This window comes from Primulina eburnea, chromosome 12, assembly GCF_022965805.1.
Source record: "Primulina eburnea isolate SZY01 chromosome 12, ASM2296580v1, whole genome shotgun sequence".
NCBI lineage: Eukaryota > Viridiplantae > Streptophyta > Magnoliopsida > Lamiales > Gesneriaceae > Primulina > Primulina eburnea.
In genome coordinates, this window is record NC_133112.1 from 5,317,056 (window position 1) to 5,438,951 (window position 121,896).

Below are 121,896 nucleotides of genomic sequence, written 5' to 3' on the forward strand. Positions count from 1 at the left end.
TCTTCTGGTACTACAACTCGATTAGACAAACACAGAAGACCATTAGACTGATAATGGAAACCGCTATCTCCACCCGCTAACCGAGCTAATCTCTGAGTCTTGAGATCAGACATCTGAGCATCTCGAATCCGAGCGAACAAGGCTGGCTCAGATAAAATGGTAGCAACACGAATGCTCTCCATACCTTTCCGATGTTTGAAATTAAATCCCAACGAACAACAATCCTGAATAGTACTAATCATAGCACTGATCTGAAGTGCAGAAACTCTCACTTTGCGACTAAGAGCATCAGCTGTGAGATTTGCAGATCCTGGATGGTATTTGATCTCGCAGTCATAATCTTTCAGCAAATCCATCCAACGACGTTGCCTCATGTTCAACTCAGCCTGAGTGAACAGATATTTCAGACTCTTATGATCAGTAAAGATTTCAAACTTAACCCCGTACAAGTAATGACGCCAAATCTTCAGCGCGAACACAATAGCTGCCAACTCTAGATCATGAGTAGGATACTTCTCCTCGTGAGATTTCAGCTGTCTGGAAGCATAAGCAATCACATGACCGTTTTGCGTCAACACACACCCTAAGCCTTGAGAAGAGGCATCGGTGTAAACACTGAAACCATCAGATCCTGACGGTAACGCCAAAACAGGTGCAGAAGTCAGAAGTCGACGAAGCTCTCTGAAACTATCTTCGCACTCAGATGACCACTCAAATGGAACATCCTTCCGAGTAAGTTGCGTCAAAGGTCTAGCTACCTGGGAGAAATTCACGATGAAGCGACGATAATACCCTGCTAGACCTAGAAAACTACGGATCTCAGCCACCGTCGTAGGTCGTGACCAATTTAGCACTGCCTCAATCTTGCTGGGATCCACAGAAATTCCTTCCTTGGAAATCACATGACCAAGGAATACTACACGATCAATCCAGAACTCGCACTTACTCAGCTTAGCATACAATTGCTTCTCGCGAAGAATCTGCAACACAATCCTCAAGTGCTGGACATGCTCTTCCACACTATGAGAATAGATCAAGATATCGTCAATGAAAACCACCACAAACTGATCCAGAAAATCTCGGAAGACTCGGTTCATCAGATTCATGAACACCGCTGGCGCATTCGTCAATCCGAATGGCATAACTAGAAACTCGTAATGCCCATAACGAGTACGAAATGCAGTCTTGGAAATATCATCATCTCTGACTCTCATCTGATGATAACCTGATCGCAAGTCGATCTTGGAGTAAACAGAAGTACCCTGAAGCTGATCGAACAAGTCATCAATACGGGGTAATGGGTACTTGTTTTTGATCGTCACCCGATTCAGCTGGCGATAATCAATGCACAACCGCATCGATCCATCCTTCTTCTTGACAAACAAGACTGGAGCTCCCCAAGGCGAAACACTCGGGCGAATATAACCCTTATCAAGAAGATCCTGCAATTGCTGCTTCAGCTCTCTCATCTCTGACGGAGCCAGACGATAGGGGGCACGAGAAATCGGTGCAGTCCCTGGCATTAACTCAATGCCAAACTCCACCTCTCTAACCGGAGGAAAACCAGGAATCTCTTCTGGAAATACATCAGGAAATTCACAAACCACTGGAATATCCTCTATACCAACACTACCTGTGGACGTATCAATTGCATAGATGAGGTAGCCTTCCCCGCCCGCCTCTAAAGCACGACAGGCTTTCAGAGCAGATACTACTGGCATCGGAGGTCGCGCTCCCTCACCATAGAAAAACCAACTAGAGCTCTCAGTCGTACGAAACTGAACAAGCTTCTGGTAACAATCCACAGTAGCTCGGTAGGTAGTCAAAATGTCTATACCCAAAATACAATCAAAATCTTCCATCTCCAGAATCATAAGATTCGCAGTCAACTCGTTACCCTCAAAATCTAAAGGACAACCCATCACTAGACGCTTGGCTAAAACCGAATGACCCATCGGGGTAGAAACAGAAAGAATGACGTCTAGAGAAACATACGGTAACTTATGACGTTTAACGAATCGTGCAGAAATGAATGAATGAGATGCTCCGGTATCTATAAGAACAAAAGCAGGAATACCGCATAAACAAAAAGTACCTGCTATGACTCTCTCGGTCTCGTCTGCAGCCTGATCCTGGTTCAACGCAAAAACTTGACCTTGGGCACGAGGTCGAAGATTCGAACTACCCACTGCCTGACCCTGCCTCCTCTGCTGAACAGTCGCCTGAGATCCAGAACCAGATCCTGCTCCACCTCGCAACTGAGGACAATTCTTCTTAATATGCCCCATCTCTCCGCACTGATAACAAGCTCCTGCGGCTACTCGGCATTGCTCCGATGGATGGTTCTTCCCACAATGCGCACAAGACTCCTTCTTCTTACCAAAGCGGAAAACACCGCTAGATCGAGATCTAGATCCAGAAGAAGACGAACCAGATTTCTTGAACGACTGAGATCGAGGCCTCAAAGTACTCGGAGGTCTAGAAGAAAGAATAGCCCTACCACGCTGGAGACTGATCTCTGCTTGACGACACCGGTTCACCAACCCATCGTACGAAGTAGGATTATCACAGACAGTGACTCGATCAAAGATCTCCTGATTAAGGCCCTGGAGGAAATGATCATACTTGGCCTCAGAACTGCCACTGATATGAGGAGCGAAGGGTAATAACTCAAAGAATTTCTGCTGATACTCATCAACAGACATACTCCCCTGTTTCAGGTTCAAGAGCTCAATCGTCTTGGCCTGGCGAAGGGCTGGAGGAAAGTACAGCTGCCTGAACGCTGCACGGAAATCGGCCCAAGTCGCTCTACCCTGAGACTGAACTATCGGCGCAGAAGTCGATCGCCACCACCTGCGAGCACGGCCCTCAAGAAGAAAACTAAGGGTCTCCATCTTCTGCTCATCGGTGCACTGGAATGCGCGGAAACAACTCTCCATGCGCTCTAACCAATCCTCCGCATCATCGGGAGTCTCACCGCCAACTAAAGGCTTAGGCCCCATCTGCATGAAACGATGCATATCGAAACGCCTAGGACCATCCCGACGATGACGATGCTCATGGTGACGCCTAAGATCATCTTGGTCACCCCATCGACCTACACTCCCCTGACTACTCCCGTCATCAAAATGGTCAGCCATCGCTACAAGATAGAATAGGGAAAAATGGTCAACGGAAATCCCAAAACAAAATCTATATCCCAAAATCCTACGCATGCTCTGATACCATAAATGTAGTGACCCGTTCCAGAATCACCTACTAATTGAAAACTAAGCATGCAATTAACTTAATAATTACTAATCAGAGATAAAAGCGGAAACAACTAACAAATGATAGTTATACAACCCAAACGAACTCTAGAACAACTCAAAATAAGGTAAAGAATATCTGGTACAACCATATCGAATCAAATGATACCGAAACTAAACCAACCGGCTACTCAACGTCCTCCTCCTGCTCCTCCGGAACCATCCAACCTGAGACCTGCCCCGAGAGAATGGGGTGTCCAAGATAAACAAAACCGAGGACGTGAGCGATAAGAACGCCCAGTACAAAAGTATGAGTATACAGACCTATATGAAATGCACATGCTATGATCATGATACCGGGGTAGTCAAGAAACAGGAATCACAAAAGGATCTCAACAATGCTCAGTCTAGAGGCGCCAAGTGGATAGTGCCGCGCGGTCCAACCTCTGGGTCACTGCATCCACTACAAGACAGACGTGGACCTAAAATGTCCCGGACCACCGAAGCCCTCCCGACCCGTCGGCCACTGTGTACTCTCGGTGTCCATGCGTCCACAAGACAGGGCTGAGCGGCCCCAAGATATAGCTTATCTCGAAAGAGACAGCTCAACAGTAAAGGCTATCTCAAAGGAGAATACGGCTCAACATGAAATGCAACGTGCAGTAATAAACGTGACATAATAGCATGCATCATATGACATATATCAATGCACCACATACTCATGCAACACATATATGAATGTATACTCAACCAGGATATCTCGGATAGTACTTTCGTACCTCTATCACAGCAATCCTAATCCACTGGAACAACCAGACAACAGGTCTAATCCAAGCCTATACATCAAGTGAAAACCATCACTAAACTTATCTACCAGACTTAACTAGATAATCCTGAGATAAATACTGATAAAATTCCAAACCTTCGTCCGTCGCTAGCCCGCTGATGCTGCTAGCTCCCAACTAGAGCACAGCTCTGCTACAAGACCAGCAGCTCCCCGCTAGTGCCCAAATCTCGGAACAAGACTAGAACCTGTCAGAAACGACTGAAATGCTATGGGATTCTCTGAATTGGCGAGTCAAAATGAGGAAATCCGACCACTATTTATAGGCCATGTTCGGATCCTCCGAACACCACTTCGGAACGTCCGAACGCTACGTGTCCACTGGCTCTTGACAGCTCATGATCGGATCCTCCGATCATACACTTCGGACCGTCCGAACATGCACGTGTCCAGCTGCTCTTGACACCTCATGATCGGATCCACCGAACTCACTTCGGACCTTCCGAACTCTTCGGTGCTTCCGAACCATCTTCGGACCTTCCGATCATGATTAATCACCATTAATCCGTTAATTACCCAATTCGGCATTCGGGCTACTACAAATACTGATAAGAATATTGCTAAAATGATAACAGCAGGATTTACTGGTCAACTTAAAGGTTGGTGGGATAATTATTTACATTATTCTCAAAAAGATGAAATCTTTAATTCCATAAAAATGGAAAATAATATTCAATCAGAAAATGTAGTATATACATTAATACTAACTATGATTGAACATTTCACAGGAAAATTCACTGATAATAGTGAACAAATTAGAACTTTATTAAGTAATCTAAAATGTAAAACACTTACTGATTTTAGATGGTATAAAGATACTTTCTTATCTCGAATTTATGAGATTCCAGACTGTAATAATAGTCTGTGGAAAGCTAAATTCATAGATGGCTTACCTTTCTTATTTGCTGAAAGAGTTAGAAAAGTATTAAGAAAGGATGATATAAATATCTCCTATGATAATTATACTTATGGTAATTTGATAAATACTTGTATTCAAGAGGGTTTAGCTCTCTGTAATGAATTAAAATTAAATAATCAAATTAAAAGACAGAATTTACTAGAGAAAAAACAGCTAGGTAAATTTTGTGATCAATTTGGTATGGACTTACCTAATAAAGGTAAGAAGAAAATTAAAGATAAGGATGATAAGATTTATAAGAAAAGACATTTGTCTGAAAGACAAAAAGAAAGAAAGAAGAAAAGAAAAGAAATTCGTGAATCAGCTAAAGCTGATAGAAAAAAAGATAAATACAAAAATAAATTAATAATTTGTAGAAAATGTAAAAAGTCAGGACATTATGCTAATCAATGTTGGGCTAAAAACAAAATTAATAATTTAGATATAGATGATAATCTAAAAGAAACATTATTTAAAATAATAATGGATTCTAATAATAATTCTGATAGTGAAACTGAGAATTCTTCAGAATCCTATAATTCAGAAGAAATTCTGGATAATGAATCAGATATTTCTGATTTAGAAGAATGCAATAATTGTATACAAGGAAAATCTTGTATAAGTCCTATAGAGGATAATAATAAAAATGATGAGTTTTATAAACTTATGTCTCAATTTCAAGATTTAAATATTAATGTTTTAACTAATAATAATATTTTAGAATTCCTTAAAATGATTAAGGACCCAATATTAAAATTTACAATTATTGATCAAATGGAGAATACTGCTTCAACAAGCAATAATGATAATAATATTCTTGTTAAACAAGAACAAGCTTATTCTATGAAAGAAATTAAAAATATTTTACAGAAAAAATATAATCAACAAAATCCAGTTACTATACAGGATTTAGTTAAAGAGATTGATAATCTTAAACAACAAGTAAAATTTTTACATGATAATAATAATAGTTTAAATTATCGTATTTCAGTCATTGAAAATCATAATAATTCAATTTCTGAAAGTTTTGAAAATATTCAAGATATTTTATTTCCTGATAATAATCAGAAACATTTATCTGTTTTGAGTATGATAATATCTCAAAAATGGTATACTAATATTACTTTATTAATTGATAATTCTTATAAAAAGAATTTTATTGCTATGATAGATAGTGGTGCAGATTTAAATGTTATACAAGAAGGATTAATTCCTACAAAATATTTTCATAAAACTACTCATTCTCTCTCTCATGCAGGAGGAGAACCTTTAGAAATAAATTATAAATTACCTAAAGCTTATATTTGCAAAGATAAAAACTGTATTCAAACCAGTTTTTTATTAGCGAAAGAAATTTCTAGCCAACTTATACTTGGTCTCCCTTTTATTTATCAAATTTATCCTTTAACTTATGTTGATGAAACAGGTATAATAGGAACTTATCAAGGTAATCCTATTTCTTTTAAGTTTATAACTAAACCTGTTCATAGAATTTTAAATGAATTACAAGAACAAATTGAAAGAAAAACCTTTCAAATAAACTCTTTAAAAGAAGAAATAAAATTTCTTACAATTGATGAAAAATTACAGAATCCTAAATTACAGGAAAAAATAAAAATTATTTATAATAAATTTTCATTAGAAATATGTAATGATCTTCCAAATGCTTTTTGGAATCGTAAGAAGCATATTATCTCTCTTCCATATGAAGAGAATTTTGATGAAAAAAATATTCCAACCAAGGCTCGTCCTTGTCAAATGAATTCTGAATATTTAGAATTATGTAAGAATGAAATTCATTCTTTGTTAGACAAAGGTTTAATAAAACCTTCTCAATCTCCTTGGTCTTGTACTGCTTTTTATGTTAATAAACATTCAGAGCAGGAAAGAGGAGTTCCTATATTAGTAATAAATTATAAACCTCTTAATAAGGTTTTAAAATGGATTAGGCATCCTATTCCTAATAAAAAAGATTAATTAGATAGATTAGTTCATGCAATTATATTTTCCAAATTTGATTTAAAATCAGGATTTTGGCAGATTCAAATACAAGAATCTGATAGATATAAAACTGCTTTTAATGTTCCTATAGGACATTATGAATGGACAGTAATGCCATTTGGCCTTAAAAATGCCCCTTCAGAATTTCAACAAATTATGAATGATATTTTTTATAACTATAGCAATTTTATAATTGTTTATATAGATGATATCTTAGTGTTTTCCAATGATATTGAAACACATTTTAAACATTTAGAAATGTTCAAAAATATTGTTATTCAAAATGGTCTTGTTATTTCAAAATCTAAAATGATTTTATTTCAAACTAATATTAGATTTCTTGGTCATATGATTGAAAAAGGAAAAATAATTCCTATTCAAAGAAGTATTGAATTTGGTTCAAAATTTCCTGATATAATTACTGATAAGACTCAGTTGCAAAGATTTTTAGGAAGTTTAAATTATATTTCTCCTTATATTCAAAATCTTACTAAAGATTCTGCTATCTTATATGATAGACTTAAGAAAAATCCTTTACCTTGGACAGATAAGCATACTAAAGCTGTTCAAATTATTAAAGATAAAGTTAAAAATCTTCCTTGTCTTATGCTGGCAAATCCTTTATGGGATAAAATTGTAGAAACTGATGCCTCAGATATAGGTTTTGGAGGAATTTTAAAACAAAAAGATCCTCAAACAAAACAAGAATATCTTATAAGATTTTATTCTGGGAAATGGAATAATGCTCAGAAAAATTACTCCACAATAGCAAAAGAAATCTTAGCTATTGTTAGATGTATTTTAAAATTTCAAGATGATTTATATAATCAAAAGTTTATTATAAAAACTGATTGCAAATCTGCAAAGTTTATGTTTAATAAAGATTTTAAACATGATGTTTCTAAACAAATGTTTGCAAGATGGCAGGCTCATTTAGCTCCTTTTGATTTTGAGATTATTTATAAAAAAGGTGAAGATAATCATCTACCCGATTTCTTAACTCGAGAATATTTATCTTAATGTTTTCATCTACAGATATGTACTCTCGAGACAGAGAAGAGTCCTCTTATAGAGGGCGAGGTGGTAGGGAAAAACCCCCTAATATTATAGCACAACATGGAAAACAGAGGCTAATAGCCCAAAACTTATCAAGTTCATCAGCCAGTAATACTGAGCAGAATGAGTTATATAATGAGTTTCAAGAATTCTTGAAACAAAAGTAGAAAAATAATTCTGATTCTCAGTCTTCAGCATCATATGCTAATATTATCAAAGAAGATGATAATGATACAGCTCTTTATACAGAGTCAAAACATAAAGAATTAATGCTTCTTATAGAAGAAAAAGATATCCAATGGGAAAAAACTCCTTGGATTATTATGGAAAGATATTTTACCAATACATCATATGTATATGGTGCTTATAAGCAAAGAGGATATTATGAGAATCTTCTCATATCTACAAAAAGTGTTGATATTACTCACTTTTTCAGTAATACTCAACAAAAAGGAAGTTATAACTTCTCTAAGTTTATTATCAAAAAGATTATATCTATTGAAGAATGGGGTATATCTCCATTTGTTGAAAAAGAGTTTTACTCAGAAAATCATAAAACCAGTTTTAAATTCAATTTCTGGGATTATATTGAAAGTTTTAATAAAACCTTATTATATGAAAATGAAAAAAGGAAACATACATGGTTTCTTAAGATTTGTGAAAATGTTTTCCATTATCCTATTCCAAATTGGTTTTTTATTTGGTGGAAAATATTTGGTCCATCCGCAAAGATTTTGCCAGAGGTTTTTATAAAACCATTCGATACTTGGTTGAATGTTGCACCAATTATTACAAAAAGTTTTTCTGAACATTGGATTGATGGAAAGACTTTATGTCTATTCTTCATGGAATTCAGTATTCCATGGATCTGGAAATGGCAGCCAGAATTTGGTTATACAGATGAAGGTATCCCTTGTCTATGGAGAACTAGCTCTACAAAATTTTGGGATAAAATGTTACGAGAAGATCCAGTATCTGGAAAACTTCATGGTCATGACACCTTACTTCAAATGGAAGAAAAAATTTCTTCATATCAGAAAGATTTGTTGAATCAACAACAAAAAGAAAAAGATGCAATGAGTCCATTTAAAATTTTAACTCAAAAATATTCAGAGATCTATTCTAAAGAGAAGATGGTAGAAATCTACATTGATGAAATGAAAAAAGATCTTTATAAGAATATGGGATGCTCCGATTCAAAATCAGACCAATCAATGGTTTCAGATTCCAGTGATAATCAATTCATACATCTAATGAAGATGCATGATGCACAAGATCCAGATGAGGATATTCCTCAATTATCTCAAATTGAGGATATATTTGAAAGTTTGAAGAAATCTCTCAAAGATAATACCAAAGATGAATAAAATCGTTGAAAGTGGAATCTCACTATTCAAGAGTTGGTGGAATAACACATCATCATGGCATATCATGACAAAAAGTGGGTGGCATATCACTATTTACTTTTTGAATTTTGTAACCATGTTACTTTTGCTTTAATAAAGCATTTACTATTTTCATTTTGAGATGGAATCCGGGGTTTGATGTCCGGCTCTTCTATCTATATATTGTCTATTTCTGTGTTCTTAGAGGAACACGGTCGAGTTTGCTCCCCTCTCTCTACTCTCTCTTGTATACAACCCTTCTGAAGTAAATCAATAAAAGTTTGAAGTTCTGCTTACAACTTTGTAAGTTTATTGTTTTTATTTTTTGTTTTTATTTTTATTTTTAATTTTATATTTAAGAGATTAGCCTGAATGACAGGCTAAAGTATTTGTGTTAAATTATTTTCCTTACTATGACATGATCTATATTTATTTGTAACTTGGAATCAGATTGATATAATAAAAGATTTATTTAAATTTCTGGAATCTAATGTAATATAAGAGTCTTTGGTTAGAACATAATGTAAGAAGATGAACAAGAAAATAGTGAACACAAAGTTCGAGTTTATCCGGGAAAAGTAAATTCATGTTGTAGCCCTTCAGCCTGCTTAGCCGAGAAATGGCGTTTAAGGCGTTTATGGGTGATTTTTTATGAATTTATGATTCTTTGGGCCCTCGATAAATCCTCTGTTGTTTAATTTCTCTGGTATATCTTTCGTAAATCCTTTTATGTTTCGTAAAATTCCAAGCAAGAATCTTATATTTATTATTATTCTGGAATTTAAATTTCTCATTTTCTTAGCTCAATTTGAGTTGAAGATGGTATATAGGCTGGAAACCAATAACCTCCATGTGTGCGAAAGCCACTAAGGAAAAGTTTGGTAAAACAATGCCACGTATCAGATTCCTCTTTGATTCCAAGCCTCAGGTGGTATCAGAGCCATGGAAATAGTCCTGGTTAATAATTTAACACTTTTTATTCAAATGAATATTTTTCAGCATGAAAGAAACTGTTCATAACAGTTTAAATGAAGAATATGATTTACCTGAAAATTTAGATTTATTGAATAAATGGACTATTCATAAGATAGAATCTAAAATGATCTATAAGTTAGGAACTTTTGAAAAAATTGGTTTTAAACAAATAGTTAAAACTACAGAATCATCTGTACCTCTTCATAATAATGAAATGGTAATAAGATTGTTAAACAATAAAGATATTATGCCTTATATGAAAAATTATAAATTTATTCATATAGGATTAATTCAAATTGCTTTTAGACCTTTAACATTAGAAGGTTTACCAGAAAGCTTCATAGCAGCTTTAAGAGATGGAAGAAATTTAAATTGGAAACAATCCCTTATGGGAATAATTCAATCTAGTCTGGCACATGGTCCAGTATATTTTGATGTTTATCCAAATTTATCTTTATCTTTGTTTGATCCAAATATATTAGATGCTTTAACATTAAATGTTAAAACTCATGGTTATAATTATATTCCTGGAACAGAAGTAATATGTATCTGTTATCGTATTTATTATAAACCATTATTTACACTAAATCCTATGTGTAAAAGAATAGATAAAAAATTAAATGAAACTATTCTTATAGAAACTAATTTTAATAGATCTAATATTACAACTTGTAGATCTATAAAATGAGAAGAAATAGAATTTCCAGAAAACTGGATAATTGAACAGGCTGTTCCTAGAAATCCTATAATAAATAGAGATTTAGAACAAGTCATACAAACTAATGAAGGATCTGTTCAAATACAGTTTAATAATGAACAAAGAAGATTATTACCCTCTTCTGTTTATGCTAGATCAAGATCTAGTCACTCTTTTATTTCTCCTCTAGATTATATGGTTGATATACCACAAACTTCTAGAGCTTCTACTTCTCAAGTTAGAGAAGAATTAGAATCTACTAATACAGTAGATGATTTAATTATAAATCAAAACAATATAGTTCATAAAAGTAACTTTCAAAAAGTTAGAGAAACTGATACAGTTTCAGAAATGAATTTTAGTATTTAATGGATAATAAACCTAAAATTGATTTTACTAAAGGATCTTCTGCTAGAGCAAAGATCAATGCAGAATTTTATTTACCCAAATGGGAATCTTTCAGAGATTGGTACTTTAAAAGTTTTTCTGAAGAAGAGTTTGAATATATTGTTTCAACATTTTATAAATATTGTGAAAACCAAAATAAATTAATACATTTTGTTCCTTGGTTTTTTAAAACATTTATTATAGATTATATTTCTATTCTTGAAAGAAATTATAAACTTTCTTCGGGACAGATTCAAAAATCTGTTTATCCTCCTCAACAATCTTTTATTATAGAAAAGAATAATAAAATTTTAAATTTTACTGCTTTTTCAAAATTATTTGAGAATGATATGTTACAAATTACTGTTAAACATATTAATCAGATAATTGAAAAACAAAATTATACAAATTTATATCTTACGATTATAGGAGAAGAGATTAATTCTCTTAAAGATCGTATTGATAAAATTATTTTAGCTATTAATAAAATTAAACTAGATGTTCATATAGAAGAACCAGAAAATAATATTGTTTCTGTTGCTACCTCATCAATTCAATCCCCTCCTGATATTAAAGATTTTAAATTTAAATCTTCTGTTTCTGATATAGAAAAATTATTAGAAGAAAAATTTAGAAATCTTAATTTAAATACTCTTAATGAAGAATTTGAAGAATTAGATAAGATTAATAATCATTCTGATAATGAAATTCATAAAATCAAATGGGCTGATAGACCTACTACATCTAAATATTACTATAATAAACCTACTCCCATGGATGTTCTCATTGAAGAAAATGAATATATTTATTCTAATAGTTATAATGGGAAAAATATTTATGAATGAAATATTGATGGTTATAGTGATAGACAAATTTATAATACTGCTCACAGAATGCTAATGTATAGTACTGTGTGTAAATCATCAGGTAATACTGATAAAAATATTGCTAAAATGATAACAGCAGGATTTACTGGCCAACTTAAAGGTTGGTGGGATAATTATTTACATTATTCTCAAAAAGATGAAATCTTTAATTCCATAAAAATGGAAAATAATATTCAATCAGAAAATGTAGTATATACATTAATACTAACTATGATTGAACATTTCACAGGAAAATTCACTGATAATAGTGAACAAATTAGAACTTTATTAAGTAATCTAAAATGTAAAACACTTACTGATTTTAGATGGTATAAAGATACTTTCTTATCTCGAATTTATGAGATTCCAGACTGTAATAATAGTCTGTGGAAAGCTAAATTCATAGATGACTTACCTTTCTTATTTGCTGAAAGAGTTAGAAAAGTATTAAGAAAAGATGATATAAATATCTCCTATGATAATTATACTTATGGTAATTTGATAAATACTTGTATTCAAGAGGGTTTAGCTCTCTGTAATGAATTAAAATTAAATAATCAAATTAAAAGACATAATTTACTAGGGAAAAAACAGCTAGGTAAATTTTGTGATCAATTTGGTATGGACTTACCTAATAAAGGTAAGAAGAAAATTAAAGATAAGGATGATAAGATTTATAAGAAAAGACATTTGTCTGAAAGACAAAAAGAAAGAAAGAAGAAAAGAAAAGAAATTCGTGAATCAGCTAAAGCTGATAGAAAAAAAGATAAATACAAAAATAAATTAATAATTTGTAGAAAATGTAAAAAGTCAGGACATTATGCTAATCAATGTTGGGCTAAAAACAAAATTAATAATTTAGATATAGATGATAATCTAAAAGAAACATTATTTAAAATAATAATGGATTCTAATAATAATTCTGATAGTGAAACTGAGAATTCTTCAGAATCCTATAATTCAGAAGAAATTCTGGATAATGAATCAGATATTTCTGATTTAGAAGAATGCAATAATTGTATACAAGGAAAATCTTGTATAAGTCCTATAGAGGATAATAATAAAAATGATGAGTTTTATAAACTTATGTCTCAATTTCAAGATTTAAATATTAATGTTTTAACTAATAATAATATTTTAGAATTCCTTAAAATGATTAAGGACCCAATATTAAAATCTACAATTATTGATCAAATGGAGAATACTGCTTCAACAAGCAATAATGATAGTAATATTCTTGTTAAACAAGAACAAGCTTATTCTATGAAAGAAGTTAAAAATCTTTTACAGAAAAAATATAATCAACAAAATCCGGTTACTATACAGGATTTAGTTAAAGAGATTGATAATCTTAAACAACAAGTAAAATTTTTACATGATAATAATAATAGTTTAAATTATCGTATTTCAGTCATTGAAAATCATAATAATTCAATTTCTGAAAGTTTTGAAAATATTCAAGATATTTCATTTCCTGATAATAATCAGAAACATTTATCTGTTTTGAGTATGATAATATCTCAAAAATGGTATACTAATATTACTTTATTAATTGATAATTCTTATAAAAAGAATTTTATTGCTATGATAGATAGTGGTGCAGATTTAAATGTTATACAAGAAGGATTAATTCCTACAAAATATTTTCATAAAACTACTCATTCTCTCTCTCATGCAGGAGGAGAACCTTTAGAAATAAATTATAAATTAACTAAAGCTTATATTTGCAAAGATAAAAACTGTATTCAAACCAATTTTTTATTAGCGAAAGACATTTCTAGCCAACTTATACTTGGTCTCCCTTTTATTTATCAAATTTATCCTTTAACTTATGTTGATGAAACAGGTATAATAGGAACTTATCAAGGTAATCCTATTTCTTTTAAGTTTATAACTAAACCTGTTCATAGAATTTTAAATGAATTACAAGAACAAATTGAAAGAAAAACCTTTCAAATAAACTCTTTAAAAGAAGAAATAAAATTTCTTACAATTGATGAAAAATTACAGAATCCTAAATTACAGGAAAAAATAAAAATTATTTATAATAAATTTTCATTAGAAATATGTAATGATCTTCCAAATGCTTTTTGGAATCGTAAGAAGCATATTATCTCTCTTCCATATGAAGAGAATTTTGATGAAAAAAATATTCCAACCAAGGCTCGTCCTTGTCAAATGAATTCTGAATATTTAGAATTATGTAAGAATGAAATTCATTCTTTGTTAGACAAAGGTTTAATAAAACCTTCTCAATCTCCTTGGTCTTGTACTGCTTTTTATGTTAATAAACATTCAGAGCAGGAAAGAGGAGTTCCTAGATTAGTAATAAATTATAAACCTCTTAATAAGGTTTTAAAATGGATTAGGCATCCTATTCCTAATAAAAAAGATTTATTAGATAGATTAGTTCATGCAATTATATTTTCCAAATTTGATTTAAAGTCAGGATTTTGGCAGATTCAAATACAAGAATCTGATAGATATAAAACTGCTTTTAATGTTCCTATAGGACATTATGAATGAACAGTAATGCCATTTGGCCTTAAAAATGCCCCTTCAGAATTTCAACAAATTATGAATGATATTTTTTATAATTATAGCAATTTTATAATTGTTTATATAGATGATATCTTAGTTTTTTCTAATGACATTGAAACACATTTTAAACATTTAGAAATGTTTAAAAATATTGTTATTCAAAATGGATTGGTTATTTCAAAATCTAAAATGATTTTATTCCAAACTAATATTAGATTTCTTGGTCATATGATTGAAAAAGGAAAGATAATTCCTATTCAAAGAAGTATTGAATTTGGTTCAAAATTTCCTGATATAATTACTGATAAGACTCAGTTGCAAAGATTTTTAGGGAGTTTAAATTATATTTCTCCTTATATTCAAAATCTTACTAAAGATTCTGCTATCTTATATGATAGATTAAAGAAAAATCCTTTACCTTGGACAGATAAGCATACTAAAGCTGTTCAAATTATTAAAGATAAAGTTAAAAATCTTCCTTGTCTTATGCTGGCAAATCCCTTATGGGATAAAATTGTAGAAACAGATGCCTCAGATATAGGTTTTGGTGGAATTTTGAAACAAAAAGATCCCCAAACTAAACAAAAGTATCTTATAAGATTTTATTCTGGGAAATGGAATAATGCCCAGAAAAATTACTCCACAGTAGCAAAAGAAATATTAGCTATTGTTAGATGTATTTTAAAATTTCAAGATGATTTATATAATCAAAAGTTTATTATAAAAACTGATTGCCAGAGAAATTAAACAACAGAGGATTTATCGAGGGCCCAAAGAATCATAAATTCATAAAAAATCACCCATAAACGCCTTAAACGCCATTTCTCGGCCCAAGCATTTAAGAAGGCTGGATCTACTTCTTCTTCCTCTGGATCTGGAGGAGTTCACCATTTTGGGAAGAAGAGGGGCCCGTGTCAGCACTGCGGGAAGGATCATCCGACGGAGCGTTGTCGCAAGGTTGCGGGTGCTTGTTACAAGTGCGGTGAGATGGGCCACATGAAGAGAGATTGTCCACAGACGGGCGGAGGATCAGGATCTGGTTCTCAGGCTTCAGTTCATCAGAGGCCACAGCAGGGACAGTCTACTCAGGGTTCTAACCTCCGACCGCGTACTCAAGGGCAGGTCTTTGCTCTTAACCAGGATCAGGCGGCTGAGGAGAACGAGAGAGTTATCGCAGGTGTGTTTTTATTATGTGGATTACCTGCTTACGTTCTCATTGATACTGGTGCATCGCATTCATTCATATCTGCGAGGTTTGCTAAGCGTCATAAGTTACCTTTCACTTCTTTGGACGTTGTGGTATCTGTTTCCACACCGATGGGTCATTCGGTGCTAGCTAGACGTCTAGTTTTAGGTTGTCCTCTAGAATTTGAGGGTAATATTTTAACTGCTAATTTGATGATTCTTGCGATGGAGGATTTTGATTGCATTCTGGGAATAGATGTGCTGACTGTGTTTAGAGCTACTGTGGACTGTTATCAGAAGTTTGTGCAGTTTCGTCCAGTTGAGGGCGACAGTTGGTTTTTCTATGGAGAGGGAGCGCGACCCCCGATGCCTGTGGTTTCTGCTCTGAAAGCCTGTCGTGCTTTAGAGTCGGGCGGGGAAGGCTATCTTATCTATGCTATTGATTCGTCCACAGTTAGTGTCGGTATCAGTGACATTCCAGTGGTTTGCGATTTTCCGGATGTTTTTCCCGAGGAGATTCCTGGTTTTCCTCCCGTTCGGGAAGTGGATTTCGGCATTGATTTAGTGCCAGGCACGGCACCAATCTCTAGAGCTCCTTATCGTTTAGCTCCATCGGAGATGCAAGAATTGAAACAGCAGTTGCAGGATCTTCTTGACAAGGGGTATATTCGACCCAGTGTGTCCCCGTGGGGAGCACCAGTTCTTTTTGTCAAAAAGAAGGATGGTTCTATGCGGCTCTGCATAGATTATCGGCAGTTGAATCGTGCTACGATAAAGAATAAGTATCCGTTGCCACGGATTGATGATTTATTTGATCAACTGCAAGGTACCTCTGTATATTCCAAGATTGATTTAAGGTCTGGTTATCATCAGCTTCGAGTTCATCAGGGAGACATATCGAAGACTGCATTCAGGACCCGGTATGGGCATTATGAGTTTCTGGTTATGCCTTTTGGGGTGACGAATGCACCAGCAGTTTTTATGGATCTGATGAATCGGGTATTTCGGGATTTCTTGGATAAGTTTGTTGTGGTGTTTATAGATGATATCTTAATCTATTCGCATGATCATCAAGAACACGCACAACACTTAAGGATTATTTTACAGACACTTCGCGAGAATCAGCTTTATGCAAAGTTGAGTAAATGTGAATTTTGGATTGACAGGGTTGTATTCCTTGGTCATGTCATTTCTAGCAAGGGAGTTTCAGTTGACCCAAGTAAGGTGGAAGCGGTGTTGAACTGGTCGCGTCCGACGACAGTAGCCGAGATCCGCAGTTTTCTGGGATTGGCTGGGTATTATCGCCGTTTCATTGTCAACTTCTCTCAGATTGCTAAGTCACTCACTCAGCTCACTCGGAAAGATGTTTCATTTGAGTGGACATCAGAGTGCGAAGAGAGTTTCTTGGAACTTCGCAGACGTTTGACATCTGCGCCTGTTTTGGCTTTACCGTCTGGATCTGGTGGTTTCAGTGTTTACACCGATGCCTCTTTACAGGGACTAGGGTGTGTTCTGATGCAGAATGAGCATGTGATTGCTTATGCGTCGAGACAGTTAAAGCCTCATGAGGAAAACTATCCTGTTCATGATCTGGAATTAGCAGCGATCGTTTTTGCTTTGAAAATCTGGCGCCATTATCTGCATGGTGAGCGATTTGAGATCTTCACTGATCATAAGAGTTTGAAGTATCTGTTCACTCAGGCTGAGTTGAACATGCGTCAGCGTCGTTGGATGGATCTACTCAAGGATTACGATTGTGAGATCAAGTATCATCCAGGATCTGCGAATCTCACGGCCGATGCTCTTAGTCGCAAGGTGAGGTTATCTGCTCTTCAGACTTGTGCTGTATCTGGGATTATTCAGGATTTCTGTTCGATGGGATTCAATTGTAAGCATCGGAAGGGAACAGAGAGTATCCGTATAGCTACTATTTTGTCCAAGCCAGTTTTGTATTCTCGGATTAGAGATGCTCAGATGTCTGATTCTAAGGTTCAGAAATTAGCTCGGTTGGCTGATGGAGATAATACTTCTGGATTCCACTATCAGTCCGAGGGTCTTTTGTGCTTATCTGGTCGTGTTGTTGTACCGGAAGATGACACTTTGAGGGAGGAGATTTTGTCCCAGGCTCATCGTAGCAAGTTGAGTGTTCATCCAGGGAGCAACAAGATGTATAAGGATTTGAGGACTCGATTTTGGTGGAAAGGTATGAAACCGTAATGTTTATCAGTATGTCTCCAAGTGCCTAGTCTGTCAGCAGGTGAAGGCTGAGTATCGACGACCTGGAGGTTTGTTGCAGAATCTTCCTATTCCGGAGTGGAAGTGAGAGCATATCACGATGGACTTCGTGACTCACTTGCCTATGTCTGTGGGGAATAGAGATGTTATCTGGGTGGTAGTGGATCGGCTTACTAAGTCTGCCCATTTTCTTCCATATAACAGAGATTTCACTTTCGATCGGATGGCACGGTTGTACATTCAGGAGATTGTACGGTTTCATGGTGTGCCCGTGAGTATCGTTAGTGACAGAGATCCTCGATTTACATCTAGATTTTGGGGCAGCTTTCAGCAAGCTTTGGGCACTACCTTGAGTTTGAGTACTGCATATCACCCAGAGACTGACGGTCAGTCAGAGAGGACTATTCGTACTCTTGAGGATATGTTGAGATCTTGTGTGATGGATTTCGGGCCAGCTTGGCAGGATCATCTGCCACTGATAGAGTTTGCATACAACAACAGTTTTCATAGGAGTATTGGTATGTCTCCGTTTGAAGCATTGTATGGTCGACGTTGTCGTACTCCCCTGTTCTGGGAAGAATTCGGAGAATGACAGGTCGAGGGTCCGGAATTGATTCAGCAGGCCATGGACAAAGTTCTTGTGATCAAACAGCGGATTAAGACTGCTCAGGATCGACAAGCAAGTTATGCGAACTCCAAGCGCAGACCTCTTCATTTTGATGCAGGCGAGAAAGTGTTTCTCAAGGTATCACCTTTTCGGAGGATTCTGAGATTTGGACTCAATGGTAAGCTATCTCCGAGATTCATTGGTCCTTTTGAGATCTTAGAATGTGTGGGAGACTTGGCCTACAGATTAGCTTTGCCACCGTATCTGTCTAGTGTTCACAATGTGTTTCATGTGTCCTTGTTGAGACGATACGTAGCGGATGAGTCTCATGTTTTGCATCCAACAGAAGTTCAGCTGAATCCGGATTTGTCTTTTGTAGAAAGATCGGTTTCGATCTTAGACCGGAAGGATAAGGTACTGCGGAATAAGACTATTCCTCTTGTCTTAGTGCAGTGGCAGCGCCGAGGTACTGAAGAAGCTACTTGGGAACTAGAGAGTCGCATGCGGTCAGAGCATCCAGAGTTGTTCTAGTTGTAGTATTTTCAGTTATGATTGTAATTTCAGTTGTACTTTCAGTTGTAATTTATTCTTAAGTTGAATGTATTGTTGTTCAGAATTGTCATTCTTCAGACTCGATTTCGCGGACGAAATCCTTTTTAGAGGGGGAGAATGTAGTATCCCGATGCCTAATTTGAGTTAATTATTGGATTAATTGTATTTCGGTGGGATCGGAAGGACCGAACCGGGTTCGGATCGTCCGAAGTTGGTTCGGATCATCCGAAGTGGGTTCGGATGGACCGTTCTGTTCGGAGTCAGACGAGTCATGTCATGTCAGAGTTCGGATCGTCCTATCAGGGTTCGGATCGTCCGAAGACAGGTGGCTGGACACGTGGAAGACATGCAGAGTTCGGATCTTCCGAAGTGGATCGGATCTTCCCAAGTGCACCGGATCGGATCTTCCGAAGTGGATCGGATCTTCCGATCGTTGTCTATAAATAGAAGCGCGAGGCTTCACTTTTCACTCGCCAATTCCGAGAGTTCCAGAGCGTTTTAGTCGTTTCTGATGGGTTTCTAGTCTTTTCCCGAGGTTCGGGCACTAGCGGGGAGCTACTGGTTATGTAGCGGAGCTGTGCTCTAGTTGGGGGCTAGCGGCATCAGTGGGCTGACTACGGACGCAGGTATAGTTCTGGGTTCTCTTTGAGATTTGGGAGTATCTATTAGTCTAGTTAAGGCTTTTAGATGTGGTTTAGTGATATGGTATCACTTGGATTGTAGGCTTGATTCTAGGGCTGATTGCTAGGATCTACTGGTTTGAGGTACGAAAGTACTATCCGAGATAGCAGGATTGAGTATGCTTTACTATGTGTTGCATGTTTATATGTTGCATTATTATCTGTCATATGATGCATGGTTTATTATGCGGCATTTGCATAATCATGTTGAGCCTGATTATCTTTGAGATAGCCTGTTGAGAGGGTGCTCAGCCCTCGTTTGTTGTGGATGGTTGGACCCCGTTGGCCGACGGTGGTCAGGTCACCGGTATATCCACAGGTTTATTTTGGTATGGGAGCCACCTCCTGGTGCGACGGCGCAGAATGCTACATACCTTGACGTCATTTACCTGAGCAGTATTTCGATATACCCAGATCCTGGTATCCAGTACATTTTGCATACATGCATGTCATAGTCTTGTATACTCATGCTTTCGGTGCTGAGCGTTTTATGCTCACGTCCTCGGTTTATCTCTGTTTTGGACACCCTATTCGATGGGGCAGGTCTCAGGTTGGACGGTCCAGGAGGGAGTGGACAGGGAGCTGGCAGAGGTTGACCTGTAGTTGTTGGTATTTGTTCTTGGTATTTAGTTCGATCTGGTTGTTTAAGTATTTTGTACTTACAGATTCGATTGGGTTGTATTACTGTTTTTCCGCTGTTTACCTGATTCAGTTTTAAATGTTAATTTTGCATGCTTAAGTTCTGATTAGTAGGTGATTCTGGAACGGGTCACTACAGTAGGTTTATTATAGTAATATTTAGATGTAGTAGGTCTATCAGCCCATTTGATTTTATGAATTTCATTATCAGAATGATTATTAATTTTATCTAATTCTTCAAATTCTTCATTAAGAGTATTTAAATTAAGATTTCTAAATTTTTCTTCTAATAATTTTTCTATAACAGAAACAGAAGATTTAAATTTAAAATCTTTAATATCAGGAGGGGATTGAATTGATGAGGTAGCAACAGAAACAATATTATTTTCTGGTTCTTCTATATGAACATCTGGTTTAATTTTATTAATAGCTAAAATAATTTTATCAATACGATCTTTAAGAGAATTAATCTCTTCTCCTATAATCGTAAGATATAAATTTGTATAATTTTGTTTTTCAATTATCTGATTAATATGTTTAACAGTAATTTGTAACATATCATTCTCAAATAATTTTGAAAAAGCAGTAAAATTTAAAATTTTATTATTCTTTTCTATAATAAAAGATTGTTGAGGAGGATAAACAGATTTTTGAATCTGTCCCGAAGAAAGTTTATAATTTCTTTCAAGAATAGAAATATAATCTATAATAAATGTTTTAAAAAACCAAGGAACAAAATGTATTAATTTATTTTGGTTTTCACAATATTTATAAAATTTTGAAACAATATATTCAAACTCTTCTTCAGAAAAACTTTTAAAGTACCAATCTCTGAAAGATTCCCATTTGGGTAAATAAAATTCTGCATTGATCTTTGCTCTAGCAGAAGATCCTTTAGTAAAATCAATCTTTGATTTACTATCCATTAAATACTAAAATTCATTTCTGAAACTGTATCAGTTTCTCTAACTTTTTGAAAGTTACTTTTATGAACTATATTAGTTTGATTTATAATTAAATCATCTACTGTATTAGTAGATTCTAATTCTTCTCTAACTTGAGAAGTAGAAGCTCTAGAAGTTTGTGGTATATCAACCATATAATCTAGAGGAGAAATAAAAGAGTGACTAGATCTTGATCTAGCATAAACAGAAGAGGGTAATAATCTTCTTTGTTCATTATTAAACTGTATTTGAACAGATCTAATTATTAAATTAATAAAATAATAATAATATCATATTATTATATAAATAATATTATAATTTTTAATATAAATATTTATAATTAAAAATAACAAAAAATAAAAGTTAACTTTCCCTGTGCCATTTTGGCGCAGGGAATAAATTGATATATCATTCGTAATTTTATTTCATTAAAAAAAATAAAAATTCATACAATATAGAAATTATAGGATCTTCTAATTTCATTAGATTAAGTTTGATAATGATTTTTATTAAATGACACAAGGGATATTTTTATCCGATTTACTTAACATGATTATTAACGGAATGCTGCTTAATATATGTATATAGAGATTAAGTAATAATAGAATTTCATTTTCTACATAAGATATATGATCATATACGTTTTAAAATTTATATACCTCATTCGAATTTAATGTAATAAACACTTTAGTCCTGAAAAATTGTCTTATAATGTACAACTATTCAAATTAAACATACAAATTATTATCATTATGTTTGAATCATCAAAAGATCATTTTAGTTTTTACTACATGTTTCATACTTTTTTACCCTTGTAATTAATAAAAAAAATTATATAAATACCTATTTTTGTTGGTTATATTCTCTTTTCACTCATCACCAATGTATTTGGATGACATTTATTTTTAATTTAAATATTTTTTATGTAAAATAAATAAATTCACAACTAATGATTGAACTTTTTGAAATACTTAGTTTTACTTACGAAATACTTAATTTTAATTTTAAAATACTTGATTTAGTAAATGAAATATGCATAACGTGTATTAAAATACTGGATGTTCGAATATGCAACGCAAATTAACTAAATGTTCTCATTTCCATCCAAGATGCATTTGGATGACACGTTCATTTCATTTAACTATTTTTTTTATTGGTAAAAAACAAATTGCAACTAAGTATTGAAGTTTTTCAAGTACTTATTTTTACTTGCGAAATACCTAATTTCAATTTTAAAATATTTGATTTGGTAATGAAAAACTCATAATGAATATTAAAATATTGAATATTCGAATATGCAACGTAAGTTCACCAAATGCTCGCATTTCTATTCAAGATGCATTTGGATGACATGTTCATTTCATTTAATTATTTTTTTATTGTAAAAAAAAAAAAATTTGTAACTAAGCATTGAATTTTTTCAAATACTTACTTTTACTTGCGAAATACCTAATTTCAATTTTAAAATACTTGATTTGATAATTGAGATATCTATAAAAGTTAATAAAATACTGGATATTTTAGTAGGCAATGTAAGTTCACAAAGTGCGCGCATTTTCATTCAAGATGCATTTGGATGAAATGTGCATTTCATTTAAATAGTTTTTTATTTAAAAAAAATAAATTCGCAACTAAGCATTGAACTTTTTTCATGTACTTAGTTTTACTTGCGAAATACTTAATTTCAATTTTAAAATACTTGATTTGGTAAATGAAATACTCAGAATGAGTATTAAAATACTGGATATTAAAATATGCAATGTAAGTTCACCAAATGCTCGCATTTTCATCCAAGATGCATTTGGATGATATGTTCACTTCATTTAATTATTTTTTTATTGTTAAAAAAACAAATTTGTAACTAAGCATTAAACTTTTTCAAGTACTTAGTTTTACTTGCGAAATACCTAATTTTAATTTTAAAATACTTGATTTGGCAAATGAGATACTCATAATAGGTATTAAAATAATGGATATTCGAATATGCAACGTAAGTTCACCAAGTGCTCGTATTTCCATCCAAGATGCATTTGGATGACATGTTCATTTCATTTAATTATTTTCTTTATTTAAAAAAAAATTGCAACTAAGTATATAACATTTTGAAGTACTTACTTTTATTTGCGAAATACCTAATTTCAATTTTAAAATACTTGATTTGGTAAATCAGATACTCAGAATGCGTATACTGGATATTCGAATATGCAATGTAAGTTCACCAAGTACTCGCATTTCTATCCAAGCTGCATTTGGATGACATGTTCATTTAATTTAATTGTTTTTTATTCTAAAAAAACAAATTTGCAACTAAGCATTGAACTTTTTTAAGTACTTAATTTTACTTGCGAAATACCTAATTTCAGTTTTAAAATAATTGATTTGGTAAATGAGATACTCATAATGAGTATTAAAATACTGAATATTTGAATATGCAACGTAAGTTCACAAAGTGCTCGGATTTCCTTCTAAGATGCATTTGGATGACATGTTCAAGAACTTTTCAGCAGCTACAAAGCTTTGAAAGAGAAAAATAAGCTTGAAGCGAATATTTGAAGATTTCCAGACAATGTTCTTCGAGAGAATAGCCTCTGATAGGAACGAGTAGCATAATCCGTGGATTTACAATTTACATAGGAATATAAAGTCGGATACCTGTCGATAGTCATAGTCCAGTAGGTCGAAATAAAACGACATGCAATTCACCCTTGATAAATAATTAAAGAGATTTAATTACTTCATTGAGTTGAATTAGTTTGACATAGCTTGAGAGGGCATGTTCAATTGGATAGGAAATCTCTTTGAAAGAATAGATCATTGTCGAACGAATTAAGTAGATTAGCGAGAGGTAGGTGAACCGAGATTCTCAACAAATTCATTTCTCATTGAACTTTAATCAATCTTTCTAGCTTATTTATTTCATCATTTAATCCTTGAACCATTTCATTGAGTTTTTATTTAATAATTGTAGTAGTAAACAATCATCTGAAGTATCGCTGCTAAAAATTGAATAACTGATAATAATAATTGAGAAATACAGTCCTTAAAGGAACTATATTCATACTCTTGTACACTATATTATTACTTGATATCGTGCACTTGCGATTATTTCTACCTTGAATATTATTAATTTTTACTAAGAATTTTACAATAAAAGTTTTGTCCGATCACTAAGTATTGAATATTTTGAAGTACTTACATTTACTTGCGAAATACCTAATTTTAATTTTAAAATACTTGATTTGGTAAATGAGATACTCATAATATGTGATATAATACTGGATATTTGAATATACAACTTAAATTCAGTCATGGTTGGTTTTTTCAACTAAGATTTATTAGAATACTTATTCATGTCATTTAAAGAAATGAACATAGTTCATTACTGATCCGTGGAGTAAGAGTAAGTTGTTTGTAGATCAAAATAAGCACTTACCTTTAACAAAAATATAGTAGCATACTTGTCCCGTAATAAAAGTAAGTTCTTTCTTTGTATACCGAAATAAATTGTTATTTTTATTTCATGAGGACTGATGAACAATGTATTTGTTAAAATTTCAAATGCATTGAAATTGCATCATGATGCATATTAGAAATATCAAGTATTTTATTACCTATTCTGAGTATCTCATTTACGAAATCAAGTATTTTGAAACTGAAATTAGGTACTTATCAAGTAAGCTAATTACTTTAAAAGTTTCATGCTTAGTTGAGAATTTGATATATTTTTTTACAAAATAGATATCACATGAGAAGGATATGTCGTCCAAATACATCTTTCAAGGAAAGACCAACACCTGGTGAACTTACGTTGCATATTCGAATATCCAGTATTTTAATACCCATTATGAGTATCTCATTTATCAAATCAAGTATTTTAAAATTGAAATTAGGTATTTCGAAAGTAAAAGTAAGTATTTAAAAAAATTCAATGCTTAGTTACGAATTTGTTTTTTTTTTTTACAATAAAAAAATAATTAAATGAATTGAACATGTCATCCAAATGCATCTTGAATGGAAATGCGAGCATTTGGTGAACTTACGTTGCATATTCGAATATTCAGTATTTTAATATTCATTATGAGTATTTCATTTACCAAATCAAGTATTTTAAAATTGAAATTAGGTATTTCGCAAGTAAAAATAAGTACTTGAAAAATTTCAATGGTTAATTGCGAATTTGTGTTTTTAAAAATAAAAAAATAATTAAATGAAATGAACATGTCATCCAAATAGATCTTGGATGGAAATACGATCACTAGGTGAACTTGCGTTACATTTTCAAATATCCAGTATTTTAATACCAATTTTGAGTATGTCATTTACTAAATCAAGTATTTTAAAATTGAAATTTAGTATTTCTAAGTAAAATAAAATATTTCAAAAGGTTCAATACTTAGTTGTGAATTTTTTTTAAAATAAAAAAATATTTTAATTCAATGTAGATGTCATCCAAATGTATTCGAGAATGATAAGTGGAAAGATAAGGACCAACAAAAATAGGAATTTAAATAATTTTTTATTAGTTAAAAAGGGTAAAAAAGTAAAAATGCTTAAAACATGTAGTAAAAACTAAGTTGATCTTGTGTCAGGTATTAAAATACAAAATAAAACATATGGGTACTGAATCTTAAAAAAATCATTGACAGATGCATTTTTCACTAAAGTACCGAATTATTATCATTATGTTTGAATTATCAAGATTTAATATAAATAAATATTATAAATTATGAATATAACAATTTATAAATTAGTAGTGTAACTAATCTTATATTAATGATGATGATGATGATAATTATTATTAAATGTAAAACAATATACTTTATTGTACGACGTGCATTAATTATGCTTGTGCTTTGTTGGCTGATAATAAATAATAAAATATAAGAAATGAGCTCAAGCTATAAATTTAAAGATCCATTAAATCTTACTGCTGTCTTCATCCGATCCAAGATAAACGATCCTCAAATCTTTATCATGGAGAAACTAATTATTGCCACAAGCCTCCTGCCATCCTCTCTTCAATGAAAGTGGTCTCCAACTTAATTCAAAATTATTATTATTATTATTATTATTATTATTATTATTATATGCTAGTTCCTTGCACCACTCTTCAATGAAAGTGGTCTCCAATTTAATTGAAAACTATTATTGTTATTATTAATTATTATTATAAAGTAATTCTTTGACACCTCTCTTCAATGAAAGTGGTCTCCAATTTCATTAAGAATTATTATTCCTTGACAATTTGGATGTTACCCTCTTTCGCATGGCTCAAAACCTTTCTTATGTTTTTTGAAACAAAACTTTTCTTAAGTTAGTTGCTTAAAACCTGAATTGCCTTCACCAATTTTTAAATGAGATTACCCTCATCTTTCCAATTATATAAGATCAACGAGAGGTTTGAAGCATCGATTTCATCTCATGTATATAATTATATATTCATAAAAACCCATGTGAAATGACTCACGGATCAATTTTATGAGTCGTATATTTTATTTGAGTTATCGATAAAAAAAATATGAACTCAGAATTTTTTCGGCTAGAATCTTACAAGTAGCAAAATTAAATTTGAAAGGACTATAATTTATATTATAATTATATTTTCTTTTTATAATATTTTTCATAAATTATAGACTTTTGTCTTTTTAGACTAGTATTATCTTCGAAAAATTCTAGGTATAGGTATATTTATTTAAAAGAATTTAATACTTGATGAAACTCTTGTCTCCATAAAATTTTTATTTTGAAGTCGCTCTTGTTACGTGGTCCCTTTACATCAATATAGGATTGATTGATGAAAAATGTTGATGTTGATGCCTACATAAGGCAAAATTTGGTTGAGTTTTACAAAACTCGGAGATTTCAGTCAAATGTGAGCGTTGTGGCTCCATACTCACGAAAACCAATCATAGAATTCTACTCAAATCTCTCATCTAATGTGGATGATGAGAGATCAACAAAGTACATAATTGTGGTTGTCCGCGATCGGGTCTACAACTTCATTCCCATTTTATTATCAATGCATTTTACAATACTCATGTCGGTGATGAAGAGGCCATGTCTCCCGACATTAATGAATTTATTATCCCCTCATTGGAGGTTTGATCACAAAATTTTCGGACCATCCAAAGAGACTATATGATGCAAATCTAACTTTATTCTACTTCGGTCTACACAAGACTGCGATCCGAAACTAGACTCCCTTCACAAATAATACGGTGGTTATCAGACCACGGGCCATTGTACTTTTATCAATTGGAACTGGGAGTACCATATTCAATTTTGGTATATTAATGTTTAAGATTGTGCTTCAATTTGCTGACAAAACATTGAAATCAACAAAGTTTTCATTTCCATCTTAATCTATCATATTTTGGAATCTCAAGGTTTTGTAAGATATATTGATGATGATCACTCTGATGTCTTCATCTACCGTGAATCCTGTTAGTTTTATTATGATGTCTCCCTTTATTCTACTGGCTCAAATTTAGTTTGACTTGAAGCAAACCTATAATGCGAAAGAGCTCGTAGCTCATTACGAAGCTCAAGTAGTCGAGAACCGCTTACTTCTAGAAATGACGGTGCCTTCTGGCAAAAAAAAAAAAGAGTAGGAGAAGCTACTGCAGCAAGTGCAAGTTATACAGATGAGCTCACCAATGAAATTACTCCTTACTTTGTTTTGATGTTTACTCATCTATGTGCCTGTTAGTTTTTAGTAATGACGTTTAGTTATTGTTAGTATTTTGATCTTATTGAATAAATTGCTAGGTGTTCTGGTTTCTCGTGTTACAACACATCTAACAATACTGCTCTAAGAAAATCTAATTTAACTTGGTTGAATTCACGGAGAGATAAGTCTTTAATTCAAGGAAAGTTGCGTACTAACTCGAGGGAGTTTTGCTGATTAGTATTTTTGTATTTTTTGTCTAGAAAAGAAAAAAAAAATTGAAAATAATATAATTTATTCGTTAAAAGATCTTTGATAAACTCTAAGTATAGATAGATTTATTTAAAAGATTTTTTTTCCTACTTAAACTCTTATTTTCATATTTTGTAGGATTTTATTCAATGAATAAACTCTAGAACAAATAAAATTTATAAATAATCACAGGAGATCAAACATGTGAGTTGGTGATTTACTTCAAATAGATCAAGTACTCAAGCTAAGGTGTAATGCTGTGTTGACGTGTAGTGTTAAAGATATGCAAACATAACCACTAATTACAATATTGATTATTGTGTTGTTCATCAACCCAATTTCGGTTTCACAAACATTTTACCCATATTTTTAGCTATTTGTTTGATAAGTGTTTTGGATTCACTTTTCTCGCTCACTTTGTTAAGGGAGTCAGCTTTTGGACAAGTTTTTCTCATGAATTTTTGCTATGAGACAACACACAAGTGTGTACAATTTTGCATGTTTAATTATGTCTGATTTTATTCATCAAAATTTAATTGTGTGATAAATTATATTATTCTGTTGCATGTTGTGTTAAGATGTTACTACACAACACACAAGACATACATCTAAATTACACAATCTCTATTTATTTAATTCTTTTATGTCAAACAACTCTTTCAAATTTGAACTTTATGATTCCAAACAATTACCCTTTCTAAATCTTTATTTCTAATAAAATATTACAGGGAGCTTTCATAAGATAAGTCTACTTTATTTTCGACTCACAACTCTATTTTTTTGAGAATTTTATACCAAAATATAACATTTTTAGAGTCAAACACAACTCACCTCTGATCCAATTACTTTGAAACTTCAATCCAGAAGAAATATTTTCGCCACTGATTTGTTTGCAACAATTATTTTGTTCCATAAAATATATCTATATAAATTCTATTGATATATTTAGATATTAAATTTATATTTGTTTAAAATAATCGATTCACCATGTGAGAGGCTCTAATAATAATAGACCACATCGAGTTGGGCCCATGTTAATAAAAGCAGGCTATCGCGAAGGCTTTCAATGAGCTGGTGTTCATTAGTTCCATTGTACGTTAAGACGAAACAACATATATGAGGGGGCAACGATTACTACGTGAGACGAGAGTGAAGGGGAGCGGATTTTCGTGAGACGATCTTATAAATTTTTGTTTGTGGAACGAGTCAATATATGTCTTTATTTATAATAAAAATGACACTTTGGAATAAAATATAATATCTTTCGTCTCACAAAATTGACATGTAAAACCTTCTCAGAAGAATTTTTGTGTACGAGGGATTGTCTTTTAAATTATTTAAATAATTGATTATTTATAATTTTTTTATTTCTTTATAATATGTATATTCTTGTAATAATAACTCGTCTGTATTTGTTTTAGACTGCAAAAAATAAAAATATGAAATTAAAGGATGTGATTTATATTTTTTATCGTAAAAACGTCGATTTCATTTGTTTCCTTCGGAAATAATCCCATTATTTCCGTCTGATATGGTATATGGAATTGAAGAGAAAAGGTATTTGTTTGTTTCAATTTGGGTTAGTCTATGGTAAATCGCAAGTGTTTCTTTTTATATTCCAATAATATTAGATTATACGAGTCTTTCTATTTTTATGAAAAATGATATATGTTGATAATCCAAGAGCTAATATTTGACCAGATACTAGAAAGAAAAACACTTCAAATCTATCATATAATAATCTTTGAAGTTTCTTTGCATTTGATTGGAAGACGCAAATACTATCAAATTAGAAGAACTTAGAAACCATTTGAAGCCACCATGATAAATAAATAAATAATAATAATAAAGTTATTGAGAAATTTTTTATAATGCCTTTGAAATCTTAACTTTTCTTATTTATTTATTTATTATAAATAATGTTTTTTTAATGATACGAGAACTCGTAACTATTTCTTTTCGATACAAAGAATATATTGCGTAAACTTCTGGACTAACACAATAGCATGTAAATCACATAAACTATGTAAACAACATTGAACAAAACTTGTGTGACAAGTTAGTCGAAAAAGATATTATTATGAGAATTGAACTTTTGATAATTGATCATGAGTAGGTCTATTGTGAGACGGTATCACAAATCTTTATTTGTGATACGTGTCTATCTTATCGATATTTACAACAAAAATTAATACTCTTAAAATATTTATGGGGTTCATTTTTTATTTAGTCTTCAAGCCCTTGATTATGATTGAAACCCTCAATAATCATGTTATTTGTGTGATTAAATATCCCTCCTCATAGGTGTGATAATGTATCATTTTTGACTAGTGATCATGATAAGATTATATATTGATCAAATACCCTTGAATTGTCTTCTTCAATATAATATAAAAATTAAAATTAGTGAAAATTAAATAATTAATATAATATTTAAATTTTTAATATATTTTTTTATAAATTGATTTCATATATTTTTATTATTTTCAATTATTTTAAAAAAACAATAATATTCTAATTATCACTAAAAAAATTTTAACAATAAAATTAATATTTAAATATTATTACTATTTTTATTATTAATTAAATGTATATTTATAAATATATTTCTAATAAATATAGTTAAATTAATTTAATAAATGTAAAATATAATTATAAATATTTAATTATCTATCAAATTATTTTAAGAATATTTATAATTATTTTAAAAAACAATAATATGATAATTATTATTAAATTTTATTTAATATTAACATTCAAAATAATATGGAAATAATCCCTTTATTTCCGTCTGATATGGTATATGGAATTGAAGAAAAAAGGTATTTGTTTGTTTCAATTTGGGTTAGTCTATAGTAAATCGCAAGCGTTTCTTTTTATATTTCAATAATATTAGATTATACGAGTATTTTTATTTTTATAAAATATGATATATATATTGATAATCCAAGAGCTAATATTTAACCTCGTACTAGAAAGAAAAACACTTCCAATCTATCATGATAATAATCCTTCAAGTTTCTTTGCATTTGATTGGAAGACGCAAATACTATCAAATTAGAAGAACTTAGAAACCATTTGAAGCCACCATGATAAATAAATAATAATAATAAAAAGTTATTGGGAAAGTTTTTATAATGCCTTTGAAATCTTGTGTCTTTAGCTTTTCTTATTTACTTATTATTATAAAATAATGTTTTTTAATGATACGAGAACTCGTAACTATTTCTTTTCGATGGACATAGTGTATTGCGTAAGTTCCTGAATTAACACAATAACATGTAAACCACATGAACTATATAACCATATAACCACATTGAACAAAACTTGTGTGACAAGTTAGTCGAAAAATATATTATTATGAGAATTTAACTTTTGATAATTGATCATGACTAGATCTATTGTGAGACGATATCACGAATCTTTATTTGTGAGAGGGGTCAATCTTACCGATTTTCACAATAAAAAGTAATACTATTAACATAAAAAGTAATATTTTTCAAAGATTACCCAAATAAAAAATCTGTTTCACAAAATACAACCAATAAAATCGTATCACACAAATTATTGTCATTATCAAATACAGGTTGCTCCATCAACTATATACTCGACCAGCACTAGAAGGCTTATTGCACAATATAGTGATGGAGACGTGTATAGATGGGGTTGTTGGATTGGACGACAGAGATCGCTCCTTATTTCTAAATATTTTTATATTGCACATATATTTAGTCAATTTTGGAAGTTTTTCTAAAAGTAGCGAATAATTCTCCTGTAAAAATTATTTCATTTTGAAATAAATGAAATTTATTATTACGACAGCATTGAAAAATACAAAATGGCAGCGTTAATTTTTGGATATCTCATCAGGAACACGACATCATCGTATTTACACGTGTTTTAAATTTTAAAATATTTATTTCATATGATCAAAAATAATCCTGACGGAGACCCGGCTTGTAGCCTAACAATCTCACTTTTGTCGGATTAGCCGGGTTCCTCGGGTTTGATCCCTCCTCCTCGCATGAGTTGTAATAAAAAAATAAAAAAAAAAATAATCCCGACGTATTTCAAACGTAAAAAAATCTCACATCACCCCTTAAGTTTATTAGTGATTAAATTTTTAATAACTTGCATTAAAATTTGGTAGAAATTTTTAAATATAGACCAATATTTAATACTTCTTTTAAATTAAAATGGAAAAAATCGTTTCTCACCAAATTGAATGTTCACATAATGTCACAGTTACACACGCCATGTATAATTTTGACCTTCGTGTGAGAACACCAAGTACGGAAAAAGGTCGCCTTCCTTAAATTATCAGTTATAATTTAATTATATGCTCGTGTATTACTTTTTTATTTGTTACACAAAACGAACATATAGGAAATTATATGAGATATATATGTATAGCTAACTTTTAATCGAATTTTTCGATTTTAGTCCTTTTCATCGGAGTGTTGATGTAACGCTAGAATATGATAATGTGTCACAAAAATTTGTTGACATGTTATCGGATATTGTTAATGTGTCTGATGTTAAGTTGATATTCTGCTGAAAAAAAGATGTAAAATATAAAATAATACAAATTTGTGGAATAAAAGAGTAAATTTACTAATAACATAACCAACAATGAAAAGCCTACGAATTACATGACAAAGTAATGAAATTTCCCCTGGAAATCGCTAGACTTTAGACAATTTCCTAATTCCTACCGACGTAATAAAATAAAGCTAGATTTTCCATTGACTTAGACATATTCATTTGAATTTTCTTCAAATTTGTTGTCAAAAAATCCATGCTTGTTGGCAAAACCAGCCAGGATACCTAACTAAAAGTTCGGCTATGCACACATATATTTTATCTTAAATTGCATATTTAAACGAGTAACATATATATTGTGAGACGGTATTATGAATCTATATCTCTTATATGGGTCGATCTAAATAATATTTTTAACAAAAAAATAATATTTTTTCATGAGTTGGATTGAATTAGAGATATGTCACACAAAATTGATTAATGAAACGGTCTTATAAAATTTTTTGTGTTAAATGAGTCTTGATCAAAGTAAATGATAAAATAATTCGTTGCAGCTTCAATTTTTGACTAAATATGAACTGGATTAATTTTATTCTTCTATATACTGTAAGATATTTAAACGAGAGGTGGATGACAATGTAAAAGTTCATATTGTTTATTTTTTCGAAAAAAATAAACATATAATATATTGATGTGACGGGGGTTTTCTAACTTTACGTCCTTAGTAAATTTCAAATCTAACATTAATATAGATATGTCAAAACTTATGGTTTGAATCAATGTTTTCATAACTCGTGATTAAAACTAGTCTCTTTTAAATTGATAGTTTGATTGGTCGGATTGGTTCAACCTGAACGATCAGATCAGAACATTATTATATCATATAAAATAAAAATATAATACAATAAACAATATTTTTAAATTCTAAATATCATAAATTTATATAAAATAAAACAAAATAATTTTCAATTTATAAAAAAATTAATTAACATCTAATACTACTCAAATAATATTTTTAACAAAATTCAAAATCTAAATATTCATATATGATTAGATCTTTTGTGAGACGGTCTCAAGAATCTTTATCTGTGAGACGGGTCAACCCTACCGATATTCACAATAAAAAGTAATATTTTTAGCATAAAAAATAATATTTTTTCATGGATGACCCAAATAAGAGACAAGTCTCACAAAATACGACCCGCGAGAACTAGTTCAACCGATTTTGGACCGGTTCAAAACAGTTCGATCGATTTTGACTGATTTGATCGGTAAGCGAAGTCCGAACCTGATCTGTGACGGGTTTCCGATCGGTTCTTAAAACACTGTTTTGAAGTGAATTTTTTTTTTGCAATATTAGATAAATAAGAAAAAATGTTGTATAAGTTTTTTTTTGAATATTGCTCCAAAAGGTGAAATCGCTCACCTTAGGCGTCCATCACCCTCGATCCGACAAGAATGTGAAAATGAGATAAATCATGGTGACTCAGCCAACCAGCAGCAACTAGACCTTATGCTACGCCGCACACAAATTTTTTTGAATATTATTTGTATGTGTACTGGCACACGCGACTTTGATGTTATATTGTTTAGGATTTAAATTAAAAAAATTAAATATATATACCAATAAAATTAATAAATCGATCGATAGGCGAATTTATTAAAATAAAATATGAAGAGCACTCCTTAACTACATTCAGAGAAAACCGATGAGTAAGATATATAAAATAAATTCAGACATGACAATGCCAACCCCACAAATCCCGTAATTTAATACCCTGCAGAATCACGAGACTATCAATTTCTTGACAAAAACAATCTGTGTTTTATTACTCGAAACCTTCCTTATAAACAATTACTCTTTGATTCGTACCTCAAGATTGCATATCCCATTCTCTATATCATAATTATTTCTTGCATTTTATTATATGGTTTGTGAAATTTATGCGATACTTGTCCGAAAATTTATTAAGTCGAGGGATTAATTATTAGTTTCAAAATTAAAAATGAGATTTGGATCTCACTGACACTTGACTTGACAATAAATAAGGACAACTGGCACCATTCCAACATCCAAGCCAGCGTTATACATATATATTTAGATTTAGCCAGAACCACAATTAGTGGTGGAATTATTATTATATATATAATAAAGTTCGGTTCCAGTAGATTATAACAGTTCGAATACTGACTTCGAATTTATTTTATAGGCCTGAAATCACGAAGGGGTGATTTGGGTAGCCGACCCATTCATGTCCAAAGTAGGTGGCTCATGACATACCCATGTATTCTCCTATAAATACCAGATTTGAATGTCTAATTCATTCAATATATTGACTTTCAGCGGCACCCTTAGTTGTTATCGAATTATATTCTCAGTCTCTAACTTGAACATCGGAAGGACTACGTCAGAACACCCTCTCGACCTCCTTCTAACAGTTTCTTTTATTATTTCAGACCTATAGTAAATTCGAGTTCTGCATTCGGACTGCTATCACTTGTTAGAAGCGAACACTGAATTTTAAGTGAATATCACTCACTATATATATTTGTTCATTCATATTTTGTTGGTCAGATAACAAGAAATAGATTCGATTTTAATTTTTTATTTTGTAATTTTCGTGTTTTAATTATTATAATTTTTACGTAATGATATTTAACTGGGATATTAAAAATAATTTAGGAAAAAAATAATGTGCATGAAATAAAATTAATTTTTATAATGTTTACGTGATTAATATTTGGTCAAATCACGGCACGAAGAAGTCATTGTAACTTTCTTCAGAAACTTCAAAGAAAGTTTAGAAAGTGAAGAGGATTAGGGAATAAGACAAGGGATCACTTGTATAATTCTTGTATTTGAATGATTGTAAAAATTTACGTGAGACGATTTCACAGGACATACTTTGTGAGACGGATCTTTTATTTGGGTAATCCACGAAAAAATATTACTTTTTATGCTAAGAATATTAGTTTTTATTGTGAATATCGATAGAGTTGACCCGCCTCACATATAAAAATTCGTGAGACCGTCTCACAAAAAACGTCAGTTAAACTTGTTTTGGAAATCTTTTTTGTTTTCTCTTCTATTAACTGTTCACATATTTACACATTACATGCATATTCCTCCAACTTTATACATCATCCCCTTAACCATTTCCGTGGCAAAACTCAACACTAATTGTTGAATTTTCGACCATCAACTCAGTCACACAAAGTTAAATTAGTTAAAGTAAATATCTTAAAGATTTTTATCCAGAAGACGAGTTGACATGATTATTATGAAAAATAATATTTGTAACATAAAAATTATATTTTTTCACTTTCAGAAACCCATCTTATAAATTTGACCATGTTTGTTTTTTTTATAATTAATTAGAGCTCTTAAACGACCATGGATTGAAATCTTCCCGTTGACTTTAATTATGTACTTGACGACAAATGGTTTAAAATGTATGGCCAAAATTACCACACGAATCATATTTGAATCCCTTACTTCTGGTTAATTGTTCCAATAATTCGATGAGATTAACAATTAACATGTCATATTAGTCCTACTTATAAACTAATTATGTACCAAGAACAAGTGAAATTATACTAATACACACTCTTAAATTAATACATAACAAGATTATCAAATACACATGAAGCCACACGTTTAATTATTATATAATAATATAATTATAATTATAGTTATAATTATAATTATTGTTATAATTATAATTATTTATTTTAACAAACTAAAGAAGCTGCAAATAGTCCTCGTAGACTTGGTCCAACATGAACACATCGCTGGAATCATCCGATTGAGGTAGTGGAAGAACACAATAGCCACCGAGGAAGTCGTCGTCGGCGCCGCAAACTTCATAATCACCAACCTCTGGCCAAGCCATCGGCACGAAAGACGCCTCCGCCTTCCTGCCACCGCCCCCTGCTTCCGGATCGGCGCCATCGCTACTCGAAAACCCACTCAACATGCTGTCGAGGCTGTCGGTCCTCAAGAAAGCCGGAGAAATCCTAATGGGTTTCGGCAAGTATACTTTGATCTTCTGAATTTTATCAGTATCGTCAACTTTGTTGTCGGCTTCGGCTTCGGCTTCGGCTTTCTCAACCCTCTTCAGCTTCTTCGATTTCTTAGGGACCGCGGCAGCGGCGGCGGCTTTCTTGACTTTCGGTGGTTTGGGTAAGTCCTTGTGAGGTTTAGGGTGGATGCCGGCATTGTTGAGTTTCTTGAGAAGATACGTATTCCAGTAGTTCTTGATCTCATTGTCCGTTCGACCTGGCAATCTGCCGGCGATTAGGGACCATCGGTTGCCCAAAAGTCCGTGCAGCCTCACGATCAAATCTTCCTCATCCTGGCTGATGTTGCCTCTCTTAATTCCTGGCCGCAGATAGTTCATCCACCTCAATCTGCAGCTCTTACCACATCTCAGCAACCCTACATAAGCCCAAGTACCTCGTGATCAATCAATATTTCCAAGTATATTATTATGCACACAACGTAAACTTCTTCTAGAAAAAAAAAAAACATATATACCAGCTTTCTTAGGGAGAGATCTCCATTGGCCTTCTCCATTTTCTTGAATGAAATTAGTGAGCAGAGTATCTTCCTTGGTAGACCACGGTCCTCTCCTCAATCCCACTTTGGAACAACAAGGAGATCTTCCCATTTCGCCTGCGTTCAACTTCCCTGCTCGCAAATGTGTGTGTGTGTGTGTGTTTATATATTGATTTTGCCAAAAGGAACACAAATAAGGCGACCAACGAATGGCCTTCTCTCTCACACAGTAGCAGCCACAGAGAGAGATTAGGCAGAGGTCACAAAAAATTATGGTGGCTTTGTGTTCCTTTATAGGCCACCAATAATTGAATAAATAGAATGATGGTCTGTATTAACAAAAATGTATTTTTTTATAATATTTTATCTGTATTTTATATACATTTACAATCTTATTAATAATTTTTATGATACGAATTTTAATACAATTCAAATCATTTAATTTATTATATCAAAAATATTATTTTTTTACTGTGGATATCGACTCTTCTTACATATTTTACTAATGTATATCAGCCAATAAAGCACGATGGGATCCATTGGTTTATTTTTTATTAGTATCATAAATAAATAAATACATATATTCACTTGCTCCAACAAACTTCCGAATACATGGCCGGCGGCTATCGTACCAACTCAGACAGGGATTAAATCGAATTAATTCAAGTAAAAAATAATAAAATAAAAACTCGTTAACATATTGATAATTATTTTTGTTTGGGTTGTTTTTTGAATACCAAATTAGCCGAGTTCCCTACGAAAATTTAAATTGTGTGTTTTTTTTTCAACAAAAATAATAGTCGGTTAGTTTATTTTTAATTTTTTTGTAGACTACTATTTAATCTTTTATGTAATCGACATTTATTTTTTTTATCAAGTGCAAAAATTTTAACATGTCAAGAGTGGTAAGTTGGTATCAATTAATTCTATCTTTGGAAATTTATTTCAGTACTATTAAAAAAAACTAAAAATGAACTTTCTTCCCTATTTTTGAATGATAAAAATAGAAATTATATTCCTCAAAAAATATAAGTTATAATAAAAAAGTTTATTTGAATCTATCTTTAATATACTCAACCACTTTGGTTGCATTTACTTGAAAGGGGTAGAAAGAAATGACTCACGGGCAAACTCATAATTTGATGCCATAGCATTTCGTTTTTGAGTAGGTCTCTTGTAGACGATCTCACGGATCTTTATTTATGAGATCAGTCAACCCTACCGATATTCACAATAAAAAGTAATACTCTTAGTATAAAAAGTAATATTTTTTCATGGATAACCCAAATAAGAGAACCGTCTCACAAAATACGATCTGTGAGACCATCTTACAAAATACAACCCGTGAGACTGTCTCATATAAGTTTTTCATGGATAGTTATTTAAAACAATTATATTTAGAGATTTTGCTATTATTTTCTTAGATTTTGTATTTAATGTATCATGAGATTTCGATAAATATAATTTTTATATTGAATTTTTTATGTGGTAAGAATTGTTGTACAAATCTGACTGTATATGTGACACGACGAGTCTAGAATACATAGAATGAGAAAGTATTTATTACAATGTTGGGTGTAAGAACACAACAAAGCCACATGTTAGTTGCCCAAATTATTCAGGACCTGTAATTTTCCTATGATTTTATTTCATCGAATAGCAAAGTAATTTACAAAGCGGGTTCCCCCATCTGTAGTAACAATTGGAAAAACAGAGCAAACAAGAATCATAGTACAATCAGCACCTTTTGGAAAAAAAGTTGCTCTGAAATAAACAACAGAGGATTTAAAATTTATGTCCTTTTGTGGGGATAGATATGCCTTCTTTTTTCAGGATAAAAAACCCAATTTTTACGCTGTTGTATCGAAATGTCCTTTGGAATTTTCAGTTCAAGTGAAATATTCGTATATTCGACCATTCCACTGTGTGCCCTCAATCATTGATTTATTTCTCCCACTCACTCAATCCCTTTTTTTTTTATTATTGATATTGTTTGAATCACATCTTTACCAATAATTACTCACTATAAACATTGCATGTGTATTAACTGCACAACTTCACTCTAGTGTATATTTTTAAATCAAACTATTTCCAGTAACTAACTCATAGTACAGAATAAATATTTTTTTAATTGAGGGAGTTTATTATTAAGATCGAACCGATACATTCTCCCAAACTTGAGATATACATCGGTGTCAGATGAGTTATAAGTTTTAAGGTTGCATAATAGATTTTGGTTCAATGGTAACAACTTAAAAGGTTAATGGTTTTATCTTTGATCGTATGAGTGAGTGATCATAATTCATCACTCAACACACATGTCATGTGCTTAGTGTAGCAACTTTTTCTTACCACAAATATACAATGTCAAGTTTTAGTAGATGATTAAGTAATCATTGTTCTCATAGGGAGTGTATGATAGGCCAATGCTTCGGTTGACGGGTAAAAGTGTCGCTGATGTCCCGCGTCACCCAGACTATTATTTAGTATTGAATCTTGTTCTTATCTCTATTGTGAGTCATATTCAAGTTACTCATATATGGTATGTCTGAATAATGGTTTGACGTCCGGGGCCGAAGAAGGTCGGTGGATCGCGTGTGTCAAGAGGTTGTACGGACAATGACCAGCTCTGGAAGGCTTCTAAGTGAGAGAGAATATAAAGGAATCGATGAGAAATTCCAAGACTGTCTATGTACGAGACTGTTCGGTCGAGGAGAGATTGAAAGATTTGACAGTCGATATTCGTATCAACAAAAAACATTTACATTTCGGAGCACATCGTTTAAAATTCCAAAATTAAACGTGCTTGAATTGAGACAATTGTGATACAGATACGTGAGAAGTTTCTCATAAGACAATCCGCGAATTGAAGCGTTTGTAACGGAGTTATTGATTCTTTGAGCAATAGACAAATAAATTTTAAACTTGTGAATAACGAAGATACGAAAATAAAATTACCGCGATACTCTCTCATCCACCGACAAAACTAACGATCCACAATCTCTTCTTTCTTTTCCAGCGTTTGTGGAAAATAAAGAACAAGAACAATTTTTTTTACAAGGTCAAAATCAGTTCCCCTCCATGCCAAAGCTCTAAATTAATCTCATCTGCAATGATCAGAAAACAACATTGGACCCAAAACTTGGGGATTCGATTTCAAGAAGGCCCACTCAGATTATGATCAAGATTCAGTTAAACCAATTATGAGAATATTCTAGCATTTATTGCTCCAGGGAGATGTATCGTCGGCAAGTAAGAAAATCCATGTCTCGGTTTATAGTTTGACCGTGCGCAAGAAGAGAAGCCGACGCCGTGAAGCTCGGTTCGGGATTTGTTAAAGTTCTCCGCAAAAAATTATAGATCGTCCATCGTCTCAGGTACTTTTTTTTATTGCGTGGACAAATAAATTCATTACAACACAAAAGGAAAGAGATTGTTTTTTTCTCTGCGACCAATAATGCAGTGTGGCATACGTAACGCTTGATATGTTAGTTTATGGTGAGAAACATAAGAAGCTGTACTAAGGCAGACCCACAATTTGAGACATGTCGGAAGAGATGGAATGTTTAGCAGACTGCATACCCCTTGTGTGTACCTGCCCGACTTCAAGGAACACTAGTATTTCACTTCATTTGGTGTCACATTACACATTCTGAGTGAAATGTAACATTAAGTTTCTGAAATAAACAGAATTTTAACCCAACAAGAATGATCTGCCCAATAATTTTATACATTTGAGTTGGGTCATCAAAAGCCAGAAAATAATAGAAAGTAAAGAACAAGCCACTAAGTCGACTTGATACAAACTCAATTTCCATCGCCTCTCGGCGTCATCTAAATAAATTTACTATACTTTTTACCTGTAAAGAATATACTTTTTACACAAACACCGGTTCCTCGATTCTCAATCTACACTGTGTCGCAAATTTTATGGTCTTTGAGCTTTTATCACCGTGTATAACAATGAATCAAAATCGAATAGGTAACCCATAGTTGAGAAATGTTCGAATGCATCCGTCCCAGCCAGCAGTTACTATCACATGACCCCACAAGTGAGGAGTGTTCAATGCGCTGAGCCAAGCGTTTTTTAGAAACTTGAATTCTGATTTACGTAAAAATGGTTTGCCAGTCTCTGGTCTTGATTCGGGCAGCCTCTCCTCGGGCCATGTGGCAGATCCTCTGTATATAGAGTCTAAGAAAAACCCGAGGCTCATGGTAAGACAATCAGGGAAATATGCGGGTAACTTTTGGAGAAATTTCTCATCACAATGTCCGTTTCTCAAGATACTTTCAGGTAGTGATCCCAACTTATTCTTCAATCCACACCAAGGGACGGCAATGGAAGAATTGCGTGAGAAGAAACTCTCGCGCGATCCTAAGTTCTTTGGCCTCGATGATTTCTGGTCATGTGCATTATAACTCCAGACATGGACATTTGAGTCTTCTGTGGCTGAAACAAAGTGTTCTCCATCTGAAGTGAATGCCGCAGAAACTCGACTTCCTGAACTATGATTGCCTGAAGGAGTCCAAAAAGAAGTTAAGGAAAAAGGTCATTTTGGTGACTCAAAATAATATCATCGAACCATTTGATTTAACAATCTATGAGAATGGTTTTTCCTATTCTACAGCTGTAAATCAATTATTAGTGAATAATTTGCATTTGCGGCAAATCACTATAGTGTTGAATAGAAATGGCCGAAAGAAGTTTACAGAAAAGTTAAACAAGGAAAGAAGGAACTCGTCACCTTTAAACTTGCCCACAATATTGGCCCCACAAAGAATTCGGACCTGTGAATCAGCAGAAGTAACCAATACTTTGCTCGCATCACTTGGGCAAAACTGAAGAATTAAAAATCAGATACAAGATTAAAAAAATACTTCAATGCAACAAATTGTCATAGGAAATAGAAAACAACCATTAAATATGATAAGAGTTTCTCATATGACAACCTGAAATCCAGTTATCCTCTTCCCAGATTGCTTTTTCTTCCCTTTCGTGCATATTTGGTCACCCAATTCCATACGATTATCTACACAAAAAAAGGATAAGACAGGTAAACATTAGTTCTTCCGCACACAAGAGTCAACAGAATGGAAACACATTAAAAAATGCAATCGTAAAGCATTCTGCTCTATATCATTCTGCATGTGACAGCATGCACGACTCGTACAACATAGTTACGTAATTAGAACGTTTCACATATCAGACCATAATATAACATCACATTTTTTCAAGTTAATATTGTCCTCTAGTTTCATTGCCAGCAATTCTTTTTCTCCCGAGTACATCTTGTTTTAGCATTACATATTTATTTAGGTTTGTTGTCCAGTTGTAGTCAGGTATTGCCATTCTGTTCCTTCACTAATATCACCTGAATAAATAAAATGAGAGTCGGTAGGAAATCAAAGTGTTTATGGTCAAAGGCCATATGCCAATGGAAATGAAAATTGGGGTGGATATTCAGTAGCAAACCAACTATTACATAAAGCAAACATATACAAATGAGTGATTTTGTTGTGCTCTAACGCAAAAGTTGGCCAACATACAATTTTCAAATATTCGTTTAGAAGATACCATATTTAAAAGAAATACAAAGTACAGGTATCAAGACTTTTAGAACATAAATGAATGGATAACGAAATAATACATTAACCAATATGGACAAAGCAACAAGTATGGCATTGAGAAATATGTCTATTTAAGCTATTGTCTTGGTACTTCTAGGCGTGCTCACAAAAAATCTGCATGCACTTTGTAAGGAAAGGTAAAATCGTAACAAAATTATTGTCACGTGCTGCAGAAAGGCCAGTGCGAACACGACCGCACAATGAGTCCCTTATAACAACTAATTCATATTTGTCTTCATTTTACGAAAATGATTAATTCAACTTTATAAGAGTTCATCGTGATAAATTATAAGCCATTTCAAAGATTTTTTAACCCATGTGGGACGAGAGATACTACACAATTATTGTTTTTAAATAGTTGAAAATTTGCTTGACCGTTTAAATTTAAACTCACTTCATTGATGTAAATAAAGTTATGATCATAAATAGAAACAAATAAACACAGTTTCAGACTGTCAGTATTGTTCAAGTTCTCAATTATTCTTTAACTGTCATAGTTAAACTGGTCAAATGAACGTGGACGAATGACAGTTGTTAGAGAGAGTAAAAAACAAAGAAATTAATCTAACTTGAAAGTTTTTTGATGCATTTTCTTTTATGTTTGCATCTGTACCCAAATTTCAAACATTCATTGGATACATATCTTCAAACATCAAGAATCTCATGATCTCATCAAATACAATAAAAAAAATCGTTTTTCTAGAAAGATCTGAAAATTAATTAAGACACGTACAATGAAGAAGCAGCCAAATTTTATTTTTAAAAATAAAATAGGAAAACGAATTTAGGCTTTTGTCCTATGATTACATAGACCCAAATAAGGATAAAATGAAAAGATTTGTCTAGAGGTGAGCATGTTATACACGCAGAATCAAATTAATTGTCTGTAGGATAAAGGAGCATTCATGTAACTTTGGAGAAAAATAATAAAGTGCAGCTCCTTAAAAAGCAATGGAATATCAACGCTAACCGATGATATTTCACATTATCAAGTGTATAAAAAAAAGGATGACATTGCATTCAAGATCTATGACCACATAAACTTCAAAATAACAAGGACCGGTCAAAATCACTAGTTATTCAACAGCTTCTGATTATGAGAAGACTCTTTGTTTAGCCAGTGGCTTGGTTCTAAAAACATAAAAAGCAGTTTGGTATTATCTTGAGTAGAAGGGCATACCTATGACATCATAAAAACGGCAATTGCCATCTATAGAGCCAACGACTCCTCCCTGAACCAAGTATAAACAATGATTTTAAGTTTCAACAGAGATTCCAAAAGTTTTCAACAGTGAAATAGCTCGCAGTTATGTTCATCAACCTTGCCATCAGGACTATAACACACTGCAGTAATGATTTCTCGAATATCAGTCCAATCAACAACTCGACGGCCTTGAACCTCCCAAATGCGCATTTTCCCATCTATTGAACCACTAACAAAATAATTATCATCCACAGGATTGAAGTCAACGCAAGTCACTGCATCACAGATAAATTATAATTAAATACCTGTAAAATGTTACATTAAGTAGTGTATTTGCTATGGTAATGGTGGTGTGAAATATTCCTATTTCCAGATCCTTACCATAGTTATTATGAGAGAAAACTCCTAGACAATGATCATAATCCAACCTCCACAAGCGAGCAGTTTTATCAACTGAAGATGACAGTAAATGCTGCAGTCCAAATAGAAGCATTATTATATTTGAAGAACATCACTTCTTTTGTGAAAAAACAAGAACTCAAAAGTAATTGTAAAAAGTTTAGCAATTACAGGACCACGAACCCCATTCTTAGACCATGAGAGAGCCAAAATCTCCCCTTTATGTCCATGAAACTCGTGAAGAGGCTTCTCCAACAACTGAAAGACCTTTTGAGGAAGAATGACACAAGCCGAATCAGTTGATTTCCTCGATATTTTTCTCTGAGTAGCATTCTTTTTCGTACCATCCAGAGGAGCTAACTTAGAAAAATGATTCAGTGAAAAGTACAAATGGGAAGGGTCAGCATCTTGAAAATCAATTCGTTTTACAATGTCATCTTCAAGGACTTTCCAAACACGGATAACGCCATCTTCCCCAGCACTAGCCAAATACTGACCATCAGGGCTGAACTTCATTGTCGATATTGAGCCATTGTGGGCAAGAAATTCTTGCCCAGCATAAAGACAAGACAACTCTTTCAAGTGTTTTCGACATACATTTACATCAACTCTTCGAGAAGCAGACTCTGTCTCAGAATGACTTTCAATACTCTTATCAATGAACCGCCTTGCCTTATCGGTAATATGAGTCAAAGCATTGAATTTCTTGAGCCAACTGCTTTTAACTTTCTTCTCTGCGTCAACCATGTTGCACCCTTTTGAGTCTTTTCTAAACCATCGCGACATCGGAGATCCAATTGTTTTCAGAAATTCATCAATCGATAATGTTCTATCTGAACTCGTTCTACAAAATGTAGAACTCGTACCAGTGTCAACAAGTTCATCGACAACAAATTCAGCTTCATTGCACAAATTCTCGATTTTCCAAGTAAAATTCTCCTCTATTGTACCATCTTCTAATAAATCTGTGTTGTTATATGACCGAAAGGAATGCCATGAACGGCTTGAGAAAAACTGTGGGTCCGAATCCAAATCTGCCAGCACGGTCTCACCAGTATCCCTCAATCTGTCAACATCTCTTTTCATTTCTCCATGCCACAGATCTCCCACTTCATCTCCAAAAGTTCTGTGCCAATTTGGACTCAAACCCATCAGTTTCAAAAACTTACCACGCCTCTCTTCAATACTATCAGGTTTCTTACTCCAAAACTCATACCCTAGAGCACAATCTCCGAATCCAGAACTCAAGATCTCTTCTGAGCAATCAGAAACCAAATCTGATACAGAAGATACTTCATCACGGCTGTCAAAGAACCTATTCTCTTCCGTATCACTGCAACTACCCATGATATTTGAAAGTCTTTGAGCCAAACCTACATCCCAAAATAAATCTGGAATAAAAAACAGCGCATCATAATCAAATTGCATTTACTTATCCAGAATCACTTGTACCCCGGACAAATTATTGTAAACCTCGACCAATAATACAGTCTCAAATAATAACAAGAATAAAAGTCTTAATTAATATTTATCAGCACATAAACCCCTCATAAATTAATCTAACAAAAACGCTAAGCCCATAAAAATGGGGAAAAAACTGATAACAGATCGATCAAACCGCGTATTCATTCCCCGACCCACTGAAATAATCTAGCAAATCAACATGCAAAGTACGCCAACGACGATAGCTGATCAAGGATTGATACCACATAAACAAAACCAAATCTAGGAAATCAAAATAAATGTCACTTTCCAACAAACAAAAATCGAAAACTTTCTCACCTGGGGATGTCAAAAATGCTCATTCAAACCCCAGAAAACCCACCCCCTCTCAGTCACTTCGTAGCGTCAACAGCCGAATTCAGCAACCATAACAAAACCCAAGACAGAACATCGAGACTACACTAAGTCCATAAATAAGTAATCACAAACAAACAAACAAAAATGCAAAATCGTCCAAAGAATAAATATACCGATGGGATTTACAAGAATTTATACACGAAGGGAAATCTTGTACAAGATTTCGAAGACGGGGAAAAGGGAACAAGGCCAGAAACTCTGGTGTATGGAATTGTCCTTCCTTTTTCCCATTCCTTTCTTATTTTTGTTTATTTAAATTTAAATTTAAATTTAATTCCATTCCTCACTTTTTCATTTATTTGTCAGATCAACCACTTCGTGAGAAATTACTTTCATACCCTTGCCGTCTGATACACCCATTCAACCAACTGTTATAGCGACGACTTTCAATTTTTGGGTAGAAATTGTCAAGTGTGAACATTGACATTTTGAAGGAAATCAATTTATAAATATATTAAAAATTATTATATAATTTAGTATATTATATATCTTTAAAGTGCTATTGTCTAGCAATATAGATATTTATATACCTAAAGTAACTAATGAATCAAGAATGAGTCTCATGTGAGACCGTCTCACGGATTCTAATCTGTGAGACGGGTCAACTTTACCTATATTCACAATAAAAAGTAATACTCTTAGCATAAAAGATAATACTTTTTATGGATGATCCAAATAAGAGATCTGTCTCACAAATACGACTCGTGAGAACGTCTCACACAAGTTTTTGCCATGAATCAAATAATTTTCGCACTTGTCAACATCGTAAAATAACAATTTCACGGTCAGATAATGACTCAATATCTTCTTACGTCACACAAATCAAGTGATATTTGGAAATCACAATAAACTCTATGAATCTTAAATATTTAGAGAGTAGATGAAATTTGAAAGTTTTGAGGGGACGATTTCTTCGTTGTAGGTCTAGGTCTAGTCCCAAGTAGATGTTCCTTGACCTTTGAATTTTGGTAGTCGTCGTTCAAACGTGTATACTGGTTAGACTTCTGCTTCTGCAGTCCATCAAAGAATACAATTTGTATTGTATTTTCATTTAGGCAAAAACTTGTGTGAGACGATCTCACGGATCGTATTCGTGAGACGGATCTCTTATTTGGGTCATCCATGAAAAAGTATTACTTTTTATGCTAATAACATTATTTTTTTATTGTGAATACGGGTAAGGTTGACCCGTCTCACAGATTAAGATCCGTGAGACGGTCTCACATGAGACTCACTCTTTCATTTATTGGTAAAATAATGTTGTGCTGGAATATGGTATTTGGCAGATAGACGGCTGAGACTACCAACGACAGAAGGGTTATTTTATTATATTACAGTACTTTTGAAATATTTTTATCCAAATATTTAATTTTTCACGATTTTTTAAATTATTATGAAAATAAAATGAAATTAAACAAAAAAAAAAATATTTACGTCACGTTGGCCTGCACCTGCTGTGAAAGGTGCGGCATCAATAAAATATTTTTTAAATAATTTTCCAATCCCCCATCCATACAAGAGGCGGGTAGTGGAAATTAAGAATATTAATGGAAGTCGAAATTAAGAATATTAACTCCTCCGCCTCTTTAACATGTCGGAGATTTCTGTACTTACGTACGTATTGTGTGTTTATATAATATTTTTTATAATTTATTTTGTTTATATTTAAATTAAGATTAAAATATAATTATAAAAAATAATGAGAAACTATACTTCAAGCCGAAGAAATCTTGGATACCGCCGATTGCGAGCACTTTAAAACTTAACGTAGATACAGCTGTAAATGCCGAACTTAGTCAATACAGCACAGGGGGATTTTCCAGGACAAGCAAGGTCGGTTGATGATGGCTTTTGGCAAGTAAATTAATCAACCGACCTCTGTGGTACATGGCGAACTTTTGGCAATTAGGGAGGGAGTCAGTCTCCTTTACGAAATGAATTTTAGAGATGTGTTGGTGACAACAGACTCTCTTTTGACAGTGCAAACAGTCACTTCCGACCGAGAGAACCATGGCTATACCGGAGCTTGTGCAGCAGAGATTATGCCCATACTAAAGCAGCTAGTGGTTTCAGAGATTGTACATGTTTGTAGATACGCCAATAGAGTAGCTCATAATATTGTTCATTTTGCTTATTCATCTCCTTCATCCTTTGTTTGGGTGAATGAGGAGTTTTTCTTCTTGATTGAATAAGCTTGTAATGGATGACCTAAAATAATAAAATTGCGAGCATTTCGGAAAAAAAAAAGTTGCTCTAACAATAAATTCTTTTGCATTGCACTAAAAAAAATGGCAGGACATATTGTACCTTAACATAAATAAAATTTATGAAATCATTCATTACAATCATTAATTTTGTACATCTCCAACAAATTTAATAAGAAACCGTGTTGAATAATATATGATAATTATTTTTAACCTCGATCATTGAAAAATCTGACCAAACATCGAATAGAATAAGGACGTATAATTTTATCATTCACATGAGAAAATTGTAATTTTAATCTTTTAAGTTGATTGATTTTGGATTTTAGTCATATAACTTGTCGAAGTTTGATTTTCATAGAATAAATTGATTTTTTTGAGGATCGAAACGATTAAATCCATCAGATATTACTTATTTGATATCAATATTCTCCTACGTAAATCATGTAACAAGAATAAAAATTATATTACATACATTAGAATATACATAAACAAAAATAAAGAGAAACGACAAAGTTTTTCCATCTTATTTTGAATTATTGGGGTCTTTTCGCTTTATTTTTCTCTTTTTTATCATATGTATTTTAATATAAGTAATATAGTTTTTATTCTCAACACATGTGCCACATTAAAGTGAATCAGTGTCAAATAAAGCATATTCGATAGATTTAGTGTTTTCATGTTAAAAAAAAAAGAGCAAAACCAAAAATAAATTATAGTTACTTTATGAAAACCCAAAACATGTCGACTAGAAAATTCACAATTTTCCCTCATTCTCGTCAAATGGCAAATTAAAACTATATGTATTTATACTATCAATAAAGAGTGAGTATCATGTGAGACCGTCTCACGGATCATAATCCGTGAGACGGGTCAAATCTGTCCATATCCACAATAAAAAGTAATACTCTTAGCATGAAAAGTAATACTTTTTCATGGGTGACCCAAATAAGAGATCCGTCTCACAAATACGACCCGTGAGACCGTCTCACACAAGTTTTTGCCATCAATAAATGAAGAAACCCAATAGTAACTACCTTTTTGTGATTTTTTTTCCTAATTCCAAAATTGTCCTTTTATACATTTATTCAGTATAATAGAGCGTGCTTGAATTTTCATATTTTATAATTATAAAAATAATCATATTAAATATCATGTTATATTAAATTTAATTTGTAGAATATTATAATTAATTCAATAAATTCGAAAACAAATTATATACAATACATAATATCCATATGGCAAAAACTTGTGTGAGACGGTCTCACGGGTCGTATTTTGTGAGACGGATCTTTATTTGGATAATCCATGAAAAAGTATTACTTTTTATGCTAAGAGTATTACTTTTTATTGTAAATATGGGTAGGGTTGACCCGTCTCACAGATTGGGATCCGTGAGACGGTCTCACATGAGACCTACTCTATTCATATATTATATATGTGTGCCATTTTCATATAATAAAGAATATATGGGTAGATCAACTCAGTAGCCAACGTGTATTCCAATATCCTGAAGAAAGAATCACATATCTAATTAATCAGTCTATAAATCTCACCCACAATCTACACTCCATTAGAGATTGCTATCTACGGTGAGCGGATTCGAAAGTTGAAATATCTAAATACAAATTGTACTTTATAATAAAAATAAACCAAGATTAAGAATATTAAATTAATTTGGATGATACACCCAAATTACAACTCATGTATCTTAGTTAGATGCTACACCATAATTACTTGTCCACATAGATCATTGCACACATTAATGACGTGTCTGCTATTATAATTATTGGTATGTTTCTTGTGAGACGGTCTGTCGAATTTTTATTCGTGAGACATGTCGACCATGTTCTTTCTCACAATAAAAAATAATATGTTTTAATGAGTGATCCAAATAGAATATATGTCTCAAAAAATTAACTTGTGAATGACGTAACACTTCCTAAAAAACAAATATATATATATATATATATATATATATATATATATATATATATTATTACAATAAGTTATTATCAATTTTTTTATATAGATTTCTGGTTAATAATTGTACGATATAACATCCATTTTCTCATGATTGACCAATCAATCGGTACTTAAAAATATAGGGTAGGTCTCTTGTGACACGAGTCAATCCTATCGATATTTACAATAAAAGTAATATTCTTAGATCATGGATGACCCAAATAAGAGATCTGTATCACAAAATACGATCGATGATACCGTCTCACATAAGTTTTTGTCAAAAATATATTAGAAAATTAATTTATTTTGATGACAGATGTAACAAATCTTGTATGCATTAAAATAATATAATAGACACACACACACACATATAGCCAGCAGGAATTTCCAGTCCGCCGGAACCGGTGGTATGTGTATTCTTCCGCCTAAAAAAGCATTTTTTTAATCCACGCATTATTAAATTAAATAATTTTATACTCAAATGTTCATATTTATATATTTCTCAGTTATATTTATAACAGGAAATTACACCATACATGTACTTTAAATTTTTTTAAAAAATTTTTGTTTAAAAATGTTGTTAGGATCAATTAAATGATAATACTTGAACAACAAGAAATTATTTTTTGAAACATTAAACACTAATGAATTATAGCGATCTCACAACTCGTCATCATACACTCATTACTCAATATAGTTTTTTTCTCGACGTATTGGATTCCACGTACAAGCTTATGGTGTTATCACCCAATAGATTGTTCATATTAATTGTTAATTAATTTATAATTATAATTTTAATCAGGTAACTTGACTTGTTTTTTATTTTAGTAATATAACTTGGCAATGTTCAGTTTTCATTCACTATGTTTAAATTATTTTTTTTTATCATTTTCACATGAAACTATTAGATCTATCAAATATTATTTACTTGGAACCCATACTCTCACACATGACTTATATAACAAGAATAAAACATATATTATACAAAGTAAAATCTATTTAACCAAAATTAAAGAAAAACACCAAATTTTTTCTCTCATTTTGAAATATTGAATGTCATTTTACTTTATTTTTCCTTTTATTTTTGTTTACAACTATTTTGATATTATGTAATATAAGTTTATTCTTGTTCCATGAGTTACGTAGAATGATATCGATGTCAGATAAATAATATTCGAATGAGTTGCTAGGTTTTGGCAAAAAGAAAAACCAAAATAAAAAAATTCAAGTTAGTTGATGAAAACCAAACATTGAAAATTTACATGACTAAAAACTAAAACAGACCAAGTTACGTGACTAAAAACGCTATTTTTCCCGAGAAAACCAAAGAGATCTAATGGATTATGGTCCTTTCGAGTTTTGAAAATTCAAACAGCATACTGATAATTTTGAGCTGTATTTATTCTTTCTTCCATTTTATAAATTTAGATTTTAGATGAATTTAAGTATTCTTTTAAGCTTCTGATATTGCAAATACATAGGCTTGTTTGTATCGGAAAACTGTAAGTAAAAGAATTCTAATTTAATTATAATTTCACTCGGATTGTATTACTTTTTTGTCGGACGATAATTAAGACTCAATTTTTTTTATTAAAATTATAATTAATACTCAAAATTTTCAAATATTGCGTTTGTAGAACTTTGACCTCTTCTACAGTACCTCAAGGTATATATTAATGAATATCGAACTTTTGCAGCTTTGTGGAAAAATGGAATTATTAATCCCGCCTCTTCTTTCCAATTATTTTGGGATTTTTTTCATTGCCGTGAGTGTAATAACTATTTTAGAATTTTATTTTATGAATTATTATAAAAATTAATTTTTTCCTACCCTCTTTCAATTTTCAAAATTTTGATTTTTCTCATATATTGTTATATTTATTGCTATTTAAGTCGTCTCTCATTCATACCCCAAAATTAATTGGTAAAATATGAAAAATAAAACAAAGAATCCTCATTCTTGAACCATTTTTTCCATCTGGGCTTAAAATCCAAACCGTCATAATTCTATGACCCTCACCCTTGGGCTACCCATTTTTAATGAATAATAGAATATTACAAAAATAATTATCAAATCTCCACTCATGATTTTTATCAGATGATTACAAAACACAAGAGATTTGTGTAATAAGGTTAGCTGAGTTGGTAGGACATGTGTACACTTACTTAGAGGTCTTGAATTAGAATTCTCTTGCCTCTACCTTCTTAGTTGAGCTACGTGCATAGTTTGCTCAGTGTAATTTACTTGATCAGCATAATTTGCAGACTATTGCATTGATCCGTGAATTTACCAAGAGCACACAGAAGGTAGCAGCTGTGTCTTCTTCGGTTTAAAAATAAATAAAAAATACAAGAGATTTGTGATTATTAGAAGCTTGGATTCATATCATATTTCTAGTTGGGAAGATGTCGTAACTGAGCTATGCATCTTTGTATCCGATGTTAAAATTTTGTTTAGACTTCGTTTGATTCATTAGATGAGATGAGAAATGATTTATAATATGATGACGATAAATTGAAAGAACCTTTATATTTCGATGAAAGAAGTGGGATAAGTGGTTAACGATGAGCTTACACTCGGGATCCATTGGCTAGGCCACAATAATATATCGTTTTTAATCCAGTTTTATTTGGAGTTTGAAGAAAAAATTAAGAAACTAGTGCTTGTGTAATCGTAGTTTCGTTTCTTGTTTCATCAATTTTTTGTAAGTAGATTGTAGAATGAAGATAATTTTATTATTTAAATTTAAATAAAAAATAGAGGTAATATGACAATTATAAAAATTGAAATGGTTAATATGAAAAAGCCACACCATGGACCAATAAATATCCCATCTTTAATATAGTGGTGGATAATAATCATATTAAATTTCAACTTAAAAATAAATCATCTGTAAAAAAAAAAAAGAAATAATGCAAGAATTTTAAATTGTTCAATTAGTGAAATAAATTCTGCAGTTTATATGCTTGAAAAATTATTTAATTTCAAGCAATTTCCTTAACAAAATTTACCCCATATTAGGGTAAGTAGAAATTAATCAGTACAAGCACCATGTTTACAATTACTAAAAAAGTGACTTTTGAATAATCACTTAGAAAAATCAATTTTTGTGTTTTTTAACCCCAAATTTTGCATTAAGTTCTACTTAATTTAATTAAAATCTCATAATGTCGTATGTTGATTCGATTATTCAAAAGTGATTATGGTACTTTGGTAAATAAATGAAACATTTTTAACCCACAGTAATTTAGAAGAGAGAGAAGGTGTGTGTTATCCAATTAACTTAAACATTATTAATTTTTTTTTTATTTTCACAATCTATAAATTTAATCGCTTCTGACTTCTCTAAACATATATCCTTTTGTAACACTATTTTTTTAGGGAGTGTTTGCAACAGCTGAAACAAAAGTGAAAAATTGAAAATCAGAAGTTAGCACTCTTGATAAATAATTGATTTTAATACTTACTTGTTACTAGAACAACATTTATAAAAACAAAATCAAGATCTTATCAATTTTTAAATTTCAATTAAATTAAGTATAAACTAATTCAGAATTTGAATTTAACAAGCATATAAAACTGATTTTTTTAAAGTCAAAAGTAAAAAAAAATTATTATTTTTTAGTGATAGAATTAAAGACTCCCTATGAGTCATTAATTGTGCACTCTATATGGTGTCGAAATACATGCATTACAGCTCCATACATAGTAATATATGTACGTACATGTTGTTCACTTACTAGAATGATGTAACTGAAAGGATGAACAAGACCGTGAACGAACGTGCTTCGAGCACATGTAGTTCACTTAATAATACCAATAAGCTATCATTCAATTCAGGGCTCCAAACAATACATAAGATTCATCAATAGAACGTTTAGCTATCATAATTAATTACCAAGTCCTCAAGCAACCATTTATCATACATATAAAATATTAAACCTCAAAATTTAATTCATTTAACTTTTTTAAATTTTAAAGTACATTCCTTACATGATGTAATAAGACCAAATATTATGAATTATGATGTGTTACATATTGAAGTAATACGATAAGATGACAAATATGGTAATTAGTTAACAATATCACGTCCGATAAAGGTTAATTCAGTTCGGACAATCGGTAAATTTTTAATATAAATTAAATTACCATCGTACCCTCTAGCCATATTGTCTTTTACCTTCCTAATTCTTTTTTTTAATTCGGATGTTATAGGAATATTATTTATTTTTTACTTATGTTTTTTTAATAATATTACGTTTATTAAATCGTAGAGTTTTTATTTATAGATCATATGATATTATTGTTTAAAAGACTTTATTTTAAAATAAAACTCTTGTTTTTTTATCTTGTATGATAATTATGTACGTTCATCTAGTTCATTATTTAATAAAACTCTTGTTTTTTTTTATTGTAAATATGAACAAAATTAACTTGTTTAACGTATAAAAATATGTGAGATCATCTCACAAAAGACTTACTATAATTTTGTAATTATATCCACAATTACATGGAGTAATGCATGAGGAGATCAAAACCATTATCTCACAAGATTAGATAATTACTAATAGAGTAGGTCTCATATGAGATCGTTTCACGGATCTCAATATGTGAGACGGATCAATCCTACCCATATTCACCATAAAAAGTAATATTCTTAGCATAAAAAACAATACTTTTTCAGTGGATTACCCAAATAAAGATTCATCTCACAAAATATGACCCGTGAGACCGTCTCACACAAGTTTTTGCCTTAATAATATCATCATTTGTCAATTCAACTAAATAAAGTCTTTTATTATCGAACAAATTAAATACAATTTATAGTTAAATATCTCAAAATATTCTAATCTCAAAGTTCAATTTTGTAGTCATCTAGTGTATATATATATATATATATATATATATATATATATATATATATATATTACACGTAATAATCGATCGAGTATAAGTACCAGACTTCCATAAGAATCCAATGACCCATAATATGATTATGTTTAGAGTGTCCACGCATTTATGAGAGGCCGCACATACATACATGCATACATAAAGCACATGCATACAGCTGATAATTTCAATCCATTTCCAAACATTCCCTTCCCTACTTTTTACACCATTCTCAACGCTGCAACTGTGTTTATTCTTCTCTCTTAATTTCTTCTTCTTCTTCTTCTTCTTCTTCTGCCTCCTCTTCCATGGATACTGCTCAATGGCCACAGGTGAATTGATTTTCTTTTTTCAGATAAATCTATTCATGTTGGCTGTTTAAGCTCTCTTTTTACCAGTATGCATACTTCACTTCACATACATGTTTCAAAGCAAAGCCTTCACCTTTTCTTTTTTTAATATATGCTTGTTATCTTCTCATGATATGTAGATCATGTCTCCTTTATAACTTTTATGTTTAGTTGCTGATAAAGGAGAGCACTGATAAAAAGATTAAATTTGTTGTTATTGTTATCACACCTTAGTTTGTTCCTTTTCTTTTATGTTTTACAATTCTTTGATATGTAATATGTATCTGACTTCACTTTTCTTGATCTGAAACTTTGTTGGCTTTGATTAATTTTGTTGATCTTGTCTTTATGTAAAATCGATCCCATTAAAACTAATTTCATATGCTCATGACACCTTTTACTTTCTTTCCCCTTTTTCTTAGGATATAGTGGTGAAACCAATGGAAGAAATAGCCACAAATACATGCCTAAAAGAAAGGAAAGTGAGACCTCACAAAGCACAAGCCTTGAATTGTCCAAGATGCAATTCTACCAACACAAAGTTTTGTTATTACAATAACTACAGTCTCTCGCAGCCAAGATATTTCTGCAAGACATGTAGGAGATATTGGACTGAAGGTGGATCTTTAAGAAATATTCCAGTCGGAGGAGGTTCAAGAAAGAACAAAAGATCTTCGTCTAATTCGATTTCGTCGAAGAATCTAGTAGCCGTGCCAACTCCTGATCAAATCCCACAAAACCCTAACAAAATCCAAGACCAAGCTCAAGATCTCAACTTGGAATTTTCCACAATTACCCCTCATGATTTCAAGACCATAACTGAGCTCATCCAAGTCCCAAGATTCAAACATCAAGTTAAAGAACTGCAGAACAACCCTTCTTCTAGCACCAACTCATCAGCTCTGGAACTGTTGAATGGGATCACAAGCACTTCAAAGGTTCTGATGAATCCAAGCTTCATGAGTATGCCTATAATTGATCCAAACACAGTTTACTCATCAGGGTTTTCCTTGCCTGAATTCAAACCTTCTCTCAGTTTCTCCTTGGATGGACTTGGAGGTAATTATGGAGACTTTCAAGGGGTACAAGAGACAAATGGCAAACTTCTTTTCCCATATCAAGATCTGAATAAGAAGGTATCAGCTAACACAGAAGATGCTGACGAGCATAATACAGCAGGTCAAATTGGAGATTCTACTGGATATTGGAATGGAATGATAGGTAGTGGTACTGATGGAACATGGTAAAGATCAACTTATATATCGTATATTTAAATACATTACTGCAAAATAATGAGGGAATTATATTTAAAAGCACGTTTTTTCCTCATCTTTTCCTCTTTTTTAGTGAGTTAAGGTGGGTTGATTGTAACATGCGTGACTGTCTCGGGAGGAAAAAAGGCCTAACATATCGGGAACCGCGGTTTATTTCCACTTTCCTCTCTTTTCTTTATAAGCTTCATGATTAACATGTCATTTCGAACATGATGGAGTTTGAAGCTTGTCCTACTAATGGCTTCAGTACATATAAATGTTACGGGATATATCATATATACATACTGCGTAGTGATTCAAGAAATGAAGGATCCAAAGCCAGATTTTTGAAGGGTGACAGGAAATTTATTGCCGTTGGAGATCATCATTACAAAAATCTTGTATCAAGAAAAGAGAGGGATCGGAAGAGGGAAATTATCTACGGTTAAGTGCTGTCATTTTATTTGTTTGCATGGTTAATTAATTAAGTTTGTATTGAGTTTTGTGATGACAATAAACACTGTAGTCTCATGCATTTTATCCTTTTTCTTCACTGCCTGCGATTTTTAGAAAAATTACACATTAATTTGTGAGATAATTCCCTAGACATTATAATCATGAACAAGCTTCTGGCAAATAACCATGATTTCATTTAGTATTTTTGAAGAGAAAATTCTAAAATTCGTCTGAATTAGTCCTCTATTTGGGAAATTTTTATTTTATATATGCATTGTATATATGATTTTTTTCACTAGATATTTATTTATTTATCACTTAAAAGACCAAATTATAGCCATGCCAACCAACCTACACGATGATTTTGAGGATTTTCCCATTTTTAATTTGATATATTGTAAGAATTTTCAAACTTTATAATTCACAGCATCGAAAACCTATTTAGACATAGACAAGCCTAAGATTCACCATGTCACATTGGGTTTCACATCACATTTCAAAATTTGCAAATTTTATATTATTAATTCAACGCAAATTAACCGTCTAAAAATATAGATCTCGCGTGTATTGAGATGATCCTTTAATTAGGATAGCATCTCAATTTCAAACATTATATTAATAAAAAAATGTTTATATGTGTTTGATATATAAAAGTTAGGTCTTTACGCAAGATTTAACGAACCAATCAAGATATAATGTATAACAAAAAATTTTGTGAGACGATCGTACTAATCAATTTTACGAGATAAATGTCTGATTTAACTAAAATATTCCCCAAGCTAGCTAGCTACCAACTTTGAAACTAACACCTTAGGAAGAAAGAAAGACTGATTCAAAATTTGCCGTAGTGTGATGATTACCACCGCATGCCAATGAATCGATCGAATTCTTTTTTCAAAATTGAAAGGTTGAGAAAGAGCTGAAAAACCCTACTTTCTTTGGTCTTTCGAATGGGTCCTACACAAACATTCTCCTTGGCAACTGTGCTGAGGGAATAATCTGCACGGCACTTGCTCCATTAAAAATATATATTCAATCTTAGATCTGCCACACAACAGACTCTTAATTTTACATCTCAAGATTTTGTTTTATGGAAAAATTATGGCTATTTTGTGAGACAGTCTCATGAATCTTTATCCGTGAGATGAGACAATCCTATCGATATTCACAATAAAAAATAATACTCTTAGCATAAAAAGTAATATTTTTTCATGAATGACTCGAATAAGAGATCCATATCACAAAATACAACTCGTGAGACCGTCTCACACAAGTTTTTGCCATGTTTGTTTTGATTCATTTTCCGACCACTTTCTCTTCTCAATTTTCAAAAAAATAAATTATTATACTTATCAATAAATTTATATGCTGATTTTTTGAAATATACAATAAAGTTTTTTTTTTTTGTAAAAATGATTGTTGTTGGTTTTTTTCCTTTAAAAAAGGAATTTTTTTTTAGGTTTTTTCATTATGACTTTAAAGTGATCGATGGGGGGAAGGATATTTTAAAAAATGTGTTTTAAAGACCAAAATTAGTTAATATTTCACTTAGTAATAATAATGTTATCATATCTCTATCCCTATAATAATATATTAAAATTGAGCATCTGATAGCGATGTTTGGAATTATTCTTACAACATAAGAATTTACTTAACTTGGAAAAATATTATCCAGAAAAAATTAGTGCAATAAAAAAGGACAGATAGTATATATAAATTTATAATATGGTATTATTACCAACTTAATATATGGGGTATTAATATTATAATGAAAAATATTTTCGCTAACCGAATTAAATTAAAAACCACTACCAAACATTTCTTGTATAGGGCTGTAAGTCACTTTGTCAAATGCAGGGAAAATTAATCCTTACATACCCCACTGCGGTCCCACTGAATATCATGTCTTACGCAACCTGTTAAATAAATATAATACATTGTCAAAATATACAAAATATAATTAATATAATAGAATGAATAATATATTTTAAATTTTAAAATCTAAAAAATATATTTAAATAGAGAGCAAAAAATATTTTTATTTTTTATACCATTACCCTCCAGGGATATGTAAGAACTATTAATATGTAAGAACCATGTCTTGACTCTGTCAAGATTTTTATACTATATATGTGTGATGTCCTATATCGGTTAGATTAAATTCTTTGAACTACTTTTTAGAGTTGAGTTATGTTCAATTAATATGTATCAGAGACATGTTTTGATCATGATTCGGACTCACCATTATGTGTTGGACTGTCCTATAAGCCACCAATATGTTGAATTACGTTCTTGAAAGCTGTATATATGAACTTGAACAATCATCTTTTAAGTTAATTTTTGTCATATCGCAATGGACCACTTGGGATTGTTATGAGATCATCATATCCTTTTATTAGTAATTACTCTAAATTCGAATTTGATCTGGAATATGATTAAGTAAGTGGACAAGTGTTAGAATTTTCTTGTAAATAATTCACATATCTCCGATTATATATACAATATGAGAAAGAGTGTTACGATAGAATGTAGAATTTTCAAAATTTATGGATAGTTTAAGTTCTGGATTACAATAGTTTCAACGCCCGGTTAACAATTTGAATGACCAAAACTGAATTTTTGACCACATAGTTAATTAAATTGAATTTAATTGTCCAACAATTAATCATAATATATTTTTTGACCCTTTGATTTTTATACAGAAATCGTCCAACATTTTCCACTAAAGTCCACATTAATCCTCAATTATTTCCATAATTTGTCTATTTCACGTGAGTTTTAATTTCTTAGACAACATTAATGACTGTAAATTGAAACCATGTTCTATGTACCAACTGTCAATATCCGTAGGGTTGACCCGTCTCACAGATAAAGATTCATGAGACCGTCTCACAAGACATACTCTCATAATATTTGTTAGCTAACTATTCTGTGGTGAGTTAATTAATAATTTTTGTACATCTCTTTGTCTCTTTTCGATATTTTTCTCTAACTTATCTCTAATTTATCTAAAAGTTCAAACTATTTTTATAAATCCTATTTAACACTAATCTATAAATGTCATATCTGTTGAAAATATAATATTAAAATATGTATGTTGAATGTTGAATGTTGAAAATTAGGTAAAATTAGGTGTTGAATATTGAAAATTAGTGTGTGATGATGTATGTAATGAGGTAATTTATTTTGGAATATTTGTATATGAAACTCTATAAATAGAGCACTCATTTGTGAATGAAATAACAATTGAGTTGAGAGAAAAATATTATAAAGTGTGTAGTTTGATAATTTTGAGAGTTTGAGATTTTTACTTTTTACCGTAAATTTTTACTTTTTCACAACACGTTATCAGCACGAAGCTCTAAAAGTCCTACATACTTTTCCAAGCTCCAAACAGAAGAAAAAGGTAACAAAAGTAATTATATTTATTTTACTGTTATTTATTTATTGTGTATTTATTTAATATACAATATAATGTTATTATTAGAAATAATAAAATAAATTTTTCATAAACTTGTTATAAATCCTGGGAGGATGTTAAGACGACATCCCACACTCCCGGCAAGGGATACGACAAGTATAAAAGCCTATAAGGTTTTTAAACAAAATAAATTATGACAGTCGTTATAATATTATGATATGATATATATAATTATTTAAACATGTCTAATATTATATATACCATATTATTACCATAAAATTATACAAATACATACATTTATTCTTTTATTCACCAACGGTCATAAACGGTAACAAAACGGCTAGTTTTTGCCCTATAAATATGATCTCTCAAACTCATTCAATCACCCCAACTTTCTCTTCTTCTCTAAAAATTATTCTTCATCAAATTTTCGGAGAAAAAAGAAGATGGCTTTCGCAAGATTATTTTTAATTATTTTAGTTATCATACTCACGAGTCTTGTATTTATCGGAGAATATCCTCCTCGTGTGTTTTCTTTATTTTTACGAATACTTGTACTTGTTGTTTATCCATTACTTTGTATTGCAATATTCATTAACTAATAAAATGCATCGTGATTTTTAGTACCACCATGGCAAACTTGACAAAGCTCGAATTCATCGCTCTTGACATTACTGGGAAAAATTATATGCCATGGACTCTAGATGTAGAAATGCATCTCGAGTCATTGGGTCTAAGCGAGACCATTAAAGAAAATGGCATATGCACGTCACAAGAAAAGGCAAGAGCCATAATATTTTTACGTCGACATCTCGACGATGGATTGAAATGTGAATATCTGACTGAAAAAAATCCCATGGCTTTGTGGAAGGGATTAAAAGAAAGATTTGAACATATAAGAGAAGTTATACTTCCGACCGCCCGGGATGAATGGAATACATTAAGATTCCAAGACTTTAAAAAAGTCAGTGATTACAATTCGGCGATGTATAGAATAATCTCGCAATTGAAATTTTGTGGCCATGAGATTACTGAATCTGAGATGCTTGAAAAAACATTTTCCACATTTCATGCATCAAATATTACTCTACAGCAACAATATAGAGTACGTGGATTTGCCAGATATTCTGAACTCATCGCCTGTCTTCTTGTGGCGGAAAAGAACAACGAGCTTCTAGTGAGAAATCATCAGTCCCGACCCACTGGATCAACAGCATTTCCCGAAGTAAATGCTGTAAATAAAAATGAATTTAAACCTCGGAACCAAAATCAAATTCAAAGACAAGATTTTGGTCGAGGTCGAGGTCGAGGTCGTGGACGTGGACGTGGACGTGGATTTGGCCGTGGTCGTGGTCGAGGCCGTGGTTTTGAAATAATAGAGATAGTTATTTTTATAACTCATCTCAAAAGAGCGTCCCAAACCATCCACAGAAAAGGCATCATGAGAATACAAGTGTTAATGAGAATCACTCAAAAAGATATGAAAGTTCTTGTTACAGATGTGGTACTCCAGGACATTGGTCCAAAGTTTGTCGAGCCCCTGAGCACCTTTGTAAACTTTATAAAGAATCATTAAAGGGGAAAGAAAAGGAGACCAACTTCACTGAATGCAGTGACCGTTTGAGTGATTCAACTCATCTTGATGCTGGTGATTTTATGAATGATTTCTCTGGAAATGATCAACATGTTGGTGGGATAGAAATGAACAATTTTGATGCTGCAGATTTTCTCAATGATTTTTCTGAAAATGAACAATATAGTGGTAGAATATAAATGTACAATAATTTGTTTTTCATGTATTTATAAAATAATGTTTTATTGTATAATTATGATATGTGTTATATTTAAATATATATTGCCAGTAATTTATTTCATTGCATATTTTTTTGAAGTTCAAATATGGAAAATGCTATGAGCAAAGCTGAAGTTTGCATACCCGATAGTGGTACAACGCACACTATCCTCCGAGATAAAAGATATTTCTTGGAACTAAAACCAACAAAAACAACGGTGAATACAATATCAGGTCCTGTAGACTTGATTAAAGGATGTGGTAAAGCACAATTTTTGTTACCTAATGGTACAAAATTTTTGATCAATGATGCTTTATATTCACCACAATCGAAAAGAAATTTGTTGAGTTTTAATGATATATATTCCCATGGGTATGATACTCAAACAATGAATGAAGGGAATGAGAAATATATGTGTCTTATCACATATAAATCAGGAAAGAAATATGTGATTGAAAAATTACCAATGCTCCCTACTGGATTGCATTATACACATATAAGTCCCATTGAATCAAACATGGTAGTTGATAATTCTTCGATATTAACCAATTGGCATGATCGATTGGGACATCCTGGTTCAACAATGATGCGAAGAATTATAGAAAATACACATGGTCATCCGTTGAAAGACCAGAAGATCTTTCAGAATAATAAGTTTCAATGTAAAGCTTGTTCTCTCGGAAAACTTATTATAAGACCATCACCAGGCAAAATCCAAACTGAATCACCAATGTTTCTTGAACGTATTCAGGGTGATATTTGTGGACCAATCCATCCACCATGTGGTCCATTCAGATACTTTATGGTATTGATTGATGCCTCCAGCAGATGGTCACATGTATGTTTATTGTCAACTCGAAATGTTGCATTTGCAAGATTACTTGCTCAAATAATAAAATTGAGGAATCAATTTCCCGATTATACAATCAAGAAAATTAGACTTGATAATGCTGGTGAATTTACTTCCCAGACTTTCAATGATTATTGTATGTCTATGGGAATCATTGTTGAGCATCCTGTTGCTCATGTACATACACAGAATGGATTGGCTGAATCATTGATTAAACGTCTGCAAATGATTGCTAGACCAATGATTATGAAAACAAAACTCCCTATTTCTATATGGGGACATGCAATTTTACATGCCGCTGCATTAATTCGCATCAGACCAAGTGCATATCATAAATACTCCCCATTACAACTTGCATTTGGTCAAGAACCAGACATTTCTCATCTGAGAATTTTTGGATGTATGGTGTATGTGCCTATTGCACCACCGCAACGAAAGAAAATGGGACCTCAAAGAAAGGTTGGAATTTATATCGGTTATGATAGTCCATCAATCATTCGATATCTTGAACCTCAGACAGGAGACGTGTTCACAGCACGTTTTGCTGATTGTCATTTTAATGAGGAAATCTTCCCAATGTTAGGGGGAGAACAGAAACATACCGAAAAGGAAATTTCGTGGTATGTATCATCATTGTTACATATGGATCCAAGAACAAAACAATGTGAAAAAGATGTACAGCAAATTGTGCACTTGCAAAGAATAGCAAATCAAATACCAGATGCATTTGCAGACACAAAAGGGGTAACTAAATCATATATACATGCTGCAAATGCCCCTGCTCGAATTGAAATTCCAAAGAAACAAATGGAAGATACTCATGATGTCATTAAACGCCTGAAGCGTGGAAGGCCAGTCGGTTCCAAGGATAAAAATCCTCGAAAAAGAAAATTCATAGAGAAACACGATGATCACAAAATAAAGAATGATGTTTCTGAAGAAACACATGATGATCACAAAATAGAGAATGGTGTTCCTGAAGAAACACATGATGATGAAAATGTTCTGTCAGAACCACAAACTGACGAGAATCATGAAATCTCTATCAATTACATTAATACTGGAAAAATATGGAACCGAAAAGATATAGATGAAATTGATGATATATTTTCTTATAATGTGGCAATCGACATCATAAATGATAACGAAGATCATGAACCAAAATCTTTTGGTGAATGTAAAAATCGGCAGGATTGGATAAAATGGAAAGATGCCATCCAGGTTGAATTAGATTCGCTAAATAAACGTAATGTTTTTGGACCTATAGTCCTTACACCTGAAGGTGTAAAACCTGTTGGATACAAATGGGTTTTTATTCGAAAGCGAAATGAGAAAAATGAAATAGTAAGATTTAAAGCTCGACTTGTTGCACAAGGTTTTTCTCAAAGGCCTGGAATTGATTATGAAGAAACGTATTCTCCTGTGATGGATGCAATTACGTTTCGGTATTTGATTAGCTTGGCGGTATCTGAAAATTTAGAAATGCGTCTTATGGATGTTGTTACAGCTTACTTATATGGATCACTTGATAGTAATATATATATGAAAATCCCTGAAGGATTTAAGATGCCTGAAGCACAAAGTTCAAAACCCAGAGAATGTTATTCTGTGAAATTACAAAGATCGTTATATGGGTTAAAGCAATCAGGTCGAATGTGGTATAATCGACTAAGTGATCATTTGATGAAAAAGGGATATGTAAACAATTCAATATGCCCTTGTGTTTTCATTAAGAAAACAACATCCGGATGCGTAATTATTGCTGTATATGTTGACGATTTAAACATCATTGGAACGAGTAAGGAAATTCAAGAAGTTGTGTCATACTTGAAGGAAGAATTTGAAATGAAGGATCTTGGAAAAACCAAGTATTGTCTGGGTTTGCAAATCGAACAAAAAGAATGTGGAATGTTTGTTCACCAGACAAATTATACAGAAAAGATTCTTAAACGTTTTAATATGGATAAAGCAAATCCTTTAAGTACTCCAATGGTTGTTAGATCATTAAACATAGAAAAAGATCCATTCCGTCCATGTGAAGATGATGAATATATTCTTGGTCCAGAAGTACCATATCTAAGTGCCATCGGTGCCCTTATGTACCTTACAAATTGTACAAGGCCTGATATATCTTTTGCCGTGAATCTGTTGGCAAGATTTAGCACATATCCAACAAAGAGACACTGGAACGGAATTAAACATATATTCCGTTATCTACGAGGAACGACAGACTTGGGACTTTTGTATTCAAAAGATGCTAATCCAAGTATAATTGGTTATGCTGATGCTGGATACTTATCTGATCCACACAAGGCACGTTCCCAAACTGGATATGTATTTACTCGTGGAGGCACTGCAATTTCTTGGCGTTCACAGAAACAAACACTAGTAACAACTTCATCAAATCATGCCGAGATTATTGCACTACATGAAGCAAGCCGTGAATGTGTGTGGTTAAAATCAATGACCCAACATATCCAAATCTCATGCGGATTATCATTCGACGAGAAACCTGTAATACTATATGAAGATAATGCTGCATGTGTTGCTCAAATGAAAGAAGGATACATAAAAAGCGACAGAACTAAACATATTCCTCCTAAGTTCTTCGCATTCACCAAGGAGCTTGAGAAGAATAAATGTATTGATGTTCGTCACATTCGATCAAGTGAAAACTCATCAGATCTCTTCACAAAGGCACTTCCTACGTCAATATTCAGAAAGCACATATATAATATTGGGATGCGCAATCTACGAAATTTGTGAAGAACTGTTCATGTCAACATCAGGGGGAGTTTACGTGACTGCACTCTTTTTCCCTTACTATGGTTTTTATCCCAATGGGTTTTTCCAAGTAAGGTTTTTAACGAGGCAGTATAAAAACACGTAATGAAGACAATCATTATGATCATCATCACAAGGGGGAGTGTTGAAAATATAATATTAAAATATGTATGTTGAATGTTGAATGTTGAAAATTAGGTAAAATTAGGTGTTGAATATTGAAAATTAGTGTGTGATGATGTATGTAATGAGGTAATTTATTTTGGAATATTTGTATATGAAACTCTATAAATAGAGCACTCATTTGTGAATGAAATAACAATTGAGTTGAGAGAAAAATATTATAAAGTGTGTAGTTTGATAATTTTGAGAGTTTGAGATTTTTACTTTTTACCGTAAATTTTTACTTTTTCACAACAATATCCTGATAAAATAATATATATTTTTTACACAAAAATTTTTAATATGATACACATCGCGTGCTACGAAACACTATTTTTTCTAAGAGTGAGTCTCATGTGAGACCGTCTCACGGATCTTAATCTGTGAGACGAGTCAACCCTACCTATATTCACAATAAAAAGTAATACTCTTAGCATAAAAAGTAATACTTTTTCATGGATGACCCAAATAAGATATCCGTCTCACAAATACGACCTGTGAGACCGTCTCACACAAGTTTTTGTCTTTTTTTAATAATGAATATAATTATGACAATAAGGATCAATTCGGATTTTGTTGCAAATCTTTTACTATGCCCAATCAATCAAGGCGTAACAATCGCTAGTTTGGCATAGCATTTCCTGGTGGAGTGATGGTTGGGGGATGGGAATATTATGAGGTGTTCATATATATATGCAGTGGAATTTCCTCATTTAGAATTCAATAATGGTCATGGGCTGAATCAGAAACTTGAAAAGCTGATACACACACATATTCACGATTGATTAAATCAACGGGAAATTGGTTTTCAGTCTCCAGCCGTCATTTTTTTTTGTGTTTAGTCCCTGGGTACTTTTTTAGTACCATATTTTCACATGAAGTGTACCACATTTCCACATGAAGTGTACCACATTTTGTATGACATAGTACCACAATTTTGTGGGTAGGGAGTGAACCTAAAGAAATATTTTGATTAGGGATTTTTCACCAACTTCCCCTTAAATCAATTCCAATCAATAAAAATTATGCAATTAAATATTTTCCAAGCCGGTGGGATAGGAAATATTTGCCACAAAAATTATATAATTATATATTTCCCACTAATTAATGTTATATAACATATGTTTTTGGTATTAAATTTGTGCTATATATCGATGGAAATAAAAACAAATTAATGTATTGATATGATTTTTAGAACAACCCCTGCTTTTTAGCGCAAAAAATTAAATTAATCTAAAAAATCGGAAAATTTTTAAATTTGATTTTTAGTTTTTAGTTTTATAAACAAAAGTACTTAATTTAAAAAAATCGACTGTACAAACACAAAAGGCAAAAACTTGTGTGAGACGGTCTCACAGGTCGTATTTATGAGACAGATATCTTATTTGGGTTATCCATGAAAAAGTATTATTTTTTATGCTAAAAGTATTAATTTTTATTGTGAATATCAGTAGGATTGACCCGTCTCACATATTATGATCCGTGAGACGGTCTCACACGAGAGCTACTCAACACAAAAACCAGCGAATGAACGATTTATTTATCAAAAGCAATCAACCTGAATGACCTGACGGGTCCATTCGAAGTCGTGCTTCCGTGCAATATTTTATCGTTTTGCCAAATTTCTGGAGAAAGAGTATAGTTGGTGCATGTTATCCAAGTGCAACTTTTAAATGAAAACATAAGACGACAATGCAACTGCAGAGCATGTGGTTGCACATTTTCCTATATAACTAATATTTACCACTTTTGTGAAAAATATGTTATGCTCTCTCTCACATCTCAAAGCAACCGCCATTCCACTCTTGCTTTTTCCAGAGCTTCTATTTCTTTACAAAAACAAACACATGGTATACTACTGCAATCCCCTCATATCACCTAAACTGTGCAACCACTAACAACCACACATTTACGGATGGACCCGGCGCTTTAAGGGTGGGGAAGAAAATGTATCTTGCCAAGAAATGAAATCTGATGGCATCCATTGAGGTGAAGCTTGGATTTTAAAATTATGGGTGATGGAACTTTAATTTTGTCGGTCGAGAGGGCGATTTCCCCTCCTCGGGTCCACCTAAGCATTGTGTATTAAGTTGTGTGCTCGATCAACTTTTTTCACAATCTCACAAATGATCACACCAACCCACATGACATGATAGGAATTAGGACATATATGTAGAAGAATACCACATGTTCTTAAAACAGACACCACGGTCCTGTGTTTGCCCAATTTACAGCAGGGATTTTCTTGTTCATAGCTGATTAACATGATGGTAGCAGCATGGTGATTTATTCAAAGAAAAAACACGTCTTTATGTTTAAGCGCGATTATCAACTCCCGTACTTGTCAAACTTCCTTACTAATGGCAGTAGTTTAGACAAATAAATGTGAGATGTTCAACTCACATTACAAGCTGGATGTGTTTTTCAAGGCTCGTAAGGCCTTTGAGAGTAAGGAATGCAAACGCGCAATGATTCGAATTCAAAGTCTATGGAACTTGAATCGATATATGTAGAAGATCGTCCTCTAATTAAAACTACTCACCAAGCATAATGTGAAGAAACAGTTTTGTGTGGAGAAAATGGATGCTTTACTTCTGCATATATCAAGTGGAAAAATATGGGAGGGAGTGAGGGACATATATATCGGATTATAGAAAATTCAGAAACCGACTTACGAATATACTTCTTACAGAGATTAGTATTCATTTTAAAAGGTGGCCTCTTTACATGTTATGAAGTGATATGTTGCTTACAATTCACACTGCAGTATTCCAGTACGCTGCCATTGTCTGGGAATGGATCTAAACCAGGTTATTTAGTGGAGTGATCTTGGTTTATTGATCAGCATTGATACCAAAGATACGAACTTTGTGCATATGTGGGAACTTGGCAACCACGAGAATAAAAACTGCCAGTGTATCGAAGAAGATCATAGGGTATTGATAGTTGGTTGTATGCAAGGCTATCAAGTACCTGCCGCAGAAAAACGAGGATGCGCGTGAATAGATATGAGTAAATTTCTCTGATTATATTAGACAAGCCATGGAGCGCAAAGAAAATAGAAATAGAAGTACACTCTGTAATTAGTCAGAAAAGGGACACGCTCAAATGAGAAAATGATGTTCATGATTGTATTACTTTAAAAAGTGACACACGATGCAAGTATAGCCAACACAATAAGACAAGGAAAAATACAGCCCAGAAACATATTAGCACTCAAGTAATATTCAAATAAATGGATAAACCTTGACGTAGCATGAGACAGGAAAAATCATGAAAGGATGCCTTGCACAACAGCATGAATTAATTTATAGAGAGGAGATTCATCATGCAGTATTACATGGTGATTTGCAAAACTCAAAAATAGCAATATCAACGAATCTCAATATTTTAAAGTTACTGATCTCATTTTTCATTCTCTGAATCCACACGTCAAATTTTATCCTTCTGGTTCAAGACAGTCATTTATAGAAAACGTAAGGAAGGCCATTAAAATTTGGAAATATTTCAAGGATCATAACATTATTTTGGTATTAAATTTGTGTAACAGGTGCCACCCATTCTTCCAATGATGTGATCTATTTTCTTAGAAACCCCTCCCACCACAATAGTAGTAAACAGAAGTAAAAAAATAGGCCTGAACTATTAATACATAAATTTCCATACTAAAGGTAGAAGTAACAAAATTATAAAGACATTAAGCTTTCAAAATTACATTTTTTCATCCATTCACACCAAGTTAAGCTTTTAAGTATAATAAATCACATATTCCATCTATATACCATATTTAAGTTAAGAACCTTCACACAAAGCTGAATATCAATCCTTCCAGATCCCATACTCCAATCCAAGCTATATAGCAAATTTCAAATCATTCTACTAAGTCGATACAACTAAGGAAAAATATGTTCACAAGTTTACGTGCAGTTATTTTAATTTAATGTTATGAAGATATGTAGCTCTCTCATTCCCTAACCCTTTATGCATCAGTAAAGAGTAATGATAAGACTAATAAATTTATGAGGAATATTAGGATACATAAGGGAAAACACGTTTTTATACGTCGCATTTTTCTTTTGTTCTCTTCATCTTTACTGTACACACAAACATTTTAGGCAGTGAGTTTTTAACTTGAACATTCATATTTTTCACATCAACAATGTATCGATTAATCTCCAAGCTCAGGATCTTCGCTTCTATTAAAGCATTGATAAAATGTATGGTGACAGCATCATTAAAATATTATTGAACATAAAAAAGGCAAATGCAAAAAATCAACCAGAAACGAGTGCCTTCCTGAGGTATGAAACATAACTAATCAGAACAAAATAAAATTGATAATATCTAGAATCTAGATAGCACTTACAGAACAATGGGCACGACCGTTAAAAACTTCCTATTACGGGTGAGCTGTTTCCCATTATCAATTTGCTCCCACCAAGTCAATCTATTGTAGATGCCCTGATCATCTGAAAATGGTGTTCCCTTCTTCCAATGAAAGAAGTGATAGGTGACCTGAATGTATATCATAGTTACAAGAAGAAAGCAATTCAAAAGCATAGTAATTGTAAAAGAACATTTCCAGGAAAAACACACCATTTCTATTTAATTCACGTACACTAGTATAAGCGAGATCTAAAATTTCATAATGAATGTTCTATAGGCCTGCGTAAAAATGACAAGTACAATGAAAAAAATATAATCTAGGTTGAGTTTTATCAGAATAACTATCATTTAATTTTAGTATGATGATAGCTTGAGTATGTCAGCAATTTTCATGCTTAATTTTTTTTTTAATGATATTGAATCTAACACGAAGACATCTTGCACGATACTCAGAAAGATCGGAAATCTTGCAAGGAAAACCAACAGTTTATTGGGTAGTAGCTAAACAGCTTAAAGACAATCCAGCAGAGAATACAATTGGTTGAAGCCGCACAAGTTTGATTATTAAACTAGAGGATTCCAAAGTGGAAATGTCTGAATGGAACCCTAACATCAAAGAGATCAAAGCAGAATAACTATCATTAATTTTAGGAATGATGATAGCTTGAGTATGTAAGCTATTTTCATGCTAATTTTTTCTTTATGATATTTAATCCAGCACGAAGCCATCCAGCATGTCCAACAGAAAATAAAATCGGTTGAAGCTGCACAAGTTTGATTATTAAACTAAAGTATTCCAAAGAGGAGATGTCAGGGTGGAACCCTAATATCAAAGAGATTAAGGCAGAATAACTATCATACAATTTTAGGAAGGATGATAGCTTGAGTGTGTATGCTGATTTCATGCTTAATTTTTTCTTTATGATATTTAATCCAGCACGGCACGAAGACATCCAGCATGATACACAGAAAGCTCCAACAACTTGCAAGGAAAACTACGAGTTTATTGGGAAATAGTAGCCAAACAACTTAACAATCCACAAGAGAATAAAATTGGTTGAAGCCGCAGTGCCGCACATGTTTGATTATTAAACCAGAGGATTCCAAAGAGGAGATGTCTGGATGGAACCCTAACATGAAAGAGATAGAGGCAGAATAATTATCATATAATTTTAGGAAGGATTATAGGTTGAGTATGTATGCTAATTTCATGCTTAATTTTTTCTTTATGATATTTAATCCATCACGATTTTATTGGGCAATGGTAGCCAAACAACTTAAAGACAATCCAGCAGAGAATAAAATTGGTTGAAGCTGCACAAGTTTGAATATTAAACGGATTCCAAAAAGGAGATGTCGGGATGAAACCCTAACATCAAAGAGATCAAGGCAGGATAACTATCATATAATTTAGGAAGAAATACAGGTTGAGTATATATGCTACTTTCATGCTTAATTTTTTTCTTTATGATATTTAATCCAGCACGAAGACATCCAGCATGATACTCTAAAAGCTCGGACATCTTGCAAGGAAAACTATGAGTTTATTGGGAAATAGTAGTTAAACAGCTTTAAGACAATCCAGCAGATAATAAAATTGGTTGAAGCCGCACAAGTTTGATTATTAAACTAGAGGATTCCAAAGAGGAGAGGAGATGAGATGTCTGGAAGATAATAAAATTGGTTGAAGCTGCACATGTTTGATTATTAAACTACAGAACTCCAAAGAGGAGATGTCTGGATGGAACCCTAACATCAAAATGATCAATATTCAATACAGAATTGCTATCATTAATTTTAAGCATGATGATAGCTTGAGTATGTAAACTATTTTCATGCTTATTTTTTCTTTATGATATTTAATCCAGCATGATATTCTCAAAGTTCGGACATCTTGAAAGGAAAACTACGATTTTATTGGGCAATGAAGTTAAACAGCTTAAAGACAATCTAGCAGAGAATAAAATCCGTTGAAGCTGCACAAGTTCGATTATTAGACTAGAGGATTCCAAAGAGGAGATGTCGAGATGGAACCTTAACATCAAAGAGATCAAGGCAGAATAACTATCATATAATTTTAGGAAGGATGATAGCGTGAGCATGTATGCAAATTTCATGCTTAATTTTTTCTTTATCATATTTAATCCAGCACGAAGACATCCAGCACGATAATCTGAAAGGTCGGACATCTTGCAATGAAAACTATGAGTTTATTGGGAAATAGTAGTCATACATCGTAAGGACAATCCACCAGAGAATAAAATTGGTTGAAGCCGCACAAGTTTGATTATTAAACTTGAGGATCCCAAAGAAGAAACATCGGGATGAAAACCTAACATCAAAGAGAACAAGGCAGAATAACTATCATATAATTTTAGGAAGGATGATAACTTGAGCGTGTATGCTATTTCATGCTTAATTTTTTCTATATGATATTTAATCTAGCACGAAGACATTCGGAATGATACTCTGAAAGTTCGGACATCTTGCAAGGAAAACTACGAATTTATTGGGAGATAGTAGCTAAACAACTTAAAGAAATCCAGCAGAGAATAAAATTGGTTGAAGCAGCACAAGTTTGATTATTAAACTAGAGGATTCCAAAGAGGAGATGTCGGGATGGAACCTGAACATCAAAGAGATCAAGGCCAAATGTAGTTAAATTAAGTGGAAAGCTAGTTAGTAGAACACTCTTAATTGCTGTGCCAAATGGATGGGCTAGAGTAGACAAAGCATTCCACAAGTTCATGGAGAATCTTAGAGACACACAGCAGAGAAGATATCTACCATAAAAACCAGAGAAGATGAGGCAGGTGATAGAAATTTAAAACCTTGTCTATTTCATCTCTTGGAATATGAGGAGGATTGGGGCAGAAACGAAGGGAGCCCCAAATGCAAAATACGGACTATAGGAGAACTTAAGGACGCATGATACAAGAATTTTTACTTTTTGGCTACATTTTAAATGCCAAGGATCAAGATTTGGCACCTGAATTTGGTCGTTGGATGATTCAAGGTCATCCAATTTAGAAATAAGATGAAATTTTGAAGTTTGAAATTCTTGTTTTTGAAAATACGAACTCTCAAATCTGTTTATCTGTGTATCCAAACCTTCAAAGCAGCAACTCCAACTTAGAACTCTTCGACAATTTCTTAATCTCTGAGGAATTTATCAATTCACTCACATATATCATGTTACTATTGATAGAATAGAAGAGTAAATGCAATCACTTACAACGTGAATAGAAGCTCAAAAAAATGTAATTTTGTGTAGGACCGATCTGAGAAAGATGGTTCAACAAATACATAATTCGGGAGGCACCTGAGTTGTATGCTAGTATACAACACATGATGTAAGTGGGGTGGTCTGCAAAGTTTGTTGTAGATCAATAAATACTAGTTGTTTCGTTCTGGAGTAGAATTTAGAAAAGAAGAGTTAAAAGCTAACGTGATGTATAATTTATATAATTTCCTGTGTTCCGTATTTTTTAGCTTCTCGGTTTTCTTTGTTAATTGAATATTATCGTGCAAGCTTTAAAAAGTTCGTTACAGGTGCTGTGTTATAAATTGGAAAATTTCACAACTTGGTAAAGATTACTTCCTCTACTTTCTGTGCATGGTGAGAAAAGAAAATGTGTGCAAATAATGTAATTAAAAAGAAAGATTTGTGAAAAGTTCCCCAATTAAGACCACATCCCAAAGATAACATATATGATCATGGATAACCTTGTTCCACTATTAAGTGATGTGACACTGCATTTGAACAGGTTAAGAATAAATTAACAAATTTTGTATAAACATGGATACAATACTAGTTGTGTACAAGAAGTTGCGGACAAGAATAGAAAAATCAATTTGTTTTTAACAAAAAGAAAAATAATTTTGCCAAACTCTTAGCAGAACATTCACGTTCACCTAGTCCAACACTACACCCACTCAAATCAATCCTCGAGATGCAAAACCTTCAAAATGAAATATCGAAAAATCAAACCTAAACAGCACGAAACAGACAACTCATAAATTCATCAACTGATCAATCATTCCAAAAGATAACACAAACACTGAGCAGAACTTCAACAACCAAAATCCACATCCATCTACTCCCTAAAAGCACAACCAATCAATTGAGCAAGATTTAAAAAAACATGCATCCACAAACAGATACGAATCAATCCACCCAATTTTTTTTTAAAAAAAATAAAAATGGAATCTAGAAACATACAACGAAATGGAAGAGATGAACAGTTGTCCACGCCACGCCCGTAGAACACCCGAACACCGAGAGCACGACCAGCCATGAGAAGAATAATATGAGGATGTAGGTGCTCCATACACCAGGATACATGAACCAATCCGTATTCCGATTCAGATCCGTCGGCGGCGCTGCCTGCACATACAAATTCGCCATATCGGATGATTTTAGACACAATCTTCCACCGAGCAAACACGGGCACCTTTGATTTTCTACGAAACTGCTTACAATGGTGATAGCTTGATTCTTAAACGAAAAATCAATTGGAAACTAGCAATCTGTATACAGACAGGTAAAAGAGATGGGTTCGGCGGAAGGCAATTTTGTCGGAGTCGGGCGAGCTACTGTTCTAAGCTTATCATACTCGGGGAAATGAGGTTAGGGGAAATGATGCAAGTGGAGTCAATTAATTAGGGAATCAATTAAATTCTAAATTGAAAAAAGGGAATAATCTTAATTTTACTATTTTTCTTGTAAAAATAAAAAACTTAAATTAATCAAAATAAAAATTAAATCTCAAACTCAATCCAGAAATATAACTTCACCCAAAACTCCACCCCAAATGAGTAAAACTCAACTCAAATATCAAAACATTGACCCAAATAACAACTCGATCCAAATGTGAAAAACTTGACTAAAATGTGAAAAACTCAATCCATACTCGATTCAAATGTGAAAAAAATTCGACTAGATATAATATTAATATAATTATTTATATAAATATTCAATCAAACATGACATAATATAGTGATAAATAGGGGTGTGCAATCAGTCTATTCGGTTCGGTCGGTAACGAATAGACATATAACTGATTTAACCGATTTTATTTTCAAATAACCGAACCGATCGAAATATTCATAGAAACCGAATTAAGCGAACAGATTTTCAATTCGATTATTTCGGTTGGTTTTTTTTTTAAATGCAAATTTTAACACACCAAAAAAATAAACAATAGAGAGCTTATATATAACAAGAAACATTGAACAAAAATATCAATAACAAATAGAAATACTGAAAAAAAAAATCATTGGATGAATGAGTTTTCTTCTAATATACGAAAAGTGGGTTCCTTCTAATGTATTTAATTTTAAAGCATATATAAAATTTAAATTAATATATATACTAAATCGGTTAATTCGGTTTAACTGAATTTTTCAAATTAAAGCCGAAATCGAACAGAATTAACTGAAGTAAAAAAGAGAGACTCTCTCCAATTAAAATAAATTGGTGGAGAGTCGTGTATATTTTAATGACCCTATCATACTAGCTTCGTTGAATGGAATTTGTGGGGACCCGGACGCTAATCATCTTCTTAATCATCTTTGGATTTAATTATCAATTCAGATAAAACATGGTCTAAATATTTTTCTTTTTAAACATGCAAATGCGGAAGGTAATGGAATAAAATAACATACATCTCAGTATCAAAATACATTTAAGTATAAAAGTACGATAATGTACATTATTCCCTCAAACTAATCTAGGGTTCAATTACTAATTTTCAAGTATTAAACCAAGTCTACAATAAGTCCGGAATCACCACGCTAAACTCGTCTTCTCTCATCATCTTCTGACCTCGATCATGTTCCACATGTTGTCATGCACACATACAAAACAAGACAACAGCCGGATACTCCGGTGAGAATAAATCCCAGTATAAATCATGGTAACATGCATATACATAAAGTAAATCATGAAATATTCTATCATGAATACCTTAAAAAAAAATAGATTTCATGATCTGTGAAATCAACTCAAAATAAGCATGCAACTCAAATCAGACAAACATGCTGCTCAAATAAAATCATAAAAACATGCTATCATGACTGAAAGCAATATAAAAATGGGTTTCATAATCTACGAAACCACATCCATAAACGCATGCAGTTCTAGTCAAATCACGTCTAGACTCGACTCAACTATAACTCTAGGGATCCCGGTGTGAATAAGACGATCTATCACCTACCCTCCCAATCGGGGTGACTGTACGTCTTATTCCTAGACTTCGGCCTGATCTGTATCAACATCTACAATAGGAGACTGATCTTCTCCTAAGCTGTGATATCACCGAACGTCTAGAAGTTTGACTGTTCTGTCAAGACTCCCTATCTTAAATGCAATGAATAACAATCTGTAAACAAAGCATAATCATCTCAAAGGATATGAATATATCATCTATAAACACATCATAATCATATCATAAAATAAACAATAATTCTAGTATGTGATTTTGTTGGGAAACTCAAATAGGATCTTATTTGAGTTGTATCTTCCCGAATATCACATGAATTATACCTTTGTCGTCCCTGTCTGACGAAGACGATGATCTGTATTCAAATCTGTCCATATCAATCTGAAATGACAATATCGAATACGCTGTATCAGTGAATAACTCAATACACAATCTGTTCTGATCAATACTCAACTCAGTACATAATCTGATCAATATCTGAACAAGATACAATTCAACTCATATCATTGACATCACAATATAATCAAAATCATATATGAATCTAATCAATCTAACTCAACTGATGTCTTGACAACATATCAATATCAATGATATAACAATGCAATCTCAATCAATATCAAATCTGATCAGATGTCAGTCTGCTGATGTTTCGACGGCATAACAATACAATATGAATAACCCCGTCAGTCTCAACATCACAGATATAATACTAGAACTCATAATCAAAACTGATATAACTCATAATCTCAACGATAACACAAATCTGATATCGAATCTCCGTCAATATCTTTTAAAAATCATAACAATTACAGAAACAGTTTTTTCTTTAATCTGACTTCAATTCTACAATGTCTACGATAGTAGAAACACCATATCCGAATCATATTCGATTCTAGCAACATCATATTTTCAAAACATCTCAAAACGTAACAAAACTTACGTCCTTGTGTAGCCCGTGTCAAGGGGAACTCAGAACTGAAGTCGGATTCGAATTCTGATGAATGGATCTTTCACAATCGCAAATTTAAAAGGCGTAAGGATTTTCTCTCAAAACTTCGACTTCCTTTTCTGAAATTCCGAAGGAAATAACGTGTCATGCTCTTATATATATTGCATGCAACACCAGGAAACGTGGCTCATTTTTCAAGCTCCACGCACGACCGCAGGTGCTGTGTGTTCAGCAGCGCGGGTGCGCTCATGCTTCGGCAGCTTTATCATTTTTCTAAAATCTTCGACCGCGGGTGCGCTACATACAAGACCGCGGGTGCGGTGTCACTACCGCAGGTGCGGTCCCTCTTGCACCGCGGGTGTGGTATCGAAATGTCAAAATTAGGTACCCTACTGGACAGTCACCGCGGGTGCGGTACTTTCCAGAGCGCGGGTGCGGTCTTATCTCAAATAAAAACTCTTATTTTCTCATGTCTTTTCTTCCTTCATTGCATGTCATGCATTTTCATATCTGTCAAATCTCACGTTAATAAAGATTAATAATCTTGGTTTATCAATTCTATAATTCTCAGGCATTACAGAAATCTTGTGATAAAATTAAATTTGTATATTACATAAATGTTTACATTCTTAGTTTAATTAAATAAATAAAAACAATAAATTAGGTATTAAAAATGTTTCCCATCAAAAAAGGACATGATATTAGTAAATTTCAAATATAATTTATAAAATTACTAAATTCAAATTTTATTTAATCATTTAAAACTACCGTTTGAATCATCCAAAATGCGGATACATGAAAAAAGAAAATAGTAGGTATTTTGTGAATTGTGAGACAGTCTCACAGACAAATTAACTTTACTTATATTTATAATAATAAATAATATTTTTTACATACAAAATAATATTATTTCATGAGTGACTAAATCAGAAGATCTGTCTCAAATATCAGGATAAGATCTCAAAAAACAAACTCTTCGAAAATCTAGAAAAAATCTGAAACTCTATCTTTTATTTTTTATTTTTTAAAAATATCATCTTGTTTGAAGGCTCTATCGACTAAGAACTCAAATTTCAAAAAGATTTCGAAGGGTGTTATCGCACAATCAAATCTCCATTTTCGAACGATGAAAATAATTTAACGGTGGATGATGATCAAGGCAACATATTTTGACGGTAGATGATTAATCAAGGGTCCCACTGGTTATTATTAAATTAAAAAAGAAAAGATGCTCGCGTCGCTATCCCAATCCTAAAAGGTTACCGGATCGATAATTACTTGTTCTTCTTCTTTAATTTTTCGTATAAATTTGAATTGATTGAGGATATTAATTGGTTCAAATCAATCAGCCGTCGGCAAAAAGTTCTCGTTTTTCCTCAGTTGATTTCTAAGTTTTTGACTTTCTCCGATTCAACAGCCTCTTCCCATGATATAAAGGGGGTAGATTTCTAGGGTTTAGGTTTCATGACCTAATTCGATTTAGTCATAGGACCCTTGAATCCTTCTCTACCTTTTTGCCAATCGTTTTTGTATAACCTTGAATTATTACTAAATGAGATGGCAAGGGTAATTGGACGTGAAGTAAATCTGAACTCTTCATCGCGTTCGCTGCAAGTGAATATCTTTGGATGCCTGTTCCAATTTGGGTCTACCATTGATTCGTTTTCCGTTGCTTGCGAAGCTTTTTCCGAACCTCTGCTTTTCTAGCCTGAGTTTATTTGTACAGTTTAATCGTACTTTTTCTGCTTTTTAAAAAAATATAAGTTTCTTATAAATTTTTTGGAGATGGATTGTGTGAATAACGATTACCTGAAGCAGAAATTGACTAAGAAAATAAAGATTGAGGCTCTAGATTCTGATGTTGTTGAAATATCCCCGGACAGACGGTATTTTCGGGTATTTTCATCGTACTGATTTTTATTTCTTTAATTTCTTTGTCAATTTTTGATAAATTTGTTTAATTTCTGAATCTCGTGTGCTGGTTTATAATTTTTATTGCTTGGTTTAGGTAGGTGCTTCTCTTTTTTAAAATGGATCGAGGTTCTAGCTTTGTAACTCCTGTAATTTTATTTCACCTTCTGATTCATATCAAGTTAAAGAAGATCGACCTCCTGTTTACTGCATTTGTCATCTTCCCTTTATATTGGCTTGTTTATTTCTTCAATATCTTAGATATATTTACTTCTGTTGTTTTATTACCTCTCTTTTTCTTCCTCCAGTATAATGAAATCCTGGGAAGGGGAGCATTCAAGAATGTGTATGCGTCCTTGACTATCTTTTAAATTTTGTTCTACTTATAATGTTTGCATGTTGTCGGTTTTGTAAATTTAAATGCCAGAATAAAAGTTATCTGCCTGCCAAATTTTCACTTTTCTTATTTTTTTCAGTTACAAGGGGTTTGATGAAATTGAGGGCGTGGAAGTTGCATGGAGCCAAGTGACTATTGAGGATGCGCTGCAGTCCCCCGAACATCTGGAGAGGCTGTATTCTGAGGTTCATCTGTTAAGAACACTGAAGCATGAAAATGTTATTAGGTCCTATGCTTCTTGGGTGGATGATGAGAAGAAAACCATCAATCTGATCACTGAGTTATTCACTTCGGGAAGTTTGAGGCAGTGAGTTTTCTCATACTGTTTCACTTGGCTTTCAGTTTTTATGTCTCACCGTTTTATTATTTTTATTTATTTCTGTTGAAATATGTTTAGTGATGTGCTTCGATCTTGTTTAGGTACCGTAAGAAGCATAAGAGTGTCAATATAAAGGCCATCAAGAACTGGGCCAGGCAGATCCTCCGTGGGCTACACTATCTCCATACTCACAATCCTCCTGTTATTCACAGGGATTTAAAATGTGATAACATTTTTGTTAACGGAAATCATGGACAAGTTAAAATTGGAGATCTTGGATTGGCTACAATAATGCAACAACCCACTGCCAGAAGTGTTATTGGTAGTTGTTTGGCTTACTTGCAAGAGTATATATTCAATTCAGCGACCATCATTCTCAATAGTGTTATTGTCACTTCGGATTTTCCTACAGGTACACCGGAATTTATGGCACCAGAGCTATATGAAGAGGAATACAACGAGCTGGTGGACATTTATTCTTTTGGGATGTGCATGTTAGAGTTGATTACCTGTGAATATCCATACAGCGAATGCAAAAATCAAGCTCAGATATACAAGAAGGTTACTTCTGTAAGTTCACCTTTACCTTATTGTACTATACCAAAATGATCCTTTAAGCAATTAAATGGGTTAAGTGCATCTGATGACGCCATTATTCCTACTGTTTAAAATTTTAGGGCATAAAGCCTGCTGCCCTGGGAACAGTGAAGGATCCTGAAGTGAAAGATTTTATTGAAAAATGTTTGGCTCCAGCTCCTCAGAGGTTAAGTGCTGCTGAGCTCTTGAAAGGATCATTCCTTTTGTCTGAAGATCACAAGGATTTCACTTGTGCACCTCCACAGATTTCTGATGTGTCCAAATCAATGAACTCAGTAAGATCTGATTCTCTTCTGATGGACGTTGACACGTCTTACAAAACGCAATCAGGTAGCACTTTTGCTGAAAGCATTGTTGGAACATGTGTTTCAACTCTTGAACTTCAGAGATGGAATGAGAGAAACGAATTTACCTTAAAAGGGGAGAACTGTGACGGTAATTCAGTGTCTTTAAACTTGAGGATTGCTGACTGTTCTGGTATGTAATTATTAATGTCTCTTGTTAAAACCATTCCTGGTTTGATTTGTCCCACTTGAAATTTGTTTAACATTCAACACATATGTAACAGGTCGGGTGAGGAATGTTCACTTCGTATTTTATCTTCATGCTGATACAGCACTTTCACTTGCTGCGGAGATGGTTGAACAGCTTGATTTGTGGAAAGATGATGTTGCTTTGATAGCTGAGTTGATCGATACTTTAGTTTCAAAACTTCTAACCAATTGGAGTACACCATCTGAAAGTTTGAATGGGGGGAAAATTTCTGTCGATGACTCTGCTACACTTTACAGTAACCAAATTGCTGCCTGTGATGCTAGACAACATTGTTCAAACAGGAATCTTGCTAAAGAAACTAGTGAGCACAACGCATTATCACAGTTCATGGAATTGAATAGCAAGGGTATAGAATCAACTGGAGCATCATCCCAACACACCTTACCGACTTCTGTTATCGAGCATGTGGAAGATTTCGGATCAGCTGAATACATTGTAGTTGAGAAACATAGAAATAGCATCAGGGAGTCCTTGATGAGTGAAAGTATAAAAAATTCAGGGACATCTTTTGCAGGTTCTTGGAACACAGCATCTAGTGAGATGGATTTCGGTGTTTCTTCTCTTTCTCTGGTGGACAAAGAAAACAATATGTGCCATGATCTGAAGGTGGAGCTTGATGCCATCAATTTGCATTATCAGCAGCGTTGCTGTGAACTTCTGAAGATGAAAGAGGAAGCAATTGAAAATGCCAAAAAGAAGTGGATGCTGAAGAAAATATCAGCTGTTTAGAGGTGATAAGATGTTAGTTTTTGGTTTGAAAAACTTCTCATTTTTTTTTCTCACCTTAGTTTTGTGTTGCTTCTCATCAACTTTATTAGGTCAAAAAGTTGATAAAATATGTGCACAACTTAGTTCTTTGATTTGGATTAGATGAAACCTTGGTTTGCTGGTGGTGTTACTCAGTTTATTGAAATTGTGTACGCATACTGATATTTTTTAATGTCATTGATTGCTAAAGCTCGATGATGGTTGTCGATTTGGAATAAGTTTCCCCTAACCAGTATTTGTAGTTGCATAGTACGGTCTTAAAAGTTAGTGTTTACACTGGGATACATTTTAGTATGAAAACCGATTAAGTTTACAAGTCATTTTATTACTATCTATATAATATACAACATAAAAGTTGAGTTGAACTTCTGTTAGTACGGAGATTCCCAGAAAAAAGAATTTAAATAGAAACTAATTCAAGAGCGTCTGCTGCTTAATTAGCTGTTATCATACGCTGCTCAGTAGCAACAAAGTTCACATCTCCTCATCGATCTTAACTTTCAAGAAATAATTTGACGGTGACAAAAATTCTAATTCATGTTCTGTTGTGTAAATCTCGTTATAAAGCAGAATGGAATTCACATTCGGCTCAAGTCCAAGAATGGCGAAATTCTTAGAGATTCAAATAAACACGAGGATGGTCCTATTTTGAGATGCACGAATTCTTATTATTCCAGTAACACATTAATGAGCTTGCAGTTGTGTCTTTAACCAGAATCAAAGATCGATACCATTGAAAGAATCATCTTATGACGTTAACACATATACATACATACATCAATTGGCAATACATATTCACAAATCCCAAACTTTAAACATGCTTTTATGCGACAAATATGGAACATATGCAGAAGAACCGACAATGAATGGGACATTCTCAATATGAGATAAATCTTTTTGGTGGGCAAGAAGACAATCAGGCTGTACACTTTATGTGGAGACATCAAGAACTTTATCATAAACTACCAGTTCTCTTTAACGATTTTCGATTTTTCTAGAATGATTTTTCCTTCCTTGTACTTCTGAGTTTCCTCATAAGCTTTCTCGTATTTCCACCCCAATTCCTCATGACAGTCGGAGCAAAAGACATCCGCTACTGTATGAAGGCCGGTCATCAGCCGCCTATCTTCTTTGGGCCCCAAAGAAATGTTCATAGCGTGGGAGAACAGAAATGCTCGACCATTTCTTCCCTGTCATGAGTACCATCAATAGGTGTAAGAACCGACATCTTACTAAATTTTCTTGCTATTAAAATATAAAATATAAGTGATTTCTAAAAATGCACCTTCCCAAAATCTATCTTACCTCCGCTCCTTGTCATTCTTGGCTCAGTCGCCGCAACTAAAATAGAATTACCGCAAGACAAGAGACAAAATGAATTGAGAAGTTTATCATCTAACAAAGAATCCTATTGAATTTTCCGAAAAGATTTATATGAAATGAGTTCACTCCTAGTCCAATAACCAAGAAAACATTTATCAAGAAAGTTCAGAGAAATTTAGTAGGGGAAAAGGCAAAGAAAAACTAGCTAAATTTTCACCTGAAATGCTTTAGAGATTACATCATCATGAAGGGCAACATGATTTCTACAATTGCAGCAACTGTACAACCTCGGACCAGTCATTTCAGCCATTTGATTCTCAAAATTCACACCAAAATTCAACAACAGCTGCTTCAAATAAAGATCCTGTAATTTTAGAAAGAACTCAACGACCCTTTCTTGGTAATGCCAAAATCATTTGAAAACACGAAGAAGATAGAGACTTTACCTTTATTTCTAATTCGTCTTCAGAGAAAAGACAATTTATGCTATCTTCTTTTATCCGACCAATTATTATCTGGTTTCAACAAGTAAAAAAAGAAAAAAAAAACAAGAGAGGAGAACGCAGACATTGAAAAATGAATAAAATCCACAAACCAAAAAATAAATAAAACCCTTCAGAATTACTGACCCATTGCCAGAAAGTATTCGAAAATTCAAGAATCTAGGCGTCTTTTTTGCGGTAATCGAAGGAAAATTTAAAGCGCAGACTCACCTGATCATCGTTGCACCTGCAAAAAAGGCCGGCGTTAATTTACTGAGGGTTTAGCAATATGACAAAACGACGGAGTTTTGTGCGTCGGAATATTGGGTATACTGGTGATGAGTGATTAGGGGGAGGAAGAAGTATCAAAGTAACAGAGATTCCATGTTTTTGTAATTGCGTGCAAACCACACTTGATTAAATTAAGAAGGAAAAATCGTATTTTTATTTTTATATTTAACTCTTTCCCGTATTATTATTTTTTAAAATTTTAGTTCTTTATTCGATTTGATAATGGGTAAAAACTTGTGTGAGACGGTCTCACGGGTCATATTTGTGAGACGGATCTCTTATTTGGATCACCCATTAAAAAGTATTACTTTTTATGCTAAGTGTATTACTTTCTATTGTGAATATGGGTAGGGTTGACCCGTCTCACAGATTATGATCCGTGAGACGGTCTCACATGAGACTCACTCATGATAATGACGTGTATAACATAACATCAATATCGTCAATTAAAAATGATTAAAATCGTCAAAATCTGAAATATTGATAATTAAAACCGAAATTGACAACATAAAAGAACAAAATCGTAAAATTATAAATATATAAAACTAAAAATACATTTTTCTCGATAAAAAATTCATTGAATTTTGGTAAATTAAGAAAAATGAGAAAAGGGTATAGAATAGATCGAATTAGATCTCATAAAAAATATAATGGCACTCACTTTGGATTTTAACATGGCTGGGAACTTGGAAATTCTCAGTAAATAGGTGGGAAAATGATGATATATAAACTTTGTTGCAACTTGCAATATTTTAAAAATTGAAAAGTTATGTTGGTGTGGTACCACGGTGTTTTCATCTTAATAATTTGTTGGGTAGAAGGTAAGTAATCATAAAATATTGGATACAATTACAATTTGGATAGAATATCTGTTTAAAGTCAAGATAAGATTTGAACTATATTTTTATGAAGATTTGACTTTGTTCATGGTGTTTACATGTACTTGTTCTTACATGACATCTCGCAATTATCACCTCTGATTGAGTTGTTCGCATCATCTCTGGGTATCTTCTAGTTTATCCGACCATACTGATCTTACTTTTCACATGAAAATGGTCGGCAAAACCTTGTATTAGACGGTCTCACGAGTCGTATTTGTGAGACGAATATCTTATTTGGGTAATCCATGAAAAAATATTATTTTTTATGCTAAGAGAATTACTTTTTTTTGAATATCGGTAGGGTTGGCCCGTCTCATAGATTAAGATCCGTGAGACGGTACGAGACCCACTCAAAATGGTTTACTTTATTTATAAATTTATAATTCATTTAAAATGGATTTCTATACTAAATCCATGACACATTTTGATTAATCATTTTGTTTTTGTCGGCACTAAATGGGATCTATTCGAATTATCGGTCAATAAGTACAAATCTGGGGCTTTTGAAGGTTTAGACAAACGATCAAATTACTGAAATTTGTGGAAAGAAAGAAATGATTATATGTATCTACAACGTTACATATAAATCGAAAATCATTTACTATACAATTTTTATCAATATGCTTTAGTATTCTTTACTATCGACAAAGAATGGTCAAAGAAAGTGTGCATTAAATGTATGTCGGGAAAATTAATTGAATTGGCTGAATAAAAAACGTGGGATGCAAAGTTGGAAAAGTTTGAAACGAAAGTTTTTTGTTCAGACGAAATAAATGCATTCCTTCATTAGTTGGAGTATCTCATTCTCAAGCTTGTTCTTGAGTTTTTCTTATTCCTCCCGTTAATTCTACAATATTTGTTCTTCTGTATTAAGAGAGTGTGTTCTCCTTAGAAACACAGTGAGTAAATTGTATACCACAAAATATTATAGTGGAATTCTTTTCATCCTACCCGTGGTTTTTACAATAATAATTTGTAGAAATTTTCCACGTAAATCTCGGTATCCAATTTATTTTTTATTTTCGAATTTTATTATCACAAATTTTCGTACGTGGGACCAACATTTACAAATTAAAGTAGTCCATTGGAACCTAATGGACCCGAAACCAAAGGTGGTAGCAACAGATACCGAACCAATGCTGTAGGTATGTCAACGATGACGGCACTTGGAGTATTACCACATAAATAACTTCTTTGACTCACATTTAGACTCGTGGTTTTTTGAGCTAGCAGATGGGAATTAAACTACAAAATAAAGGATCGTACACACAAAACATTAAATGATTCCCATAAAGGTTTTTGGTTATCCTTGCAATTATCCATCCTCAATGAAATTTAGTAACTATTCTTGGTTGAAAAATTAAATTCAAGGGATGTTACAGGAAAAACATGAAATAGAGTAGCTTGTAATCCAATTCTTATAGGAAGTAACTTAATTGCTGATTCCATAGTTTAAAGCTTCAAAGCAGATTTCGCCATAGCAAGTGCACCTTCATAAGTTTGATTTCCACCTATAAACCCGCTCATATGGACAAATACGCATCCGGGAATTCCAGATTCTTTAGAGAGTTCATCGTCTCTCAAACCACGCCATTGAACAGGAAGTGCCTTCCGACTCTCAAATCTGTCAGGAGCTATTGCCACAGCCTGAACTCGCCAATGTTTGCTACGATCATCCTAAAACATTTTACAGTGCATTAAACTTGGTAAACCTTAGAATAAGTTGATCTATCCATGCAAATTATCGATATACAAAAAAATTCTAAACAAATTATTTCTCAAATCGCTGCAGGGTTCTCTAATCTATGGACAAGAAATTCACAACGCCAAAAGAGAATGAATTAAAAGATATGAATTTGTACGAAATTTGTGCCAGACTCGACCCTTCACAGCTAATTTTGAATAGGAACAAGATAACAGCACAATTTCCGAACGAAAATGTTAAAAAAAATGCCATAAGTTTTAAGAATTGGATGAGAGTATATTATTCAAGGCAGGCGACATTTAAACTTAAAAGCCAGATTTAAGAACTACCTGATAAAGTACATATTTAAGAGATGGCTCAATCTTCTCCTCTTCCTCGAGCTCAAAAAGGTGAAGTTTCCACTGTTTGAGATAATTAAAAAGAGCTGAAGTTCGAGTTGAATTCCATAATACCAAAGGAGATTACGCAAGCGCAATCAAAAGTGAATCTGATATCGTAAATAATTTTTAAAAACACGACCATCGTCATTTCTTAACAGTGTCGCACAAATCCTTAGAGAAGACGCTTTTTCTAGAGCTGATGCATGAAAGATAAAATTCCAAGGTTACAGTAGTTAGACTACAAATATTTTTTGAATATAAGATGGCCAAAAACCACGAACAAGAGTTCTATGATGGATAGATTTGTTAGAGTAAAGAATAAAACTGCATGTGCAGCACAATGTATTATGCGACAAAAAAAAGGCTTTGAGACACTAAGAAACTGTATTACCCTAGAGCAATTCTTTCAAGATACGGTAACGACAGAAGAAATTTCAGAACCAGGTTTCTCAGATAAAGTTTCTTCATTTCAAATAATTGTAAAAAACTAGGAAGTGTCCATCACTTATATTTCGAGACCCATTTTGCTAGTCTCTCCAGACATTCTGAGTATGAGCTTCACAGACATGTCTATCTAAAAAATTGAATATATTTAATATATATAAATCCCAAGATTCCATACTTTTAGTAAATGATGAGACGCTTCAACATTATTCATGAGGATAGGTGATAGGCTAAAACTGAGTATACAGCTAATATCTTGCTGTTCATGACAAAGCTACAAATGAAAAATTATTTACATCGTCCCAGATTCAACCGAAGCACTTACCGGACAAAATCTATTCAGGACCATAATTTCTCCGCTAGGATCAATATCATGCCTCGCTGCAAGACATTCCATCACAATTGAACGAGCAGGTAACCATGATCGTGCATGACTGCGGATGCTCTGATTAGAAAAAAAAACTTCTTACAATAAGTTTAGACCTGAAACCATAAGTTCACATGCCACTTTAATTTGATCATTTCAGGTTAGCCAGGGCCCAGGACATAAGTGAAACATTCTCAGGAATAAAAACCACCAATATAAAAACCAATAATTTCTCTTTAGTATCGAATTCATCAGAAATTAATTGGAAAGAGACAAATAACAGCACTATCTAAATTAACCCGAAGAAACCTTACATCCAAAAACTCACTCCCAGCTAGAGCCATTGCGCGATTAAAGGCTGCATTTTCCTTCTCAGCTGATTGATCAGGATCAATCCAATCCAAGTTTAATTTTCCAACCCGTGAAGACAAGTGTGTACCATTCACGTATCTTGGAGTCTGGTCTGTATCATACTGATTGATTCCATTGTCAATGGCATCAATTGCCTGTCAACATTAAAAAAAAACATACATGAATAGCTTTAACACTACTATGCTAAATTACTCAAAACTTATATGAGGAAACCATAAGAAATATCATGGCAAAGCCAGAAAAATGACATATTTGAGATCGTGAATGTATTGAACTTAATGAAATGACACAGGCTAATACTATTTGGATAGTTTCTCATACTAAAAAATTATTCAAACCATAAAAACTAGAGGAGAAATTTAATTTCCAGCAATATATCCCAAGCTTGAGCAGTAGGTCCTTTTCCGATCATAGCAGCCTAAATCCTAATCACATCCAAAAAAGAAATTTATGTTCAAGTATCTTTGACATAGCTATTTTTTATGTTGGAGAGTTACTTAATGATGTTTGGAATATATCGTCATTTCTTGACATTAGTACCTATTATCTTAGGAAAAATATTCTATTTCTTGAGTTAGGGGGTCCTTTCTTTAGTTAAGCCCGGTAGGTTAGCCACTCATTAGGAAAACAGTTGAAGAAAAAATTGCAAGTCTCTTAGGAAATGACAGGGAAAAAGTTATATTCCATCGGTACTCCTTAATGATATCAAAGATTTGATATCCTTGCCAAAGTACCATAACTGTTACTTAGAATTATCCTTATAGAGCATTGGGACGAGATGGCCCAATTCTATGAAATAAACTGGTGTTGCGATACTGAGGCAGAGAAATAAAAAAGGGTTTTTGGAATGGTGATGGCTTCTGATTTCCAAAGAGATTGACCATGGATGAGGATGAAGTCTGGGACGGCTTACTGCTAGCTAGGAGGCCATTGCAGAAGCGAGAATGGAGAAAGCATGAAGAATGTTATGCTTTACTCTTCGAACCTGGAACCCTCGTCGCAAACAGGAGAACGATTCGGATAGTCAACCACTTGGAAAGGGTACAATATGGATGAGGCTAAAACTAAATGAACCCATAGAACAATTTTTGCAATAAACTATAGCATAATTATAATACATGCTGGGAAATCTTTAAAAAGTAAGAGATAAAAAGGGGTGACATCATTAATAAAACATCGAGTCTTATATGACCAACAAATTTATATCAATCCCAATCGAACAATTAAATGATAATAATATAAATACAAAAGGTTAATTACCTCCATAAAGCTTTTATAAACTACGAGAAACAATCGTTGCACGTCCGGATGATCTTCATCAACTTGAAGCTCCTTGGCAATTATCTCCTTCCCAAAATGCTACATATGAATTCACAACCAAGATTACCCTTTAAAACCAAAAACATTGAAGAACCTGTGTCACGTGTAGACTTCCAAAATTTTAAGTATTCTTCTCAAACATTAGCATAATCCACCATCCACCCTCATACTAAAATCATTCAGGAAGTTGTAGCTCATATTTTACTATGAAGCAAAATGAAACGACTTCAAACTATACCTTACCAACTTTATAACTAATCTGCTCAACTAGATGACAAAAATTGAGCTCGAGGTTCTATAATGCATATTTACCTTGTAAATAAGACCAGCACTACTAAGCTTGGTATTAAATCCATGCCCAAAAACTTCACCAAAACCCTTTTGATGATGATCATAACGGTCTTTCACGGGATCATATACCCCACCAACATCAAGCACGGCATCGAGGGTATCAAGTACCTGCAGTAGTTCAGGCGTTTTAACAAACATATTACCTGCGTATCTAAATACTTGAAAGTTACAACGCACACACTCAGGGATGGTGATAAATTTACTGGGATTTAAAACACTTTACCTATCAAAACATCTAAATATCCAATCAATTCAAAAATTCCACAGTAAACGCGGAGAGAGTGTGATAACATGACCTAGTATCAAACCAGTCGTTCAAACACATCATGGCCTATAAATCTGAATGCTCTAAAACATTACTTATATCACGGTTCGCGGTGGGAGAAGATGAGGTAACCTGAGAATCACGCGTACGAACGATGTGAGCATCTGAAAACTTGTTAGTGAGGCGAATCATGAAGCAGCCAAGGGCTTCGTCGCAATGGAAGCTTCCATTGTGTGTACCCACTCGTTTCACGGCGGCGGCGGTGGACATTGGAGACAGAGGAATGCGGAATGGAGTTGGAGTACTGAAGAGGCGGTGTGGATTGAAGATCAATGTCCTTGTAAATACTTTGAGCATTTGGGTTTATGAAAATGAAACGACCCCGGTCGTACTGAATGCTGTACATATTAATACCGTCTTTTCTTTCGTTCGGAGATTTTTTTAATGTGAGTTCGGCGATTACTATAATCAATTTTAGTTTTCACTTAAATTAATTTATGAAAATAATTTTTTTATCATATCAAATTACGTAAATATCTCTTATCATTTAAATTCTATTTACCACCAATTTTTTTATCTCAAACTTTTTATTTGATTTTCGCAATTTCTCGAATAATCTTATGAATTACATGCATTTAGACATAAAGTGATGATAATATGAGATAATTCTTTTGTCGAGTATCATTTTTATGTATTTTATTTTTTTGAATGTTTGTTGTGCATACTCACAAACTGTTAGCATGAAATATAGTAGAGACTAAATTGAGACCATCAGATTTTTGTTTATATTTATGCAAACTCGCATTGATGTAATTATTACGTTTCATAACCATGATGATTGGTGATTTTATTTATATTATTTTAGATGAGCAATAATCGTAATTAAAATATTATAACTTTGATGATTTTGTATGTACTAATTCAAATTAATAATTCATAATTTTATTAAAATATGTTTATTGATATAATTAAGTAATATTAAAAAAGTAATATATTATAAAAATTAAATAAAACAGAACAAATGTTAAATCAACTCTTAAAGAGAAATAATAGATAATTAAACAAATGAATCGCGAAAATGGAACATGTGTGTTCACAGGAAAATTGTATTTTAGGATTTTTTAATTAAATAAGACATAATGCAAAATGTGTAATAAGGAAGCCATTTTTAAAATTATGACTTTGAAATAGACTAAAATAATCAATTTTCCTTTTAAAATTTCAAAAACAAACAAACAAAATTGTAATATTGATATTACATAAGGGCAAAATGGGAAAAAGAAGTTGGTGTCCATTTTGTCTCTGTTAGGCCCAACCTTTTTTTTTTTTGAAAGGAAACCACTTAATCATTCACATAAATCAAAGTTAGCTACATCCATCAATCATGATGGGTACAAACTCTCAGACCAGTAATTAATAGATGGATGCTTAATGGCATACTGTGCTAGGCTATGAGCCACCTGATAAACATAAAAATTGTACATTAATTAAATGTTTTATAATATAAATATATAGTTTTTGTTTTATTAAATTTTTAAATATTATATGTTTTATAATAAATTGTATAAAATATAAGTTGTTGTGTAATTATAAGTTTTTACTATTTTTACAGGTTCGATAAAACAAGAATAACCTTGGCGTTGCAAATGGGATTAAGATGATTCTTGGACCTGTAGAAAGTTGATGTTAATATCTACAATATTGGTGGCAAGCATGAGATAAAAATCCTCTCACAATTGGGATCAAATTAAGCAACAATTAAAGTTACCGAAGGAGTGGCAGTTTTACCATGCTCTAGTATTTTGACCATATCTCTCAAACTACTTGGTCAAATATTCTGAAAAAAATACCACAACTAGACAACTCAATTATCCACATGTTTCATTTTATGTGAAGAAGAAAATTCGGAGAAGATGCTTGTCAAAAGTGATGTGCAATATAATATTAATTTCTTGGAACACCAATGAAGACTTATGTGTAAAAAATAATATTTTATTTGTGGTTGTCTCCACAAATTTGGCTATAAATAGGGGTGCATTGTAATGTATTGAGATATCCCTCATTCTATGAACAAATCTTTGAGTTCATAATATTTCTCTCTATATTTTTCTTTTATTTCTTCATTTAAATATAATTAGCATGTTAATTTCATATTCAAAGTTTTACACTTTGAATAATGAATAGCTAACTTCCTAAAGTTGAGATGATAAGGTGAAGCTCTTGGCATGATAATAAGGTTATTATAAGGTAAGAATCTATGTTTTATATTATTTAATCATTATTTATTGTTTATGTTATATTTATTTCTTTAAGCATTTTTATACCCTACTTATAAGTGGGAGTTTTGATTTATTGTTGCTATATGTTACACTAAATTCTTGGAACCATTTAAATGTTAGTTTGGTATTACCAACCATTTAAAATGGATGCCTTGAGTTATTATATATAAATATATTATAATATTAAATTCTTGGAACCATTTAAATGTTAGTTTGGTTTTACCAACCATTTAACTTGGATTCCTTGATTTATTATATATGAATATATTATAGTATTAATTTATTGGTACCATTTAAATGTTTGTTTGGTTTTACCAACCATTTAAAGTGGGAACCTTGATTTAGTGTTTACAAATATATATAGCACAATAAATATTTGACCACATTTATAAGTTTTGGTATATATTATGTACTTATAAGATTATAATTTATAACATAATATAAATATGATTATTTAATATATTGGAACCATTTTATTAAGTGGATTTCAATATTGTTCGTTAATGTTAACTTTATTAAAATACCAAGAGTGGATCCTTTAATCTCAACTACTTAAATTTAAATTTGAACAATTAAAATTTACCCATTAAAGATTCAATTAAAATTAAAAAGAAACAAAAACAAAAACAAAAAGACATTGTAGTGGACTTGTAATTACCTTAGCTTCCCTGTGGATACGATATTCGGACTCACCGAATTATACTACTTGTGGACAACCTGCTCTTGGGAGTGCAACAATCAAAGTCGCAACACCACCTTGTTTGCAGATCTATAAACATGATTAATTTGAAGGACTCGATCTGATTTAATGAATGTCAATATGTCACACAGCAAAGAACCATCTGAATTCAAAAACTCTGAGGGGTCTGAAATCATCCGAACAGCGGTGATGGAATCCGAAAAAATCCTCACATTTGAGATCTTCATCCTTAATGCCAACAAAATACCACTATGAATTGCTTTAATCTCCTCAGCTAGAACCGTACCTGGATTGCGAATACTACAAGCAGTGGCCGCAACAATATGTCCATAGTGGTCTTTTATCACTGCACATGTGCTATACCTTCCCAAATCATCTCGAAATCCAGCATCCACATCTAGTCGGTAATGAGCCATCGGTGCTTTAGTCCACCTCTTCGCATCCTCCTCAATATTTGTAAGAGATTGCTCCCCGAACACCATGCGAGCTCGCTTGAATTCATTGAGAAAAGAAGCCACCCACTCAATAGATATAATAGAATCAGTTGGTTTAGTGTTGTGCTTCATATTACATATATCTTTCCAAATAGCCCATGCACTCATAGCAAACAATTCAAATTCGACTAAAGGAAGATTCTCCTTCAGAAAAGAACTACATGATAAGAAGTCCATACCAGCACAATTTTTAAGGAGGCGCCAAAATTGAGAACCTTTCCACGCCACTCGGCCTTTTGTGCAGAATAGGAGGCAATGAGCAGTTGAGGCTTTAGAGCCGCCACATAAGGAGCACGACCCATTGGACTTAATGTGCCGCCTAGCAAGATTCAGATCGATGGAAAAAATTCATTGCACGCTCGCCAAAAGAAAATCCGTACCTTATGTGGAACATTAATATAGAGTAAAGATATAAATATTTATTATTATTAATAATAATTATAATAATAATAATTATTATAATCTCGTTATTTTAGTATTAAATAATTTTTTTCTATTTTTCAATTCCGTTTTTCCTTTAAGAGTTTAGTGTTTCTTTTAGAAACTTTGATGGGTATTATTAAAAAGTAAGATTAGTGGAATAATATTTATTTTTTCTTCCAAAAGTGATGAAATTATGCAACGATATGGATCTTTTCTAAAATCTCTTATATTATATGACAAAAACTTGTGTGAGACGGTCTCACGGATCGTATTTCGTGATACGGATATCTATTTGGGTCATTAATGAAAAATTATTACATTTTATGCTACAAGTATTACTTCTTATTGTGAATATGGATTAGGTTGATCCGTCTCACAGATCCGTGAGACCATCTCACAAGAGACCTACTCATATCATACTCTTTTTTCAAATCGTTTGAAATGAAAATGATCTTTGATTAATATATATAACAAAGTGTTTTTCTGTTGCAACAGGAGAAATTGATGAAGACAATGCCTTAAGTTCTCTAAAACAAGATGAGATGTTCATTGGTTACCTGATCGATGCTAGACATAATCTCCGTCGTTTCAATTCCTTTTATTTTTCCCGAACACAAATGGTACTATGTTTATGCTTCATCTTTAGCTTTCTGCAACTCCTATGGAGCCGGATTAACCGACATTAACATGTCATACAATTACGGGAAAGTGGGATTGTTCGTTATTGCTGCATTAGCCGGAAAAGAGCATGATGTCATAACTCAACTGGCGCACGGGTTGTGGATTGTGCAAATCCATTATCAATGTTTCCTGTATTCTAATGCAAGATTTCAAAACTGGTCATCTCACGCTGACGTCTCCTAGAGCCATGCTTTTAAGTCAAGCCATTAGAACGGCTTTAGGCTGTGTTGTTTCGCCTCTGAGTTTCCTTCTATTTTACAAGGCATTTGATATATGCAATCCAGATGGAGATTTCAAGGCTTCCTATGCTCTTATATACCGAAACTTCGCTATCATCGGTGTCAAGGCTTTTCGGCATTGCCTCAACATTGCTTGCATCTCGGTTATGGGATCTTTGCTTTTGCTATCCCGGTTAATTCAATTAAAGTTTTTACCACATAGAATAGGGAGATGGTGTTAGAGTAGATGTTCAATGAATCAACTGTAGTTTGAGCTTTTATTAACTCTAATGTAAAACGATCCTTATTTTAATAATATTTTATGGTTTTATGCAATTATCACATTATAATTTATATGTATATCATACAAGCTGCATAATTAAAGTTCTTGAATACACAGTAGGTGTCATGATGTATGCCTCTCAACGTAAGATTATGAACCTCATTAGGAAGTGTAGCGTATATTCTAAATATGTTCCTAATCAAATCAGTCACCTAAAATAAGGATAAAGATCGTTTGAGCTTGAGACTAACATATGTGATGTAAATGTCATGTTTAATTGGCAAGGGCATGAAGATGTTCATTCGTATAGATAGGTGATCATACGACGATGCAACGAACAACCTTCCCTCAGACAGTCCAAGTGGTTTTCATTTATCGAGTGAAATAATCTGCGGTTATGGTTGTACATCATTAGTTCTTTGACCCGAGATAAGGGTTATACGTACTAGCATACACTTTGATCCGTTTACCGACACCATTGAGGGTCATCAGGTGGAGAAATTGGGTGTAGTTTTGAAATACGTAAGAACAAATGCATTGTAGTCGGAGATTCACTGTTTGCCTACGGTGAAGATTTCTTATGTGATATGATGAGTTAATAATGCAAGGAATCTCTGGTTAGAGCAATAAATGTGCTTTAGTGAAATGTGTTTTCCTAATTGCACATTATATGTCACTAGTAGTACTCAAAGATAAATTACATTGTTATTGAATCCATATGCAACTCTTGATATACGAATAGATGCAGATTCGATCAGAATATATTTGTTGAAGGGATCGTACTGTATGCTAATCATAATTTAAGGTTCTTGCAGGCACTATCAGCGGTACCTAGGGGATCATGGGGCGATGCTACAAGACGTTTTTACCTTGATTTGATAAGTGCAATAAGAAATGAGTTAGCTTAATCTTTGTCCACATCATGGTTTTGAAATTTGGAGAGTTGTTTCTCAATTTTATGAAGGCTTAACACCTAAAGATAGGCAAATGGTTGAATTTATGTGTAATGGAACATTTGAAGATAAAGATCCGAACGAGGCAATTGAGTATCTCGATTCATTAGCTGAAAATGCTCAAAATTGGGACACTATAGGTACAATCGAACCATCAAACAAGATTCAATCTCCTACATCTGGTGGAGGTATGTACACTCTCAAAGATGAACATGATCTTCAAGCTAGATTTACCTCTTTGGCAAGAAAAGTTGAGGCACTTGAATTGAAAAAGAATGGTCAATTAAAATCTGTTCAAGAAATTGTGTGTCACATCTGTGATACAAGTGATCATTTTACAAAAGATTGTCCCACTTTGCCCTCTTTTAAAGAATGTCTCCATGAGCAAGCCAATGTTTTGAACAATTTCAAAAGGCCAAATTTTGAACCATTTTCTCAAAATTACAATCCAGGTTGGCGAAATCATCCAAATTTTAGTTGGAGGAATGATAATGCTGCACAATTTCCGCAACCACATTTTCAAAATCAACAAAATTTTCAAAATTATGCACCTTATGTTCCTCCGCCGAAAAGAAATTTGGAAGATACATTGAATTCTTTTATTGCAAAGCAAGAGTCTATCAATACTCAAACTGCTCAAACCATGACAGACTTGAAAGATACTCTTGCTAAATTTGCATCTGCACTTAATGTTCATGAAAAAAGGTAAATTTCCTTCACAACCTCTGCCTAATCCCAAGGATCATCATACACAAATTGGAACTTCTGGAACTCAACCGATGGATCAGGTAAAATCTGTTATTACCCTTCGAAGTGGTAAGGTTGTGGAAAAATCCATTCTTGAACCTTGTGAAGATGATGATAAATCAACTCCAAAGGGTAAGGAAGTGGAACCCATAACTTGCGAAGAGGAGGTTCAACAGACAGTGTCACCACCATTCCCTCATGCATTGAAAAATACAAAAAAATCAAATTTGAATTCTGATATATATGATATTTTTAAACAAGTAAAAGTTAATATTCCTTTATTAGATGCAATAAAACAGGTACCATCATATGCCAAATTTTTGAAAGACTTGTGCACTGTGAAAAGAAAATTGAATGTGAAAAAGAAAGCATTTTTAGCCGAACAAGTAAGTGCAATCATTCAAAATAATAATGCTTTGAAATACAAAGACCCTGGTTGTCCTACTATTTCGTGTATTATTGGAGAACGAAAGATTAAAAAAGCCTTGCTTGACCTTGGAGCTAGTGTGAATTTACTTCCATATTCAGTTTATCAAGAACTCAATCTAGGCGAGTTAAAACCTACTTCGGTAACACTTTTACTTGCTGATAGATCTGTTAAAGTGCCAAGAGGTATGGTAGAAGACGTGTTGGTCCAAGTTGATAACTTTGTATATCCTGTCGATTTCATAGTTTTAGATACACAACCTATTGAAGCTTGTAATGCAATTCCTGTAATTTTAGGTCGTCCATTTTTAGCAACTTCTAATGCTCTTATAAATTGCAGGAATGGAATAATGAAGTTGTCATTTGGTAACATGACCTTGGAGCTCAATGTTTTTAATCTTTGTAAGCAACCACATGACAAAGGAGATGAAAGTGAAGATGAAAATCTTATTGAAACTCTTGTGGAAGAAAACATTCAAGAAGGGAGTACTCGTGATCAATTAGATATTTGTTCAATTGAAACTGTTAAAGAAAATATTGAAATTGATCTTGACGATTTTTTCAGGTATCACTCGTTACCAGGATCAGAGAAAGAATTTGATGAAAAATATGAGAACAAAGACGAACCACCAGTATTGGAGTTAAAACCCTTGCCAGAAGAATTGAAGTATGCATTTCTTGGAGAAGATGAAACATATCCGGTGGTAATTTCTTCCAAACTCTCAAGTAATCAAGAAGGTAAATTAGTTGATATGCTTAAAAGACATAAAAATGCAATTGGTTGGACACTAAAAGATCTTAAGGGCATTAATCCACTAATTTGCACACACAAAATTCACTTAGAAGAAAATGCAAAAACATCTCAACAACCACAAAGGAGATTAAATCCACACATGAAAGATGTTGTGAAAACTGAAGTTCTCAAACTACTTGATGTTGGAATTATCTACCCTATTTCTGATAGTAAGTGGGTAAGCCCAACACAAGTAGTTCCAAAAAAATCTGGCATCACAGTGATAAAAAATGAAAAAGGTGAATTGTTAACAAGTCGAGTCCCATCTAGTTGGCGGATGTGTATTGATTATAGAAAATTAAATGACGCCACTAGAAAAGATCATTTTCCATTACCATTTTTGGATCAAATTTTAGAAAGAGTAGCAGGTCATCCCTACTACTGTTTTCTTGACGGATATTCAGGCTATTATCAAATTCCCATTGCACTCGAAGATCAAGAAAAAACTACATTCACATGTCCTTTTGGAACATTTGCATTCAGAAGGATGCCATTTGGTTTATGCAATGCCCCAGCAACATTTCAAAGATGTATGCTAAGCATTTTCTGCGACATGGTTGAAAATTGTTTGGAAATTTTTATGGATGATTTAACTGTTTTTGGGAATACATTTGATAATTGTCTTGAAAATTTGGAAAAAGTTTTAAAAAGATGCGAGGAAAAAGGTCTTATTTTAAATTGGGAAAAATGTCATTACATGATTACTTCTGGAATTGTTTTGGGACATGTCGTGTCATCTCATGGAATTGAAGTCGATAAAGCAAAAGTTGATGTCATTGCCAATTTACCCCCTCCAAAAACCATTAAAGAAATTCGCTCATTTTTGGGACATGCTGGATTTTATAGGAGGTTTATAAAGGACTTTAGTTTAATCTCTAAACCCATTTGTAACCTCTTAACAAAAGACAGTGCATTTGAGTGGACTCAAGAATGTCAAAATGCTTTTGATAAAATCATTCGACATTTAACATCAGCTCCTATCATGCAACCTCCTGATTGGTCTTTACCATTTGAAATCATGTGCGATGCGAGTGATTATGCAGTCGGTGCAGTATTGGGTCAAAGAAGAAACGGTAAGCCTTATGTGATATATTATGCAAGTAGAACTTTAAACAATGCTCAAATGAATTACTCCACAACTGAAAAAGAGCTACTTGCTGTAATATTTGCATTAGATAAATTTCGTTCTTATTTGATTGGATCAACAACTATCGTGTTTACTGATCATTCTGCTATTAGATATTTGTTGACCAAACAGGATGCAAAGCCACGACTGATACGATGGATTTTGTTGCTCCAAGAATTTGACATTGTAATCAAAGATAAAAAAGGAACCGAGAATGTCGTAGCCGATCATTTATCGAGACTAGTAACAGGATCATCTTTTGAAATGACACCAATTAACGATAATTTTCCTGATGAACATCTATTTTCAGTTACTACTACACCTTGGTTTGCTAACATAGTAAATTTTCTTGTGACAGGAAAAATGCCACCGCAATGGAGTTCCCAAGATAAAAGAAAATTTTTGAATGAGGTAAAAAACTTTTATTGGGATGATCCGTATCTGTTCAAGTATTGTCCGGATCAAATTTTTCGACGTTGCATACCCGACAATGAGGTAAGTAGTGTCATTAAATTTTGTCATTCAGAAGCATGCGGGGGACATTTTTCTTCAAAGAAAACAGCTGCAAAAATCTTGCAGTGTGGATTTTATTGGCCCACTTTGTTTAAAGACACCCACGAAATCTGCAAGATCTGTGAAAATTGTCAAAAATTGGGTGCGATTTCAAAAAGAAACATGATGCCTTTGAATCCTATCATTGAAATTGAAATATTTGATTGTTGGGGAATAGATTTTATGGGACCTTTTCCACCGTCGTTTGGATACTTGTATATTTTAGTTGCAGTTGATTATGTTTCCAAATGGATAGAGGCAATTCCATGTCGAACAAATGATCATAAAATCGTCATCAAATTTTTGAAAGAAAATATTTTTAGTAGATTCGGAATTCCTCGAGCTATGATAAGTGATGGGGGAACTCACTTTGTTAATAAACCATTTGCTTCATTAATGAAAAAATATGGTATTACTCACAAAGTAACAACTCCTTATCATCCTCAAACAAATGGACAAGTTGAATTAGCTAATAGGGAGATAAAGCAAATTTTGGAAAAAACTGTTAACTCAAATAGAAAAGACTGGTCTCTGCGACTTAATGATGCACTGTGGGCATATCGAACAGCTTTTAAAACATCATTGAATATGTCTCCCTATAGGTTGGTTTATGGAAAACATTGTCATTTGCCTGTGGAATTGGAACATAAAGCTTATTGGGCGATAAAAACTTTAAATTCAAGCATGGATGATGCCAACAAATTGCGTAAATTGCAACTTAATGAACTTGATGAACTCAGAAATGATGCGTATGAGAATTCAAGGATTTATAAAGCAAAAATCAAATCATTTCATGATAAAACAATTCTTAGAAAATCTTTTGAGATTGGTAAAAAAGTTTTGCTTTATAATTCTCGACTTCACATATTTCCAGGAAAATTACGATCAAGATGGACAGGCCCATATGTTATAAAGCATGTGTATCCTTATGGAGCTATGGATATTGAAAATCCTAAAAATGGTGATGTTTTTAAAGTGAATGGACAAAGGCTTAAACCATTTTTGGAAAATGAAATCTTTCAAGAAGAGTTTATTTCCCTTTCTGATCCTTGATTTTTTTTTTTTTTGTGTTGCATTTGATTATTGTTTGTTTTTATTTCAGGTTTTCTTAATCTTTTTATTTTCCCGGTTAAATGGCGGATAACGGTACTCCGTGACTCTCATAGTCGGTTAAATCAGTTTCCCACAATTGCTGATACAAAAATTTAAAAAAAAAAAAATCATTTCTTTTCTTTTCAAAATGGATGAAATTCTCTCAAAAATTTGTAAATATTTTCCCTCTGTTTCTGAAAATGTTCTAAGAAAAATTTATGCAGGAAGGTGTGAAAGATTGAGATTACTAATGCAAAAAGGAATTCCAGAAGATATTCGTCTTGTAATAGAAGCTAAGGTCCGATTAGGAGGAGAAGTTCCACAATCATTGCTTATTCGGTATTTGCCTGGATTAGGAAAAAGCACTTATGCGAAAAAACGAAGGGCCAAAAGTTTAGGGGTTTGTCATAAGTGTGCAAGATGGACTTGTGACAAACGATGCAGATCTTTGGGATGTGTTTCCAATAACAGAGAAGATAAAATTGATTTCATTAAGAATGGGCTGAGTAAGGAGTCTTTAGATAACATCTTATTGACTCTTGAGACGCATTCTAGTGGACATGTGCATATTGAACTTCTCCGTTTATGGAAACAATTTCAAGATGAGCGTCATAGTCTTGGGAATCTGACTAAAAAAGACCCTGTTTGCCAATTTATAAGAAAATTGGATGGGAAGCATATCCTCGACTCATAGAAGGCGTTGAAGCCGTTTCTGGACGTAAAACCAGAGGAAAATTGTGAGCCACAATCACACTACTGTTTATAAGCATGTGTGTCATTATTTTTTTTACTATTTATTCTGTTTACAGCTGTGACCCATAGTTTTGTCATGATAACATATTACCCCTATAAAATCTCTCATCTTTCTTTCTACTTTCGCAGAAAAAAAAAAAGGAAAGTAAAAACATGACTGGATCCTCTGCACAAACATTGAAAAATATTTGTGTATTTTGTGGGTCGAGTCCTGGAAAAAATGAAGTGTTTGTAGAAGCAGCGAATAATCTTGGAAAGATATTGGCTGAGAGAAAAATTCACTTGGTATATGGGGGAGGTAATATTGGGTTAATGGGATCTGTTTCAACATCTGCTCATCTTGGAGGTAGTCAGGTATTGGGTATTATTCCTATAGCTTTAGCTGAAGGAAATATTACAGGTGTTACGATTGGGGAGGAATTAAAAGTTTCTTCTATGTATGAAAGAATCACTCAAATGATTGAAAATTCTGATGCTTTTATCGCACTACCAGGTGGTTTTGGTACATTAGAAGAAATTTTTCACACTGTTTCTTGGGCACAACTTAATATCCATAATAAACCCGTGGGCTTGTTGAATATCAATAATTATTATGACAGTTTGTTGACATTTCTTGATAAAGCTGTGGAACAGAATTTCATTTCAGAAAATTCACGACGGATGCTCATCTGTGCTTCGACTGCGATCAATTAATTGATGATTTGGAAGCTTTTGTTCATAAGCCTGATCCGATGATAACAAAGATCAATTGGTCGCAATCAAGCAGTAAGAAAAGGAAGTTGGATCATTGATTCAAAAGTCGTGGATTGGTTTGCGTTTGTTTCAGTTTGTTATCTTCAATAAAGTTCCAGGTGATATCTCTTTCATTATGTACTCTTTATTAATAGCTATTTTGACATTAGGGACAATGTCATATTCTGATTGGGGGGAGAACACATATAAAAAAAAAAAAACAAATTTAAAAAAAAATTAAATATTATTTTAAAATAAAACCATGTTTATTGTTTGTACCTTAGTAATTTTTTGCAAAAATGTCATATATTACATATTTGAAAGATTTAAATTAGAACATGCATTAATCTATTTAAGAATGTTTAAATTTTATTTGAAAAAAGGTCATTTTTAATATTCTGATCAATATAAAAATATGATTTATGAAATCTTTTTGAGTGATTAACCATTGTGATAAAATTAGGTAGTAAAGTATATGGCCCAAGATATACCTTATAAGAGTGCCTAAAATTTTTGAACTCACACATATTTTGTGAGTGAGTGGAGAGGACTGAGAAAACAGCTTTCGAGCCTTTATTGATCATGAGAGAGACTATCTATTGTTTAGATCTTGAGTTCTTATTTTGAAAAAAAATATATATATTTCCTGAAAAAAAAAAAAGAAAAAAAAAAGAAAAATACAAAAAGAAAGATGTTGAAGATCTATGTAATTTTTAAGTTATATGCTGCGACCCATTTTTCTCTCATAAGAATAAAAAAATAAAAAAAAAAATAAAAAAAGAAAGAGAGAAATACATTGTACAAATTAAATAAATATGTGGTCAAAAAGCATAAACTTAGTCTGATTCCATGATGTAAAAAAAAAAATCAGGAAAAAAAAATATAATAAGAACAACTGGATTTTAAATCAATTGATTTTCTATCTTTTGATTAGTTTGGCTCGTTTGTCTGTCTGCATTCTGTAAACCATTTTTCTGAGCATTTATCTGTATTCCAACTCCATGAGAGAAATCGTTGCCATAAATTGAAACATTTATTAACCTGTGAGGATATGGAGTTGAGACTCTTACTAGGAATTTCTGAAGGCCGTGTACATTTAACTACCTAAAATAAGCTTTGAATTAATCATCTCAAATTATTTCATAAATTATAATTATGATGATCTTGATATAACTTTGACAGTTTTCAAATTTTATTTAAACACTTAGATAGTTCTGATTACATTTCTATTTAAATTAATCAATATGTTTTGTATTGCTATTAACGCTTAAATTGCTAGGGACTAGCAATAAGCTGGTTGGGAGGTGTGATAAACATAAAAATTGTACATTAATTAAATGTTTTATAATATAAATATATAGTTTTTGTTTTATTAAATTTTTAAATATTATATGTTTTATAATAAATTGTATAAAATATAAGTTGTTGTGTAATTATAAGTTTTTACTATTTTTACAGGTTCGATAAAACAAGAATAACCTTGGCGTTGCAAATGGGATTAAGATGATTCTTGGACCTGTAGAAAGTTGATGTTAATATCTACAATATTGGTGGCAAGCATGAGATAAAAATCCTCTCACAATTGGGATCAAATTAAGCAACAATTAAAGTTACCGAAGGAGTGGCAGTTTTACCATGCTCTAGTATTTTGACCATATCTCTCAAACTACTTGGTCAAATATTCTGAAAAAAATACCACAACTAGACAACTCAATTATCCACATGTTTCATTTTATGTGAAGAAGAAAATTCGGAGAAGATGCTTGTCAAAAGTGATGTGCAATATAATATTAATTTCTTGGAACACCAATGAAGACTTATGTGTAAAAAATAATATTTTATTTGTGGTTGTCTCCCCAAATTTGGCTATAAATAGGGGTGCATTGTAATGTATTGAGATATCCCTCATTCTATGAACAAATCTTTGAGTTCATAATATTTCTCTCTATATTTTTCTTTTATTTCTTCATTTAAATATAATTAGCATGTTAATTTCATATTCAAAGTTTTACACTTTGAATAATGAATAGCTAACTTCCTAAAGTTGAGATGATAAGTGAAGCTCTTGGCATGATAATAAGGTTATTATAAGGTAAGAATCTATGTTTTATATTATTTAATCATTATTTATTGTTTATGTTATATTTATTTCTTTAAGCATTTTTATACCCTACTTATAAGTGGGAGTTTTGATTTATTGTTGCTATATGTTACACTAAATTCTTGGAACCATTTAAATGTTAGTTTGGTATTACCAACCATTTAAAATGGATGCCTTGAGTTATTATATATAAATATATTATAATATTAAATTCTTGGAACCATTTAAATGTTAGTTTGGTTTTACCAACCATTTAACTTGGATTCCTTGATTTATTATATATGAATATATTATAGTATTAATTTATTGGTACCATTTAAATGTTTGTTTGGTTTTACCAACCATTTAAAGTGGGAACCTTGATTTAGTGTTTACAAATATATATAGCACAATAAATACTTGACCACATTTATAAGTTTTGGTATATATTATGTACTTATAAGATTATAATTTATAACATAATATAAATATGATTATTTAATATATTGGAACCATTTTATTAAGTGGATTTCAATATTGTTCGTTAATGTTAACTTTATTAAAATACCAAGAGTGGATCCTTTAATCTCAACTACTTAAATTTAAATTTGAACAATTAAAATTTACCCATTAAAGATTCAATTAAAATTAAAAAGAAACAAAAACAAAAACAAAAAGACATTGTAGTGGACTTGTAATTACCTTAGCTTCCCTGTGGATACGATATTCGGACTCACCGAATTATACTACTTGTGGACAACCTGCTCTTGGGAGTGCAACAATCAAAGTCGCAACACCACCTTGTTTGCAGATCTATAAACATGATTAATTTGAAGGACTCGATCTGATTTAATGAATGTCAATATGTCACACAGCAAAGAACCATCTGAATTCAAAAACTCTGAGGGGTCTGAAATCATCCGAACAGCGGTGATGGAATCCGAAAAAATCCTCACATTTGAGATCTTCATCCTTAATGCCAACAAAATACCACTATGAATTGCTTTAATCTCCTCAGCTAGAACCGTACCTGGATTGCGAATACTACAAGCAGTGGCCGCAACAATATGTCCATAGTGGTCTTTTATCACTGCACATGTGCTATACCTTCCCAAATCATCTCGAAATCCAGCATCCACATCTAGTCGGTAATGAGCCATCGGTGCTTTAGTCCACCTCTTCGCATCCTCCTCAATATTTGTAAGAGATTGCTCCCCGAACACCATGCGAGCTCGCTTGAATTCATTGAGAAAAGAAGCCACCCACTCAATAGATATAATAGAATCAGTTGGTTTAGTGTTGTGCTTCATATTACATATATCTTTCCAAATAGCCCATGCACTCATAGCAAACAATTCAAATTCGACTAAAGGAAGATTCTCCTTCAGAAAAGAACTACATGATAAGAAGTCCATACCAGCACAATTTTTAAGGAGGCGCCAAAATTGAGAACCTTTCCACGCCACTCGGCCTTTTGTGCAGAATAGGAGGCAATGAGCAGTTGAGGCTTTAGAGCCGCCACATAAGGAGCACGACCCATTGGACTTAATGTGCCGCCTAGCAAGATTCAGATCGATGGAAAAAATTCATTGCACGCTCGCCAAAAGAAAATCCGTACCTTATGTGGAACATTAATATAGAGTAAAGATATAAATATTTATTATTATTAATAATAATTATAATAATAATAATTATTATAATCTCGTTATTTTAGTATTAAATAATTTTTTTCTATTTTTCAATTCCGTTTTTCCTTTAAGAGTTTAGTGTTTCTTTTAGAAACTTTGATGGGTATTATTAAAAAGTAAGATTAGTGGAATAATATTTATTTTTTCTTCCAAAAGTGATGAAATTATGCAACGATATGGATCTTTTCTAAAATCTCTTATATTATATGACAAAAACTTGTGTGAGACGGTCTCACGGATCGTATTTCGTGATACGGATATCTATTTGGGTCATTAATGAAAAATTATTACATTTTATGCTACAAGTATTACTTCTTATTGTGAATATGGATTAGGTTGATCCGTCTCACAGATCCGTGAGACCATCTCACAAGAGACCTACTCATATCATACTCTTTTTTCAAATCGTTTGAAATGAAAATGATCTTTGATTAATATATATAACAAAGTGTTTTTCTGTTGCAACAGGAGAAATTGATGAAGACAATGCCTTAAGTTCTCTAAAACAAGATGAGATGTTCATTGGTTACCTGATCGATGCTAGACATAATCTCCGTCGTTTCAATTCCTTTTATTTTTCCCGAACACAAATGGTACTATGTTTATGCTTCATCTTTAGCTTTCTGCAACTCCTATGGAGCCGGATTAACCGACATTAACATGTCATACAATTACGGGAAAGTGGGATTGTTCGTTATTGCTGCATTAGCCGGAAAAGAGCATGATGTCATAACTCAACTGGCGCACGGGTTGTGGATTGTGCAAATCCATTATCAATGTTTCCTGTATTCTAATGCAAGATTTCAAAACTGGTCATCTCACGCTGACGTCTCCTAGAGCCATGCTTTTAAGTCAAGCCATTAGAACGGCTTTAGGCTGTGTTGTTTCGCCTCTGAGTTTCCTTCTATTTTACAAGGCATTTGATATATGCAATCCAGATGGAGATTTCAAGGCTTCCTATGCTCTTATATACCGAAACTTCGCTATCATCGGTGTCAAGGCTTTTCGGCATTGCCTCAACATTGCTTGCATCTCGGTTATGGGATCTTTGCTTTTGCTATCCCGGTTAATTCAATTAAAGTTTTTACCACATAGAATAGGGAGATGGTGTTAGAGTAGATGTTCAATGAATCAACTGTAGTTTGAGCTTTTATTAACTCTAATGTAAAACGATCCTTATTTTAATAATATTTTATGGTTTTATGCAATTATCACATTATAATTTATATGTATATCATACAAGCTGCATAATTAAAGTTCTTGAATACACAGTAGGTGTCATGATGTATGCCTCTCAACGTAAGATTATGAACCTCATTAGGAAGTGTAGCGTATATTCTAAATATGTTCCTAATCAAATCAGTCACCTAAAATAAGGATAAAGATCGTTTGAGCTTGAGACTAACATATGTGATGTAAATGTCATGTTTAATTGGCAAGGGCATGAAGATGTTCATTCGTATAGATAGGTGATCATACGACCATGCAACGAACAACCTTCCCTCAGACAGTCCAAGTGGTTTTCATTTATCGAGTGAAATAATCTGCGGTTATGGTTGTACATCATTAGTTCTTTGACCCGAGATAAGGGTTATACGTACTAGCATACACTTTGATCCGTTTACCGACACCATTGAGGGTCATCAGGTGGAGAAATTGGGTGTAGTTTTGAAATACGTAAGAACAAATGCATTGTAGTCGGAGATTCACTGTTTGCCTACGGTGAAGATTTCTTATGTGATATGATGAGTTAATAATGCAAGGAATCTCTGGTTAGAGCAATAAATGTGCTTTAGTGAAATGTGTTTTCCTAATTGCACATTATATGTCACTAGTAGTACTCAAAGATAAATTACATTGTTATTGAATCCATATGCAACTCTTGATATACGAATAGATGCAGATTCGATCAGAATATATTTGTTGAAGGGATCGTACTGTATGCTAATCATAATTTAAGGTTCTTGCAGGCACTATCAGCGGTACCTAGGGGATCATGGGGCGATGCTACAAGACGTTTTTACCTTGATTTGATAAGTGCAATAAGAAATGAGTTATGATATTCTTGATCAAGGAGCTGATGAAAAGAATGAGGCTAATTAGTATAAGACCGAATAAGAATAAATCTTATTCTGAGTCACATGAAGATGTGAACTCACGGCTAGCTGTGTCCCTAAACCATTGAGGGTCACACAAATATCGGATTTTTTGTTCTCGTTGAGAAAGTCAAAATTCAAGGAGTTGAATTTGACGACTACAGTTCGATAGAGATCAAACAAAATACTTATAAATGAGTTTATAAGTTGATAGAAGAATTGAAAGTTAGCTTAACAGCTGATTGATAACGGAGAGTGGAACTGCCTATTTTGCTGAAAGATTTCACTAAACCAATAGCTGCCCAACATGGTAAGTGAAAATTTTGATTTTCGAATTTTTTTTATTTTCGTTATATAAACAAGACTTGTATCGTTGATATATCGGCACTGTCAAATCGTCAATCGGGTTTATAACGAGTTCAGAATTATTTATTTAGTTTATTTGGAGTTTATTTATGAATTATCATTACAACAAATTTGTCATTCAACAACACACATACAACAACGGTTTTTCGCTAAAATCATTATCTTTTATTTTTTACAACGGTTTTTTTAAAACCGTTGTCGTATGGTATTTTTTAAAGTAAAAGACAACGATTTTTAGAAAACCGTTGTCTTTGAGCGTTTTTTATGGTCGACGACAAATATTATATAAATTGTTGTCTATTAGCGTGTTTTTTTTGGACAATCAACAACGATTTTCTAAAAATCGTTGTCTTTGATTGTTTTTTTAGGGTCAACGACAACGGTTTTATAAACTGTTGTCTATTAGCGTTTTTTTATACAATCAACAACAGTTTTCTAAGACCGTTGTCGACTAGCGTATTTTTTGGAAAAACAACAACGATTTTACTAAACTGTGGCTATATTTCGCGACGATTTTGTTAAAAACCGTCGCGATATTTAGCCATGGTTTATTCAACACCGTCGCTAATTTTAGCGACGATTTAGCTTAAAACAGTTGCATATTTTAAAAACTGTCGCTAAAAATTTTAATTGCGACGGTTAATCAAAAAGCGTCGCAACTTGTCTATAATTACCAGTGTTTTCACTCCATTTTCCTCCACACATCTTTCACAACACTTAAAATTTTTCTCTTACACTGATTTTAGTGTCGATTTCAGGTAAATTTTTTCGTTTCAATATATTGTAAATTTCTAAGTGTTAGTTAAGATCATGAATGTTGTTAGATTTATTAAATTATTAAAAGTAATTTTTTTATTTTACTGAAAAAATTAGCGACAGACATCTTGACAAACCATCGCTAAAATTACCGAAGGACTGTATGGAAAATACGTAGCTAAATTTAGCGATGGTTGGCATGAATTCCGTCCCTAATATTAGCGACGGTTTGTCATAACCCGTCGCAAATGTTAGCAGCGACAACAGTTTTAATATTAGCGATGGATAATGTAAAAAATCTGTCGCAAATGTTAGCAACGACAACAGTTTAAAACCGTTGTTGTTGAACACACTTTCAACAACATCCTCAGTTACAACAGTTTTTAAATGACCTACGACAATAGATAAATTTCGTTGTCGTTTTGCTTTTTTGTAGTAGTGAATAATATTAGTAGAGGTGACTACTCATACGTACAAATTATCATAAAATATTCTAGAAGAGTCTAGAATTAATTAATTAATAAGTTAATTAAATAAATTATTAAACTAATATGTCTATTGTCTATGTATGTATTAAATGTACATGTGTAAATATATTAATGTTAACATATACACTTTATAAGGAGACAAAAGGCTAACTTAATTCATTTTCATTATGAGTTGTTTTAGATAAACAACTTATCGAGCTTAATAATCGTTTCTATGACACAAATATTGACTTATTTTATTGTATGACATGTATTAATTATATAGACTTTTTATCTGCTTTCAATAAAGAAAATCTCATTAGTTTTGCTCGATTACATCTTAAGGATATATTAATATCCTTATTATTATTATGATCAGTACAAACAGTAAATTTTCAGCAATTGTTGAGATTATAGATCTTGGCATGAAAATGGTAGAAATGATAAGACATGTGATATATCTTTTGGGAGAGAGCATTTTCTGCAATGAAGATCATCAAAAATCGATTGTGCAATCGAATGGAAGATGATTTGCTTAATCCTTGTTTGATTTCACCAACCGAGAGAGATATTTTTAAAGGAATTGACAATGCAACTATTATGAAACGATTTTAGATCACGAATTTTAATGTGAAAAACCATAATGTCAGTGTAATTTTTTTTATCTACATTTATTGACTTTTTTGAAACTATATATCATTAACTTTTGCCCATACACTTATATTCCTAGCTTCGTCCCTATCTTTTAATTTGATATCATCCTTTTGTTATGGATATTTATAAGGCGTACATAAGAAACTCAAACCTAAAATATATTTTACCAATGTGATTTATTATATTATATAAAATTAATATGCATATGTGCAGCCGTTAAGTTCAAATTTACCCGTTACTTGGAGTGAATGATAGAGATTTAGAAGGTAAAGATTTGTGTGAGACGGTTTCACGGATCATATTTGTGAGACGGATTTCTTATTTGGGTCATTCATGAAAAATCATTATTTTTTATGAGAGTATTAACTTTTATTGCGAATATGAATAGGGTTGACTCGTCTCACAAATTACGATATGTGAGACGGTCTCACATTAAACTCACTCGATTTAGAAAGGCCCAAACACATTCAATAAGTATCCCAATATTGTTTCAAAGACATCCAATAAATATAGCAAAAATTATATCATTCACTTGTCTACAATAAATCAATAATCTAGTATGATTGAGTAAATTTATATTTTCCATAGTTTGCAAAGGCAAGAAGGTTTGTCATCTCATCTCGTTTGTGCTTATTATATTTTGGTTTGCAAAGAATCTCCCTCTTATCAAAGTCTACACGTTGGGTTATGAAAAAGCTGACACAAAAGGCAATTCAACCTTTTTCCACTTTTCAACCACTCCATTCACCTTTTCATAAACCCCCATTTGTGAATTTCATTTAAAAATCTTGAAACTTGCAATCTATTATATATACTCATTAATGTATGATTTTTCCCCATTTTTTCCAATACAAGTGTAAATACGGATTATTCTGAGTACATTTGAAGTATTTCTTTTTAGGCAAAAACTTGTATGAGACGGTTTCACGGGTCGTATTTGTGAGACGAATCTTTTATTTGGGTCACCCATGAAAAAGTATTATTTTTTATGCTAAAAGTATTACTTTTTATTGTGAATATGGGTAGGGTTGACCCGTCTCACAGATTATGATCCGTGAGACGGTCTCACATGAGACTCACTCTTCTTTTTATGATGTAGTCGAATATTAGGTTTTTAATCATCAGCATCTATCTCAATTTTTATAAAAATATGAGAAATTCATACTATCTAATGATATTGGAATAAAAGAGAAACACTCTCGATGTAGCATATACTACGTCATTTAATAAAGTGATTAGGTCGTGACTCTTCTTTTTCTGTGCCTAATTCATTGAACATTCGAATTAGTTCACTAAATGAGTCATGAGGATATACGTACATACTTCGAACCCATGGCCTACGTCTTCCCTGTTTGGAAACATATTGTATAGTCATATACTATCAAACAGACTGTTCCCAACACGGTTTCTCTCGTGGAAAAAGGGACATTTTTTTTTTAAAAAAAAGAACTATCTAGTGCGGAAACCCTTTTTTAGAAACAGCCAAGCAACCATAAAAATTTTATTTTAAGACATGGTCTAAATTAATTTGGTTTCATGTGTAGTGAAACCAGCGCTACATCGATGTCTGACGAGATTGAAATTAGACAATATAGAATAACAACTACTGGCCTTTTTTAAAATTTCTGATTATGATGATTTTGTATGTGTTGGAAAAACACATTCTTGATTACCTATATAGCACGCACCTGCTTTGTTTAATTAACCATAGTCACACAAATATTGGAAATAAAAGAAATGTAGGTCATGTTGTTTGCCTCGCTTTTATGACTTTGTTTGTCCTTTTTAATAAACCCTCTCCCAATTCCCATCCCTTATTTATCATCATCTCCTTTTCCCCACTTGTCTCACACATCCCACATGATATCTTCTTCAATAATTCTTTTATTTTTCCCACCATTACTTCACCTCTAGCTCAAACAAAACCCTAATCTTGTTTCTATAGAAATAAAATATGGGAAGCTCATCTCTTGAGGGGAATGTTGTCTGGCTCGAGGCCGTTAAAAAAGATCGATTCTTTAGTTGATATTCGTCGAAAAATCGGATCTTGATCATCTAATTACCACACGCCGATAACGTGATTAGTGACCTCGGACCAGGCTTCATTCCCCCCAAATCTCTTGCTCTCTCTTTTCTTCAGGAGTTATTTTTGCAAACTGGATCTGTTGAAAGATCAGTTGTTCTAATTGATGAGATGGGTTGATTCTTATTCAGCGGATAGATAAATTAACTTTTTTCTGTTTTATTTTTATTTTTATTCATTCGGGTCATGAATTAAGGGGGGGTTGGCTGCATGTAAGAGCTTGAAGATTGGTGTAATGATTAACTTATTTGACTTTGTGCTTTTTTCTGTCAGTTCCCCAAATCTTGTATAGAAACTCTGAAACTGAAAGTGAAGTACCAAAATTTTGATTTGTTCATCATTACCTCGTATTAGATCTATCATTACACTCACGATAGATTCAAGAATCTGCTCAGTTGGTTTCTTTCCATTCTCTTTTCGCCGCTGCTTTACTTCCCTTTAGCCAACCCGATCTGGTATATCCATAAGCTTCTCTTTTTTTCTTTTCTTTTTTTTTTTTATCAACATTTATCAGGATTCATTTGCCAATTATAGCAGTCTATTTTCTTCTCCAAAATTTACCTTCACTTAGGAATTTATTACATTTTTCCATTTTTTTTATATTTAAATTTCATTAAGATACATAGAACATGAAGTCAACGATGTTTACAGAGTTACAATTATTATATTTTTAGAGCTATTTTGTTGTAGTAAAATAAAGATTCGATATTTGTTGACTCACACTGATCTTCAATCGATTCTTGCTTAATAATCTGCGGGAGCGAGAAGCATTCTTGGGAGGGCATCTTCTCTTTTCGGATGGCAGGTAAATATAAAATAATCAATTTTATTTCTTGTATTGTTCACAAGTTTGGATTAGAAAATAAAAGATAAACAAATTTTATGTGTGCGACAATCTAATTTTTCAAAATATTGAACTTGTTTGCGATATATATTAATTAAGGTTGTTTAAATTCGATTGTAAAAGTTAAGATTGTTTAAAGATAATTTTTGTTATCTGTCTATGTTCATTAATTATTGCGTGGTAAGGTTTTGAATTTTGACTGATTGACAAGCTGATCCAATACGTACGTGAAATACCTCTGTTGTAGCTTCAAATCAAATAGCTGGTCAGCTAATCTGCCAACGTTACGCTAGCTGTTATTTTTGTTTCAGTGAAACCTAAATTTAGATTGTTTTAAAAGTAAAGTATGTTTTTTGTTAAACGATGTCACGAATCTTTATCTCGAGACGGATCAACCCTATCAATATTCAAAATAAAATATACGTATCACAAAATACGACTCGTGAGACCGTTTCACACAAGTTTTTGCCTTAAAAGTTAGTGAGATCGATGTTAACTCGACTTAATTTATAAAAAAAAATATTATATATTACGTCAAAAGTATTATTTTACATGATAGATATAGATTGAATTGATCTGACTCATAGATATAGACCAGTAAAACATCTCAGAGACCTACTCTCTTCGTTTTGCTCTCCAAATTTTATTTTTTTAGATTTTTCAGATGATGGGTTTTTCACCCCCAGCCCAAAAATCAAGTTTACATGAAAATTAGTAATGTTTATGTTTAAAAAAAAGTGCTGCTGCAGGAGTAGTTGATTAGAAATATATATAGCTAGGTTAATATATACTATTGAAAGCAAACATATTTTTAGATTTGGGTTCAATCTATACATGCTATACCACGAGTGTTACACCCGTTATGTTTTAATATAAGATGATTAGTTATCTGAATTCGAAATAAAAATATGCGAGTCTCACTAGATGATCTAACCGGGAGTAACATTCCAGATGTTATATAAACTTATTAGACATGTCCATAATCTACGGGTTCAAAAAATCAGAATCCTATTAGATAAAATAGCATTTGTTCACAAATCCATTGCATTCGTTTTGCTAGAGTAGAAGAAGCGCTCACTATGAATATGATCATCCATTCTTTGGGAATTGAGGGAAAGAGTAGGTCTTTTGTGAGACAGTCTCACGAATCTTTATCTGTGAGATGGGTCAGTCCTACCAATATTTACAATAAAAAGTAATTTTTTTCATGTATTATCTAAATAAGATATCCGTCTCACAAAATACGACCCGTGAGACCGTCTCACACAAATTTTTGCTTTTAGGAAAACGATATGAAATGCTTCACTTGGTGCATCTCGGAAAAAAGTAAAGTTATGTATGAAATTTTGAAAGACGATCTAAAAATTGGATTTATTTTGTTTCAATTAAGTTAAATAAAATTTGCCCAATTCGTTAGTTTTGTGGGTTTTCAGACTCTACACAACCCCATCCAGCCAAGATGATCATAGTTCAATGTTTTTGCATTTATATTTGGTCTTTCCCAACACTCTTTTTATCCAAACTTTGGTACAAGATTTTAAATCCGTCCAATGTTTTTCTTGTTTTTTATTAGACAAAATGTCTTATTTTCCCCTCTCTTTAATCCAAAAGAAAAAAACGAGTAGAAAACTATTCACATCGATGTTTTCAAATCGACAAAAACTGCTATGAGTAGGTTTTATAGGTCAATTGTGTGACTGATATTCTGTTTGGGTACCCCGTGAAAAATATCACTTTTTATGAAAAGAAAATATTACTTTTTATTGCAAATATAAACAAGATTGACCCGTCTCACAATAAACCTAATGTTTCAAATTTATAGATTTTAATTTTTTTTATTTTAATTTGAATATATTTTTCGAGTCCAAATAAGATATTTAAAATCTTTAATCATGTGTATTCATTTAAAATTTATTATCCTTGTGTACTTTAAATAATGGTTGAAGTTCTGGTGATAGTGATACCAAACAATTAAAATTCGGCCCAAAACAAAAGCCCACAATATCACATCATGGATAAACCCACCAAACATAATGGGATCAAGAAAATTGGGTGAGGGTCCAATTTATGCTGAAGGTCCATGATTGGAAAGTAACAAGATACCATACGTATACCAGCAAACTTATTATATTCAAAAAAGGAAAAGAAAAAGAAAAAAAAGAGCAGCAAACTTATTGACCATCCATCATCAACAAGTTTGAATTAATGTGAACTATTGTAATTTGGTACTATAAATGGAGGGATGTACTATAGTTTTATATTTGTCGATTGTTTGTCTCATTTTTTAGTCGACTCGTTCATAATATGCTTTAGATGTTTTCGTTCCTAATTCGATTTTATGCGCTTATGTTTGAAGAAGGTGAAAAGAATCATGATATGTATATGAGACATGAGATTCATATTGCGCGTGCGCGCGCACACACACACACACACACAGATATATATATCTCATGTCTCTGTGTGTGTGTGTGCGCGCGCGTGTGAGCGTGTCATGGTATATGCTTCTTTAGTTCTTTACATATTGAGCATGACAAGAGACAGTATTGGAAGAATGTATTTGAAATGATCATATATTGGAGTGAATTTAAAATTTACTTCAATAACTCAAAAAGTAACTAACTGATATTTGAAATCTATTGTCAAATGGATTTTGTCAAATAAACAAATCAATTTGTTATTATAGTTTTGGAATCCCTAACCTCAAATCTATCCATCCAAATATAATATACTTCATTGAATTTTCCACTTATAATTTCCATCTTCTCTTTGTTGAGAATCAGTTTTTAGTTAAAGTGTGAGAATTCATCTTTGGCCAAAAACAATTCGAGTAGGTTCTTTAGATTGACTACTTAAATTCTTTAAATATATAATTTTGGAATGAGGAATTTAATCCGGGGATGAATTAATGATGAATTTGAAATGATATTCATCTTTAGTGTATTTAAAATATATTACGATTAACATTGCATCTACATGTATTAGCAAGAGATGTATTTGAAATCCACTTAAAATAAATTCATTCAAATGAATTTAAAATTCATAACTTCAAATCATTTTATGAAATCCACTTAACAAATAAATGCATTCAAATGAATTTAAAATTCATAACATGAAATCATTTTATTCCAGCGTAACATAAATAAATCTAAAACCAATAGCGTGTGAATAGAAAATTAATATTTGAAAACGACAATTAAAATGGTTAGAATTGTATTCTTAATTTAAAATCTTGGGACCGCTGGAAGTCTAATGGAGCTTAGAGAGACATTTTATTTTTATTGTATTTCCAGCAATATTATTTAATTGGAGTTTTAAATTCTGGTATACACATTATTTCGTAATATCTTTTGTCTCATTTCCCAGTGAATAAATTAACAACAGTTTTATGTTTGCTGAATAGTTTTATACAACAATAAATATATAAACCTAAAATATTAATTCGAATAATAATGTTTTGTTTTGATAAATTTCGTTTCCTACATATATTTGAATATAACAACGACAATAATAATAACAACAATAAGCAATTTAGAGAATATTTGCAAACTCTAAACAGAGAAGTAGTATACCACAAGTTTCAAAAAAGCTTGATCGAACATATTTGAAGTTTATATGGAGATGTATAGTGAAATTATTTTACTTTTAAACTATTTGTATTTTAATTATGCATAATAATTACTTTTGTTTTAATTATTTTTAAAATAGAAAATTATTTAATTGAATAAAAAATTAATATTTCAACATCGTCTCTGCAACTTCATCTCACCGCTATAAGAACATGAGATACAATTAACAACTCTGACATTGATATCTTTTCAACTTCATCTCATTCTTGATCTAAGACATTATTCCGCCCATCGATTGATATCTTTTCAACTTCATCTCATTCTTGATCTAAGACATTATTCCAACCCGATGGGCGATGTCTTGAAAAAAGAAATTCCAAATAACTAATAGCTAGGGAGTAAACAAAGTTAGGGATGTCAATGAGACGGGTATGGAGCGAGTTTGGCTAAACCCAAAACCCTCTCCATAAAAAAACTTTGACCCACTACCCGTCAAACCACGGTTAAATATTCTTCGGACACACCCCACCTCGAATATGAAACGGGGCCGGGTAGAACCGTGAAACCTAAATCTTTTTAAAATATAAAAGTAATCTTTCTTCTCACATGAGTGAATTATGAAACAGACAACCATCTAAATACAACATTGTAGAAAATTAATTCATGTCTTCGACCATATTTAATAATAACAAACAAAGTATTTTCACGACATAAAGAATTACATAAAAAAAAGAGTTACTAGCTCTCAAAAAAATCTTGACATCCCCAAAAATAAGTCATAACATAATTTAAACAAATCAATATAAAATCAGCGAGTATACAATATATTAGACATATTCTTCGGGATCATTTTCCTCTTCATCAAGAATGGTGAGACAAGTTGGTAACTACTTGAAGAATTAACTACAAAATTAAATAGAGAAAGTACATTGAAAAAATAAAATGTAATTTCAAATTGTAAAAAAATTTAATTTAAAGAGAAAAAGTACAGTAAAAAAATTAAATGAGAAGTACCATAACAAAATAAAACTGTGATTTATTTATATTTCACCTTACCCCACAACCATCTTCGCGAGTACATCAATGCCTCCAAAGTCCTTAGATTAAGTCTACTAAGATGATGGCCAACTATTCTTTCACTATTGCTAAAAGCAGATTCAAATGCAACAGTTGACATAAGAATAGCTAAGATCGTTATGATTGAGTTAAACTACTAAAAATGTGAAAATTAATAAAACTAAAACCATATGATATTTATATCCACACATATGGAACGGGTATCATAGGACCCATGACTCGTCTCATATCCAGACGTGTCTGAAAAATTGGACACGAGACCCACCCATGACCCATTTAATATGCCCAAACTCATCCTATACACGTAGTTCCATTGCGGATCTGAGTAAAACTCGGACCAATGACATCCCTAAACAAAGTCCACATAGTATGTATAATATATAAACTAAAGCTTTGAGATTAATTTAGATAAATTGCATAATTACACAGTAAAATGAAATTGATAAAATAAAAGGTAGGGGCCTATGTTTTTGAGCAAGCTAGCTGTCCAAGTAGAGGAATACATGAAACTTCTTTAGCATGTTATCGATTTATTCTCTAATCTTCTTCAATATTCATCTGCAGACAAGCATTAATCGATTCCAGTCATTGCGTCGTCTCTAGATTTGATTGAAAGACACGTGAGGAGCTGAAAGTCTATTTTCTTGTATTTGCTTTGTTCGGGCTTCTAATTTTTTATTGTAGTTTTTTACTTTCTTCGGGACTTTATGTGATATCTATAATCTACGTTTTTTGACTGAAATTTTGGTGGATGTAATGCTTATCCGGCTTTCAAATGCTCATATTGCTTATAAAATCTTGTTGACTGTCCCGGTCACAGTAGCAAGTGCAGAGCGAAGTTTCTCAAACATAAAGCTCATCAAAACTTTTCTCCGATCAACCATGTCACGAGAAAGATTGAATGAATTGGCTATGTTATCGATTGAGAAAGAAATTACTGAACAATTTGATTATACAGACTTGATTAGTATTTTTAGCTCCAAAATTGTTAGACGAGTTATTTTTTAGTGATTATTTTGGACATGTTTGATATTTTTATTCTTTAGTTTTTTTTTTATTGTCTTTGACGTATTGATTTAATTTGAAAAATTGCTATGGAACTAAAAAAATATGAACACACATTATGATTTGGAGGTCTCTTTTTAAAAGTTAAACTCAAACCCAAATATTATTAAGATCGACTCTGACTGCATCTTGGGGACGAAATAAAAGTACTCGTTGGACGTTTATTATAACATATGCATCATCTCATGAACGACAAGTGCACATCCTCGACAATACATATGAGGTGTCATCATGTTATTGTGTCTGTTTTTCCTAATTTGAGTCAACGGGATGGACAACATTTTTCTTTTTTTAAAAAAACATATTAATTAATGTTGAATTTCACATTCCATTCTTTATCAATGTGGCTTCATCGGGACTGCTAACTTAATTTTTTATTTGTTCGGTCCCCCTTATTTATATTTTTATTACATATAAATAAAAAAAGACAAATATATCTGTGTCGAAATGGCTTATTTATTAGAGCGAGTCCCACAAGAGAAAAACAAAATAACTAAATAGAAAAATATTGACGCGACTTCCTAATTCGTCCCAATTAGTTATTTTATTTTATTTCTAATTTTTGAGAGTTGTATATCCCAATTAGTTATAGTTATATAATGAAAGTTCCCGTATCTTCAAAATAGAATGATATTGTTCGTTTTGGATTTAAGTATTGATCGATTTGTTTTTAGATTTTACTCAAAATATCTCATATCAATTCAGATATTTTTCCATCTTATTAAATCATATTTTCCTCGTATATTTCCAACTCGAGACTTTGATTGAATTAATTATTTTATAATTTAGAATTAAGATAAGATTTGACGATGTGTTTTCCTAACTCGGTTCAAGGTTAATGATAATTGCTGATGCATGTAGCACAAAAACTTCTGTGACATGGTCTCCTAGATTTTTATCCGTGTGACGGTCTCTTATTTGAATCGTACTTTTTATGTCAAAAGTATTAATTATTATTGTAAATATGAAAATATTTGAACTGTCTAACATATAAAAATCCATTAAACCGTGTCATAAATATAGATATTCGAACTCTGAACTCTTCAATATTAAGCATGTTCATTTATTAAGAAGTTGTTGGTCTACCCGTGAGCACATGTTTTAATTTATTACACAACTTACTTTTATTCTCCCATATTGATTGTTCTATTTTAATTTAAAGAGGGATTTCAATTTATATATATGTATATATAATATTATATATAGTATAATTATAAAAGTGTGGACTATGAAAAAAAATTCAATTAAGAATGATTTGTCATTAATTTGTAAATAATTCAAAAAAGAACCATAAAAAATTGGTGATAATGTTTTTGTAAAATAAATTACGATGACAAGGGCAAAATATGAGAATATAATTCGTGAGACTGTTTCAAAAGAAACCTACTCTAAATTAATATATGACTAACATAGTAATTTATAATTTTAATCTTACGTGAAATTTGAAAAAAAAAAAAAAAAGCCGTAAGTGATCGTTCGAATTAGTGCATGCATAAGTTTTAACTCTAAATTTATTACGGTAAATTTACAAAAAATACCTCTGTCCATGTTTCAGTTAAAATTCAGTACCTGGCCATTATTTTTTAGAAATCAATACCTGACATATCTATATATTTAGTTTTAACTACCCAAAAAG

At 32.4% G+C, this 121,896-nt stretch overlaps 8 protein-coding genes across 12 annotated transcripts; 2 read left to right on the forward strand and 6 right to left on the reverse strand.

Moving 5' to 3' along the window:
• Positions 1–36,770: 36,770 nt before the first annotated feature.
• Positions 36,771–38,033, reverse strand: LOC140807757 (uncharacterized). Its single transcript, XM_073164718.1, has 2 exons — positions 37,739–38,033; positions 36,771–37,639 (listed from the first exon to the last, which is right to left on the reverse strand). Exons 1-2 carry the CDS (start codon positions 37,869–37,871, stop codon positions 36,942–36,944), a joined length of 831 nt encoding a protein of 276 aa, XP_073020819.1. The 5' UTR covers positions 37,872–38,033; the 3' UTR covers positions 36,771–36,941.
• Positions 38,034–41,442: 3,409 nt separating this feature from the next.
• Positions 41,443–47,087, reverse strand: LOC140806973 (uncharacterized). Its single transcript, XM_073163559.1, has 8 exons — positions 46,977–47,087; positions 45,174–46,363; positions 44,973–45,063; positions 44,709–44,866; positions 44,568–44,619; positions 42,710–42,789; positions 42,505–42,598; positions 41,443–42,275 (listed from the first exon to the last, which is right to left on the reverse strand). The coding sequence occupies exons 2-8, from the start codon at positions 46,335–46,337 to the stop codon at positions 41,728–41,730; spliced, it is 2,187 nt and encodes a 728-aa protein (XP_073019660.1). The 5' UTR covers positions 46,338–46,363; positions 46,977–47,087; the 3' UTR covers positions 41,443–41,727.
• Positions 47,088–56,004: 8,917 nt separating this feature from the next.
• LOC140808202 (dof zinc finger protein DOF1.8-like) lies at positions 56,005–58,071 on the forward strand. The gene is made up of 2 exons (XM_073165270.1): positions 56,005–56,242; positions 56,683–58,071. The coding sequence occupies exons 1-2, from the start codon at positions 56,219–56,221 to the stop codon at positions 57,505–57,507; spliced, it is 849 nt and encodes a 282-aa protein (XP_073021371.1). The 5' UTR covers positions 56,005–56,218; the 3' UTR covers positions 57,508–58,071.
• An 11,536-nt stretch (positions 58,072–69,607) lies between these two features.
• LOC140807666 (uncharacterized) lies at positions 69,608–76,011 on the reverse strand. Its single transcript, XM_073164616.1, has 3 exons — positions 75,588–76,011; positions 71,346–71,494; positions 69,608–69,952 (listed from the first exon to the last, which is right to left on the reverse strand). Exons 1-3 carry the CDS (start codon positions 75,771–75,773, stop codon positions 69,814–69,816), a joined length of 474 nt encoding a protein of 157 aa, XP_073020717.1. The 5' UTR covers positions 75,774–76,011; the 3' UTR covers positions 69,608–69,813.
• A 3,789-nt stretch (positions 76,012–79,800) lies between these two features.
• LOC140807007 (probable serine/threonine-protein kinase WNK10) lies at positions 79,801–83,278 on the forward strand. 3 transcript variants are annotated; one of them, XM_073163643.1, is made up of 7 exons: positions 79,805–80,434; positions 80,758–80,795; positions 80,926–81,153; positions 81,267–81,487; positions 81,578–81,735; positions 81,843–82,239; positions 82,331–83,278. In XM_073163643.1, the coding sequence occupies exons 1-7, from the start codon at positions 80,324–80,326 to the stop codon at positions 83,044–83,046; spliced, it is 1,869 nt and encodes a 622-aa protein (XP_073019744.1). In that variant the 5' UTR covers positions 79,805–80,323; the 3' UTR covers positions 83,047–83,278. The 3 variants fall into 3 exon arrangements, with proteins under 3 accessions (XP_073019742.1, XP_073019744.1, XP_073019745.1); XM_073163641.1 differs by having other exon boundaries at positions 79,801–80,434; positions 81,267–81,735; XM_073163644.1 differs by lacking the exon at positions 80,758–80,795.
• Positions 83,279–83,784: 506 nt separating this feature from the next.
• On the reverse strand, positions 83,785–85,297 carry LOC140808265 (protein yippee-like At4g27745). Of its 3 annotated transcripts, XM_073165338.1 has the most exons (5): positions 85,224–85,277; positions 85,038–85,137; positions 84,855–84,923; positions 84,626–84,772; positions 83,785–84,275 (listed from the first exon to the last, which is right to left on the reverse strand). In XM_073165338.1, the coding sequence occupies exons 4-5, from the start codon at positions 84,716–84,718 to the stop codon at positions 84,048–84,050; spliced, it is 321 nt and encodes a 106-aa protein (XP_073021439.1). In that variant the 5' UTR covers positions 84,719–84,772; positions 84,855–84,923; positions 85,038–85,137; positions 85,224–85,277; the 3' UTR covers positions 83,785–84,047. The 3 variants fall into 3 exon arrangements, with proteins under 3 accessions (XP_073021439.1, XP_073021438.1, XP_073021440.1); XM_073165337.1 differs by having other exon boundaries at positions 85,122–85,297; XM_073165339.1 differs by lacking the exon at positions 84,855–84,923 and having other exon boundaries at positions 84,626–84,754; positions 85,122–85,297.
• Positions 85,298–87,330: 2,033 nt separating this feature from the next.
• Positions 87,331–91,658, reverse strand: LOC140807950 (uncharacterized). Its single transcript, XM_073164912.1, has 7 exons — positions 91,399–91,658; positions 90,963–91,109; positions 90,591–90,689; positions 89,273–89,464; positions 88,917–89,036; positions 88,097–88,168; positions 87,331–87,739 (listed from the first exon to the last, which is right to left on the reverse strand). The coding sequence occupies exons 1-7, from the start codon at positions 91,621–91,623 to the stop codon at positions 87,515–87,517; spliced, it is 1,080 nt and encodes a 359-aa protein (XP_073021013.1). The 5' UTR covers positions 91,624–91,658; the 3' UTR covers positions 87,331–87,514.
• Positions 91,659–106,380: 14,722 nt separating this feature from the next.
• On the reverse strand, positions 106,381–107,138 carry LOC140807929 (uncharacterized). The gene is made up of 2 exons (XM_073164885.1): positions 107,052–107,138; positions 106,381–106,980 (listed from the first exon to the last, which is right to left on the reverse strand). The coding sequence occupies exons 1-2, from the start codon at positions 107,136–107,138 to the stop codon at positions 106,381–106,383; spliced, it is 687 nt and encodes a 228-aa protein (XP_073020986.1).
• Between the last annotated feature and the right edge of the window lie 14,758 nt (positions 107,139–121,896).

Coding starts and splice junctions, on each gene's coding strand:
- LOC140807757 (XM_073164718.1), bottom strand. CDS start 37,871: ATGGGAAGATCTCCTTGTTGTTCCAAAGTGGGATTGAGGAGAGGACCG. Junction 37,640..37,738: donor ATCTCTCCCTAAGAAAGCTG/GTATATATGTTT, acceptor GGGCTTATGTAG/GGTTGCTGAGATGTGGTAAG.
- LOC140806973 (XM_073163559.1), bottom strand. CDS start 46,337: ATGGGTAGTTGCAGTGATACGGAAGAGAATAGGTTCTTTGACAGCCGT. Junction 44,867..44,972: donor TTTCTCTCATAATAACTATG/GTAAGGATCTGG, acceptor TCTGTGATGCAG/TGACTTGCGTTGACTTCAAT. Junction 42,276..42,504: donor TATTGTGGGCAAGTTTAAAG/GTGACGAGTTCC, acceptor GGACTCCTTCAG/GCAATCATAGTTCAGGAAGT.
- LOC140808202 (XM_073165270.1), top strand. CDS start 56,219: ATGGATACTGCTCAATGGCCACAG. Junction 56,243..56,682: donor ATACTGCTCAATGGCCACAG/GTGAATTGATTT, acceptor CCTTTTTCTTAG/GATATAGTGGTGAAACCAAT.
- LOC140807666 (XM_073164616.1), bottom strand. CDS start 75,773: ATGGCGAATTTGTATGTGCAGGCAGCGCCGCCGACGGATCTGAATCGG. Junction 71,495..75,587: donor TTCATCTCTTCCATTTCGTT/GTATGTTTCTAG, acceptor ATATACATTCAG/GTCACCTATCACTTCTTTCA. Junction 69,953..71,345: donor ACGGTCGTGCCCATTGTTCT/GTAAGTGCTATC, acceptor TTTCTGCGGCAG/GTACTTGATAGCCTTGCATA.
- LOC140807007 (XM_073163641.1), top strand. CDS start 80,324: ATGGATTGTGTGAATAACGATTACCTGAAGCAGAAATTGACTAAGAAA. Junction 81,736..81,842: donor TATACAAGAAGGTTACTTCT/GTAAGTTCACCT, acceptor TTAAAATTTTAG/GGCATAAAGCCTGCTGCCCT. Junction 82,240..82,330: donor GAGGATTGCTGACTGTTCTG/GTATGTAATTAT, acceptor CATATGTAACAG/GTCGGGTGAGGAATGTTCAC.
- LOC140808265 (XM_073165339.1), bottom strand. CDS start 84,718: ATGGCTGAAATGACTGGTCCGAGGTTGTACAGTTGCTGCAATTGTAGA. Junction 84,276..84,625: donor TAATCTCTAAAGCATTTCAG/GTGAAAATTTAG, acceptor TACTCATGACAG/GGAAGAAATGGTCGAGCATT.
- LOC140807950 (XM_073164912.1), bottom strand. CDS start 91,623: ATGCTCAAAGTATTTACAAGGACATTGATCTTCAATCCACACCGCCTC. Junction 90,690..90,962: donor GTGCTGGTCTTATTTACAAG/GTAAATATGCAT, acceptor ATTCATATGTAG/CATTTTGGGAAGGAGATAAT. Junction 87,740..88,096: donor TTAAATATGTACTTTATCAG/GTAGTTCTTAAA, acceptor AAAATGTTTTAG/GATGATCGTAGCAAACATTG.
- LOC140807929 (XM_073164885.1), bottom strand. CDS start 107,138: ATGGGTCGTGCTCCTTATGTGGCGGCTCTAAAGCCTCAACTGCTCATT. Junction 106,981..107,051: donor AGGCCGAGTGGCGTGGAAAG/GTTCTCAATTTT, acceptor TCTTTTCTGAAG/GAGAATCTTCCTTTAGTCGA.